Source organism: Haemaphysalis longicornis, unplaced genomic scaffold (assembly GCF_048455015.1).
Source record: "Haemaphysalis longicornis isolate Haplotype H1 unplaced genomic scaffold, Haemaphysalis longicornis Haplotype H1 scaffold_9, whole genome shotgun sequence".
NCBI lineage: Eukaryota > Metazoa > Arthropoda > Arachnida > Ixodida > Ixodidae > Haemaphysalis > Haemaphysalis longicornis.
This window is the reverse complement of record NW_027526460.1, coordinates 119,658,624-119,802,802: the sequence shown is the minus strand read 5'-3', so window position 1 is coordinate 119,802,802 and position 144,179 is coordinate 119,658,624. Positions and strand designations below refer to the sequence as shown.

The following is a 144,179-nucleotide window of genomic DNA, read 5'->3' as shown; positions in this document are numbered from 1 at the left end:
ACCTAAAGGGGGCATTTGATAATGTCAACCACCAGGCTATCTTAGTAAACCTCAATGGTCTAGACTGTGGGAACCGGACTTACAACTATGTCCGAGACTTTCTGTCAGGACGGAAATCAGTTATCAAGATCGGAGACATTGCGCCGGACCCCATCGACCTCGGTGGGAGGGGTACGCCACAAGGAGCGGTTCTGTCACCCCTACTGTTCAATATCGCCCTTATTGGCCTCCCGGCTAAACTAGGGGTCATACCAGATCTGCACCATGGCTTGTACGCCGACGATATAACGGTGTGGACTGGAAAGGGCTCGGTGGGGGAAATGCAGGACCGCTTACAACTTGCCGTCGACGTAGTCAATGAATACCCGAAGAGCTGTGGCCTCTCTTGCTCACCGCAAAAATCAGAGCTCCTCATGGTGCACAGGGGAAGGCGGCAAGCCCCAAGCATCGAGATCATCTTGGATGGCCATACCATCAGGCCTTCCCGTCAGATCAAGATCTTGGGAATGTTCTTCCTGGCGGACAGCAGGAACACAGTTCTTATCAGCCGGCTCAAGCGCACTACCGAACAAGTGACACATATGCTCCGAAGAATAACGACAAAGTCTACGGGCATGAAAGAGGCGGACACACTTCGGCTCGTTGAGGCCTTTGTGATTTCGCGACTGGCTTACACCCTTCCATATGCCATACTCAATAAGACTGAAACAGCTAAATTGGACGCATTAATCAGAAAGGCATATAAGCAGGCTCTGGGCCTCCCAGTAAGCACCTCGAATGAAAAACCTTTAAAACTGGGTATTCACAACACAGTGGCTGAAATCATCGAGGCTCATCTATCAAACCAGCGACAAAGATTGGGGTCAAGTATTACTGGGAGAAGCCTCCTAGGCAGACTAGGAATGACGTCCCCTGAAGAGGTACAGTATCGGGATATGCCAATCGAACTGCGAGAGAAGATTGCAGTAGCGCCAATACCGCGCAACATGCATCCAGTACATCATGCAGGCAGAAGAGAGGCAAGAGCTCGTGAAATCGGAAGGGTCAATGACAACAGGGCCAGCACGGTCTATACTGATGTGGCTGACTACGCCAGAAGGGGATCGATTACTGCTGTTGTGACAACCGCAACGTCGCATATTACCAGCATTAACCTACCCTGCACGACCACTGACCAAGCAGAAGAGGCTGGCATTGCCCTGGCCATCTCTCAGACCTCCGCAGATACAGATGTCACAGACTCCCAACAGGCATGCCGAAATTACCTGCATGGAATAATATCCAAATGTGCCTTAAATATTCTTCTTCAACGTCCGCTTCCCCGACGTGTCAAAATACTCTGGACTCCAGCCCATTCGATCCTCCAGGGCAACAACACCGCCCATAATACTGCCCGAGAGCTATCCCGCCGGGCACCACGAGGGATAGAGGCTGCGAGCCCATTGCTCACCTACCACGAGATCAGCCAGCATTACAGGCTCGAGCGCAGGATTTACCCCCCGGCCCACGAATCCTTAACGAAAGCCCAGGAAAGAATACTTAGGCTGCTTCAGACGAATACGTTTCCCCACTTGACGAAATTGCGCCTAATGTACCCTACCCAGTACTCCTCTCTGTGTCAGTTTTGTGGCGAACCTGGCACGCTCTACCATATGGTGTGGGGTTGTCAGAAAAACCCCAAGTTGGACAGAATTCCTCGCCCGTCTTATGAGCAGTGGGAGAGCGTGTTGTCCAGTTCCAGTCCGGAAGACCAGCTTCGGTTGCGTGAAAGGGCTGTCGCAGCTGGCACCACGAATGGGGTCCTGAAATGAGGACACCACTCCACATTTTTTTCTTTTTTTTGCTAATAAAGAAGTTTATTCTCTCTCGATCTCCTCCTTCATTGTGTACGAACTAATGAAAGTGCTCAAACAGGGGCTTAGCATTTGAAGATCTGCGGCCCCTCGCTCATAAGAGCAGAGTAGGTGTTACTCCGACAGCTCCACAAGACCACACTTCCTGTTCCCGCAACTTTGCAAGTATCGCTCGGACATCTCCCGAAATCTGTTATCCCCCAATTGCGATCACATGCGAAATTTACTCTTAGCAGACTTGTACTACACACAAAATACTGATCTTAAGAAACATAACACCAAACAACAGATCTACTGCGCAGTGAGAACCCACCTTGCTGAACACATATCAGCTTGGCAGAAATGGCGCGCTCACTCAGCAGCGAGAGCAACACGTCGGCCAAGGGAAGCCCCGTACCACAAAGGCGGACCACCGTAATTTATCAGTTAGACTCACCGCACATATACATCTTTTCTTGCTTCCTTTCTCCTCTACAAGCAAAGACGCATTTACCTCAACTTTCCATTTGCTCGACTACTAGTTCTCGAATTATCTCTCTCAAATAATTTTTGTAAGCCTCAGTACATGTCTCTAACACACGTTGACAAGAATACGGTGCCCTTCAAGGACAACAGCCGGCTTTATTCAGCGTCTCGCAGACCACCCTCAGTCCGCCTCCATGACCGAATATGAAGAGGACGAAGACGAAGTGCACGAGCCGGGCCCATACCCCAAGCATGCAGTGCAGGCCCAGCGCCACCATTCAATGTCACCTCTTTTTTTGAGTTTTCCTCGGAACACACTTCTAAGGGGCACAGTATCCGAATGAAACGCTGTAACTGCGATCCATCAGCGAGTTTGACGGAGCAGGCTCTAATCTCTCCGTCGCGTCCAACGTGAATATCTGTGATGCCCGCCAGTCTCCAGGTTTGGCGAGGCCTGAGAGGATCATCGACCAATACGGTGTCTCCGGCGCTGACAGCTGCTGTTGACTTGGTGGGGCGAGATGATAGCTCCAGCAGGTACTCGGTTGCCCATCTGCGCCAGAAGGTTTCCAGGAGATCTTGCCTTATTGCCCACAGGTTATGGAGATGCGGATATTGGAAACGACAGAGTTCTGATGATGTCGGGAAGAAACAGAGGTCAGCCGGTTCCCTGTTAGAAAGTGGGCTGGAGTCAGTGGCTCGGGTTCCTGGCTCTCGTTGAAAACGTAATTGAGTGGCCTGGAGTTTAAAACGGCCTCCACTTCCATGAGGACGGTAACAAGTTCATCTCTTGTCACACATTGTTGTCACAGAGTCTTTTTCAGTGCTAGCTTCACCGAACGGATGAGACGCTCGTAAAATCCTCCCCACCATGGCGCCCCCTGCAAGATGAATTTCCATTCAATCTTGTGGTTGGCAAAGGTGTTTTTCACTTGTGGATCACGGATTGCCTCCCAAAGTTGTGTGACTTCCTTTTTGCTGCGTTTGAAGGTAAGGGCGTTATCGGTGTACACCACAGAGGGAAAACCTCTGCGTGAAACAAAGCGAGGAAACGCACTCAAGAAGGATGGCGCTGTCTGGTCGTCTATGAGTTCGAGATGTATAGCCCTGATTACAGCGCAAGTAAACAGCACCAGGTACACCTTTGTGAACTTTTGTGCTGTGCGTACAAACAACGGTCCCGCGAAGTCGATTCCGACAACAGTGCACGGGTCGGTTTCTGTGACTCTGCCCTTTGGCAAAGGGGGAAACACTTCCTTCATGGGTTTTGCATGGTGCCGTCGACAAACACTACATTCAGAAATCTTTCTTCACAAGCTGTCGTCCCTGAATAATCCAGAACCCCTGTCGAAGGTCTACGAGCGTGTCTCTCACACCGGCGTGTAGAAGCTTACGATGATGTCTCTGCACAAGAAGCTTAGAGTAGAAGTGTTGCTTCGGCAAAATAATGGGATGGCGCTCCGAATACAACCGCTGACTGTGGTGTATTCTTCCAGACACGCGCAGCAGAGCCTCGTCGTCGAGAAATATGGTAGTATTTCGAAGGGGAGAAGCTCGAGGTGGCAATTCTCCTTTCTATACCGCTATGATGTCGTCGTGGAAAGCTTCTGCTTGAACAGTTTGAAGCCAGAACTTCTACGCGTTATCGATCTCATTTGGAGTAAGGGGCCCTTTCAGCACGCTTTTGTGACGTAGCTTGTCGAGAAAGCGGAGAGTCCATGCCGTCGTTCGGATTAAACGAACGATAGAGTTGAAACGTGCTATGTCGATGACCGGCGGGTGTGTCCGAGATGTAGGCACGAGCACTTGTAGTGCATCGTTGAAAACCGCTTCCCTTTTCTCTGCGGCCGTGAAGTCTGTATCGCACATTGGTTGTGGCCGCCACTCTTCGGTACCTTTTAACCACCGGGGTCTATGCCACCATAAGTTCAATGAAATTAGCTGTTGTGACCTGATGGCTCTCGTCACCATATCGGCCGGGTTCTCCTTTCCTGGGCAATGTTTCCGCCAGTCTGTTTTTGTCTTGGCGTGGATATCGGTGACTCGGTTTCGCACGAATTGTTTCCATCGGTTTACAACTCCCTTTATCCAGTGAAGTGCAGTCATGGAGTCAGTCCATAAATGTACGTCACTGAAGGCTTCAGTGACGTTCCAAAGGTAATGCACAGAGTCGTGCTGCCACGAGACAAGCCAGCAGCTCCAATCTCTCCAGACTCATCTCCTTGATAGGAGTGATCCGAGACTGGCTGAGCAGGAGTGTTGAGAAGGATCCTCCATGCTGGTCGAAAGTACGCAAATACGCTGCGGCTCCATAAGCTAGGGGGCTGGCATCTGCGAATATATGAAGAGCTCCTCTTGTGCTTTCTGGTAAAAGGTTGTGTCGGTAAAACCGTGGAACCACGATTTTGCTCATTGCGGGAAGCTCGTTGCACCAATTCTGCCACACTGACAAGATTTATCGTGGTACCGCTGTGTCCCAATCCGTTTTCAATTTCCAAATTTGTGTGGAAACAAAGTTTGGCTCTGATAGTGAAAAGTGCCAGAAATCCCAGCTGGTCATACGACCTGCTTGTTGCTTGTACCACGAACCGCTTGGTGTCTTTCCTGCGCTGAACAAAATCGGTCATGCTTTCAGGGGAAAAGGCCAGTTCGTCAATGTCTGCATGCCAAACAAAGCCGAGAACCTTGATTAGGCCGAGAGCTTGTACGAGGGGAGCTCTTCGCAGGTTTGCTTTAGTCGAAGGTTTTCGAGGACGGTTTTGTTATTTGATGCCCACTTGTGCAATTTCATTAAAGCGGTTGCGAAAAGTGTTGTAGCTTCGGTGGAAAGTTTCATTGCATCGGAAATGGTTTCGGCTCCTGTTAAAATGTCATCCACGTAAATGCAGCCTTCTAACCAAGCAACAGTGTCTGGAAACTGCGATTACATTTTGTGGAGGTCGTAGTAATTGTGGCGGCAAGTAAGAACGGACTTGAAGTTGTACCAAAGGGCACCCGTTTCATTCGCCACTCCATTACTCTCGGAAGGGGTTCGTTTGGAACAGGTGCTCTCTCGAACCAGAGGTAACGCAGAGCGTCTCTGTCATATTTGCGAATGGCGATTTGCAAAAAAGCCTCTTCTATGTCTGCCACCAATGCTATACGGTGCGTGGGAAACTTGAGTAGCAGACCTAATAGGTCTGCATTCAGGTTGGAACCGCTGTAGAGGCTTTCGTTTAGAGATGCATGACCACGCGCGCGCGCCGATGCGTCAAACACAACGCGAGTTTTTGTCGTCCGCTCCTCCCTGATGACTGCGTAGTGCGGCATGTAATAAACTGGGCCTTCAGTGCTGCCCAAAGCCACCCTCTCAGCCATGTCATCGTTGGCGTATTTAGAGATCGCTGCGTGATACGCACTCAAGAGGTCGGGACTTTGTCTAAGCCTTGGAACAAATTCAGTTAGTCGTCATTCAGCGTTCGCCTTGTTATTGTCCAGCTCGACCGATGGCTTGCAGGGAAGTCGTACTTCGTACCGACCATCGATTTTTCGTATAGAGTTGTTGAACTGAGCCAGTGTTGCCTCTTCTTGCGGTTGCTCACATACCTCCGAGCGAATCCCGATGGTGTCGAGGTCCCAGAACCGTTCTAGGAAACGTTCGGCGGTGGCCGCATGAGATTACAGTACTACGGTTTGTGAACAAAGTGCTGCGGTTGTTTACTCAGAAGTAGGTCTGTGTAGAGTCCACCCAAAAACTGTCTCGATGGCTTTCAGGCCATTTCTCAAGGTCTTTTTTCGGCCTGTGATGAAGTCCCAATAATGCTCAGTGCCGACCGGGATATCGATTTCATCTGAAACCGCATTACCGGTGTGTAAATCCATTGCTGCTAGAGCGCAACCACATTCGCGTAGCTCTTTCAAGGCATTTTTGGTAGGTACAGCAATTGGCCGGTCACAGATTTGTTCAGTAACAAGGGCGTCAATCTTAAAAGGAGGGCCTTTGTTGATTCCACGTAGAGCAATCTCAACTCTACGGAACGTCTTCGGTTTGTCGTGTCCGCCGAAGAAACCCACGGTAAGCTTTTCATGGTCAGCTGTGGGGCAGGCTAATCTTCTGACTAATCCAGCCGTAACAAAGGTTCATTGGCTGTTCCCGTCGAATAGGATTCGTGCCATAATTTCTTTCCTCTGTGAAGACGCCTATACCGCGGCAGTTTTTAAGCAAATGATTTCCCTTGTGGCGACGGTTGGGGATGCGGCTGCTTTTAGTTGAACGGGAGTAGCCTGCGGTCCTTGATGCCTTGAACGAGAAGTTACGTCGGGCTCGCACATCGTCGAAGCATGCCGGCGGTGGCATTTGGTACAGTTGACCTTTTTCCTGCAGGTTCTGGCCATAATATTCCAGGCTGTGCAGCGGAAACATCGATCATCTAGCTGAAGCATTGCCTTTTTGTCCCGAACTGTAATGAGAGCGTCACAACTGTCAATACAGTGATATTTCGATGTGCAGAAGAAACAAGGAAAGGTTTCGCGACTTCCGGATGTCACTGAGGCAACTTCTCGAGTAGTGGAAGGTCGAAAACTCTTCTGGAAATTCTGAGGTCCTTCGCGACGACCCGGACGTTTTGGTTCGTTTGTACGCAAGCAACCGTCTGTGCGTTCTCTCGACTCTACCTCTGCTTTCAGGAAATCAAGCAGATGAGCTAAACTCACAGTATTGGAAGAAATTGCATCACCAGAAGTAGCTGCGCTGTCCTGATGGGCCGAGTGACGATTGAACTCAAAATGAGGTCTTTTGGAAGTCTCCGAAGAATCAAGGGGCGGAGCACAGTAGAGAAAGAGTCCTCTGCGACGTCTAAGGCCTTTAGTTCACGGATATGTGCCTTTAGTGTGTCATAGAGACGACGCAGACCGAGGACGTCCTCCATTGAGCGTACGAGCTGCAGATCACCAACGTTCTCGATGTGATCTTGCACGACCAGGTCCTACTTCGCAAATCTGTCAACAAGTATGTCTCTTGCGCCTTTGTAACATCGATACGTTGCGGTTAGGCCTGCGATGGCAGCCTATGCGGTTCCTATAAGCGATGACCTGAGGTACGCGAACTTGTCGCTGTCCGTAAGCGTCAGATTGTTGTGGACAGTGGACTCAAATTGCTCCCAGAATGGGTTCCAGTTACGTGGACAGCCATCAAATTTCGGAAAGTCGATGCGTGGAAGCTGGATACCGTGGCTGGCCCCGCGCGGCGGAACTGGTTCTGTCGAGGCGGCCGAAGACACAGTGGCTGCGGCTCTCAACTTGTTGATGCGTTGGCGTAGCTTAGACAAACACGTGACGGTTTTGTCGTTGTACTCTGCCCTGGTAAAGGTCCCTCGTTTGTTCCCGGGTTTTGGAACTACGCTTGACAAGAAGACGGCGCCCTTCAAAGACAACAGGTGGCTTTATTGAGCGTCTGGCCGACCACGCTCAGTCCGCCTTCGCGACCGAACATGAAAATGACGAAGACGAAGTGCACGAGCCGGGCCCATACCCCAAGCATGCAGTGCAGTCCCAACGCAACCATTCAATGTCACTTCTTTTTCCTCTAACAACAAAGTTCCAACACACGTTTTAATCAGACGCAGAGCCGCTATGGCAAGTAATGTTCTCGTACCGTCATTAGGTGTGCACGGGTTCGTACGTTGGGTTTGTGCCTTCACCGCGGAAGCTGCGGGGTGGTTTGGAAAGCGTCCACACGCCTCGTTTAGGCAGTCAAGTGTTTTTATCCTATTTTGTCTCAAAATCGCGTAGCTTAATATTCAAAAGTTGCACTGAACCCTATACCGAGTAGCTTAGCAGTAAAATATGGTCTAAATAGCAGGATGTCTTTACCTGCTTTTTATTCTTTTAGCCGTGGTTCGTTTTGTATGTTATGCCTTCGCTTTCCAGCTTCTCCCACGTTGGGCAGCAACCGGTTTTTCAGCCCAGCGATTTGGTAACTTATGCTTTCAGTAACTTTCATGGGAGCAAGAACGTTGGACACACAAAAAAGCTAATATTATGCGCTTCTAATCAATTCCCATGCAAGATTAACGCGCAGGCTACATTATCGGTGGTGCTGCTATTGAATGTTGTGGAAGAAGTGATATATGTGCAGCCGAGGCGACGTGAGAAAGGTCAGTGAGAAACGCGATAGCTATGCAAAAGACGTTCTCGGGAACTGAATCATTTCTGGCTTCGCAAAAAGTGTAAAATAATTGCTTAAGATAAACTTAACTGAGAGCCCTCCAATGCTACACCAAATTTCGTTTACTTCGGTACTACACGGTTCCACCACTGAACGGAAACGATAATCGACCTGATTTACTGGAAATACTCATGGTTGAGTAAATTTCTGCAGAGGAACATTTGACATCCACTTTAATGCAGCTGCACGGCTACTAAAAAAAGCTGTTCAGGTTTACTTTGTAGACCTACGGCTACATTGAGGTGGATGTCAAATGTACAGAAACGTGTGTTGCTATAGGCAAGGGACAGACGCAAGAGATTAAGGACGCACCGCTCCAGCTCCCACCTTTTTGCGCGTTAATGCAGAAATGTTCAATACTGCCAGCTCGCGTTCAACGTCCCTGCATTTAAATGACACAAGAAATAATTTTCTTCCAAATTGGATAAAAATGAATATCAGTATGTTTCTTTGGCATGCCATTACAGGTAGCCTCTGCTAGTTTATATATGCGAACCCAAAGATTCGCAATTCGCACGACCAACTTTATTTTATAAACCATGATTTAGGGGTTAATTATTTATTAATCAAATTTACTCAGAACAGAATTTCGAAATTAGCATTTGCACGAACGCTTTGAAATTATAAGAAAAAAGTGACAATCAGCCGAGTGGGGACCCGTTCCATTAAAAACGAATAAATTGGGTAATGTTCCATAATTCACAAGGTGTAGTGTTGCCTCTCGTGCAGAACCTCCAGATAATGTCACAAAGCAGGAAATGCCGCTAACTCAGTTTTTATCGTTATTTGTGCAAGCGTTTTGATATAATTGGGTGTAGACAATAGCAATAGCTGCTTCAAAATAGGAAAAGCTATTCCACAGGAAAGTGTGCTTTCTTCCAGGGAAGAAGGTGTGCTCAGGTACGTAACAGGAGAACGAATGGCATATGTTACCAAAAGCACCCGAGCCCAAATATTACCGAAGTACATGGGCAGAGACCGCACAATGTTTCAAATGTTGTACAAACAATTTTGCTGCAAGGCCTTCCTTGAATAATTGTTTATTGTGTCCTCAAAGGTTTACAGGGGTTCCCACAAAGGAAATAAGCATTGTATACTAGTCTTCCGTTTCATTCGTTTTCATTGGAAAAACGAAAAACATGCCATTTCTAATGTCGAATGCGTTTTAATTGACGGGGAAACCAAAAGGTATAACAGAATAAGAGATTAAAAGTACCATAGTGGTTCAAAAAACGAGAATAGGGATGATGGTGCAGCCGTCGGCCGCAGGCTGTCGCACCTCACAATCCCTTGGCAACAATAAGGATAAGCACCTTTCCCTGGTTTTACGAGCTCACAGTCGGGACGACCGGGTCTGCATCTGCAACGACAACGCGAGACTCAACTGGTTACGCTTTTCACTCATTTTGTCAATGGTCATTCAGATATAATGCTCAGCTCGTACTAATTTTTACTGAATCTTGGTTAGCTTCAGAATACGACGTAATCAGAGATGCACGTTATAAAACATATTATTTCAACAGGCGCCACTAGCGAGGTGGGGGTGTGTTGCTCAACATAAAAAATGGCTTTGAATGTCATCTTCTCGAACAGCTGTCATCTTCCACCGATGATGTTCAGTGTTTATCGGTTAGAAATCGTAGATATATCTTTGTTGTAATGTACCGTCCACCCGATGGCAACATTGATAACTTTCTTATTGGTCTTGAAATTGTTTCAATCTACGCATATCAAAATGATCTAACATTACTCTTGGCAAGCGATGTTCACATAAACATGCTACAACCCTCATCGTTACAACATGAATTCGAAACACTGCTGTTATCAAATGGTTTCGGTCAGCAGATCAAAACCGCTACCGTTATTACAACCAATACGCGAATATTCTGGATGTTTTCATCACAAATATTTCCACGGACGAAATAATTGCAGGTGTGCTTAAATCAAGAATCACTGATGACCTACCCATCTTTCTGCTTAAAAAAAACTTACACACCGAAGAAAACATCCGTCTAACCTAACTATAAAAATTCAAAATATAAAAAGCCGCCGTTTACAAACCTTTCGTTCAAGCATCGCTGCAATGAATTGGGGCAAAGTGTACAAATCCGGCATCCAAGGTGAACCATATGAGGAGTTTTTGGGCCTGCTCAGGGAAGCGTGCTCGCAATCTTTTCTTCTACTTAACGTTCGAAAATCTACGAAGGCGTATAAATCCTATATTTCAAACGAACGCTTCGAAACGATAATACGGAAATATAAACTCTACAGGAAATTTCTAGCAACGCCTGGACCAGATGACTCGGAAATATTTAGGAAACATAAAAACAAAGCCAATACCTTAATCCGGCATAATAGATAACAGTATTTCTAAATTAATTGTAACGCGGTTGTAATCAAGAGCCAGACAAAATCTCGAAAAAAAAAATGAGCTGCAAAACCACGTCCCTAAACAGCAACCTATAACGCAATTCACAGTAAACAACGAACGATTAGTGGCACTGATTTAGCTAACTCTTCCAACCAATAATTTACAATTCTTGTGGCCCGCTCTCATTCTCCTGAAGCTGCAAATGCTGCCACCATAAGGGGTGCGAGTCTGTTTCTTCTGTACACATCTGAAACCGAGGTAGGCTTAACATATAAATGTTTTGCAAATAGCTTAGCACGTGACATAGACAACTGCTAAATTGGAACTATGAAACATGTTTTCGATTTAATTCGAACTCCAATCGCACATGTAGATAATCTTTCCCGCAAGATGGGAATATTTCTAAAGAAGATGCAAGCATCGAGAGTAACTGCTCTTTTTAAAGGTGGCGACAGAAATTCTCTAACAATTTACCGCGCGAACTCAATTCAATCTGTATTATCAAAAGAGTGGAATAAATTATTCCACACTACGCTAACAGCTTTTTCCCTTAAGTTTAATTTGATTATCCCATAACAATGCCGGTTTCATCAAAACAGATAGTTAGAGCTTGCCCTCCATACCCAAGGAGGATTTACTTTGAAAACGTTTGAAGAAGAAGAGTTGTATCTGGTTTGTAAATAAGTAATTAAAAAGCCTTCGATCACCTACATCATGTAACTCTAGTGGCAAAACTAGAACTGCATGGTGTACGAGGTGCTCCATCAGATATATTAAAATCGTAATTGCAGAACCGTACGGAAGTAGTTTCGATTGGTGAACACTCATCAGAATCTCGGCCATTGTATAGCGGGCGTGCCTCAGGGAAGTATTCCTGGACGCCTTCTATTTAAATGTTACGTCATTGATATTACTAAAATTAGCCAGGCTCTGTCCAGATGACACCACACTTTTATTTTGCTGCTCTAAATGCCAAACCCTTGGATCTGAAATACACAACACTGTTAGAGTTGCGTGGCTGGAGCGTGGTGAATTCCTTAGAAAATAACACTAAAAAAACAAAGTTGTTCTCTTTTCCCCTGGGCAGTCAAGCGCAATCCTAAGCGCAAATATCACTATTAGCAATTAACCTATAGAAGTACTTAGATTATGTAAAAACACAAGGTGTACTATTCAATCCTCATATGTCTTAGAATGACCATGGAAGCAAAGTACTTACGCGCATATCAAAAATTGTTGCAATACTAGCTAAGTGTAAGTATTTTTATCACCAGGGGTTAATCCACAATTCTATAACTCTTTATATCTCAACTGAGTTACCGCATTCTTCTGTGGGGAAACATAACCAAAACAAACCTAAATGGAATGCACGTGTTACAAAAAAGCAATACTACATATAGCTGCGTAAAGCATACTGCACATACAAGCAACCTATTCACCAAACTCAATTTGATTTCAGTTCACAACCTTAACTTCAACCTAGTACAAAATACAAATCTCACTTACATTATCGTGACACTTTCATAACATCATTTGTGAATCTAACAGCAAAACCATACAAACACGCAACACGTTAACAAGAGATATAGGCTGTACCATTTTCGCATCCTACCTTTGGAAACCAAGTTATTCGACACACTTTGCGTTCCTTATTAAACGACTTTGTCGCCAATGGGATTACTACTGAACATGTTTACAGCGTTGTCTTCAAAAAATTATGCGTTAAATCAGCATGTCCTATAAAAAGCTGTGTATAATGATGCAAAAATATAATTTTCTGTTATAAGATGTACTTTGTGATGGCCGTTGTGGTCTGAAACCGGAGCTCTGGCTTTGTCAAGTAAATTAATTTCACTTTTTCGAGCATCCTCCCGGAAATGAATTTCTATCGACCTTATCTAATGATAATATTACTTACCAGTTATGGTTACTAATGCGTGCGCTTCGATACCGAAGTTGGAGGTTTTTGTGTGGTACTTATTTCCTACGCATTAGCAATATTTCCTGCTCACTTATGCTTTGCAACAGGTAGGCACAAATGGCGTTGCCAGTGAAAGGACATCGCTGTACTTTTAGATTTACCTTGTTAGATATAACGCAGCCAAAGTATGTGGTCTGAAACTTTATGCTTAAAGGGCCAGGCAGACAAAACAATAATTTGGTTCATTCCAAAGATTGCCTCGTTAGAATCTTTGTGACACCACTTTTAACCCACGCTTTGTACAAATAAAGAATACAGTTTGGAAAAAAAAGGAATAGCAATGCGACCCACTGGCTCATTTCCCGCGACATAAAATATGATGTCCTATGCCCAGCTGTGCGACTGGCGGACGCTGGCAAAAGCAAACGCAAATTAGGCAAGGCTTATAGGCGTACCGAAGGAGCTATTGCGCTCAAATGTAATGCTTATTCATTTTACAGCAGTATAGATTCTTGGGTAAGCATTGAAAGTTACGAGAATACAAGTAAACAAATATGTACCGTTGCTCACTGCTGTTGGTAATGGGCGCCCTGTGCTTTTTTTAGCTGCACAGCAGCCCGCCGCTTTTGAGACAATATACATGACACTGACCGGTTGGCTAAGCGACCTTGCCTTACGTGACCGTGTTGATCGACCATACCGAATGTTTCATGGAATAATTACTTTCTACCGTAACAAAAACAAGCCAGGAGCAAATACGGTTAAAAACAAAGCAACGGTGGACAACGGTCTACGGCTGGCTGATTATGGTAGCGCCTTCAGGGAGGACTGACTGTAAGCAAGGCTGCAGAGCCTAATGACGCACTGAAAGTTTGTTAGAATACCCATTTTTGAGTTATTTCGGAAGGTCAAAGCTAAAATCAGCAGCTTTGGAGAATGCATGCAATTTTGCTCTACATTACAATCCTCAGACCATGTAGTGAAGATACAGTAACACAATTTGACGCGTAAAATTAAATTAACACCTATGTTTCAAAAGTATACCATCGATTGAGCCTCACGTTCGCAAGACCTATAAGTGAATGCCTCAAAAAAATTACATTTAGTTGCGTTAGCTTCAACAACGTTTTCTGTAATCTTGCCGTTCCCAATTACCGCACTGACCCCGCAATTACCAGAAATGCATAAAAACGACTTCGGTTTCGTGGTTGAAAACGTATTCGTTTAAATGAAGCGTCTGCTTCAGTGTGGCGCCAATTCCTGAACATAACCGGGAAAGCATTGCAGGCGTCATGAAGCCCCGCTGCTAGAGTTGGGAACTTGGCTTCTTTTCCTGTTTGTTGCCACAGCGAAATAACTTTCAAAAGGCTTGATCAGATTGTATAAAAGGACAGTGACAGCAGGTGGGACCAAGACTCCGGAGATGGCGATGGTCGTGTTAGGTACTAGCCGGCTCACTCTGGGAGCTGCGGGACGTTCTCCTAAACGCCACTGAATATGAAAGAGAAATCGCAGAGGGAAATGCCCCATTCATATTTAATTATAAGCAAACACGGCACCGTTCGGTGTATAACAAAACCCGATAAAGCTAAAAAACGTGTAATCTTTCAGTTGAAGAAATATATACTCAGTCTTTGTGTCCCTCTAACTCGTGCATAAAAGTCTAATAAGGATATACGGTGATAACAGCTACAATAATAGGATCGTACATTACAATGGCTCATTTTGGCTCAGATATATACCAAATTTCGCTCGTGCATTTCCCCAGACCGTACATCAGACAAATTGGCTATATCAGCTTGGGTTGCTGGCCGAAGCGCTCTTTAAGTTTCTCTAAGCTCCGTAAGCTAGCTCGCGTGGCCCCGGTTATTTTATATAGTCAGCTGTATGAAAACGAAAATAAAACTGGTCGCCTCATGCTATCAAAAAGCGGTCCTTGCGGAACCTCCCCCCTGATGATGCCCATGAATATAGCAATAAGAAAGAAACCAGCCAAGGTCGCCTGGTTTTATTAAAGGAAGACTCAGGTTTAGAAAATATCTTTGAAAATTTCACATTTCTGCGAACCATGTCGCGGGCCTCTCGGAGGAAGATTATTTCTTTGAGGCAATCAGTCTTCCGGCTCACCTTTCAGCAGTCTAAAGCGCGCTGTCATAGTAAATGTCTCGCCCTACTCTAGGGCCACACATATGGGGCCATTACTGCCCCACCTAGAGAAATGACTACAAAATATGTGATTGTTACGTTACATAACATATCTAACGTTTAACGGCCTTAGCGTTACTTTTCCTCTTTTCTTAAAAAAAGAAATTTGGACTTCTTGATTTATAGATATTACCTTCCAAATTAAATTGATAATGTTTTTCGCCTGCATTGAAGCTTTCTTTCAACGTAAACAGAGTGAGGAGCAAAGATTATTTAAAGGAAGGACACAGAGGTTATCTAGAGAAATCTGAGGAGTACGGCTTATCACAGTATTATTGTAAATGTATAATGAATTCCAGTCTACTTCTTGGTAATTGAGTCGATAGACAGAAACCTGTCGGGTAAGGTGCTGCCTATACTCACCGGTGAGAGTTCATGTGTATATTTACCGTTTGAATGACACCTATCCTATGTGCACTGTATAACTGCCAGGGCGTATCTTTGATTGGAACCCTTGGAAGATCTCCGCAAGAAGAGGCTCAACAGGAACCAGGTCCTGCGGCGCGCCTGTGTTTCTACCACTCAAAGCCATTGAGACATTGCTTTTATGCAAATGCTTCACCAGCTCCGGCACATTCTCAGATTTGAACCTGTTCCTGTCGTTGTATTACACATGCGTGTGCGCAGACTTGCCAGTAAGAGCTTCTACACAAGTGACGAAGGCCAAACAGCACGACTAGCACTGCCCTTTGAAAGCCATGTTGGCTAAGTGGAAAAACTTAGAAGCTAAGCATTTCACCTCACTTGCCTAAATGAACTAGAAAACACAACAAAAAGCTGTATTTGTCCTGCAGGCGTGATCTGGGTATGATGACATTGAGGTCTTCGTCTGCAGCGCCGCGAACAGTACCTCCTTATCCCAATAAACAAACTAGAATCTCTGTTCAAGGGGCTCTACTTTACACAATTGTCTGGAGCGAGTGCTTTTTGGGATTCATTTTATGAAATTCGGTACGTGTGCTGTTGTGAGGTTTCAAGCCGTTCACACAGGGGATTCATGAGTCTAAGCCCCTGGCATGCCACCTGTGGACACCTCTTTCTTGAACATCACGCTACGGTAACCCAGCCTGTAACATTTACGCAATGTAGATTTTTCCGCGCCTGCTGTAGTTCACGGTAAATCATGCAACCTACTTTCTCATACCCCTTCCGCGATGAACATCAGAACACAAGACTTGTGTGCAGCGGGATAGCTAATCAGGATGAATATATACTGAAAGGTCTGCGGGTGTCATCAAATTGCTAAGGAACATTATTTCCCTTTTTTGTTACAGTGAGCCGACTACGAATGAAGTTGAATGTCCCCAATCGAGTAACATCCCGAAGTGTCAACGAGCAACCGCTTGCTCACGTCGACGGCAATGATAGATTTCGTGGCGCTAACGCGGAACATTTCCACCTGTTTAAGAGCAAACGGGAAGAAAAACCGCCACTGTTTTTGTAAAACACAGTGAGGTTCTGAGTTCTGCAATTCTTTTTTAAATCAGCGGAAACGTTTAGTTGGTGTTGGCCAAATTGTTCCTATATTTAATAGAGGAAAGCTTACGATGCACTTTTTATAAAACAAAGCTTTCTAGCTCTACCAGCCAACGTATCTTTCGTGGCATGCGGTACAACAAACTCCCAACGCGGCGGAGGCCTGGCGGGGGAGGGGGTGGCGCGGAGGATTTCACTCACGGAGCACACTAGAGATGTCGCGGTGACTTTACCCAGCCTTCCCAGCGTGGAAGTGCCTGCTCGCCGGCGATGGCGGCGGTGGTACGGCTTTGTCGTCTGCTTTAGCGGCGGCTATTTGAACCTCTTTTGGTGCAGCTGCGCGTACATTGCACGGCTTGACTAATTTGTTCGACCGCACCTCTAGGGTAACCCACACCTGACGGAATTAAGTGGCACACGGTGCACGCAGTGTGATGTGATAGGGTGTAAAAATCAAAAGACTATGGACAATCCACTAGAGGTGTGCGGCGCAACAAAGACAATGATGGTTGAATGGTATCGTGATGACGACAAGGAAAGTGGAGGAGGAGAAAGAAGACGTGGAGAATCGGAGGGCAGCCCAGCGCACTCGCTGTTAGTGATCAAGTCGTAAGGTTCTGCGGCCTGTCGACCGGACGGCCAGAACCACGGTGTCCTGCGTCTGTCAACCGGACAGTCAGGCACCACGTTCGCACCCTCCACAAGAGGCCGAGGAAGCATCGTGCCGCAGCTCTCTGCATCCGCTGCTTCACCTGACAACACAGATGTCTCCACTTCGCCTCTGCAACCACAGCGAGACTTGTTGAATCGTAAGACTGCACCCATTCCACTTTGTTTATCGGTTACGAATTAGACTGTTCGGTTGTCCGCATCATTTCCGCCACCTGAACATTTCAACCATACTCTGTATCCGTTTGTGTTGCGCCTTCGGCATCTTCCTTCTCTTGCATAAATGTTCTTCGACGTATTATTCAGAACCCCGTGTGGCAGTCCTTCACCTGTGCCTCCGAGTACCTTGCTTGAGTCCCGAAACCTCATAACATCACAAAGTGGCGTCCGCGACAGCACTCTCCCATAACACCTTGGAGAGTCAGGCTCAGACAAGTGGAAAGGATCTACAGGGTTGAGATTGTTAACATGGGGCTCGAGGAACTGGAAAAGCTTATTGCTGATGGAATCCGATTGGGACTGACAGGGCCGGAACATCGCATGTGGGTCGAGAGTGAGCGTTCGAGATTGAAAGCACAGCGTGAAGAGGAAAAGGAAAGGTTAAAAGCACAGCGCGAAGCTGAAAGGCAGGCGTTGAAGGATGCCCACAAAAAACACCTTGCAGAGCTAAACCGCGAGTTAGCAGTTCTCGACAACCTGTATAAGAGAAAGTTGGCTGAATCCTCTTCGGTTGCCAACACGATGGTAGGCCATACAAGTTGGTAGACAGTCGTGAACCAGACAGCAAGGTGCATCTTTCCAGGCCAGAAAGTGTCGAAAGTTCAGCTCAAGGAACCTTTGGAGGAGGCCTCCAACTTGATGGCGAAATACCGGCTAATGAGAGTAGTTTTAGCACAAGGATACCAACTTTCAAGTTCGAAAGCAAAATAGTTCCTGAAGAGGCCCATGCTAGGTGTCTAGAAGGCAAATCTCTGAATGTTGATGACTCCGAATCATCAGACATTGTGGTGAAAGAAGCTGCAGTTATAGGCGCAGCGATCACCCGTACAGATACGCCGTTTTTCTCAGTTACCAAAGGTTCTGAAGCTTCCAGAACTGCGTGTTTTGAAATTCAATACAGCCAGACCCAAAGGGAATCCAAACTTTCTCCAGAGTGGAGGAAAATGAGGGAAGGCAAACACAAGCCCAAAAAACAGAAGAGGCAATCCTACACCTCGGGTTCGAACCCCAAAAGCCGTGAAGTACAGCAGAGCCTAAAACGCGCCAGGAGGAAGTTGAGCCTACCTTTGTTCTTGAAGCGGAGGGTACTCAAGCGCAAAGCTGGCATGCTGAATCGACGTGAGACGCGCTCCGTCGGTGTAACAGAACGGTTACAAGACAGCCGAGAGCTAAACAACGCCAAGTGAGAACTTTCAGGAGTTTCGCCCGCCAACCGCTTTCATCTCAGAAGAAACTGGATGCGGAAGGGCAAACAAGTCCGCGTGAGCAGAGAATTTATTATGGCCACAAATCTGTCCTAGGAGCACACGGTAGCCCAAAGACAGACAAGGCACGGATGAGGGCACGACATGGGAAACTTCCTCGTCGGCTCCTTTGGAAGTACAGGAGAAAGGAAGTTGTGAGGAACCAATCGGCTTCCAACGGCACGACCCCTTTCCTGACTTCGGACTGTATGCTCTTCTCTTATGTTTCCCTTCAGGATGAACCTGTGAACTTTAGTGGGAGTTTCACTAGTTAGGAATGACTGACGAGAAACCGAGACACTGCTTGGAGTGTGATCTTGTTCTTTTTATTTTTATATTTGACAGTGTGTGAGGCTCTGCCCCAGCAACTTTCTTTGAGGGGGGAGTATTGTGGTGTGATAGGGTGTAAAAATCAAAAGACTATGGACAATCCACTAGAGGTGTGCGGCGCAACAAAGACAATGATGGTTGAATGGTATCGTGATGACGACAAGGAAAGTGGAGGAGGAGAAAGAAGACGTGTAGAATCGGAGGGCAGCCCAGCGCACTCGCTGTTAGTGATCAAGTCGTAAGGTTCTGTGGCCTGTCGACCGGACGGCCAGAACCACGGTGTCCTGCGTCTGTCGACCGGAAAGTCAGGCACCACGTCCGCACCCTCCACAAGAGGCCGAGGAAGCATCGTGCCGCAGCTCTCTGCATCCGCTTCTTCACCTGACAACACAGATGTCTCCACTTCGCCTCTGCAACCACAGCGAGACTTGTTGAATCGTAAGACTGCACCCATTCCACTTTGTTTATCGGTTACGAATTAGACTGTTCGGTTGACCGCATCATTTCCGCCAGTTGAACATTTCAACCATACTCTGTATCCGTTTCTGTTGCGCCTTCGGCATCTTCCTTCTCTTGCATAAATGTTCTTCGACGTATTATTCAAAACCCCGTGTGGCAGTCCTTCACCTGTGCCTCCGAGTACCTTGCTTGAGTCCCGAAACCTCATAACATCACACACAGGTTAAGTATGGGTTTGCAGAGGGGGAAAACAAATTGTACAAACCACATACACACATCTGGCCGCTAGATTACCGCTACTTTATGCGCACTGCTTGTCACGAATGGGACTCCGTTTTCTAAATTGGTACATACCAATTCGGTTGTGTTTTAAGAGGTATACCAAAATGCGAATGTAGCAACTGGTTCTGATAAATTGCGATTATAGAAGTTCCCTCAGCTTTCTCGCAATTCTCAAACTTACTAAACAAACTAGTTTAAATTGGTATAAAGGGAATCACTAAGCTGACATGCCGAATTGTTTCCCTGTCTGCCCTGGTGTCTCGCGTGGTGTAGCCCCAAGCTAGCACATCACGATGGCTAAGTTCCGCTGGCTCACCCTTTGGAAGACGGTCCTTTCCGTCTCCTTTCTGCTGACTCACGGCCGGGCTACAGCGGCTCTAACCCGGCCGTGGCCGACGTGGCTGCTGTGTTCGGGACGCTGCATCGCGCGAATCCCGCTGCAGAGACTCAAGCGATCGCAGAAGCCATTACACTACACCAGCATTGGACCGCCCACATTACAGTCCGCAAGGACAGTCAGGGAGCACTACGAAGCTTCGCCTCGAATGACATTCCATCCCCTGCCCAGACTAGCCTGACAACATACATGCACGCTCACCCCCACCTACACGTTTTCCTCGAATGGATCCCTGGCCACGAAGGCATAGAGGGTAATGAACGAGCTCACGCTCTGGCCCGCGTCGCTCATTTTCCGGGCAGCCCTCAGCCATGGCCTGAGGAATACAATCAAGAAGAGGATAGAGCAATGCATCATAAAAGGCCCCACGAACATCTCGGCAACCTCCGCAAAGCAAGAATGGTACTTTCCTCCCCATCAAAATTCATATCACGGAGACACGCTACATATATTAGACAGGCGCAGGCATTGTCCCTCCCCTGTGATCTGTTCCTCCACTACATACAGATGTCACCAGGCCGTCCGCACTGTCAGGTATGCGGCGGCTACCCGGACAATGAACATACATATTGGCGCTGTGTACGGGCGACCTCGTCTTCCACATTTCTTTCGACCAACCCCTTCCCCCCCTGATATTCCCTACTCGTGATCTAGCTGGCCCGCTCCCCCTGAAAACCTACGGGCAGCCCTGTGGTCCCTCTTGGCTGCCGACATTGAAACTCTTTGTGCACCTCCGCCAAGCCCATTACCGTCGGAGTACCATGGGACACCCCCTTCCTCCGAGGACTCATAACTCCGCGGCCCGGACTTTAGCTGCAGAATAAAGTTTCATCTCTCTCGCTCTCGGGTAACGGCTGGCAGAATTTCTGGTTTCACTCTTTGTGGAGCCACGTGCGTGAATTGAAGTGACGTCGCATGGAGACTTTTTATTAGTGTCGTTTAAAGGTTTCCTTTCCAACCCCCTTCACCGCGTGTATTGGACCCATTTTTTTCGAATGCTTCGAACAATACCACTACAAGCATACAATATTTTTTTCCGAAGAATAACAGTACAATATTGTCAGCCTGCATCTATGAACTGCAGAAACCACAACAGCTGAAGCAGGCACAGCTGGTGGCCGTGGAGCCAGCGCCAACGGCAGCTACTGCAGAGCATTAGCATGGGGACAGGTGGTGTCTATACCGATTGTTAATGTAAAACTACGTAACGATGCCTACCCTAAGTTACGGGCTCTGACGTGCGGAGGTCACAGAGTGGCCGTGAAGAGGTAACACCTGCGCGCTGTGGTCGCGATGTAGTGCGACTGGTGGAGTTCCTGTTCTCTCAGATGTACTTGTTTGGATGGCTTCTCCGGTGATACCCTGGAACGACAGCAAGCACGGCTTGGGATGGGCAGCGTTGCCGTTGTTGGTGCCGTCCAAGCATCTGTCGAGGGTGCGCTGGTGCTGCGCGAAAACATTAACCCCTCGGTGCTGGGGCCGCCTAAGCGCTGGTTGGCGGGGCAACAAAGAGGATAGAAACGCTGCGCCATCGGCTGGCTCCCACCCATACTTGTTCTAGGTGGCGATGTCCTGGCTGCGTTACTCCTGGCTTTGTTTTCCAGAACCTTGTCATCTACTTCGGCGGCTTCTGCCTGCTCGTCTTCCCCACTGCCCCCCCCCTACCTGGAGCTATAATCTTGAAATATCTCTTTAGGCATATTGCAGCATGTATTCACTGGTCGCTCTAGCTATTTGTCCTGCTCCTCTTGATGGGCTATGTCCAATTGGTAATCCCATTGGCGCCACATGCAAACTGTCAATTTTATCTTCTTATCGTGCCGCCCATCTGCTAATCTGACCTTGTTTTCCTTGATGCCTTCTTTGGGTATTTCCCCCTTTGTCATGACAGCCTCCCAAACGAAATCATAGTTTTAGCTAATTTACCCTCCGAACAGAACCTTTGTGGGAATGGGTTCGATTCTCCGCCTTGGTGTGCATCCATCACCGAAAATATTCTTTAGAACTCCGAATTAACTTTTTGCTCTCGATCATTTTATATTAAACTCGCAGCTGTATGTGTATTTAAACATGTAGTTCGGCTTTGTATTTAAACATGCGTTGCTATATTCTGAGCTTTCATTTGCCTTTAGAAGACCAGCCTGGAACAAGTGAGTTGAAAATTCTAATTTAGTGCAGCTTGTGTAGCCTTGCTCTTCGTGATATCCCTCTGGCACGTCTATTTTCTGTTCAGGTCAGGTGTGCCCGTGAAATGAGGGCAGGTTGAAAATACTCTTTGGAGATGATTAATGCTTACTGTAGCATATTCCCATCGGAAAAGTCAGCAGAGCTGGAGCTCCGCTTCCAGCATGACGCCTAATTATGGGACTACCTAACGCTGAAACACCCCGGACGCGGAAACGCTGGAGCGCGCCGGACCCTGGTCGCTGGAACACGCTGGACGCGGAAACGCGTGGATCCGGCGCGCACTTGAACGTAACGCAGGAACATGCCGGAGACCACGCCGTCTACAGCGTATCGCGTTGCCGGTGCTCACGCTTGGCCTTTTTTATTTAATAGCCTTGTAAGTACAACCCCGCATGGCTGTTAACAAGAAATACAGAATTCCTTCCTTCGGGGAAATCTAAGTAGCGCTACAAAATTTAGCCAGACTCATTTGGGCACTTTTCAGCTGATTTCGCCCAGCTGAATGCATTGTTTCATCATCGCGTTCCGTCAGTAGCGCTCAATCTTTTCATAAAAGCAAATTTATTCTCCCGGATAAAAAAATATTAAACGAGCATCGACAGTAACCGTTCGAAAATTCGTTGCTTATATTTTTAGGGCCATTAAAGCACAAGTAAACACACGTTTCTTGAACCTCATTTATTTTAAGAGCAGAACGTGAGAATTAAAATCGAAAGTCAATCCTCAGCTGGATTCCTTGCCTTGGTGAACATTGATCCGTTGACAATGAATTCGTACAGCAAGGCCTGGAAGGGTATCCTGTGACAAAAAGCGCACGTCTCCGTGGTGCACCACTATCTCGAAGAGTAAGCGCGCACGATACCTGCCCAAGTCACGCAGGGGTCTTTTCAATTTCAGTCGATCGTCGAAGTACATCGCACGTATTCCAAATCACGCTGCCTGCGAGAGTCATCGTATCCACTCGCATCAACACCACGGTTTATCGTCGCTAGAGGAGTCCTCACTTCGAGATCCTTGGAATCCGGACCACTGTTCTTGCTTTTACCACAGCTTTCGTAGCTTAACATGTTGCTGCTGACACTTTCCGGAGACATAAGATGCACGTTTTTACAAAAAAGTAACGCGTAATTTCAACTAGGCACAGCGCCGATGTGAAATGTGGACGGGCCAATCAGCCACGCAGCCACCTAGGAATTTTGACCTAAAGGCAAAAGCAGGCAGCAACAAAGTGCTCCCCGGCCGATCAGGAGAACTTGTTCCGCGCCGCGACCCCTCCTCACCCCTCTCGATTCTTCGTATTGTGGGCTCCCCCGCCCCGCGAGTGCTGTCGCGCCACAGCCACACCACCTAGGCGACAGGCCTTCGGTAGTGACGGTGCATCCCCGGACTTTCTTCCGAACGGCCGGGCTGGAGCGAAGGCGGGCGTTTTCTTTCTTTCTACGTTTGTTCTTTTTTAACACATCTTGGTAATGTAATGGGTTCACTGGCGCCAGTTCTTTTTGTTTTAACACCGGTAGCGGCAACTGGTTAGCTGGTTTTAAAATCCTTTTTTCACTATTTAAGCTTGATTGGACACATTGTTCGCGTTAAAGTAAACAGGTTGCTTAAAAAAATAATACAACAGCACGCAGATTGAGACAACAGGGCTCTCAAAGACCCAAAAATACATGTCAGAATGTGAACTGCAATAATTACACCACGTCCTCAAAAAGCAAGTCTTGCTTTTCCTTTATGCGTCCGTTTTGCCAACGGGCTACCCTTATTGCCTGATTCTTTCATCAAAGGTTGTCCACGGTACAATATCTGCAATTGCAATTCACTCGAACAACCCCAGGAATTTGTGAAGTGCTTTATTTATCCATTAGTTTGGTTAGCGGGCTACGCTTAGATGTTCCAACATTACCGTGATTTGCGATAAGTTGCGTTGTTAACTGCAAATTTGTAGCGAAGGTTTTTTCAAACACGATCGGAATGCTAATGGCAGCAATACAACAAACTTTCATTACGAAAGACGCTTGCAATACAATTGAAAGACATGATCGTCGCTCGTACGGAGCATTGTGTCCGCGAAGCGCACGATAAAAAAGTGGGATTTTGCGGCCCCGGACGGGCCGCAAACACCAAGTTTCGGACCATCTGCGTCGATCGCGGCGCTGGATTACAACCAGTCGACCGCGTAACCGGCGCGCGGCATTGCTGTGTCCAGCTAACCAGCGGCGCCGGGAGAACGTACTGTCCCGTTCGCCCTATCTGAATCCCAGTCAGTCTCCAGAGGCAACGTTCCCGTGTTATTCGATGCTTTCCAGCAACCTCCCCGCGTTGATGTCGTCCAGCGCGGTGTTTCCCAGTGCTTTCCGTTCTTTCCGGCGTATTCCATCGCTCTCCTAAAGCTGAAAAATGCGGTCCCCGCATTGCTGTCGTCCGGCTGGGCGTTTTCCAGTGTATTCCGTTCTTTCAGGCGTATTCCATGGCTCTCCTAATGCTGGAAAACGCGGGGTTTTCCGACAGGGATGATGTACTGTGCTGGATGTGTCTATGCCACACAGAACCAACTGAAAGAGTGTTGAAGCTCTATTCGAAGCATTAGCTGGTAATGGCCGGGTTCTAGTTATTGAACAACATTCCTGTCGGTTGGATAGGCTGTGGGCCGAAGCACGCCACAAAGCAGCAGATAAAATTACAAAATGAACGTGAGTTCCAACCTGTCTTCAAACGTACATGGTTTGCCTCATCCACCGATGACATACCTGTTCTTATCCGCGTAACTATCAGCGCAAAACAGCTGTTCGTCGGCCTGGAAACTGCATGTTAAGCTTCTTCCGCCCGTATTCGACTTCTTGTCCTTCCATTTTGAAACTCGCATATCACCTGGCTTGCAACCTATAGGTTTCATTCCATGAACGCTTAAATAATATGTCCCTTTGTTTTGCTATCCAAGCCATTTTGGCACTGCCTTTCTCCGCTGTTTTTAGGTATCGATGAAAAGGTGCGCTACTTACAGGGAGGAAAAATCATTACTTCATGCGTTTCGGGCCGGCAACAGGACTGTCAAATTATCACATTCTTTTTTCCAAAACGACAAAGAACATCCGGCAACTAGCAAAGAACCGAACTGATATAATATGTTCACCAGGTCCGACAAAGCATCAGGAGGAACAAGGTAAGTGAAACACTGTTCGCTGTTTTTTTTCACGCTCAGTTAGCTTGTAGGATGTGCCTCACGGTCGCGCAGAAGGACGGCGAAACAAGAGGTTGGTGAAAGGCACACAAGACAGTTAGCTATCTGCCGCACCTCGTTATTTATGAAGTGGCCTCGTCGTAACAGCGCTCCTGAGGGATTAACGAGGACACTTAAGATAGACAAGGGAGAACAAATAGCTGAACTAAAACGGATTTGTATTCAGACAAGATTGACATATAAACCCAGAAACATCCAATAGGAAGGGCAATAAATCCTGAAAAAAAAAATACTATCTCTGTCTGCTTCCTACCAAGTTGCTCCAGATATTTTATTTTTTCAAGAGTGCAACCTAAAATATGCTGACACAGCGTTCATCAACGCGGTCACTTTGGAGCACCGGGATAACCTCCAGCGTAGGCTTATCCGTTTCTCTGGAAATTACTGCGCTCCGTCCAAACAGCGGAACACAAGCACATTCTTTACAGTGCGAAGATAAGTGGCCCGAAACAACTGTCTTTTCAATGAGGTTCGCATGCTCTCATAGCTTATAGTTGATGCATCTTCCATCTTATCTATATAAGTCTGGTCTCAATCCAAGGGGAGAGACTAAACAACACCTGCATTACTTTGAACAAATAGTTCCCGGTGCTTCTACGACCAGCTCGCTTTTTCTCTGCCCCCGCCATTTACTATCGAACACAGCTCGGGAAATTTGCTGGCCAGAGAAAATAGCATCAACGTCTGCGCACATACCCATCTTCTTTATGGTGTGGGCAACCCTGTGCATATAAGGTACCACAGCAAATCTTTCTTTCCTTCGTCTTACCGCCCGGCACACCTGGCCGGAACATTGCAACTCTCAATAATGAACGGGCCACTGATATGTGCAAATGATGCGGGTACCACGCAGACAAGAGATGATCCACCTGGGCCGTTAAACGTTTTTCCGCTGAAGGTACACAGTAGTTCAAAAAGAAATTTGTTAAGTAAAATTTGACAATAATATATGGTACCCTTGGTTTGTTGAAGGGATAAGGAAGCAGTAAGTTTCACGCGAGGGGTCGTACGCGCTACACACATGTTTTCCAGTAAAATAAAAGGTCATATACAGAAACTTGGGGAAACCGCCTACTGGAGCATCGTGTAACAACTCTAATGGCGCCAGACTGTCGCTAAAAACAACCAGAAGACGTGTAACTGAGGCGTGAAAGTTAAAGGCTTCACAATTTCAAACTATGAGGTTGTCATCAACATACCTAAAAATTCGTTTTAGTTTCAATCCAGATAAGTGCTCATTTAAAAAAAAAACAATCGTGAAAGGCTAAAAGCAAGTAACTTAGAATAGGCACAATGCAGGACCCTGTGCAGATCCAGTTTTTCAGAATGAACGTGCGCTCTTACCACTAAATGAATATCTGAAATATCTGGAGCAATGGGGGTTGTAGCAAACAGAGCGCGAGATAAGTATAAAGGACACGTTTTCTTCGTCTTTTCTTTGAATGTTTCAGAGTTTACATGTGATTCGTGTCTGAATAAATTTCATTTGGAGTCCAGCTCTTTGTCCTGTCTTCTCTTCCTTGAGTGTCCTAGTCTACGTGTGCTGTTAACACCTTCAAGATGCCCACCAACTAGCCCACCAAGTCATGCTCGTGAACTTAAGGACGCTTATGCGGGGGCTTTGAGTGGTGTTACCTGACTTTCTAAAAAACCAGCTCTGCTATCTTAAGGCAGTTCAAGGAAGCAACTTGGATTTGTATGTGTGTACTTGTAGGCATATTGTGGGGCGATGCACTGTAGAAGACACAAGCAACAACTCAATCGAAAACTCTTAAAAGTGAATGTAAGCAATAACAGAGGGGGTAGTTTGTTCTAGTTTCTTGTGAATTTTTTTTTGTTAAAACAGTCCCTATCTGGCTTCTATGCGTTTTTGATGTTTTGCTTGCTGCATTCACAAAACTCGTGTTTTTTTTTGCACTGGGCGCAGTATTGCGCCGATACTGCGCCCAAGCGCTGCAGCAAAGTGCCGGGAGACTGTGCGATGACGTTAAACGCCAGTTCCATTGCGCATGAAGTTGTTGGTTCACTGGAAGGAACTCACTGCTTCAGCTATCATGCACAACGTAGCGCGCTCCTAACGCTCTGAGTGACTCGTCACCAATTTCTTGCCTCTAAGGTGACACAGTTTCACGGGATCTGGGAGTGACCTTGGGGTGCGGGTGATACGTAAACTTAGCCCTCAAATACTGCTTCACCGCACAGCGCGCTGCGTCTTGATGCATGCGTTCTCACAAGCAGTCGATGCAATCATCCCTGTAACTGTCATTAGCAAAGAATAAAACAGCTCCACTCCTTTTAACTGATTCTTTGATTTTAAAAACTGGCATAAGTCGGTTGACTTTGGTGGTGCTGGTTAAGGAACTTTTTTATCAGTGTCGAGCTGTTGTAGCTGGCTGTAATGTGTGACGCATAACGCGTTAAAATACCAAGAAAATGCTTAGCGCTCATGAGCGCGTACGCCGCGGTGACCGCAGAACGTCCCCGGCTCGCGCAGTGGCTTAAGAAAAAAAAACTAGCTAAAACCCCGATTAGCGGCTCGCGTTGCCTAGAAATTAACAACGCCCCACCTGGAGCAACACCTGCTGCAGGGTACTTCGACACGACTCCAGGAACGCCACGCACATGTCGAGCATCTGCGCGCCGCCGCTGCACCGCAGCTGTCGTCAAACGCTACCGCGCATATAATGCTATGCATGTAGAACACGACGGCATCGATTCATATGACGATGACTACTTCTAGCACAGTGCAAAGCGACCACGGAAGATCTAAATAAACAATTTCAAATCGTGGTGATGTAGCCTTCAGGGCTCACATAAAAAGAAATCTAGCAGCTTTGCAATGTTTCAAGCCTTGACAGACAGTGGTCGCTTCGCCAGTCTCCCTTTTCTTAACGCCTCTCAATAATGCATGTTCAGTCGGAACCTCGCTATTTTATCTTATATCGAGTGCGCTTACCAATCGAAAGGTTAGATGCCACGGTACCGTATAGAACAGGACGAGATTAAAGGCGATGCCTTGGCACAAGAGACAAGGGAGATTTGGTTACGCTACCAGCTATCAACAAGGAACCTACTCACTAGGTGTGTCCTGCCATTCAGCACTGCTTTGAGTGCACCCGCAGCGGGGTGTCAGCGGTAAGGCGTTGCGCTGCTGAGTACAAGGACGGGGGTTCAATCCCCGGCCGCCACGGGGGCTTTTCAGATGTAGGCGAAAAGCCAAAACGCCTGTGTGTACGAGATTTCGGCGCATGTTAAAGATTCCCAGGTGGCAAAAATTAATCCGGAGTCCTCTACTACGGCGCACCTGATCACTAGCGTTGCGTCGGAGCGGTAAACCCTCCAATCAATCAATCAATCAATCAATCAGCCGCTTTGATTGGGGCGAGGCGCGTCCCCCCTCCCCCCATTCACACTCCAGTAAGACACTGTTGACGCTGGAAAACAAAGGTGATGAACAGTTCGCTCTTTAGATGAACGCGACGCAGGTGCGCGGTATTTTGTGCTTAGATAGACACATAGTGCAGTCGACTCTCGACAAGTAAAAGTCGCTTAAATGGGATTCTCGGATAATTCAAAGTGACGTTCTTGTCCTCGCAATTTTATCAGCAATTCAGGGGAAGAAATTGCTCGACAATTCCTAGCAAGATCTGTTATATCAGATAATTGGACTTGTCTGGAATAAAAACATCAACGTGACCCTCATTTCTCGATAAAATACAAAATTTCGAGCGCCTAAATACGGCCCACTCTGCACTTTGATCAGGGCCGTCGCAAATGAGGCAGCGCACAGTCAATAGGTAGTTCTAGCACTCTGTGCGCTCCGTCCGTTCAGTTTGTAGCGTGTTAACCACCCGACTGGGCACTTTCGCATTTGTTCTGGTAGGGTGGATTTGTTCCGCAGGCCGGCCCTCGCCACGTCCGCGCATTCGTTACTGTGGGGAAGGGGGGTGGGGGGTATTCTGCTCACCGTGCCCAGTACTCAGTCGGGTCCCGGTAAACACTGTACGAACCGAACGAACGCAGCATATAGAGGACTAGAGCTGTCTAATAAAGCGACACTATAGTTGAGACATCCTCTAGCTTGCACATCCCTCTGTTTTAAGGGCACAGAACTTTAGGCACTCGCCTTATAGTCCCCGCTCACTCGCCCGACCCAAGTATATAGAGCACCAAGGTGGCGTCCCGGGGTAACGCGGCCTACCACAGAGGCTTCGAAAGCCAAGCGGCTTGTATAGTCATAAGCGTTCGAAACTTGTGAAATATGGAGCTTGTCATACATCTTCCCGTTGTTTAGCGCAAACAAAACTATAGGTACATTTGAGGAAAAAAATTTACGTATCTAACCGGCAGCGTTTGGGTTTCTGTAGTTAAACACGCTCGTTGGACTGGCTTTTACGATAGTAAACGCAAAATGTGGCAGTGCAACGCCGGCACGTGCGGGGAGAAAAGCACAAAGAGAACAGAACTCCCGCTGGCGAAGTTTCGGGCAGGGGGCGCGCGAGCACTGCAGAGGCGGGAAATTTGAATTGCATGAGGTGGTAGCAGTAAAATGATAACGGCGGTGCCGCCCACTATGGCGAAACTTTGCTCTGCACTTCTGACAGCTTTCACTTTTAGTGGAACGGCTTCAATTTTTTTAGTCTTCAACCTTCTCTGTAGCGCATAACACCGTGTTAGATCTTGCCGGGGTGGCCGCTTCAGGCTTAGATTTTAGCGATAAGTCTCAGCTCTCAGGAAAACACGTGTCGTACGCTCAGTCGAAATTGTGTACAAAATCAACAAGGGAGACATATCACGGACTAATAACAATTCTGTTATTGTTCTTTGAGTTTCAGTGGAAAATCGGTTAATTTTAAGTTCCTGCGGTGCCCCTGGACTTCGTATTAACGTAAATCGGCTGTTCACTTGGTGAATAGAGCGGGTAATAAAGGAAGGATATTTTTTGCTATTTTGTTCTATGAACGTTAATATTTTTTATGCCTTTAGTCTATTTAGGCTTAGTTAAAATTATGTAGTGTTTTCTCTTAGCTTTCCTTTTAATTTGTTTCACTCTGATTTTTTAGTTCTTTTTTCATTTGTGCAGTCTCGTAAGATGCAAATTAAAAGCAAACCGTTCAATCTTACGGGCAAGACGGCACATTTCGCCCGTCTCTGGTCTTCTCTTGGATGTTTCTCATAGCCGTAGTGATAACAAGATTTATTTTTTACACGTGTGAAGTGTAGTTAGGTGTAGCTAATTAACTCCTTGCTTATCTCTTGCTTTTTATTAGTTATTGCGCTTTCAGAGTTTTGTGACGTTATAAATACGTAAACATATATTTTTCAAACTTGTTGGAAAAGTTGTCTGCCCAGTATTGATGGAAAGTTTAGTAAACGCGTTAGAACTTTTGTTTTTGTTTTGACAGAACGAAAAAGTTTGAATGAATGATGTTTTACTCTAGAAATTGGCTCCGAACCAGGCTAGCCCTACTCCAAAATTTACATTTACGCACTCCAAATCTGCTCCAAAACAGCAGTATTTCTTCTCTCTGAGCAGCTCCACAACGTTCAAGCCCTGTTCCACCCCTGCTATTGTCATGCGTTATGTGCCTAAAATTAATCCCGAATATTACATGACGTGTATGTTTTGTACCTAAAACATAGAATTTGCAAAGGTGCTCGATTCCCCTCTACATGAATTTCGTGTTCTGCCCTGCGTTTAACGAACTTGCTCTTGGGACACCTCAGCCCCTGTAAATGACCCGTGGCTCAGGGGCGATAAATTTGAAGTTGCGCTCCCGCGGTAGTTCACTCGATTTTGCCTGTTGCTTAGCTAAATGTGCTTTATACATGGCGGTGAAAACTACCAAGTTTCCTCGTGTGCTTTTGGAGAATGTGAGTTTCATAAAAGAAGAAGTCTTTTTTAAAGTCTCTTGGCGAATGTTGTTCTAGTGTTGAGAGTTTGTGGTGTTTCGTATATTTTGTCACACGTTGTAAAGTTTTAAACGAGCGTTTCTTTTTTTTTAATGCGCCATGGTGTTCTCGTGCGTTTTGCATTTCAGGGACTGGTAATGAAGAAGAAAGTACATTTTCCAAATAAATGATCAAATAAAGCGGCTCCTTTATTAGGGCACACGAAAACTATCCCATTACAATTTCCTTAAACCAATACGCGGTTCTCATAGAATTAGGCATTCGACTATCCAGAAAACATTTTACTTACGCATTGAAATGAAGAACTCCAGTGCGACACCAGTATATTCCACATGGAAATTCGGAGCGAACTTTCTCCCCGTTTTCAACTTTTGTGCCATTCAGCATGCAGTCGTCTGCGGAGTGGGAAAATTGAAGTCAAACATAACTTTCTCACAGGCGCCAACTTCTGCATTCAGAGCGTACTCCTAGTCTCTATATTACTGTGAAAATTAGCATGCGATATTGCACTATAGCATTTTTCACAAGTCTTGCAATTTTAAGCTCATAGTAGACCAAAACACTGTTCTAGTATCCTTCTCATAATAAGAAAACTACTATAAATAAAGCTCACGCCCGCAACAGTGAGTGTAGAACATCACCTTGTGATGGCCAAAGTAGGCGCCAAAGTTTAAAACGGACCATGCAACACTTTTATCTACGCTTTAGAAATCTTAAATGCTTGCAAAACGTAGTCAACCAACAAATCCAGTACTTAGATTTCGGGCCGCAAAGTACTTCAGACAAAAACTACTGCTTTGGGCCCATCTGAAAACTTAGAAGCAGTGAAGATATTGCTCTCTCTTTCGCGGTCTTGGCGTTCTTCAACCACTGGCATAACGTCATTACAGCGGTGTGGCGGTTATTGGCCGGGTTTCTTTAAAGTAGCCATGAAGACAAAATACAAGTGGTGTTTATTAAACAGCCTGCTTAGTCCCGATAACAATGATACCAATATCATCGCAATCTTCAAAACAATAACGGAGATATTAAAGAAAACGTGTGAAGCAGTCGCGACTCCCTATCCAATTTCCCACAAGTTTTCTATGACGTCACGCAACCTTGTTTGGGTGATTGGCAGCCACCTAACTGACCTGTCGCGACTAAACAAGACTGGACGTCTGTAATGGGGCTTCTAGTTCCATTTGACCGCATACCTTGAATGCTAACGTGTGGCTAACGCAGCGAAAATTATGTTTTTAGTGCTGGCTCATATGACGTCACTATTATCATAAGACGTGACTGTGGCGCGAAATTTTAAAATTTTTGAATACTTCTTGCATTTTTTTGTTAAAAATATATTTTGCGGCTGGAATGGAGCTGAGTGAGATACTGAATCCTAGTTCTTTCAAATTAAATTAAGTTGCCTTTTCTCTTCATGGCTACTTTAAAAGAGCAATCAAGAGAAAATGCAAGTTTGTTTTATTCGAAAGATTTCGTGTTTTATAGTGGCTCCAACACTTGTCCGGATAGAAACGATGCTTTATTCACTGAGGAATTATTCCATTTAAGATAAAATTTTCATTTTCCCGGTAAATCGTTTGTTTTCGTGGTCTGGAATGACATCCCAGGAACCGACCACTCTGCAGCCTTGGGTGCCTTTATTCACGCATCCCCCGTACAGGGTAGAGACACGTATACGCTGGCGCAGCCATTTTGGGTCGCTCGCTTGCCGCCGAAGCAAGTCATTGTATCAAAACCGTGCTAACATTATCGACGCAACGCGGCTTACTGGCGAAGTTTGAATCATCTTATTTGTTTCGCGTTGCTAGGTCCTGTGGGAAACAAAAAAGTTTCACCATCTTCCCGTAAGGGTACCCTGAGTAGTATGCGAAGCTGCCATGGGGTCGACTCAAGTTCCCATTAGTTTTCAGTTCGATCGCGGCGTTGCGGGAGGAGAATGAGGGGAGCGGCGTGCGCGCGCGCGTCATTAATACGCGGAGCTAGAGTGGCGCGCCCCCAGCCGAGTATGGAGCGGCTACAGTCGCGCTTCTAACCCTAAGCTGCTTCCCATTATCGCGCGCGGAGCCGCAGGTGTTGCCATTCGTTGCGCAATCCCGGAAGGAGAGAACTTCGGAAAAGAGAGGAGGAATGCCGGAGAGAAGAGGAGCGTCGGAGAGGAGAGTGGATGGATGAGGGTGCGCATGCGCAGTGGGGGTGTGGACACCGCATAACGGCGGACACACAACGGCGGAGGTAACAGGCGCGACCATAAGCTGGTCCGCATTGAAAAGAACAACGCGTTGATTCCGTTCACCCAATTGCCGCTGCACGGGCCCGTTAACAGGGTGTCTCCACCCTGTACGGCGAGGCTGGCCTCGAGGTGCCCTACGGCGGCGTTCACGCATGTTTTTACGTTACTGAACCTAGATGGCGCCACTACCGCGACAAGCCGTTTTCTACCTTTGGTTTGTTTTTGACCATATTTAAACCTGGATTGTTTTTGTTCTGGAAGAAAATAATCGTTTCGTGAAACAGTGCTCGCTCGACAATTATGGTCCCGTAAGACACCATTGCAAGCGTCAATCGGCCAGCATGGTCTGAGACAACCCCAAAGCCCCACAATGCTTTGCAGCTAAACCGAGCATAGTTCGTGCGCGGTACCAAAAGCAGTATATATCAGTACTTCTATGTTTACATGTGCTTTCGTAACTTCCACTTTTTGTCCCACCATTGTAGTGCTTTAAAAAAGATGTGCCCTAAATTTAGAGGGACATTGAAGTGATTTGTAAACATTGGGGAATTACGAGCGCAAATTGTAGTCCGGAGTCCCTAGGGATGTTTCAACAACTCTGAGCGCGTTTACGCGAATTTATTTAGTAGAAAAATCAATTCGAGAATGCTGTCCTCCACTCTGCACCCTCGCCCATTTTCTGTGGCGCTTTCGGGTGACGTTGGGAGGAGATGAGCTGGAAATTGGCTGCGCTAGTGCACGGCTTCCCGGCCTTCAGATAGAGTCAGTCGGCCCAGCGTTTCGTCCGCCGGTCGCCTTGGGGCGTCGCAATTCGCTCTCTAAGTTGAAACTAAGCCACAACACGTTTGTGAATGAAAGAATGTGCCTTTCTTTACTTTGTGAGTTTGTACACTGTATCTAGCTCCAAGTCGAGTCAAGGTCGCCTCACACAAGCGCTGCACAAGGGCACATGCAACGCTTCGCTGACTTTACGCTACGAGGAAAATCTAAGGCCACTTGAAGGCGGGAGAAGAGTCAGCGAAGTCAATATAGGTAGTAAGAAAATAAAATCAACTGATACTTTTACCGTACAGCGTAAAAATAGGGTGCGGGAAGCACTTTCTTGCGCTGGGCGAACAAGCACAGCGGTCAGCAGCACGACTACGCATCTGCGAACGCTTTTCCGTCTAAGAAATGCAATCGCTAGACGTGAGATATTGTGGAAACTTGGGGGACGCTTACTTCACGAGCGCAATACAACAAATAGTCACCTAAGCTGCTTGAAATGCTGAAAATAAATACAAGGGTTAACTTGTTACACATTATATACCTTAGATTTCCAAAAGCAGCGCTCACCCGTGGCCGAGTGGTCTGGAGCGCTACGTATGTTATTGCAAGTGTTTTCTTAGTCACGAGTTCAAATCCCCGCGGGTGCATTCCTTTTTTTATAAGTTAACTTTTTCGTTTTCCTGCGATGTTTTGTGTGCTGAGTTCACCTTTTTTGGGCCGAAACGTTCATTGCTCTACGAACTGGTTCACAGAACGCGCGCAGGCTGACACTGGCGCGCTAGCGAGTTGTCGTTGGCGTGCTGTTGCCATAAGCACCGACTGCTTGCAGGCAGTGGGCACAGGCCAGAATCAACAGACCCTTGGCCTTGTGCAAACAAGCTTTTTACGATACAGGCATGAGTGAGGCAAGCTCCAAATATGGGGGAAAAGCGCATGGCATTTGACCGTCTGCTGGGACCCGGAGGGCGTTGATTCACTGCGTAGGCCTCGGTTAGTGATTGCTACGATTCCCAGCATCCTCGGAGGCTTCGCTCATGCATTTTACAGCCGACAACATGGCAGAAGCGCGGAACGACGATTACTGATGTATTGAGAATGCCTATAAAACCATGCCGTCGGATGTCAAGCACGTTGTTTTAGAGAACCGAACCCGAAACTTGCTTGGTTGCTAACCTTGGGCATCGTCCGAATACGGTGCGTCTCCTCTCGTCGTCACAGCCTTTTGTTGTTGCGGCCGCCGAAAACCACGCATGGTAGTTTTTCTTCTTTCGTGCTTTGTAAAATAAATACCGTCTTGTGAACCGGATAAACGACGAAAAGTGTGCTAATTTGAGCCAGTCTACGCAGTGCAAGCAAAAACCGGAGCTTGACAAATTCACTTCAGTGTCCCTTTAAGGGACACGGAAGTGATTTGTAAACATTGCGGCATTATTAGTGCATATTGTAGTCCGGAGTCCATAGGGCATGTTTCTTTATTTCTTTATTATTTATTTTTTATTCGGTGAGTGCCCCGCTTTGCCAACAGAGGCGTTACAGCAGGGGGGCTACAGACTGGAATAAAACAATTCTTCGTTCATACAGCACACTTGCTTGTCTTGCAGCCGGTTCCAATCTCTAATGGTCATCACAAAAAAGGAAATGCAAAACGTGGTTGTTCTCGCACGATACTCTTTCACTTTGTGTCGGTGGTCATGTCGACTAGATATGTAACTGGGTTCACTGATATAGTTATGACGGTCAATTCCAGTCTTCCCATGAAAGACAGAAAAGAAAAACTTCAAACGCAGTTTTTTCCTGCGCAAAGAAAGCAATTCCCAACCCAATTCAGCTTTCATAGCAGTGCAGCTGTCTCTCCGCTTGTACCGCCCTAAAACAAACCGCGCAGCTCTGTTCTGTATTTTTTCGAGCTTATCAATCAAGTTCGCCTGCATCGGGTCCCACACAGGACATGCGTATTCCAAAATCGGTCTAATACATGTGAGGTAGGCTGTATTTTTTAATGTTTGGGGTGCCCATCTTAGGTTCCTCTGAATAAAGTTTAGAGTCCTTGCCGCTTTACCAACAACGTGATCAACAGTGGCATTCCATGAGCAGTCATGCGACAAAACAACGCCAAGATATTTGCATGTGTGTTCGGTAGTAACAGTATGCGTATCTATGGTGTACGCCGTTACTATTGGTTTTTTTTTTTTGGAAACACGCATGTGAACGCAATTTTTACGGTTCAACGTCATTTGCCACTTCTGGCACCACCGTATAGTACAATCCCAATCGTTCTGCAAAGAAGCACCATCACCTTCGTTCCGAACCTGTCGATACAAAACACAATCGTCGGCAAATAAACGTATGCGCGACGAAACACCCACAGAAATATCATTTACAAAAATAAGAAATAAGAGCGGCCCAAGGACAGAGCCTTGGGGCACGCCTGATGTAACGTTAACATAGGATGAACACTTCCCATTTAAAAGCACACATTGACGCCTGTTCAGCAAGTAATTAGATATCCAGTTGAGCACATTTTGGTCGAAATTGAGAGTCTGTAATTTAGCGAGGAGAAGAGAGTGCGACACGGTATCGAAGGCCTTTCGAAAATCTAAAAAAATCGCGCCAATCCACCCTGTGAATGTGGTTGGAAAGCAAAGCTGTAAACGGCCCCCATAACGATTACTCATGCGACGTAACTTAAAATCACTCACATCGCTCTACAAATAGTAAAACCAGAGAGAAGTGAAATGCACTTAACCACACCATTTATCACTTCAAAGAGATCTTCTTGGTAAGGTTAAATCAATGCATGATGCATGAACGGTGTTTGGTTGAGTTGTATTGGTGTAGCAAGAGTGGAAACTTTTTTTTATAAAATCAAAGTAAGCTCCAACCAGGTGTTAGACGATCTGACTTCTCCGTCTCTGCGCCGTGGACGGAGGCGACGAGACTTGCGGCTGAGATGGAGGAGGAAGAAATACTTCTGTTCAAATTTCTGAAAGGCCCAGAGTGCAGCCTTGGGGAGTGATTCCTTCTTCCGTGGGGCCCATATGCACTCCGCGCGGCCTGTGTTCCGTCCACCCGCTGAAGTTGGGTAGGTAGAGAGGGGCTGGACAGCAGCATCTCCCATTGCTCTTGTTGGGTAGTTGACAGAAAGAGAGGAGGGTGCTTAGGGCTAAAGTCGCACGCCCCGATTACGGGGCGGAGTGTTCCTACTTCTGAGCAAAATTTACATTCAGCGTCGTAGCGATTCGGATGCATTAAGTGAAGACGCGTAGGATGTGGGAAGGAGCCCCGATTGTATGAGTCGTGGGGTAGTTTGTTGTTCTTTGGAAAGGTCACGGTAAGGCGAAGGTACGGTCTGTCTCAGAAGGCGATAATGCTGGGTTATCTCCCTGAACGTGACAAGCGGGTGACTGTCCTCGCGCAGCTCCATAGCACGGGAGGTAAAAGCGCAGGCTTGTTGGTTGGGTGTATTTGTTGCCCTCCATTGAAGCGTGAGGGGGTGTCCAGATGAGCTGAATGTAACCGTTTGGGGAGGGGGTTTTTTAGCACGCGCAGTGCAGGTCAGGACACCCAACCCGACTGGTAATTCCAGTAGTCTTCCTGGAAATCGGTGACTACCCTCCGAACCCCTGGTTGAGTGAGAGCCAAAGTGATGGCTGCCTCTTCTGCTGCGGTCATTTCTTGGGTCCTAAGCGAGGTACACGCAAGGAGGTTGGTTCTGGAGGTAGTCACGATGATGGCGTATTGCTACCCTAGATATTTGCAGGCGTCTGTGTAAATAACTGCGTGATCCCCACAAAGGGCGGTGTTTAGCGCTTGAGCCCGTGCTTTTCGGTGACCCTCGTCATGTGAGGGGTTCATATTTCTAAGCAAAGGGAGCATCTTTATTTTAGTCGCCAAGAGTCTGGGAGTACGTCAAGCGGAGTGACATTCTGGGCTGCCCAGCCAATCTGGTGAAGCATGCGGCTGAGTCGGACCTTCTGGTTTGAAAGATGGCCTTCTATCAGCTCTTCCACAGTGTTGTGGAGTCCCGTGCTAAGCAGCCTCTGTGTGGACGCACTCATGAGAAGACCAATGGCCTGCTCGACCGCCTTTCTAATCATTATATAAGGCATCTCTATGTCTTCCTTGTCGAGAAGAAGACATGGGGTTGACGTACGTGACTCTCGAGAGGACAAAATTTTCAATTAATCGTAAGGTACCGGATTCCTTTAGGCCTCGCTTCTTGGTGGCAAGTCGCCTGATCATGTGTATGATTTGATTAATGCTGTTTTTGAGGCGATGCAAGGAGACGTCCCTCTTGGTGTTAGCCTCGAGATGTAGTCGCAGGATCTTGATGCTGGGGCTTGGAGTGATGGTCTGGCCATCAAGGAGTATATGAATGTATTCCTTGATTTGGCGTGAGGCGGACGACAAGGAGCTGTGATTTTTTACATAAACACTGGAGGCCACAGGCTTTAGCACATTGGCGTACTAGAAATGAGATGCCATGCATTGGTGTGAGCTTCCTTTCATTTTTGTAACTCGTAGCACATGAGCAAGGTGCGCACAGGGACGCAAGACGGGCATGAGTGGTCGCGTGACGCTTTCACGTGGCATTCAGCGAGAACGAAGGGGGTAAACCCGTAGATGTACTTAGTGAGTACACCACCTGTCTTCCCTCTCTTCGTGTGGGCTCGTAGCTAAATCGGTAAGACGACGGGCTCTCGCTTTGTTAGTCTGTTAGTTCCAGGTTCGATTCCCGGCGGTGCCAGTAACTTCTTTTATTTGTTCGCTGGAGTTTTCTGGTGACACCAACGGTCGCGAAAGAACCCTTGGGGGGTAGAGGTAAAAAGCTTTGCTTTAAAACAATCATACAAGATCATTTCCGCTCGCTTTGGCGACCGCAACATCGACCTTGTGTTACCAAAGGAATGAAGAGGACAGAGGCAACCTTACTGTTCCGCATCCGAACCAACTCAGCGTGGACACCAGCGTGGCTTCATAAGCTGAACATTATCTCTTTAGCTCTGCGCGGAACGTGTGGTGCTACAGGCGACATCGGTCATTTTGTTATGGACTGCCGAGAGCATGCGTAGGAGCGGTTAGCTTTGTTTAAAGAACTGCGAAGGAAAGCCGCTCCGCATGACTCTTTGAACAAGTTAATTTTCCCGGAAGGCCATTGGATCACGGGGAGGGACATTTCTCGTTTGATCCTGCAATTTTTAAGGGTCACAAGCCTCTGCGAATGATGGTGAATTCCCGCGCATAGCGGTAAAAGGTGCTGATCGGGTGAGCAATTGCCGGCATACCATTCAAGGTGTTACGAATTCGCCAACGCCGCCGTATTTTCCCGCATCAGCCTCCACGTGCGAAGCCACCACGTGCGCCCACGTATCGGTGAACCATACTTTCGTGTCTCGACATGAAAGGTCAGACACCTCGCGTTGCAACGCGCGTCCGGCGGTTGCCAGCGGCACCCCCAGATGCCAGCGGCACGCCCAGGCATTTTTCACGGACGTGCGCCCCTCCGCCGTCAGGTGCCAGCGCGTCGGTGAGTCACGCCTTGACATGCCCGGCTCAGACGTTTCGCTATTGGCGCGATCAACATTCTATAGCGCGCCCCGGCACGTTTCAAGGACAATCTCTCCCCTCTCTCGGACTCCACGTGCAACGAAGCCATCAATGACTCACGAACTGTGGAAAGAGCGTTGTGTGTGTCTGTGATGTTCGTGGCGTCTGGCTACTTGTTCGCGTTTGACCATTGTTCATTTTGGGTATAAATAGAAGCAGCCCAAACGCTGAATATCATTCCTGTCTGAGCAGCGAATCCATGAGGTCGCTCTGCTCGAGTTCTGTATTGTAACCTCGCCCGTCAGGGCATCGTATGTTTTTTTGGCTTCTGCTCACCTCTCGCTATGAAGTAAACAGATACGTTGGCCTATCAGCTCTGGACCATCTTCCCGGCTGCAGTCGGCCTACACGGTCGCAACAAAGGGTAGGCCGACCCGTCAATAAACATCCCCACCACCACCACCATGTTCATCGCTATACATAGCCCCCTCCCTGCCCTCGGCGTGGGCGACCCGAGAATTTTTCTGTGACGCTAGGGCTTACGTTCTGCTTGTAAGGCCAAATAACGTTAACAGGTACAGACAGGTCGGCATTTAATGAGTTAGAGATTCCTTAAGACGCAGTTAGGCATACCTACAGGGGTTCCTGCGATTAAGCCTCCAGCGAGGGCCACAGCACACATATGCCGACGGGTATTGGCCAAAGCTCTCCCCATGTACCTTTAGCTTCGTGCAAGCACATATACTTCAAGAGTTATACAGGCGGCCACAAAATAAAACCGACCAAGCGAGCGGCGCAGAAGAACTGTCGGCGCGACATCTTCCAGCCCAACGCCTGCAGAGATTCACTACGTATGCGGGCACTTCGCCAGCCAAAGCCTGTAAATTTTCTAGGTTTCGGCTGCAGCGCTTCTTTTATCTTGAAAGCAGCACTCCGGGGCGCCTTAAAGGGAAGCTGAAGCGCTTTCCAAAAAAATTGAGTTAGATTAACAGTTATATAGTTTCTTGCGCGCTGATTCAGAATACCACATTGAAATTTATCGTACATGAGTCCAAGTGGCATTTATCTTGCAAAAAGTGCGGCCCCGTTTGAAAGACGCGCGCTTTTCGTCTTTTGACGCCCCTGATTGGTTGCGCCCGTCATGACGTCAAAGGAGGACACCCTTCGGCAGCGCGGGTTGTCGGAAGCATTGCGAACGATCGCACGGTTGCATTTGCGGCAATTTAGCTTGCAGTTTAATTTTCGCACACGACTGGAAGTTTGTTTTATAATTTCCCGTGCTGTTGGTTCAATTATCTTGGAGCTCAAATTTGCTTTACACGACAGAGAACCCCAAAGCAGTGACTGTGACGTCGACTAGTGGGTTCCATGAAAATATTTTTGAGTTAGGCAACCAGCATAGGGAGATTTTATACCTTATGTTAATATTAGGTACTGCCTTAACTGTTTCTTATTATACACAAAACCATTTATGCCGAAGATTAATGGGCGTTTTATAAACAATCTACCAGCGAAAAGCACGTACGTGCACTGCGCGAAAAAAAAGCGTTCATGCGCTGTAAACGTATATGCGAGACACATCTTGCCGGTACACGCATAAACCAACAAGCAGACTCTGCTTCCGCATTTCCTTTGTTCGTTGTCGCCCACCCCAGCCCCGTTACTCACCCCCTACACAGACCCACACGCGCGCGCCATTTCGGCAGCGGCGCTACGGCGCCTCCGCGATTGCTAGCTGCACTTCGATGAGTGGCGTCTTACTGCTTCACATGCATTTATTCTAAAAACACTGCAGCATACTAGTGCCTGCTCAGCATTATTGGCTCTAGTAGTGCTTGATTTTCGCGTATGCCTTGCGCATTCTGCTACAATATTACGGCCATCTCGTTATAATTAACAGACCAGTCGGACAAGGCAGTTACGTTGTAGTTACGTTACTTTAGGTAAAAATCACCAAACGTTTGTGATAATGAATCGTTGGCCTGTTTCAGCATTTCTAGATTTAAGCATTAAAGGCGCTAGTCGGACAGAGGCCGTATATTTACTCTTCGCTCCTAATTTTTTTAATATCATCATTATATATATCACCGACTATCACTGGAGCACACTTGAGGTTCAGTGACAACTAGTGCTTGCCAGGTCATAATATGCAGCCACACGGAATCTTGGGCAAGAAATTAGGCCCCCGCTGTCAACACAAACTATGGCACGGTGGTGGTTCGCAGTGGTGTTTTTTTTTTAATTCCAGAAAACATCACCGTATCGTGACATGTATACTTGTAAAATAAGTAATCTGGTTGTCTTGATTCTTTTACTTTGTAGGAATACTGTTTACCTCTTAGCCGGGAGAGAACTTCTAACAGGATTGGCCCCTTGTTTTAGTTTGGCCACAAAATTGTTTTTTTTAACACTGTCCTGAGCCCATAGGGAAAGAAAAGCGACGCGTTTAACGAAACAAGTATTTCCTGAAAAAATGTGACTTGGTTTCTGGAATGGAACGAAACATCCCCGGCCAAAGTACAGCAGTATTTCCCATCCTTCCTCAATCTAGAATTTAATGTGAACATTCACGTCCATCGCATAAAAAAACGCATTGGAGCGGTTTACAAAGTATTTAACGTAGTGTAGTATATTCTCTGTCATCAAGCACAGCCACCTTGGCTGTCGCTTCCGTATGTTATCAAGCATCCCGGCGTGGCATTATTCTGTTTAGGAATACGGCATGATAACGTATGCCTCGTTTGGCGTTCGTGCATACTTTTCGAACACGAAAATTGTACGAATGAGTGCTATCAACCACAACAACAACAAGTATCATTCACAAGGAAACACGGCGAAAAGAGCATGGCCGAGGCGGCAGATCCGGCCGGAAGTCCAGGTATGACGTTTTTCAGCCGGTTTCGCCCGCGCTCTTCGGTCTTCCGGCATCGCGCGGCGAGATGGGGGCGGGGCATCGGGCCACTTTTATTTGCTCATTGCGCCGCTTCTATTGCATGTAATTCGCTCTCTAAGTTCAAACTAAGCCACAACACGTTTGTGAATGAAAGAATGTGCCTTTCTTTACTTTGTTAGTTTGTACACTGTATCTAGCTCCAAGTCGAGTCAAGGTCGCCTCACACAAGCGCTGCACAAGAGCACATGCAACGCTTCGCTGACTTTACGCTAGTAGGAAAATATAAGGCCACTTGAAGGCGGGAGAAGAGTCAACGAAGTCAATATCGGTAATAAGAAAATAAAATCAACTGAAACTTTTACTGTACAGCGCAAAACTAGGGAGCAGGAAGCACTTTTTTGCGCTGGGTGAACAAGCACAGCGGTCAGCAGCACGACCACACATCTGCGAACGCTTTTCCATCTAAAAAATGCAATTGCTAGACGTGAGATATTGTGGAAGTTTGGGGGACGCTTACTGCAGGAGCACTATACAACAAATAGTCACCTAAGTACTTGAAATGCTAAAACTAAATAAAAGTGTAAACTGGTTGTACATTATATACCTTATATATCCCACTGTGATGGAACATACCCGCGAAGGGGACTGACGCCGTATTCTACGCGAGAAAGACGAAGTGCAAGGCCAAGCGCCTGCTGAGTAGTTGGGAGAAGAAGAGGTGAAGGAGGCACGGGCGCAGAGAGCGAGACCCCAGGCAGAGAGCGAGACCCCAGCCAGGGAACGAGGCGGACTGAACGGGGCACGGCTCTGTGCGACCTCAGGGCGAGACGTCTGGTCTATGCGCCACAGTGAGGCAAGGCCGTCGCGAGTCTCTGCTACGGTTCCGGGCGTCGCCGCCAAGGCCCGGGACATCGTCGCCAGCACGGGCCACCATCGACCGGGCTCCGGCGTTCCGAACAGCGCGTGACCGGGCTCGAGGCGGGAGCAGGGCCGTCAGCGGACCCGGCGGAAAGTCTTCTGGCTACGGAACCTGGGCATCCAACCTCAACGACGCGGACACCGCTACGAGGGCGACGTCGGCACCCGCGTCCCATACAACCGATGTGAGCGTTTCCTGCCCCGGGACGTTTACGCGGGGACGGTGCGGGGACTTTGTAGTTGCGGGCGCTGGAGCGGACCGCGTGGGCTGTTTTATCATCTGAGTTTCCCCTAACGCTTTGTGAATTCCCTTTGCCATTAATTCAACCCTCTGTGCTGTCCAGTCTGTAAATACAATGTCATCTCCTCATCCGCACTAAGAGCGTTCCCTCCGTTTCGAGTGATCCGGCCCATTTCATTACAAAAAGAGTCGGAGAGACAGGTTGCAAAGGATTGTCGTCAGAGCAAAAGTGCGACGAAAGCTTTTGCTTCAATATGCTGAACGCTGCCTCCTGAGACTGGTCCCAAGCAACCCTGTTTCTCTCTGTTGTGTCCATCAGGTCAGTGAGGGGTTTGGCGATTGCAGCGTAATTCGGGATGTACTTCCGGTAGCGCCAAGTCAAGTTGAGAAAATACTGGAGGCCCCGTTTCGTTGTAGGTCTTTCAAAGTTCACGATCTTCCTTAAGGTCTGTGGACGAGGTAGGTTCGAGCCCTTTATACCGTGGTTTAGGGAAGACCCATTCGTTTCTATGAAGTCACACTTTCCTTGCTTGGACACATTCACCCTGTCCGTACATGTTTTCTTACAACCGTCGCATGACCTGACGAAGCGTTTGACGTCTCCGCGCAGACCCGGCCAGTAAAACTCGTCCAAGATGCGGTAGACGGTTTTTCGTAAGCCCTGATGAATTGCGCCGAAGCCTTCGTGTGCAAATCGAAGGATAGGTTCCCTTTTCGACTTGGGCACAACGACCTGTGTGCATCTTCTACCCGTTGAAAGGTGGAAGTGACGATGTAAGACGTCGCTGGTCTTGACGAAACGGTAGCTCCCGCCTTTCCCTGATGAGACCGTTTGTCCAACCTTGCGGAAGCAGCTTCTGAGCGAAGGATCGCTTTGCTGCTCCCGGGCGAGCTGTTCTCTTTCTGTGTCCGTGGTCGGAATCACAAGCGCTTTCCAGGCCTTGATGTTTGATGAGGTCACCTGTGCGACGGCCGACACCAAAACGTTCTTGCTCGGATAGACAAGCTCCTTGGTGATACCCTCCACTAGATTGAGTGAACGCCCGCCTGGACCTTTCCAGTGAGGATCCGGGTTGCCCACCGCTCTGACACCTGGAAGGTTCCCGAGGACGAGATCGTAGATCGGCCGCTCCATACACGATACGGTGAGTTCACCTACGAAGTACGGAGTGTCGACATGGATCCTCGCCTGGGCTAATTGCTTCATGGAGCCGTCTATAAGTGATACACGGGTTGTTCTTCCGGTTAAGCAACCATCTTCAACCAAATCTCTCCGAACGATGGCGGTATTGCTTCCAGTATCCCGAAGCACTGTAGCAGGCTTCCCTTGAACACGGCCTTCCACGACAGGCATGCCATTCACGCAAAACGCGCCCTTTCCAGTGCCTTGACCGCGGTCGTGGCCGAAAGGATAACCTTTTGCTCCGGAAGCACTCCGCTGGCTACACACCGGATGATTTGGAGAGGCCATGGTCAGTGCGCAAGCAGCAAACTGCTCTTCACCGTCTGACCCAGGTTGGCAGTCCTCTGTTTTGTGTCCGACACGTACACAGGCGCTGCACTTCGGTGGATCCCTTGCGGTGCTGCGGCAGTCCGAAGCGCGGTGGCCCGGCCGGTTGCACAAGAAGCACTTGGGAGCTTGCTTCTTCTGCGCGTCTTGCGCATCCTTCTGCGGTTGATCTGCGTCATCTGGGCCTTTCCCAAGATTTGGGAGGTTTTGCGCCTCCAGAAACCGGTCGGTGTAATCTGCCAAGTTATCCAGAGTTTTGCACTGGCGCTCTTTTAAAAAGACTACGAGCTTCGGATGGCAACAGCGGAGGAACTGCTCGGCAATGACGTGATCGCGGAGACCCTCAAATGTTTTTGGTATCCCGGTCATTTCAATCCAATGATCGAAATAACCGGATATCCTTGCTGCTAGCTGCCTCCCTGTTTCGCCATCCTCAGCTCGTGCTTTGCGAAACTTGTCCTGATAGCCTTGGGCAGTAAACTTAAACCGTTGCAGCAGAGCGTTCTTGACTTTCGCATAGTCCAACGACTCTGTTGCAGTCATCCGGCCGATAACTGAAAGTGCCTCCCCTGACAAACACATACTAATGGCAACAGCCCATTTGTCTTGGGGCCAACCCTGACCCGTTGCTACGCGTTCGAACCTTTGCAAATAGGCGTGCAAATCGTCTCGCCTCTCGTCGAACAAGGGTAGCAACTTCTGTGGGTTGATAACAAGCGTGTTGGGGCCAGCGCTACTCTCTCCAGTAACTGCTGGAGTGTTTTGCGCCCCTTCCTGGATGCGCAGCCTAAGTTGGAGGAGTGCCAACTCTCTTTCGTCAGCTTCCTTTTTCCTTTCCGCTGCTTCTCTAAGGGCTTCTCTCTCAGCTGCCCTCTGAGCCCTCTCCTCCGCACGCTTGCTTTCAATCCACTCCCGAAGTTCGGGTCCCGTCAAGCCTAACTGTGACCCTATTGCCATTAACTTTTCCAAATCCATCTTCAAACTGTCAGATCACTCGTCCGCACACAGCGTTCAACCAATTTCCGCAGATGTTAATGATAGGATCCTGGCAGGCTCGCCACTTTTTGTAATGAAATGGGCCGGATCACTCGAAACGGAGGGAACGCTCTTAGTGCGGATGAGGAGATGACATTGTATTTACAGACTGGACAGCACAGAGGGTTGAATTAATGGCAAAGGGAATTCACAAAGCGTTAGGGGAAACTCAGATGATAAAACAGCCCACGCGGTCCGCTCCAGCGCCCGCAACTACAAAGTCCGCGCACCGTCCCCGCGTAAACGTCCCGGGGCAGGAAACGCTCACATCGGTTGTATGGGACGCGGGTGCCGACGTCGCCCTCGTAGCGGTGTCCGCGTCGTTGAGGTTGGATGCCCAGGTTCCGTAGCCAGAAGACTTTCCGCCGGGTCCGCTGACGGCCCTGCTCCCGCCTCGAGCCCGGTCACGCGCTGTTCGGAACGCCGGAGCCCGGTCGATGGTGGCCCGTGCTGGCGACGATGTCCCGGGCCTTGGCGGCGACGCCCGGAACCGTAGCAGAGACTCGCGACGGCCTTGCCTCACTGTGGCGCATAGACCAGACGTCTCGCCCTGAGGTCGCACAGAGCCGTGCCCCGTTCAGTCCGCCTCGTTCCCTGGCTGGGGTCTCGCTCTCTGCCTGGGGTCTCGCTCTCTGCGCCCGTGCCTCCTTCACCTCTTCTTCTCCCAACTACTCAGCAGGCGCTTGGCCTTGCACTTCGTCTTTCTCGCGTAGAATACGGCGTCAGTCCCCTTCGCGGGTATGTTCCATCACACCCACTTCGCAGGGCTGGTTCGTGGCCGAGTGGTCTGAAGCGGTAGGTCTTTTGTTTTGCAAGTCGCAAGTTGAAATCCCCGAGGGTGCATGGTTTTTTTTTTGTAAGTTTATTTTTTTTTGTTTGGGGCCGATGTTTTCTAACCTAAGTTAACCATTTTTGGGCCGTAACGTTCACTGCTCCACGAGCGAGTTCGCAAATCGCCCGCAGACTGACACTGACGCGCTAGCCAATTTTCGTTGGCGTGCTGTTGCCACAAGCACCGACTGCTTGCGGGCAGTGGGCATAGGTTAGAATCAGAACACCCTTGGCCTGGTTCGAACACTCTTTTTACGATACAGGCATGAGTGAGGCAAGCTCCGAATATGCGGGAAAAGCGCATGGCATTTGAGCGTCTGCGGTGACGCGGAGGGCGTTCATCCACTGCGTAGGCCTCGGCTAGCGATTTCTACGATGCCACGCCGTCCTGGGAATCTTATCTTAGGCATATAACAGCCGACATGGGAGAAGCGCTGTACGACGATCACTGAGATATCGATAATGCCCATCCAACGATGCCATCGGATGTCAAGCATGTTGTTTTACAGAACCGAAACCGAAAATTGTTCGAATGCTAACCTTGGACATAGTCAAATCACGGGGCCACCTCCTCCCGACGTCAGAACCTTTAGTTGGCGTGGCCGCCACAGACCGCGCATGGTTTTTCTTCTTTCCGTCTTCATTAAATACGTACCGACGTATCAACAGGATAAACGATGAAAGGTGTTGTATTCCGCGCCTTTGGGCCACGTGACATGTCACTGCACTCTCGGCCACAGCGCAACTCTCTGTATATAAACGCAGCTCGTCTGGGAGCGAGGCTCTCTCTCTTTTGTTGCACCCATTTAGTCACAATAGAATATACCATTCCCGTGCCTGCCACGTTGGTGTGCCGCCCTCGTCTGTCGTCCTGGCATGAACACAATATAATGGCGACGAGGACAACGAGCCTGCGACGGGACTACGCCCCCTTCAACGAATGACGGACACGGCAGCTGCACCAAGGGACGGCGGCGCTGCAACAGTGGAAATGACGACTCCTGCGGAAGCTGGAAACGTCGCTGGAAACGTCGCTATGGGCTTCGGGTTCGGGCAAGTAGAGCATTTTTACGAGTCTACAAACGACTGGCTTTCGTATGAACAGCGTTTGGTAGCGTACTTGCGCGTTAACAAGGTGCCTGAGGATTTGCGGGTGGACGCTTTCGTAAGCTTAATCGGCCCGAAGACGTACGCATTACTGAAATCTTTGACCGCCCCTGATAAGCCGTCAACAAAATCGTTTGACACCCTTCTTGAACTTCTTCGGAATCAGCTTTCCCCCAAGCCATCTGTAATTGCGGAACGCGCGAAATTTCACCGCAGAACGCAGAAAGAGGGCGAAGCGATATCAGCGTATGTGGCGGAGATAAGGCGACTAGCCCAAACGTGCGAGTTCGGAACCTTTCTTGACGAAGCTTTGCGTGACCGCTTTGTATGCGCCCTTCAGCGCGTCGATATTCAGAGGCATCTTTTCACGGAAGATAAGCATTTGACCTTCCAGAAAGCTGTCGAGCGCGCTTTGTCTTTAGAGGCGGCATTGAAGAATGCAACGGCAACACACGCACAGCCCGAGGAAGACGCGGAACTGCACAAAATGCAAACCTCGCGTCCGAAAGTGTTGCAAACAGGAAATTGTTATCGGTGTGGGTCCCCGAAACACGGAGCCCGGCAATGCCCACATAGTAAAGCCACCTGCTTTAAGTGCAACCAAAAAGGGCATATTCAACGGGCCTGCAAGGCAAAGTTTGGAAAAAGTAAACAAGGGTTACAGGTTAGGGCTTTAAAAGCCGACATGGAGCTGCCCATGAACGACGTGACAACTTCTGCAGTGTCAACGCCCATAGTGGTAACACTGACAGTGCAAGGTGTTCCCTTGCAGATGGAACTGGATACAGGAGCTGCAGTGTCCATTATTCCAAGAAATCTTTTCAAGCGCCCTTTCCCTAGCATGCGCCTCGATGGCACTACTATTCGGCTGCACACATATACAGGAGAGCTCATCACGCCCGCCGGAGTGGTAAACGTCACACTGGAATACAGCCACAAGCGACACGTTCTTCCTCTCTACGTTGTACAGCAGGAAGGCCCACCACTTTTTGGACGAGAGTGGCTACAGCACATCCAGCTCGACTGGGCAAGCCTGAAGGAGCTGCATGCCATCAAGACAGCGTCGCAAGCCTCACGGGATCCGCCTGCAGAACTCGAGGCACTTCTCCAGAAGTACAGTACGCAACGCCAGTTCTACCAGTTATAAAGAGCGACGGGTCCATCAGGCTATGCGGTGACTATAAAATGATCGTAAATCCAATATTGGACACTGAACACTACCCTCTTCCCAGAGCCGACGAATTGTTCGCAGTCCTGGCAGGAGGCAAAAAGTTTTCGAAGTTGGACTTGAACCGAGCGTACCAACAGTTAGAGTTGGATGAGACTTCAAAAGGGTATCTCACACTGAATACCCATCAAGGATTGTATGCAGTAAATCGCCTCCCTTTCGGAATTGCTTCGGCTCCGGCAATTTTTCAAAGAACTATGGATACCATACTGAAAGGCCTGAAAGAAGTGACGTGTTACATTGACGACATTAGGGTAACAGGAAAAACGGACGAAGAACACATGCGCAACTTGGAATCCGTGTTGCGACGCTTGTCTGAAAAAGGGGTGAAAGTGAAACCGGCCAAGTGCGAGTTCTTCAAAGATAAGCTGCAGTATTTGGGCCACATTGCGAGCGCCGAGGGAGTGCAACCAGCAGACGATAAAATCAAGGCTATAGTGCAGGCGCCACGACCAACTGATAAGCATCAGTTGCGGTCACTTTTGGGTCTTGTGAATTACTATGGAAAGTTCGTGCCCAACCTTTCCAGTGTTGTCTCGCCCCTCAATAGGATGTTGCGAAACGACGTTCCCTCGTCATGGAGCGACCAGTGCGAGTCAGCCTACCGGCAGGTGAAGGATCTCCTGTCGGCGCCCCCAGTGCTGACGCACTACGATCCCACCGCTCCACTGCAACTATCGTGCGACGCCTCGGTGTATGGAATCGGCGCGGTGTTGTCACATGTGGATGGCAAAGGTCAGTGTCGTCCTATTGCGTACGCATCACGTACGCTCTCTAAGGCCGAAACTGGCTACAGCCAGATAGAGAAGGAAACGCTTGCCTTAGTTTTTGGAGTGAAGAGGTTTCACTACTACCTGTATGGACGCACCTTCGTCCTCGTTACGGACCACAAACCTTTGCACACAATCTTGGGCCCAAAGACAGGCATTCCAACGATTGCGGCAGCGAGACTGCAACGTTGGGCCGTTGCTTACACGTATACGCCGAAGTTCAAGTCATCGGCAGAGAATGCAGATTCCGACTGTTTGTCACGCCTCCCACTTCCTGATCACAGCGAAGAGCCTTCAGAAGAGATGTTTTACGTTTTGCGTTTCAGTACATTGCCTGTGAACTGTCGGGACGTGGCACACGAGACTTGCCACGACCCTGTGTTAAAGAATGTGTTGCATTACGTGCTAAGTGGTTGGCCGGATCGCGCTCCAAGCGACGAACTGAAACCGTTTTTCCACAGGTGGTGCGAGTTGTCTTTGCAGCAGGGATGCCTCGTGCTTGGTACCCGTGTGGTCATTCCGAAGCGCTACCAGTCCTTCATGCTCGAAGAACTTCATCAGGGACACCCTGGCATAGTCCGAACCAAGGAGTTGGCGACAAGTTACGTCTGGTGGCCCACCATTGACCTCGACATTGAACGGCAAGTGAGTGCATGCCAATCTTGTCAGTGCAACGTAATTTGCCCGGCCCCTCTACACTGCACCCATGGGCCTGGCCTACCCGACTGTGGGAGCGTGTTCATGTAGACTTTGCAGGACCTTTCAAAGGCACTATGCTACTAGTTGTGATTGACGCGCATTCAAAGTGGCCAGAAGTGTTTGTAATGAAGCAAACGTTAGCTGAAAACACTATCAGCTGCTTACGCGATTTGTTTTGCCGCTTCGGGTTTCCCGAGACGCTCGTCTCAGATAACGGGCCGCAGTTTACATCTGCACAATTTGCTGGGTACATGCGCAGTATAGGTACGCGTCATATTCGAACGGCGCCTTATCATCCAAGTAGCAACGGTCAAGCAGAGCGCTTTGTTCAATCACTGAAAGCATCGCTGCGAAAATCTGCAGGGCTACCGGTGCCGTCCGCTCTTGCAGATTTCCTTTTGGCATACCGCAACACCCCCCACACTACCACAGGCGAAGCTCCAGCCGTGTTGCTCCTGGGAAGACGCCTCCGCACCCGACTCCATGCGGTCAAACCGTCGGTTCAAGCAAAGGTAGCAGCAAAACAGTTCACCCAGACTCTCCGCAAAGGCTCATCGAAGCGACACGAGAGACATTTGACTGTGGGTGATAGTGCGAAAGTGCGAAATTTCAGGCGTGGAGAGAAGTGGTTGCCGGGGATAATTCTTGCTCGTACAGGACCTGTGACTTACAAGTTGAGTATCATGACCCCTCGTGGAGTGTTTCAGTGGACTCGTCACAGGAACCACATCGTTCGCGTGCCGTCCGAGAAAGACACGTCCGCTCTATTGGAGCCCATCGACAGCAGCGGTGCCCAGAGTCAGCCAGCCACGGGTCAGGACCTTCAACCGGCCCCCGTTCACCCACCGCAGCAGCGGAGATACCCTCTTCGACAGAGGCAGCCGCCGGAGAGATACCAACCATAGTAATGTTGTCATTAAATTAAGTCCGGAGGGATGTTTTATTGCGCGCCTTTGGGCCACGTGACATGTCACTGCACTCTCTGCCACAGCACCCCTCTCTGTATATAAACGCAGCTCGCCTGAGAGCGAGGCTCTCTCTCTTTGGTTGCACCCATTTAGTCACAATGGAATAAACCATTCCCGTGCCTGCCACGTTGGTGTGCCGCCCTCGTCTGTCGTCCTGGCATGAACACAACAGGTGTGGTAATTTGAGCCAGTTTATGCAGTACCAGCAAAACCGGGAGCTTGACAAATTCACTTCAGTGTCCCTTTAAGCACACATAGCTCGTTCAGCAAGCTTGTAGGCTCAGCCTAATTTGCGTTTGCTTTTGCCGGCGTCCGCCAATTGCAGAGCAGACTGGTTTGATGTCATAGGTTCTGTTGCGGGAAATAGCGAGAGGGTCACATGGATATTCCCTTTTATCCTAATTATATAGCTTTTTTGAGCGACGTTTACGTTAAAACTGGTGTCAGCATGATTCTAACGAGGCCGTCTTTTGAATAAAACAAGCTTTTGTTTTGTCTTCTTGGCTCCTTTAAGCAGAAATTAAAGACATATCTGCTGCTACGAGCAGATCATACAGTGCCGCTCCGTTCTGGTGATAGCTATAGCTTTCGCGGTGCTTGCAGTCGAGAAAGAAAAAGCTAAAGTGTTTTTCAGAAGTGTATAAGAATTCTTATAAATACTTTATGCACGGTTAGGTGCCGTACAATACATTGGCGCTGCCCTAGGAATGACATAACGTACTTGTTTATTATCACAATCCTACCCTCGAATGGACAGTCTCAATAAATATCTATAAGCGTGACCATTTGCTTTGCTGCAAATGGCGCCAAGAAACGGCAACTTTCTGCCTTCCTACTACTCTTTTCTGTCCCTTTCGCATAGCTGAAGCATTTCTCCCTGAGCGCTCATCCAATGCAGAATGAGATCAAGGTGTCTGCGTTACAAAAAGTGGATTAATACAAGAGTTTCCGCCCCGCGTGGGTTCCCTGGAGTTTTCAATTATGATTAGAAGGTATTAAACGCTTTTTATAGATAGACAAGTGCGTGTGAGTAAGTGTGCTAATTATCAGTTTAACAGGGGTGATATTTTCAAAGCGAAACTTTTCATGCCCTACAATTGGCGCTCGGTGTCGGGCCAAACCGCACTGCAAGAAAGCCAACTAGCAAGATGGTTTGAAAAAACAATCATGATAAGCGAAGGCACTGATGCGCCTAAAAAAACACCTTTTGTGGTCGGAATCCAACCTGACTCCTTGACGTTATGAATCCTACGTCTATCCGACTGCACCATTCCAACACGGTCGAGGCAGTTTGAATTTTTTACTTTGACTTTGGCTGAGGCCGAATTAAATAAAGCGTCGCGTTCTAGGCATCTTTACCTTAAGGTAGAACCTGTGATCTTTGTAATCAAAAACAAAATAAATTAGAAGGTAGGGGCGTTGTAAATATGTGTTGGAGTGTCCTGCTGGACTGTCCCGTGGTTCAAATCAGCCACGCAACAAAGAGAACAATTAACCATAGATGTACGTGCAGCACGCAGTGCCTGGTGGGGTTTTGTGCTATGTGAACTTGAGGAAATAGGACGCTTTCCTTTGTGGTTGCGTTGTTTTGCTTCTCCTTTTTAGGGCTTCGTTAGCCCCAGAGGCGCGATTTACCTACAGGGAGTGGAAATAAGTTCAGTTTTTCTAGATATCTGGAAGTTCAGGATACTAAAAGTTACACCTTGGAGAAATCGCTCCTAAGGTTCTAGTGTGGCCCAAGTTTGTAGAATAAGCACTCATTGTGTTCACGGTGCCCCAGTTACTGTACCACAGTAATTGCGAGTGCTTAGAATAAAGGTCGGAGTTTATTTTCTTTTTATAATTTCAACTCAGATATGCTTGAATGTTATAGCCTTACACAATTGTATTAGTGACTTTCCGTCATCTGAAAACAAAACGATGTTGTAAGCTTTATTGTCCTTTAAGACAGTCTGACGAAGTAATGCCGACCGAACGAGCTAAAAAAACTCCCCGTACACATAATTTAAATACGAGAAATTTTAGTAATCCTGAACAGCCTACTCAGGTCCACTGCAGGGCGAATGCCTCTCCCAGTGACTTCCAACCATTCCTGTCCTGTGGCGCTCGAGTCCCCAGTTGGCCACCGAATTCACCTATTTCATCCCTCCATCGCGTTATTGGCCTTCCCGTTCCTCTTGGTACCCACTCGCTTGGTATCCACTTCGTTTCTTTGATTGTCTACCGTTTGTCGGCTCGTCTCACTAAAGGAAAGCAAATGTCGATTTCGTTTTCTTTACTTGAAAATAATATCATCTACTCGTGTTTTTTTACAATATCCAGGGAGCTGTCCCAACGTGTTACTTCTAACATTATTCGTTCCATGGCCCGTGGAGCCGATTTAAGTTTGCTTTCCAGTGGTTTATTAAGGTGCCAAGTTTTATCTGTGTATGTCACCACCAGCAGTATGCACTCGTTGTATATTTTTCGTTTTAGTTTCAGAGGTAGCTTTTGTTTTATTAATTGGTAGTGCTGTTCCGAGTCCTCCCCACCCGATGCCTATTCTGCGCCGGATTTCTCTCTCGTGGTTGGGTTTAGCACTGACTATCTGTCTAAGGTATTTATATTCTTTTCTTTTTCTTGATTTTCGTTTCCTAAGCTAAAGAGGGCCATTTCGGCATGCCTAGTTCTCATTACATTAGATATATTTGTATTTAATGTTCGCACCACGGCAATGCTTTTTGATTATACCTCCACAACTGCATTCTCATTTTGTGCAGGTGTTCTGCAGCCTCACTCACAAAAACTATGTCGTTTGTAAATGTCAAATGACTCAAGTATTCTCCGTTTATCCTTAATCCTGAGTAAATGTGGTTGTAAATTTGAGAACAATATTGTAGGGGATCGCCAGAGACACAGGGCAGCCGCATCGTGCTTATGAAGTGATTGTTTTTTCACCGTTTGAAACGTTTCGTACAACGATGCGTTTTCGAAGCCTTAGCTGTGTCTGCTCGCGTTACGCCCTTATCGAATGCTTTGGCTATGTAAATTAAAAAAATAAACTGTCTTGGTTAGTTAAACTGTGTGCCTTCTTACTCGTTTGGCTGCGTTTTCTCGTTTTTTAACTTCATCAACTTTATGCAGCCATACACCACCAACTTTCCCTACTATCGAGTTTAACCTTGCGTCGGTGAACTCGCTGTTTTACGGAATGCTTTCCACAGATGTGAGTTAGAAGTGTTTTTATGTAGACTTCTGATACCTGCACTGGCACCGTCATTTTTTATATCTGAGTCATTCAGCCATATATAATGTACCATTGGGAGACGATGTAGGGGCATTTTGAGAGAAATATCCACTGCGTTATTTCTGGGTGACCGACCAGCAGACGGACGCAGACAAACGTTATTTTGTGGTTAAGTACCGCACCGAAAGGTACCGCCTTTAAAAGTGCGGAGAAACCGTCGACAAGGGTTTCTACAGTCAAGAGCGAATGAATATAATTGCATTGCCTTTCGCATGCACCAGTTTATTTTTCAGCTCAATCCTCTCTAATAAAATGTAATGTGATCGACAACGCTGTCGACCAAACTAAAACATCGGAGGTGCGTAAAGAACGGGCCACATTCTGTCCCTCTCAAACAAGCAAGCTGGAGATCCATTGCCCCAGAACGATCAAACAAGCCTTTCGATTTAGTATTGAATAACAAATTCGTGCTCGTCCAAGGGATTGTGACGTAACTTAAAAAAAATGGCTTTTTTGGTACACAGCAGATTCCTAAATTGCGTGAAAACACAGCCGTGCGTATTGTTTTCGACAGGGAATATATACACCGCCCTGTTACAAATGCATGCACCGAGTTACACGAAAGTTATAAGAAATCCAGTTTTTTTCCAGCGGCACGGAGGAGCGCCGAGATCGGCAAAGACGAAAATGCGATGGGCATGTTTTTCGATATGTTGAGCGTCCCACCGTTTCGCTCGCATCTCGACACGATTTTACCGCGAAATTTCTGCAGGTGCAGGCCCATATCTAGAGTTAACCAAAATAGCCAAAAGAATTTCAGACCCAATGCAATGCATAAAGTTTGTTTACCGCCTGGAGTTTTTTGTTTTAGATGTATGAACTTCTTTCAGAAGTGGCTACTTAACTAACAAATTACTCTTCCACGCACGGTCTGAAAGCTGTTGCTTCTTTTGGCGAAATACATTGTCATAAGCGTTCACTTGCTCGCGGCGTTTCTTGTAGTGGGGCTGCGACAAAGCTAGCGCCAATTTTGCTAAAGCCTTTTCTGAATCTGATTTATTGGTTGTAGGGTTTAACTTGCCGGCACATCGCAGGTGATGAAGCGCGCCGTAGTGGAGGGTTGCGGATTAACTTTAACCATCTGCGAATCTCTAACGTGCGCCGAAATCTCATACACACCGGCGTTTCTGCTTTTCGCCTCCATCAGAAATGCGGCCGCCGCTGGTAGTCGAACCCGCGTCCTCGTGTTCAGCAGCACAGCGCCTTAGGAACTGAGCCACCGCGGCACCTTCGTCGAGATGAATGAGCATAGGCGGGCATTGTAGGCTGTGTGCAAGCTCGAGCCACGGCCCCCATCGAGCGGCCATGCTCGAGCAATGCGTTTTTGGCTTCCTTCTACGAAAGAGGACGCTGTTATTAACTGCTTGAGAGGCTCGGTTGTATCTGAAAGTTTTGAGAATGCGCCTACAGTCCGCTCCCACACTTACAAATCTCTGCATGAAATTCTTGTTCTTCTTCCTCGTAAAGATTGCTGGACCTAACATTGTTCCTTCGCCATTTGAGTTGCCTTCCACTTTGAATACGGGGCGCCAAAATTTTCACAGTTGTCTTTCGAAACTGAAGTTTGGATGTGTGAATACTAGCGGTAACATTCCTGTTGCTACTATAACCAATTCTTGTGTTGCGACGTGCTCGCCAAAGCTCCGGAAGACTCCGACAATGTGTTCAAGGTCGACTAGATTGCTCGGCTATTTTGGCCTTGCTAGGGCACAGCTTCTATGACTCGTTAGAAAGTTGCTGGTACCGTGCTCAAACCAAAAAATCGTGTAGCCTGTTCGGCGTTATAAACTTTGTCTTTCCATGGTCTCTTTCATTGACCTCGATTTGCCCGTGCCCGTTTTTTATGCCTACAAGAAATGCACTGGTCGAAGATGTTGTCGATTCGCGGTGGCGGGAACACGTGTTCTTTGTTTATTTGTGATTATATTACTTTTATTGGTGTCGTACGCATAGCACGTGTTTCGCAGATTAGCAAGCAGACAAGCGAGCAGACAAGCAGACTCCGGTCCCTCGACACGATAGCGTCGGAGTCAACTACACCCACTTCGCAGTACACAGTGGCCGTATGGTTATTACTCGTATAGAGAGTGACGTCTTCTCCAGCCTTCATAAAACAAAACGTTGTTCGCGGCTTCGTTTAGGAGTCATCACCGGACGAGTTTATGAAGTTTTGACAGACCCTTAAAGAAATATCGCACCTTTTTACTTAAAGAGTGCCTCAAAAACAATGCCGCCCAGGAACTTGAGGGGCCTTACGAGTGAACTAAGGTATTTGCGGCCTTACCTGAGGCATGAATGTGCTCGTTTCACCTTGCCTCGACGTACACTCTGGCTGTGGATCTGTGAAGACTCTCCCAATCACAAGCTTTTTTGCTCAGACGGTAATAATTTACGTAAACCCAGAATAGTCGCGCCATGTGCCCGTCAGGAACACGACATAAGATCTGCTCATGGCTGTACGGCAGACCATTTAGTTGTCGCGGTTGGGGCTGCACGGAGGTATTATATCTTCACATTACATTACATTTGTCTTTAGATTACATTGCCCATCGTCGTTACCTTATGTCCGGCCATATTGGTCGATTCAGGTGCGCCTTTGGGTGTGCTGTGATAGTAGTGTTTGGGTGTTGTGCCATAGCAACACCGGGGTGACGGCTGTGGGCCTGTGGAGGGGTTTTTGTTAAGATCATCTCTGCATGGTGGATGGGGTTGTAATATTTTGCCGCATTGAACTTTGAGAAGCCGCTATACCGACAATCAGAATTTTCCGTGTCTGAAATCGCTTACGTGCTGTTCGGCTGGCTATTATGGATGTCGGAAAACAGGTGCTAGAAGGAGGTGGGCAGGAAGGAAAAGAGAGTAGCGTGGGTTTTCGTGCGAAGCAAAAGTATTTCTGACTTGCGTAGCGGTACTCATAATGTGGAAATGTGGCCGGGATTTCTTAAACAGAAAAAACAGCCTTCTTATAGCGGCGAGCTGCTTTGAAGAAAAGGCCATGGTCCTCGAATAGATTTTACAGCTACTGGTCCTTGTTCTGTACTCTCAATGGTCTGACATTATTTCAATGTTGGTGTCCTTTACGTCACACATTCTACTAAGTTAGGTTCCACTGTATCTAGAGAAAACAATTGCAGCAGTAGAGGTTGTTTTAGTACGATGCGGAAGAGTTAACTGCTTGTGCAAGCTGAGTAGACAATGGTGTTGTATCATCAGGGTACGAGGCAGCTGGCTTAGCAGTCGATTGAACTTCCAGGTAATTTGTGGTTATTTTGTTGCTTACATCATTTCCGATTACTTTGTGTTACGGTAAGGTGGTACGCCTGAAAGACATTTGTTGGTTTAAACAGCGCTTTGTGGTAGTTTCGGTAATACAGACTTTGACGGGCAGTTTCATCGGCTTTTTGGTTCCCCTCAATGACACTTTGACAAAGAATCCACTATGCAGTTGTAGATTTAGAGGTAGAAAATACTGCAGGCTGCAATGCTGCGGGAGGAAGACCTTTCCCACCCCCACCTTGACTAAATTATCCAAGCTGCCTAGGAGTCCGCAAAACACTTAACTGGCGAGGTTCAGAGAGCAGTATTTACGAGCTGCTTCATTAAGGGAATAGAGCTCAACCACTGTGTAAGATGTTGGTGGCTGTATAAAAAGTGGAAACACATAAGGAGAAAATAGCACGTACAATCAGGATGAGGATCTGGTCAGGAATGACGATCCATCGTTAGATACGTACGTTCCAGCCGAATGAATTCATTCTACGTATACGGAGTTCTTTTTTTACGGAGGGAGTCAAATTCCTCTAAGCAGAATGTGAGAAACAAGCCAAACATTGTTACCGGGCCTCAAAGCTAGGATAGGATGTTTCACATGTTCGCTAGGGGAAGTTTACGGCAACAAGTAATTAAAAATTAACGCAATACAATATTACCTAATTATTCATTTTAAAAATATTCGCTACTAATATACTTTATAAATCTCTCCTGGCAGTCCGAGCAGTCAGGTGGGAGCTCACAAAAAAAAAGGCTGTGACATTGGTTATATGACGGAATACGAAAAGGACACTCCTACTGGGGAGATGGATTCATTCCTTTTTATACATGCCGCAACAGGTCTGGCTCATGTTGAACACAAAATAGGATCTGCATACATGTCCACGGGCGTGATCTAACCTATGTTCTTTCAATATTTCTTGAAGAGGAGGGTTACCGAGTTTTTTTTGTCACCGCAGTTTTATCAAACATAGGTTAGATAACTCCGGTGGACGTGTATGCAGATCCTATTTTCAACACAAAAAATGGATCTGAATACCCGTCCGCGGGCGTTATTTAACCCATGTTCTTTCAATATTTTTTGAAGAGAAGGTTTACGGAGTTCTTCTTGTCAGCGCAGTTTTATCGAACTGCGTAGATCTGGTTTGTAGATTTGACTGATTTAAAACACACTCGGCATATTTACTCTAGCACGATATGCAGGATTTCTGACTGCGTCACTGTTTTGGGGGCCGTTTTCAGGGTGGCGGCATTGAATTCGCAAGCCAGTAACGTTCCAAGGAAGGAATTCGTGGCGTTACTCGTGCCGGCTGGCTTAGAATGAACAACTGTACGCTTCAGTTGCTTTGGCAAATCTACAGCTATACCTTTTTGACGTTATTTGAATTAGAAATTCGGTTTTTCGTGAAGCCGATGCCTCGGGTGCACTCGAAAAGTCTTCTGTGCAAAAGCGCATTTAGAAGCGTTCAGACACTTGAACATCCCTTTGAAAGGCCAAAACAGATGCCTAATCTGCGATTTCGTGACACCGCCAGGGTATTTTTGCTTGTTTAACTAGCTCATGTTGTATATGGAGGCTTTACAATAGCAATCCACCCATATACCTGTTGCTTAACACAACCATCCAATAGCAATAAATTCACCAGCCTGAACCCTGAAAACTTTCCAATGCCTGAACGGTGTTAGAAATGCAGACCTGTCACCGTTTAACCTTGGACGACATAAGGAAAGGTTGGTATATTAAAATTCCTACAAGTCGTTTCTTGGTGCACAAGTAATAGAGGGGCGGCTAGTATCATATGATAACAACCAAGGTTTTTTCGGTGGGATGGCGCGAAGGCAATACTTACGGTCTCTTATGGAGAAATGGGAAGGCTGCAGGCTGCCGGGTAGCTCGACATGGTTTATTTTGTTATTTATTTACGAGATACCTACATCGCGACGAGGGCATTTGTGTATGGGGGGGGGGGGGGGATTTCAACATGTGCAAAACAGAGCACAAAAATACTGTCATACATTCATACATTCCTCCACGTTTTCAAAAAAACAAATTCGTATTGATTAAAAAACGAACACCACATTGGTCATAAACGGGAGAAAAATAGACTGTTCTGTCGTATGCTAATCAATTTCTCTGACAAGAAATGCTGTCACGCACTGCTCTTGCAAAAAAAATTAGCAATAACAGATGTATTGAATGAAGAAAGTGGCGAGAAGTCCTGAGAAAGACAGGAAAGAGTGCAAGGCGTGCACGGGTAAATTAATACGGCTTTTCGTTGCCATGGCCCCCCGCGCATCCTTTGTTTGCGATGCGGTAGCATCACATATTCTCAAACTCATCCAAAATCAGGACTAGGCTTTGCTACGCCATCCGCATTGTGGTTCACGCCACAAAATTTTAGGCTTCATTCATCAGAGCTCTGTCACACGTGCCGGCGATGGCAGTTCATGCAACGTCTCCGCCGCTCGCCAGGATGATCGGGTGTGTCTTCAGAATATATACACCGCTGCGTCATTAGAACGCGTGGCATTGTGGTGCACTTCCAGCGGAGATACGTGATACCACCGTAGTCCGTGGATGATTTAAGTACAATAAAGCGTGTGTATTGAGCCCCCAAAGTTATGTTCATCGGGAGTTAAATACCCTTGAAGGACCCAAACATTATTCCCCAGTATAGGGTATACACACCTTCAAAAGCTATTTCGAGAACCAAAAAGTACACTGTAAATTCATTATGAAATACTTGCGACGTCACATGTATGAGACTGTGTGTGCAAGGAAACACCTTGTAAAAGTCGGCACCAGAATCCCGGGCCGCTCGCCGCCGAGTCTCTACACAATGCCGCCGCGTCGTTGGATTGCCTCGAAAGCGCGTCATCCCTATTTCATATTTGCCGCGCTTTCGAGGCGCTTTTTCAAAGAAAGTCGGCACCAGAATCCCGGGACGCTCACTGCCGAGTCTGTACAGAAGGCAGCCGCGTCGTTGGATTGCCTCGAAAGCGCGTCATCCCTATTTCATATTTGCCGCGCTTTCGAGGCGCTTTTTAAAAGAAAGTCGGCACCAGAATCCCGGGACGCTCACTGCCGAGTCTGTACAGAAGGCAGCCGCGTCGGCGGATTGCCTCGAAAGCGCGTCATCCCTATTTCATATTTGCCCCACTTTTGAGGCGCTTTTTCAAAGAAAGTCGGCACCAGAATCCCGGGACGCTCACCGCCGAGTCTGTACAGAAGGAAGCCGCGTCGGCGGATTGCCTCGAAAGCGCGTCATCCCTATTTCATATTTGCCGCGCTTTCGAGGCGCTTTTTCAAAGAAAGTCGGCACCAGAATCCCGGGACGCTCACCGCCGAGTCTGTACCGAAGGAAGCCGCGTGGGCGGATTGCCTCGAAAGCGCGTCATCCCTATTTCATATTTGCCGCGCTTTCGAGGCGCTTTTTCAAAGAAAGTCGGCACCAGAATCCCGGGACGCTCACTGCCGAGTCTGTACAGAAGGCAGCCGCGTCGGCGGATTGCCTCGAAAGCGCGTCATCCCTATTTCATATTTGCCCCACTTTCGAGGCGCTTTTTCAAAGAAAGTCGGCACGAGAATCCCGGGACGCTCACCGCCGAGTCTGTACAGAAGGAAGCCGCGTCGGCGGATTGCCTCGAAAGCGCGTCATCCCTATTTCATATTTGCCGCGCTTTCGAGGCGCTTTTTCAAAGAAAGTCGGCACCAGAATCCCGGGACGCTCACCGCCGAGTCTGTACCGAAGGAAGCCGCGTGGGCGGATTGCCTCGAAAGCGCGTCATCCCTATTTCATATTTGCCGCGCTTTCGAGGCGCTTTTTCAAAGAAAGTCGGCACCAGAATCCCGGGACGCTCACTGCCGAGTCTGTACAGAAGGCAGCCGCGTCGGCGGATTGCCTCGAAAGCGCGTCATCCCTATTTCATATTTGCCCCACTTTCGAGGCGCTTTTTCAAAGAAAGTCGGCACGAGAATCCCGGGACGCTCACCGCCGAGTCTGTACAGAAGGAAGCCGCGTCGGCGGATTGCCTCGAAAGCGCGTCATCCCTATTTCATATTTGCCGCGCTTTCGAGGCGCTTTTTCAAAGAAAGTCGGCACCAGAATCCCGGGACGCTCACCGCCGAGTCTGTACAGAAGGCAGCCGCGTCGGCGGAAGCCTCGAAAGCGCGTCATCCCTATTTCATATTTGCCCCACTTTCGAGGCGCTTTTTCAAAGAAAGTCGGCACCAGAATCTCGGGACGCTCACCGCCGAGTCTGTACAGAAGGAAGCCGCGTCGGCGGATTGCCTCGAAAGCGCGTCATCCCTATTTCATATTTGCCCCACTTTCGAGGCGCTTTTTCAAAGAAAGTCAGCACCAGAATCTCGGGACGCTCACCGCCGAGTCTGTACAGAAGGAAGCCGCGTCGGCGGATTGCCTCGAAAGCGCGTCATCCCTATTTCATATTTGCCCCACTTTCGAGGCGCTTTTTCAAAGAAAGTCGGCACCAGAATCCCGGGACGCTCACCGCCGAGTCTGTACAGAAGGAAGCCGCGTCGGCGGAAGCCTCGAAAGCGCGTCATCCCTATTTCATATTTGCCCCACTTTCGAGGCGCTTTTTCAAAGAAAGTCGGCACCAGAATCTCGGGACGCTCACCGCCGAGTCTGTACAGAAGGAAGCCGCGTCGGCGGATTGCCTCGAAAGCGCGTCATCCCTATTTCATATTTGCCCCACTTTCGAGGCGCTTTTTCAAAGAAAGTCAGCACCAGAATCTCGGGACGCTCACCGCCGAGTCTGTACAGAAGGAAGCCGCGTCGGCGGATTGCCTCGAAAGCGCGTCATCCCTATTTCATATTTGCCCCACTTTCGAGGCGCTTTTTCAAAGAAAGTCGGCACCAGAATCCCGGGACGCTCACCGCCGAGTCTGTACAGAAGGAAGCCGCGTCGGCGGATTGCCTCAAAAGCGCGTCATCCCTATTTTATATTTGCCGCGCTTTCGAGGCGCTTTTTCAAAGAAAGTCGGCACCAGAATCCCGGGACGCTCACCGCCGAGTCTGTACAGAAGGCAGCCGCGTCGGCGGATTGCCTCGCAAGCGCGTCATCCCTATTTCATATTGGCCCCGCTTTCGAGGCGCTTTTTCAAAGAAAGTCGGCACCAGAATCGCGGGACGCTCACCGCCGAGTCTGTACAGAAGGCAGCCGCGTCGGCGGATTGCCTCGAAAGCGCGTCATCCCTATTTCATATTTGCCGCGCTTTCGAGGCGCTTTTTCAAAGAAAGTGCTACGAGTTGGGCCGCGCCTCCGCCAGATGGCGCCACGGGTCCCGCGACCGAGAAAAGACGCAGTGAAACATCCCCCTCGCGAGGGGCACGATCAAATGCAGAGCATTTCCGGGGGCGCGCGACGTTAAGTAGTTTGCGTTACGTTAATGTTGTTGCACTGGTGGCAACTGCTGACGAGAGAACGCTCGTCAGCAGTGATTTGAATGAGTCAACAATATAAGGCGCTTTGATAGCGTCACATTCGGTGTCGGCTTTGTGGCGCATTGGGTAGAGCACCATGTACATTGCGTTCCGCTAGCAGGGTCGAGGGATTGAAACCGGGCGCTGGATAGTATTTTTTTATATATAGTAGGGAGGGGTGCGGTGCAGACTACGGACGTCAACGCGGGTGACATCTTGAGTTACTGAAATGCTCTGCATTTAAAATTAGGAAATACTCTAACACTTTTCGGGAATTATCACGACGCTGTGTTATGCAGTTTCACTCGAGGAGATACTGTTTTGTGTCGATACCGATGCTGTTGTATTGAATACCGTAGAGAAATTGTTATCTTAACTTTTTACGTCGGTACTGTTGTGGTTCCCTGCTCATGGTAGCTTTAATCTACGAGATGCTAGCAAAAAGATTCTAATTGTTTGTAAAAAAAATGCGCTACCTGGTTTTGCAGCTTTTCTAATCCCCGTATCAGATACCCTTGGTATGAGTCTACACTACAAGCGCATAATAAGTAATAGATCGGGTATGCTCAAAATGCAGTGTTTGTTTCACTTTTATAGATGCATCATTAAAATTTCTGCGGATAAACTGTAACATTCTACTGACGGTTGTATTATGTACTTTGCATATTTAATCCACTTAAGTGACTGAGGTAAGTATGCGACTAGGTATTTGTATTGCATGAAGCTACTGATTATTGTGCTTTTTTATTTTATAACTTGCTTGGGTTCTAGCTTATTTTCGTGTAAACCATAGGTATTATATTTTTCGATATTTAGGCTCATGCCCCTCCGTCAAACCGCGAAGCTACAGTTTCCAGGTATTTTTGTAGTGCGTATGAGTCGCTTAGTGAATTTTTTAATTGCGAAAGTTTGCTCTGCAGCATAAAACGGTGGAGGTGAGTGTGTTTAAATGTACGTGAACAGGAAGTTTTCACTGAGAAAGCCTAAAAGGCTCCGGTGATACGGCCCCAAGAGCCAGCGTCTGTAGTCGGGAGGCCGGCCTGGGTTGAGTCCCACACTATGTAGTACTTGCTGTCGGGAGCGTTGGAGGCCACGGCAAGTCCACAGAAGATGGTGAATGTCTGCGGTCGATGCCGACGTGGTGCAAAATGGACATGTCCGGCCAAACGGAGCCCGTCGATCCGGGGGCCAGGTGTGGGTGACCGCTGGTGTAAGAGCAGCCCCGACGCGAATCCTTCATAGCGCCACCTCCTCACGGCGGGTGAGCCCACCAGGGAGGTTTGATCCACACGGTGGAATAAGTGCGCGTGTGGAGCGCCGAAGGTATTCTTTGTCGGTGGCCAATTTTGACATTGCGTCAACTGGAAATAAGGGCAGTGGATGCGTCGTTGGAGGTATACGAGTCGCCGCATCCGCCTGTTGCTGTCCAGGGGTCGATGTCCTCTGGGCCCAAGTAACCTTCACTCTGAAACTTAGGGCCGCAGCCTTCGCGTGGATGGTTTGGGACATGGGCACTTGATGAAGTACTTTCCGGAGGTCTCGGACTGTTTGCATTGAATCTGTAAAGATGTTGACAGGCTGCGATTGGTCTGGCCTCAGCAGCTCTATAGTCGTCAATGCGTCGAAAATCGCTTTGAGCTCAGCAAGTGTTGACGGGGGCCTCTGAGGGGCGTAGTAATGGCAGGTTTGACAAAACGGCATGGCTGGGTTTACGATGGCTGTGGTAATAAGGCTTCCTGAAATACTGGCGTCGACGTAAAACGTATCTTGGTCAGCACTGAATGATAGTTGCGGCGCAACACGGCTTGACCGACCCAGGGGCTTGCAGTCAGTAATTAATATTCGGGTCCAACGAGGGGGTTCTGGAGAGGGGTCTGGCGGCGTGTTAGTTTGGAGGCCCATATACCACCTTAAAGCAGCCACAGATGTGTACACCTGCGCTTTCAGAGATCGTGCCTGTCGCCGCTGGTGAACCAACTCATCTAATCGTGTTAAGGCCAGCTTCTTCCTGTAGTGTGGAGATGCGCGTTAAGCGAGGAAGGCAGGTAATAGTCCTCATGGCTTCTCTATTCATGGCCTCTAGACGATCCCATTCCGCCCTTGCAATCTACTGAAACTGAGCCTGGTACGTGATACGTGGCTGCAGGATTGCACGTACGAGAAGCCGAGCCATCTCTGTGCGAGCTCCTCCCGATTTCATGGAAATCCGGCGAATTAGATGTAGCAGTTGAAGGGCGCGCCGGCGAGCTTCCCGGAGCCATGGCGTAGCCGAACCGGAGGCTGCAACGTCCAGACCAAGGATGCGGTGACAAGTAACTTTCGTCACTGGCTCGCCATCAAGATTTAGTAAAATGGGTCGGTTTTGCCGTTTTTGTCGAGCCCTTCGATTGGCGACGATAAGTAACATGGTCTTATCTCGGGATAGCATGAGTCTCAAGCGTTTGCACCACGTGTCAACCGTATTTAAAGTACTCTGAAGAGCGTGTTCTGGAGCCGCAATGTCTGGAAGTGTCGACCAGAGCGTGATATCATTCGCATAGATGAGGCATTTTAGATCTTTCAATGCCCCTACTGTCCAAGCGAGAGGGAGAAGGGCAAGGTTGAACAGTATGGGTGCCAGGACCTAGCCTTGTGGTATCCCGCGGCATGTTGTAAAGAAGCCAACCGCCTGTCCTGAGACTTTAATTGAAAATGTGCAGTGTGTTAAAAACGACTCTATAAAGAACACCACAGGCGCCGGGCACCCAAGCCATCGCAGTATCTGTAGGATTGCTTGGTGGCTCACATTGTCGTACGCTTTCTTCACATCTAGGGCAAGAATAGAACGAATACGACAAGTGCGTCCTCCTATGAGTACGGAAGTAGAGAACGCTTCAAGGCCGTCCTCTGCGCCGATGTGGGGCCGAAAGCCGATCTGAGAGAGATGGTACCAACCCATGCCCTCAAGCCACCATGTGAGCCTTGATGCTAGCATACGCTGAGCCAGCTTGCATAAGGTATACGTCAGAGCAATCGGCCGTAGATTACTGAGCCTATCCGCTGGTTTTCCTGCTTTCGGAACGCCTATGATTTCTGCGGGCTTCGAGAAGTGGGTACGCATCCAGAGGCCCAAGCTTCGTTTATAGTGGTCAGTATGACCTGAAGATACTTCTCTGTGCAGTTCTTATACACTTCGTACTGTATGCCATCGGGGCCCGGTGCCTTATGTGTTCCGGCTGAGTCGATAGCTGCCAACAATTCCGCCATGGTGAAGGGGGAAACAAGACCAGCTGCCTCTTCCATGGTAAGGGGTCGGCCTGCCTCAGGAGGAAGGGGTGAAGGTCCCCCAAAGGACGTAGGAGGCGTGTCATAATTGGGGAAAAAAGCCTTCATTGCCTCCTCCGCAAATTCTTGCAAGGATAGACCCGATGCAAGGTAAGCATTGTCCAAGGGGTTCTGCGGCTTGCGGCCTCGTCCCATTGCCTGAAACGTGCGCCATATCGAGGCTGTGTTTGTTGAGGGACCGAGTGAAGCACACCAATCCATCCAGCGAGCCCTGGAAAGGCGTCGTTCATGTCTTCGCGCTTGGGCTGCCAGGTGATTAAGGTGGATCTTGGCACTCTCAGATGACGGTTGGCGGGCCGCAGTCAGTTCCGCGCGACGGCGGGCGGCCCACAATCCGAGCAGATGAAGGTCAGGCGTAGGTCGGGCTTCATCTACCCAAGAGATGTGCGTTGATGCGTGCAGTGCGCTTTGTAAGATAGAAATCGGGTCATCAGTCTCTTGTTCGAGGGGGGAGAGCTGTGATCTGAACTCATCCCAATGGATGACCCGGCAGCATCGACGAATTCGTCGCACCGGTCCTGCAGCAAGCCTAATATAAATTGGATGGTGATCACTCGCCCAGCAGTCGAGCTCCAAGTGCCATGAGGGCGCACCGTGCCCAAGCCACCAAGTAAGGTCCGGATAGTAAGACGGTGCGCGAGGGTGTGTTTGCGACGTGTCGGGCTGAGAACATCATTTAGGAGTTGAAAGTTCACCCCCCTAAGTGTGTCTTCAACCAGCTGACCCCTAGAGCTGTTCCTCGGGTAGCCCCAGGATTCATGCGGGGCATTAAAGTCTCCACACACCAGAATCGGGACTCCTGGGAAGTTGTGGCGGAGATGTGAAAGCCAGCCTAACCGAATTCGACTGGCATTATCACTGCTCGGTCGAGCGTAATAAGATACGAGCATCACCTCTGAGTGGGATAGGCACAGCTACTACCTCTTGCCAAGCGGTGCACCACGCGGGAAGAGGGACCTGGGCTTGTGGCAAGTGGGAACGTACGTATACAATTGCTTTGCCAGGGGGGATGTCCGGATGCACACCCCGGCGGTCCCGAATGCTTGGCGACGTATGTACATTGAACTCCCATAATTGCAGAGCGCAGTTTGTTTCTTGTAGCAGGAGGGCCCATGCAGATAATTGGCCAATGCGCATGCGGTATTTCAGTTCACCGAGCTTACCCGTTAAGCCCCTACAGTCCCACTGTAGAACACAAGACAGGTGTGTAGGCCCTGCGGTGCTAGTCATAGCCAGAGATGAGCCGCGAGCACCGAAGCCAAATGCTGTAGCTGCTTCGACACGAACATCAGGAGCTGCTGTGGTGTCATCGGCGTCTCCCTTGTGTGCACCGGGAAAGACGGTGGTGTGGCAGGTGAAGTCGTGAAATACGAATGTGGGGCAGGTGGAGTTGGTAAGCGCTGCTGGTTGTGTCGCTGAGACAGTATGGCACGTCTTCTCCGGATGCGCTGAATTTCGGCCTCCAGTGTTGCCAGGCGTTGATCTAACGCGTCCATTGTTTCAGCCTATTCGGTCAGAGTCGCGTCCATACGGGTGCGTGAAGGGCGACTCTTAGTACGAGTGACTTCACTGTAAATCGGTTTGAACTGTGGGTCAGGTTCCTCAATTTCATACGATTGTTCTTCTGTAATGTCGGTCGACAGCACTGCGTGACGATTTGATACTTCAAGTGCGGTGACGTTCTGTTGGTGACGTGAAGTAGCGAGTTGTAGGGTCTGGCGTTGTCGCATCTGCTCTGTAGCCTTCCGCTTGGTGGGGCACAGTGGAGAGGTAATCGGTTGATCGGTGGTCTTGCAAAGGCCACAAGTGAACTGCGATGTCGTCGTCTCCGCCACTTCTGCAGCAGTGTATGGGCATGAAGCCTTCATATGTCCGGGGCGGAGGCATTTGTAACAGTACACTGCAGATGGACGGTACTGGCTAACGTAAAGGACGCATCCATAGTAGTACCTGCGAGGCGGTGAATCGGAGGGTCCACTTAGTGTTACAAGACAAGAGCGCCCTTTCCAAAGGTAACGGGCAGCAACCACGCGGTGCGTAGAGCACTTCAAGTCTTGTAAAAGGGTGGCCGGGTCTTCTCCAGCATTCTCGCCAGAAACAACGTACCGCCGGAGGTCTGTTCCTGAAGACAGGTAGGCCTGCACCGGTACAGTCAGATCTTTAGAGACCTCAATTGTTTGCAGAGGTTGTAGAAGGCTTACATCTTCCATACTGTGCACCCAGACGGAAATGGTGTTCGTGGGGCGGTGTAGGGCAAAGCCCTTGAATTCACTTACATGAAGGTATGCGTCCAAGGTACGCTGAATGATGCGATTAGGGAGCCTGGACATGTCGAAGTTGCACTTGGGCTTGATTATCATCTTGTATGATTACTGGGATGACATGGACTCTGGCGGACGAGGATTGGTACGAGGTCGTTTCCCTCCCGGTGAGACGGCGATGTTTTTGCCATCCTGAGATGGAGGGTCTGGTAGCCTTTTGGAAGCGGTTGATGTCCCAGGCTCTGACGGTGACCGTGGTGTCTGTACTGTTACTTCCATCGGGCAATGATCAGGAGGCGGCACAGTCATCACCTGGGGCGCAGAGGTTAGCCGCTGTTCGGAGGACTGCGCCATAGTGTCCATCTGATCACTTCCAAGTAGTGGGGAGGTGACTTGTGCAGGCACTGAAGTTGACATAGCAATTGTCGGCAGCGACGTAGCTGCTGTTGATGCTGCGCCGGCTTCCATCTTCGCCCGATGTTGGGCACGGAGGCGGTCGCGGCGGCCGAAGCCTAACCGCCGTGCGCTTGGCAAGATGCTCACCGGAGAGGCCAGGGGGCGCCGCAGCGCCCTCCGAACGTGAAGCTTAGGTGCCAGATGGTCTCTTGTAAATCTCGAAGCAATGAGAGTTCGTTAAAACTCGTGAAGAACGAGAAAATCACCAGAGTGGGGTAGGGCCCGCCTATTCCGATTCGTCTTCTTCGTCTTCTTCCGCTTCGTCAAATTAGTCGCTGACGAATGTGTTGTTTTTATTTATAGGCAGACAAATTGACTATGAATTTTAAATGCTTAGTGAATTTGTCTGCCTATACATAAAAACAACACATTCGTCAGCGACGAATTTGATTTCGCACGTAATGTTCTCTTGAAAACCGGCGGGGAAAGACCTTGACTAAGAGGAGAAATACACTGGACGACGCGCTACTAGCAACTGTGTATTTCTCTTCTTAGTCAACGCCTTTCCGCGCCAATTTTCAAAATGAATCAACACCAACTCGCCCAACTTGCCATCCTGTTAAACTTAATCTTCTCTGTTATATCAATATTATAAATTATGAATAATAAAGGCTCCAGTACGCTACCTTGGGGTACGCCAGAACTCACCACAGCAGAGCTAGATTTATGACTATTCCGAACCAACATTGCTCGCGGCCATCCATGTAGTTACGTATCATAATATGAATTTTACGGTTAATGCTCCGGGATGCAAGCTTATTGCCCAGAAGTCTATGAGGGACAGTAGCAAAAGCCTTCCTGTGTGGTATGTAATGCTGTAATTCCACTTATTGAGTATTACTTAATAATCCACTGCAAAGCCATGCTGAGAAGGTTTAAGGCAGTTGATGGAGTTCACGTATTGAAATATTTCACTATATACAATATGTTCTAAGAGTTTACAACGAATTGAAGTCACAAAAATCGGCTTTGAGACTAGGTTACATCACTAATACACAGACCGTATACGAGCTGTTGCCCATGTTTGTGAAAAAAGACATTGGAAAAAAGTATTCAACGTGTCCGCTATTTCAGCAGTAGTTCGCACAGTGCTACCACCCTCTCATAAATACAGTATAGAAATGTCATCTGTCCTGGTTTTCTTTACGTATTTCCAAAATTGTTTCGGGTTTCTTTTAAGGTAAATATTCAACCGTCCGAAAAAGTGTCTTTTCGCATTTCTATTGCAACCTTAACCTTATTGTTAGCGTCTTCTAAAACCTGTGAATTATATTCAGAACAATTTCTGCAGAAACCTTTATGGGCGCCTGGCTATCGCTATTATTTTGCGAATTTCCGCGTTCAACCAAGGTTTTCTTTGTTTTTTGTCATTAGCTACTTCAATGATATAAACGTTTTCGTTAGATGCTTTACTTTAAGGCGAAAGATACACCCAAGATTTTCCAACCTTATGAAATCGACAGCCAAATAAATTTGTAAGTACGATTCTAATTCTGCATAGATAGCTTTATGGTGTGCTTTGTGAAACATGAAAACTTAACTTGGCGAAGATGTTGGATTTCACTCAAAGCACTAAGTAAAGGACAATTGTGCTACAGCCGCTTTGTGGTCGCTTATGCCAGGAATAACAAATAGTTTAGATACAATATTTGTGCGGTCACATAACATCAACTCCAAGCTAGCGTTCTGCCTGTAGGTTCTAACACGTTCTGGTTGAAGCCAAACGTAGAAACACTTCTATAAAGAGCTGAGAAGTATTACTTGTCGAATTTCCTGCGTTAGAATCTAATTCGCGAAAATTAAAATCGGCCCTCAAAATTGATCCGTCAGGTATTCCTGACAGCACGCCAGCAAGTTTGCCACTTGGTTCTTTACTACTCTTTAGCGGGCGGTAAAATGTACCGATTACTCACGTTTTTCCTTTAGGAAAGAAAGTTTGACATCATGCGGATTCTGCATCGTCGTTAAAAAATAGTTGGCCGTTTAGTCTACTTGATATTAAGAAAACTCATCCGCCGCTCTCCTCCTCCCTTCCCCCCCCCCCCCCCCCCGCCTACTCAATGCTTGCGTTTGCGGTAAACACGTTGCCCGAAAGGTAAACCTCGGCACTTGGCACGTCTTTTCGTCCAATCATGACTCCGTGCCCATAGTAATTTACGCTTCAACAGTAGCAATCAAAGACACAAATTCATCTACTTCAAGTGGTTTCGCTTTCTGTAGGCGGTGCTACGTACTTCGTCGTGGACGTGCGGCACGCGAGATACGGATATCTGCATGCAGCCTGATCTTCAATCCACGTGACAGGACTTGCTTAAGTGAAAGGACGGTAATGTTTAATAACAATGAAGTTGACACCTTTTTCTACAGAAGTAGTGCGGCTGTTTGAATTAGAATTAAAAGCTTCCGCAATGACAGAAGTTCGCTATTACGCCCTCCTCGTCCCGCCCAAAGTCCTTGGCCCTGCTGTGCGAAGGGCCCAGCCAAGGTGGATTTTATAGCCAGGAAAGTGGAAGTTGGCGTGCAGGCATAATTGAGCGACTGTTCGCTAGCGGATACTGGAGAGATGATTTTGTCTCACGCTCATCTCTTATATAAGAGTCCATGCCATTTCTTGAAAAAAAAATCTTCCTGCTTTGAAAAAGCATGTTATCCTTGAATGTATCAGTTTTTTATTACATTTCAAATTCAACTGACCAAAGAGATAGGCAGCAAAGTTATGTAACTTGGCGCTTTGGGAAGTTTTCAAAGCGCAAATATTTTTAGAAGCTTTTACTCTGGTGGCATTTTATCCCGCTGCCACGTCCATTTGAAAAATCGTATAGGCTCCGGACAGCGCCCAGAGGGCGACACGGAGCCCTCGACACCAAGCGCCCCCTTCGGCAGTATGCGCAACACTGGGTCGGTTCCCGCAAGCCGGTACGCTGCTGTCTCGGGGGCGCTCTTCTTTTTGCAGCGCGGATTAAGCATATTAGTCACCCCTTTAGCGCTTAAAACAAAATAAGAGATTGTAAAGTAATTCTGCCATGTAGTGCATGTGAATGGAGGATTTATTCGGTTGAACTCGCGTATGAGAAGGCATGTAAAGGCCGCATAGGCGTGATTCTCAGAAGAGAAACGCTTGTACAGCCTGCCTGCGGGGCAAACCTTTCTCAAGATCAGCATGTTTCGCTTCAAAAGAAAACGTAATTTATATTGTTGACTCCACAAAAGAGGAGGCTTTGTCTGCAAATATATCAGACGTTGCGCGATGTTTCCGCGCGGTGTATTCCATCCATGTCAGCGCACGTGCATGCGACTGCAGAACTACTAACTGGACCACACGGGAGTTACATATAGGTCTTTGATCCGAATGTGATGCTCCATACATATAACAGTATGAAATTCACGTTTGTTGGGGTATAGCGAAAGTGCGAACGTTAATAAGTGCCCGCTTCGCCGAGAAACTTTTGGGCTTCCAGCTGTAGCCCAGTACGTTAGTTGCATTTAAGTAAACACGCCCCTCAAAAAGAAACTCATCACGAGAAGGCTATCACAAGAAATTCCTTTGGGCAGAGATGGTATGGGAAGGGGTAGGCAGAAAATCTAATAGGCGTATCGGAATAAATTACAAAATATTCATATACGGGTTTTTTTTTCTCTCCACGCCAACGGGTTTGGCAGGAGACCTCCGTTAGGAAGGAATAGTAGCGCTTTTATTACCGTGAACACTTTTGCAACAAAAGTCACGGGAGAAAAAATTTAGTTCCCTGAGTACACCCCTCACTGGTCCGGAGTGACCGCAATCACAACGGATGAGATAAATAAAGTTTGTCCTCCTCCTGCTCCTCCCCGAACGCGAACATTTTTTTCCTGTGTACATATTGTTCCAACTTTGATTGCGGCACGTCTTAGCTGTATTTTTCTTTGCTTTTCAGTGGCTTAGACAACAATTTCATTGTTTCTTTTGCAAGAAGAGGCGGTGATTTTATGCTATCCAAATGCTCGCGAAACATTTGGGAACATTAACGCCTAGAAGTGTCCGCGCCCCATATGTGGTTATATGTATTCAATTCGGCGGTATAAGCATGTGGAATATATGAAGCAGAGTAGAACCGCTGGGTGATAAAGCTACAATGCTATAACTGTGCTTGGGGGCCCTCTTTGTTACCAAATTCAGAGCGCAATTATGTGTATTGACCGCCTATAACCAGCCTACTAACAAGCTGATCGTACACCACGGCAGCATGTAATCCGCTCGCTTAATGTGGGACTTTCAAGATTCAGTAACCACGCTCGGTATCTGCGAAAAAAAAACAGAGAAGAAGAATCCGCGGGAGAATGCAAAGCCTCGAACACATGCTTCCCAGTTGTGCTAGCCTACGGCTCGAAAGCGAGGCGACAGCATTTTATCAGTGCCCCGTTTTATTTGGAGGCTTCCCCCGACTGCATAACACTTCGCATGACTTTGTTGCACTATGTAGTACATATACGCGCAAATAACGCTATAACAAACATTTTTTGCTAAGTTGCGTTCACTGGAGCTGAAGGCGGTGGGCGCGGTGGGACCTACCCAGAGTTGGCGCGTGTATGTCGCGGCTGGCGCTGCGCTCGCGCGGCAAACTTCGCTGTCCGGAGCCTATAGTTGAGGTTAATCTTCATAGCGTGCTGGGTTCACTTGCCGCAACTTCTGCTTCCGCAATTGTACCCATGACATTGGCGTGGCTGCGCACTCCAGACGACACTGATGGTATGGCAAAGGGAATGCTTTTAAAGCTCTCGCCCTCGCGTTGCACAGAGTAGGTATTTTTTCATCTTATTCAGGTAGTCGACCACACGACGTCACGGGACGTTTCTAAGAAAGTCCCAATGACAAATTCTATCTTTGTTACTTTGACTTTTGATGTGGGTCTGCGGTCGTCACTCAGCGATGACCATCGGTACTTCGCCTCAACTCGGGCTTTGGGGTGTTGCAGCGAAGGTTATCACGCTGGCAATAAATAGTACAAGGTCAATGAAGGGACCTTAGTTGGACCAAACAGCAGAAGGGTTGGTATAAAACGGGACGAAGGCTTGTCATCGTGCTAACGGTATATCCGGAAATAACAAGCCATCATTGCATTTGGGTGTACTGAGAATGCGTCAATTACTTTCCCACCATAACTTACGAAGTATGAAGAACCACTTGATGAAAAGTTACTAAAACCATGGTGAGATGATTCCACGCGCCATGCCCAGCGTTAATCGCATAGAGGTGGGCGGTTTTTTGTTCAGGTGCATTAGTTACGGTGGTACAAATGTGAGCGCATATAGAAGCGCAAGATCCCTTTTCCTTTGCAGAATGAAAAAGAAATTCTGCCACCATAGCTTGAGGTGAAGTGAACAAGACTTAACGCCAAAACCTTGCTTTATTTATGAATCTTAAGAGACCTTTTTTCTTTCATACCGCGGTCAGCAGGCGTATCAACCGTGTATTGCGCCCAGTTAAAGCGCGACTCCTTCGCTGGTGTGTGCATTTGAGTTTTGCGCGAAAACCTCCTCCTCCTTCTCTCGCACAACCCCATGGTCGAGTTTAAAATTCCCCTTTTAAACACAGTAGAGGTAGTTAGCGAGGGTTCATGGTTCTCGAATCAAAATAGAGCTCGTTCGTTTCCAAACCTCTCCTTGACATCTTCTTTACGCCAACCGTGAAATAAGCGTGTCACATGTCCGCTATACGGCGGTGAGTTAATCATGCCTAAATGTATAACCTTGATGTTCGCTGTTGTTTTCGTACGTTTTCTGATCATGAAGCCCGACTCGAAAGCAAGACATTGAGTTCACTCGTTGGTTCTGTCGGACACCATCAAACAAGCAAGGCATATGATGGTGCAGAATGCCTTACACCAGTGGGTTAAGAAACAAAGTAGCTGGAAAATATGTGAAGTCTCGAGAACAGCCCAGTGTTAATCACCAACCAGAGGTTAAAACATCCGCACAGGAGGAGGTGTTTTGAGCATAAGGTAAACACAATTTAAAAATGCATGATCCACTTCAATATTTTAATGTTGTGGGAGAGTTTCGCGCGTTCAAAAAAGTGGAACAACCACCACTTCATGAAACCGAACTTGCTGGTTTGGAGGCAGTTTTAAATTTACGAGACACTTCTGAAGAATTTCAAAAGCTGTTGCAAACTCGACAGCAGGTTAACAATACAGTAGCCAAGTCCAAAAAAGAATAGCTTACCTTGCGCATTAGAGTCAAATGCCATATAGGGTACTGGAATCAATAAAACAAAGAAGAGTGTGAATTCAAAGCTAATACAGTGACACGAAATGAAATTGTCAATCTTAGACAACCCCCTGGTAGCAGTGTAGAACACACTCTTCTTTTACTATGCACCAAGAAGCAACTTGGTACGTATTGCTAAGTATCCATTTTGTTTCACAGGCGACAATTGTTTGCCTACAAAACAAAGAAGTCACAGTTATTCATTCTTGTGTATAATGTAGACTCTGTAGAAGGGCAGTTTCCGCAGTTTAGACGGAGGATCAGTCGATATATGGAATTTTTCTTAAATCTTCTATCGCATTTTTCTGTAGAATCGGAGCATCCAGTACTTCTGAGTATTTTCAAAAAGCACAATAAGGTTGTTGTAATTTTGGGAGCCTGGGCATCCAATTCCGAAAGATATGCTCCCAGGTACTTGTTTGGATGGTGTCGCAGAAGCAGTTTACTCTCTTCGCAAGTCTTATTTAGCAAGCAGCTAAAATTATTCAACACTACAGCGGGTTGGTCGTAATGTAGGTTTCGCTTGAATAGACATTAAACTACTCAAGGAAATGTAGGGAGGTAGTTTTTTGGCCAGCAATATGTGATACTTCCAACATAAGCTTTAAGGTAGAGCTTTGCACACGTAGAAAACAAAGACGCAGGGTTCAACCACCAAAAGTTTATAGCTGCTTAGAATGCGTTTCTACACGTGGCAGGTACATAGCGGAGGCTTTATAGGGCACTCATGGCAACAAGTTTGGTCTCAGTGCGAAAATATACAAAGAAACATGTCGTCGTTGCAACACATTGTTAAGAATGATTACCTTGCTGAGCCTATTAAAGGTCATCGCGAGCCCTTTAATAAAAAATACCACTAAGATGACCATTCTAATTAGATTTTCTCGAGTTTGGCTTTCTTGAAGGTATTACCACGGTTGGTGTGCATTGACGCCAGATAGCGGAGCGTCGTCACCTTTTACGTCGTCATGTTGGTTATTAGATGTGTGCCTCACGTTGTGCAGCCAAAAGTATGGTTTGGTGTCGTGACATTGCAACACCTGGGTGACGGGTTGTGGGCATGCCAAGGTGCTTTTGGTTGGGTGCGTCTCTTCATCGTCACTGACGTTGTGTTGTTTTCCCGAAGTTAAGCTTCAGAAACCTCTTCACCGTAACGCAGACTTTTGCCTTCGTTTGCTTGCTGGTAGGATGGGTATTGAAGATGTAAAGAAAAAGGCGCTGGAAGCATGTTGGCACGATGGATAAAACAGGCTTCGTATTCACTTGGCGTTATGAACTGAGTTTGAACTTGCGTCACAGGATTCACAGATTTTATATGTGGCCACTGTAACCACGATGGGAAAAGAAACTTGTCAGAGCATGGCGCTCCTTCGAGCGCAGTTTCGTGGTACCAAAATATTCTTTACAGTTACTGGCCTTTGTCAACACACTGAACTTCCTGACCAAATCGGGATCTTAGTGTCATGTAGGCCACGCATTGTAATACCATATTTTGAGCGTCCTCGGTGAAACAATTGACGTAGTATGGGTTTGTCGTTAGTCCAATGCGAAAGGTGTAATTGTCTTTGGTAGGCTTAATGAGTCGTAGGCTATGGTATGATGATTTAAGTCTACGAGACAGCAGTCCTAGAAGCCGTGATATAAACGTCCGCTAGATCGCGTGCAAATTCCGTTTATTTTGTTGCTTACAGCGTAGTTGGTTTCTTTCTCTTACTGCAAAGGGCTACGCAGAAATATAACCTTTGTTTTTGGACAGAAGAAGCTGCGGAATTCGAGGTCATGAACGCCTTTTTGGGCTGCTGCATCTGCTCATTGATTCCCTATAATGCTGCTGTGACGAGTATACTGCGCACCGCTAACATGTGATGTTAGAGGTAGGAGACATCGCTAGCTGCGATATGTTGAAAAGAAGGCTTACTTCTCCTACACAGAATTTGCAGAGCTGCCTTTAAGTTCTTAAACATGCCACAATGGTGCGGCTCGCGGCACAGGATAGTAACGGTGGTTGTGTAGGGGTATAGAGCTAAGCCGCTTTTCATAATGCTGGTGCCTCCAGAAGAAATAAGAAGATTTAACCAGAAGTGGCCCGTAGAATCCGGGTGAAGAGACTTGCGGCAATGCCGATACATCGATAAATGCGTATGCCCTAATGCAATCTATACACTATGATTATGTAAGCATACCCAGCTTTGCCGCTCAAAATTACAACCTCTCGGGAACCTAGCAAAACCACTTTAGGAAAATGATATTCGGCATAAAGCTAGAAGCCAACGTGAGGATTAAAATGCTAAAAGAATATTTCAGGTTTCTGACAATTGTTTTGTGTAATTCGCTGTCAAATCTAACTCCCCATGCATTTCTCTGGGACAGTTCCCATGGCTCAGGAACCCAGTCACGCAACGTGCGCGACTTGAAACTGTGCACAAAGGAAGTATTCCCCCAAAATATTAGCTGTGCAAAAGAAGTTTTCATTTCGCTAAAAAATTGCGGAGTAATTGCTGTTGAAAGGACTGCCATGAGCGGGAAAGGTGCACATGTATATGACAAAGACATTCTTTTTTAGACGGGTTGCAGGGATTATACTGTGAGATTGTTATAAAGCTAGACTCTGATAGCGGAAATGGTGGTGCCTTTGTGTCGGCTGGTTTGGAATAGACAGTACTACGCTGCAAATTGTTTTGGCAAATCCAGATTTAGGCCTCGGAAATTACCCAGCTTCAAATGTGCTTTCCTCCGGGATGCCGATGGCTCCGGTGGATTTGAAGTGCTCTGTTACGTAATAACACCAAACGTTTCACAAAGGGCCTCTGCAGTGTTTATGACCTCAGAAGATCGCAGTTAAAGATCAAGACAAATGCCTAAAATGCTGTTTCTCACCGGTGCGAGGCTATTCTAGCGTGTTGACGATATTTGAGGTGGGATAGAGGGGTTTTACCTCGGCAAATTGCGTAGCTGTTGAGCAGCATACTCATTTAATGGCAGTCGCTGCCAAATCCTGAACTACCAAGATCCGAATGTGGCCGGAAGTGTTAGTTGTGTATATTTAATTTTAATAACTTCGGACTCATACATACTATAGTTTCCGCCATAGTATCAGTGGACAACGATCAACGATTTTCTGAAGGAAGCCAATGGATACGATCTTACAGGGAGTCGGCTGAGACGTCGCGCTGCAAGGTAGCTGGGTATTGTATGATGGTCTGGTCTGGCAGGCCAGATATAGATCTCTGCATATAGAATATTGCAGCAGGAACCGCTTGATTTAGAGCAGGGTAAGGTTGAATTACAATGAACATTGCGCGGGACCTTGAGGTACACACCTTTTGCACCACACTGACAAGTGGTGTCGTTTAAAGCAGACATATGAAGCGGGCTTGATGGAGGTGGCCCGGTACTTATGCAGATACCCTGCCCCAGAAACCGATGTCTCCAAAAGCCCAAGGGTTGGTACGTAAGGGCGTTTAGTAATAGCGGCTGTACAGGGAGACGGCGGTTGGTGTGCCTCCTAAATTAAATGGCGCTTCTATAGAGGGGACTAGAGAGAGGATTAAGCTATTGCTGATCTGTTCCAGCGAAAGATATTTACTTCTGGAGGGAAAGCTTTCCTGCTCACAAGAAACCATGCCATCCTTGAATGTATCATTTTCTCCAGTGCCTTTCAGATAGAACTGAGCAAAATAATACTCTCCGACGATGCGTAGCCTTAGGCACTTTCTCGAGTATTAAAACCACAAGTTTTGAACCTTCAATTCCGCAAGAACTTTGCCTACTTACAATGTTGAGTTGTAGACTTCCTGTAGATGACGTTGATCTTGACATACTGATGCTTTAATTTTTCATGTTTCCTCCACTCATGCTTTTGCAGTTCCACCAGCGCCGTTGATATGGATACGGCGCATTGAGAATTATTCGGATAGTGACCAGGAGAATGGTTTATACGCGCTTGCCCAAGCGTGGCACAGGATAGGTATTTGCCGACCTCCTGCAGGTGCTCCAGTATATGTGGTCAAGGTTCTTTCTGCGGAAAGTCCTAATGGCCAATTCGCTGGTAAGTGTACTGACGTTTGATGTGTCCGGTAACTCCGCCTGGATCACTCAGTGATATCCATTGGTGCTTCACCCGCAGTCCGGCTTCCTCGGTTTGCGGTTTCGCAGAGCAGGTGGTCTTGCTGGCAACAGTACAAGGCCGTACGAAAAGTCTTTTGTCGGGCGAAGAGCCGAAGAGATGGTAAAAGCTTCAGCGGGGAAGCCTTACCATCTGGCTTGCGGTACATAGGGAAATAACAAATCATCTTCGCATTTGGGACATTCGGGAACACGCCACTTTTTTTTCCACTTTGGGTTTTACGGTACTGGTAAGAACTTGTTGAGTAGTTTCTCGACTGAGCCACAGATGTTTCGAAGCTACGTCTTCAGCGTAAATTTTATGGTGTTGGCGTGACATTTCGCTGAGTTGCAGAATTCGCCGTCCGACTAGTTAGAGTGCGCATAGGAGCAAATATTCTTTATTTTACTTTTGCAGCCCGAGAAAGAAAATCTTCCATCTACGTTTATGGGGTTGAGAATACCACCGAACTCTTGATTTACGCATGAATATGAACAGCACTTGTTTCCTTGGTACCACCGGCCAAAGGGACATTAAACATTTATTCAATTAATCAAAACGCGACTAATTGTTAGGGTATGATTGCTCGTTCTGCAAGAATATATCCACCTGTTTTTCACTCTCACTCAGGTAGATGTGCCTACAATTTTCGTTATAACTACAGTAGAGGACGCTAGAAGGCATTTATGGTTCTCGAATCAAAGTAAAACAATGTTTTTGAACCATCCTCGCAAACTGAGATCTTTAGAGTAGCAGACGCGTTACGGCTGTATTGGCTATTAGTTGTTCGTGGTTGATTCTAATGATCGCGATGATAGCGAGGTTCTTGGATAAGAGTTGCTCTAGCACAAATACGCACTGATAATGTAGACATTTATTTCACATCTCGGTTCTATCGTACCGTATCAAAGAGGAAACAAATAGATAAATCTCAAAACCGCTTACACTTTTTCGTAGTAAGCAAGTCCTTGGAAACGGCGTGATGACACAAGAACAAAGAAATGCTAAAGCTCCACCATTAAAAAGAATATCTAGTAAGTAGTAAGAATATCTAGTAAAAATATCTAGTAAAAGAATAGCAGTAAGTGGGAGCATCAATAAAAACACAGTTTGTAGCGGCATTATCCAATGCAATATTTCGCACGTTCTTGCGATTTTTGCACATTCACGAACAGCGTGCAATTCTTTTTTCTCTGATTTATTTACCAAAACTAAAATTTATTTAACAAAACCGAAAAGGATTTCTGAAGGTGGCGCAATGCCCACAGCCTGTTGACAGGACAGTAACATAGTGCTTAAAACCGTAACATAACCGTAGGCCTGAAGTCAAACGGCTCGGAAAGTTCTGAAATCAATGAAACAAGGAACTGTGGGAATTTAAACCTCAAACACTTGCCCGCAGTAAAAGTGCACATCACCGAGAACCCTCACAGAGCAGCTCCAAACATAAACCTCTTTCAGCATGTACTGCGCAGCAACTAGGAGAATTTGTGACATTTACGAGTTCCGTTCCACAGGCAGCCGCAATTGTAAATTAAATAAAAAATAAATACAAAAACTTTATTATTATTGGGCCATGTTACGTGGGGTAATGTGCAGCAGCTCGGCTGCTTTGTCCGCCAGGACTCGATGCATCGTAAGGTCAGAGCAGCCCAGCATCACCTTCCATATTTCCGGTGTGACCATTGTAGGAAGGGGTGCGCCGGGGCAGGCCCACAAATGTAAGGTGTACCATAAGGAGTATATGAAATCTTTGCTCTCCGCAGTTTGTACTGAGCATCCATCGATAGTGCGAGTTCTTCTGTAAAATTGTTTCCGCGTAAATTATCTGTAGATTCAACGCATCCTGAGCTTTTTGAGAATTTTCCTAAACCACACTAAGGCGCTTCGTGTTAGAGTGCATACCTGGGCAAAAATGCCACCCCCCCCCCCAAAAAAAAACAAAGCTTCATTTTTACATCCAAAAAACAATGGGCTCTCCTACAAGCATCACCAGGGAGACATCTGGGATTGATAAAAATTAAACCGGTATGCCCCTGATCCAACGTCCCCTCGAACGGACATTGGGAGAGTCCAAGAAAATGAACAGCGTAGCTGTTACGGGGAGACAATAATACTATGTCTAAAAGAAGTGGTACGTTGAACCTATTCGAAACCTAGTCGACACAGACGCAAGAAACAAGCGCCAAAAGGTTTATGCGTGCTTCGAATGCACTTGTACACCTGGAAGGTATACAGCAGCAACTCTGTAAGGTACTCATGGCAACAATGTGTATAATGCTCCAGAAGTGTATTGTACGCGAATATTGAGGTTCAATTTCAACAATTTAGAATACATAGGCATTCACAGAAATTAACTAAGCACAGTTACAGCAGTTCGGAGGCACATCGGACATAGCTCGAGACAGTACGAAATCGAAAAACCACTTCTTTAGCTCCATCGTTCAATCTACGCGTTGCATGGCTCCTGCGCACCAGAAAGGTGGAGCGTATACCTACGGAGAGAGTCGCCATCGTAAAATAAGAACGTATTCGTTACTACTTTTCTGCACTTAATTCGCGCCATAACAGGTCTGTAACATAACAGGCCCGTAATCCGGGTGGGGTGGGTGCCGACCCACCGCGAACTTGGAGAGATGCTGAAGAAATAGGTAAGGTTCATAAATGATACGGCTTGAGGCTGCTTACATGAAGCTGTGGTGTTGGGCTCGCTGATGCTACCAATTGAGTGAGCGGGACTATATCGAGGGTGACTGCAATAACGAAGCGCTTGTTGCGATATATGCCTTCCAAGCGAGGTAAGCGTTCCTCAGGAGGCCCGCACTCCAAGAAGGGGTTTACAAGAGAACGAGGAAGCCTGGTGGAGAATACAACTTTCTGTGTTTCTGATCGTAGCAGCTTTGGGATAATTTGAGACCCCAAGAGCTGGCCATGGGCAGTCATGCGGGCCAGAACAGCATGAGCGATTGCATCTCTGGTGTACTCTGTTGACGGTGGGGCCGAACAATGCTCTCCGGTACTTAACGGCATATTGGTTTCGCGCCCACCAATAATGGGGAATGGTGCAACCACGTTACGGCGGGGGAGTGGTACTCGAGCATATGCCCAAAGCGCCCTGTTAGGCATATGTAACGACACGCTGGGCACAGTGAAAGATAATAAATACCTGGGACAGGTCGTATGTTCTCATCCCAACCCATAGAAAGAAATGCGGCGCAGAAATGATAAGGGCAAGGGGGCACTCGCCAAGCACTCCCAAATTATGAAAAGTAAGTTACCTCTATCACGGCAAGGAAGAATATTTTCACGGCTTGTAATGGGTTTGAACTTCAGCGCCATGACCTGGGCAGGCATTAACCAACCGCTCTTGATTCTCCACATACCCAACTGGGGGGGATATCAGCTGATAACTTGTAAAAGACGAAGGAAGGGAGCCGGAGAAGAAGAGTAGGTAAAAGAGCTCTAGAGTTTGGCCAAAGCTAGACGTTGCAGCTGGCTTGTGGGTACAAGTTCACCTGTGTAAATAAACGATTCTACTAGTAGTTTTGTTTCTACCGTAACTGAAGTGGTGGAGGTGGTCGGTAGATGATACCCGGTTCATCAAGGGTTACGAATAAGCTCCAGGAAAACCCATATCACGCCTGTTCACGAGAGCACTAGCCGCTGCATACTTGGTCTGCCGGAGGAGTACAGGTCGCTGCTAGATCGCACATCCAGGATGACGGGACGGGACCACAGCGCACCCGTCCCACGTGTGACTTCCACCATCATTGGGTACATTGTTGAGCAACAACGTGTGCCGAAGGCGTTTTATGGTAAGGCTTTCGTAGATGCAAAGGACTGGCTCTAACAGTTTGAGTGCATCGCCAAATTAAACGCTTGGAAGGAGGAGCGTAAGCTTCAAAATGTCTACTTTGCTCTTGAAGGACCCGTGCGCACCTGGTTAGGGAATAACGAAGCTGCAATGTCTTCATGGGAGGGTTTTCACCAGCGGCTACTCGCTACCGATCTGAGCATCGACCGCGAAGAAAAGTGTGAGATTGCGCTGCACGCGAGAAATAAACATCCGAATAAGAGTGTTGCCATGTCCGTCGACGACATGGTCCGCCTATTCCGGCGCGCTGATACATTCATGCCCGGTGGCAAGAAGTTGCGGTAAATGATTTGGGGCCTCGAGCAAGAGATCTTCGCCGGTCTGATGAAAAGTCCTCCATGAACAGTCCCCGGATTTTTTTAAGAGGCCACCGTGATAGAGCGGGCGCTTCAACAAAGGGCCTGGCAGTACGGATGCCCAGAAGCTTCCATCTCTGGTACGAACGCTTTGACAGCACTGGAATGAAACGTCAACGGCCTTTGTGAACTAGTCAGGAGGATTGTCCGGGAGGAGTTGCAGGCAATGCTTCATGGTCAGGTTCCACCTCCGAATGTGTCTGTTGCTGAGCTCGTTAGGGACGAAATAAAGCAGACTGTGCGGGTGCCCCAGCCAGCTGACGAGTCAGCACGGCCAGGGTTGCCCAGATATTGGGTTGCAGAGACCCTGTGGCAGTCCCGCTACGGTTATCCGACTACTCTCACCACTGGTGTACCGTAACCCACCGCCGTAAACTTCATGCCGCGTCCCGCCGTGCCATTTTCCGCCGTGTCGTATTAAGAGGATACAAACTCCCGGAAGAGTGATATCTCTCGTACCTCTGACCATACACCCATTTGCTTCGACTGCCGGGAGGCTGGTCATGTGTATCGCACGTGCCCATACCAATGGGCCGGTTCGCGTGGATTTGCACTCAATGTGCGGCGTCCACAAAACGGGAAACGGCTCCCTGGGACGGCAAGATACCTCGACGAACGTCACGACATGTTGCCCCACTGACGGTCTGAGTCCCGATCGCCGTTTCTAAGCCGACGGCCCTCCATCGGTCCACGCTTCGCGCCTACCTCACCAACTCCAGCGCCTATCGCGCAGCCCTGAAAGCCGGCGAAACTGAAGTCAGCGGCCCCTGGAGGTAAGGCCGCTGACGAGTAATCGCTCGAAGATCCTCCATTTCGACCGCGGAAACTACCGGATACCAATAACGAGGCGGACAGACACAAGAGAAGCTGCACCACCCGACCAGTTTACTGCGACCTTCTTGTACGAATCGACGACTGTACGACGACTGCATTTGCCGACACGGGTGCAGATTATTCTGCTATCAGCAAGGATTTAGAGGCCTCACTCAAGAATGTTTTCAGCCGCTGGACCTGCCTACAAATTTTCACAGCTGGGGGTCATCTAATTACACCTGCCGTTTGTGCACGGCGCCGGGGGAGTTCCGCGGCTTCACGTACATCGACACCTTCGTAGTACTTCCCGAGTGTTCGAGTGATTCGATATTTCGCATGGACTTCCTAAACACCTATGGGGCTGTTATTACCTTACGCAAGTCCGCAGTCACCTTCTCCACAGAGAAAGCTTTAGCCGCAAGCATTACCGACCGACACGACACGGCCCCTCGTCTTGTCTACGACAACGTAACGCTTCCCGCCCGCACAAGCGTACTTGTCGACGTAAGAAGTGACGCATACGTGGACTACCAAGGTATAGCTCAAGGGCATATCCGGTTGCTACTGGACAAGGGTATCTGTATAGCAAGAGGGATTGTGCAGCTGCATAATGGGGGCATACCAGTCTTGCTTACCAACTTCAGCAATGAGCGTCGTCATCTTGCCAAAAGTGCCACGGTCGCATTCATCAGAAAAATCGCCGAAGTGAAGCGTTTGAACATATTGGGGACAACTTCGGATGATTCTCCGACATCTGAGATCCACCTACCCGTGGAAATTGACGAGAAACTCTCGGCCACTGAGAAGAATGTTTTAATACGCCTTGTGCGCAAATTCTCCGATTGCTTTGCCAGGACATCTAAAGTGCGCCGTACATCGCTCGCGAAGCACCGGATAATTTCGGATGAGTCCGCCGGGCCTCTTCGGCAGCAACCACACAGGGTGTCCCCAAAGGAGCAGGCGGCAATCAGGAAGGAAGTAGAAGAGATGCTGGCAGATGATGTCATCCAACCCTCGCGAAGTGCATGCTCCTTACCGGTCGTGCTAGTATAAAAAAAAGACAACACCCTCCGTTTCTGCGTTTAAAACCGCAGATTCAACAGTGTGGCAAAGCAATACATTTATCCGCTCCACGAAACTGATGACACATTAGACCGCCTGCGCGATGCTAAATTCTCTTCTTCATTGGACCTGAAATCGGGTTATTTTCAAATAGAAGTCGATGGGCGAGATCGCAAGAAGACGGCGTTCGGGACACTCGACGGCCTGTACGAATTAAAGGCCCTTCTCTTGGGCCTATGCTCTGTGCCGGCTACGTTTCAAACCATGATGGACACTGTTCTGGATGAACTTAAATGGCAGAGGTAAAATGCATATAAGGATCTTAAATGGCAACAGTAAAATACCTGTAAGGAGCGGCTTCAGACAAGGGGACACAATCTCTCCAGTGTCATTCACAGCATGTTTACACGAAGTATTGAGAACGTTGGATCGGAAACAGGTGGGCGCAAAGTTTAATGAAGAATACCTCAGCAACCTCACAATTGCTCATGACGTTGCCTTGTTAAGTAACTCGTGGGAGGAATGGCAAATAATGCTTACCGCACTGGACAAGCCGAGTATAATCGTGGGAATGAAAATTAGTATGCTGAAAAATAAAGTAATTCTCAGTAGCTTCCCCAGACCAAAGCGGTTTGTGATAGCTTGCGAAGCAGCAGAAGTGGTAAGCGAATATATCTACTTAGGCCAACTAGTGCCCTCAGATCCCAACCATGAGGCAGAGAAAATTAGAAGAATAAGAATGGGCTATATTGCACTCGACAGGCAATCGCAAATAATGAATGGCAGCCTTCCATTGTCGCTGAAGAAGATACTGTATAATTGCTGCATCTTACCAGTACTGCCCCAAGGGACACAAATTTGGAGGATCTCTAAAAGGGTTAAACTGAAATTCAGTAGGACTCACCGAGCAATGGAATGGAAGATGATAGATGTAACGTTAAGGGACAAGGAGAGAACGGAGCGGATAAAGGTTAGTAAAGATATCAGTGAAGATTACTACGGTAAAGATAAAGGTAAATATATTAGTAAAGATTAGAAAAATAAACGGGCGTGAACAGGCCACGCAATGCGAAAGCAAGATGACCGTTGGTCATTAAGGGTAACAGAGTCGATTTCTAGAGAAGGCAAGCGTGGCAGTTGGCGGAAGAAAGTTAGATGGGCACATGAGATCAAGAAGTTTGTGGGGATAAATTGGTCGCAGTCAGCCCAGGACCGGGATGATTGGAGATTCATGGGAGAGTTCTTTGCGCTTCACTGGGTGTAGAAAGGCTTAGATGAATTATAACAAACCAGAGCACCTATTTTGCTCGTTTAAATGTAATAAATTATATCGGCTGCGTCAGGGGCCGTGGATGCCAAACACCACTATAATGTTTTGACATTCCAACACAGTGGCTGTTCTTACGAGTGAAAAAATCATCGGTGAGGGCAATTTGACAGGTTGTTTACAAAGGAGCAGATAGCAGTATTGCAGATGGTATTATAAACGAATGGAGAGCTTATCACCGGCTTTCATTTCGGGTACGGTGTTATTGGTAGATGGAAGCGAACCTGGGTCATAAAAAAGCGGACCACCCGCTTTAGCGAACTGTAAAATCGATCTGCTTATTTTGAAGGTGTACCCATTTTGTGACAAACCAAATAAAGGTTCTGGAACGTTATTTTGAAGTACATTTGCAGCTTTCTTAACTCTGTTCGTTTTTTACTTCGCAGATTGCTTTGTCTCACCCTCAGAAAAAACGATGTCTTTTGAGCGACTGAATACTTCTGGGGTCCTCAACGGCCCTTCATTAGTCCGCCCTTTCATACTGCACCAAATAAAATTTCAGCAAAAAATTGTAACGTTGCAGTTTATAGTCGTGGTTCTGTTCAATCTCCATCGCTTTCAAGGCGACTGGAATAGCCATCTCACACAAGTAATCGTATGGGTGCAGGCAGGCGTGTTATTCTTTATTTTAAAAATAATTCTTTGCAATTCTTTATGTTCTTTCAAGTTATATATTCTTCATATCAATCATTTATGTTCATCAGCACAATTATTTATTTTTATGAATTACTTTTATAATAGTGAAGTAGTGGTGCTTACCTTCGTTTTCAGAAGAACTAAAATCCATGTCCAAAAAGCAGTTTGAAGAAAGCAGCACGGTAAAAAGTACGCAGGCTGTTATTGCCGGGCCTAGCATGTTTTTAGCAGATACCTTCGAATTTTTTTTTCTATTATCTGAAATCAAAAGTTGCCCAGCTGCTTAGTGGAACACTAAATATCCCTGCATATGAAAAATTATGTTGCTCACAAATACACAAATACATACTGCGCGTAAACTTTCTTGTGTTCACTTATGTGGTGGTTGTCCATTTTTGTTTTATCCGTTCGTCTTCAAATTGGTTTTGCACGTTATTCTACTTAGTCGAAACTCCAAAGCAGCTTCAATCAGTCATGCTGACCTTTATTCTTACTCACCTGAGTTAGCTCTCACTTCGACTTGCGCTTACTGCTGTTTCGCACACTTCATGTCTCATTTGCCAGCAGTTGTTAAACCAGATATTCTTTGTTTTTACCCGATCTTAGCTATAATGTGCCCGAACTCACCCCACCCGATATTAGAACTGATCACTTCAATGCACAGACCGCAGCTGCCCTTTTATGAGCAGTGGCGTAGTAAGACATGTGAATGAGCACTGACGCTTCGTAAAACAATATATGCTGTAAAAAAGCACGTCTTCCCATCGTCCGCTCCTTATTCATTTTGCCAAATTATGCGGTTGTAGAGCTGAACAAATGTAGCTCATTAAATCCTGGCTAATGTAATATTACCTACACCACAAGGTAGGCAGTTTAAAGTGAAATTACATATTGTAATTGATTTTTTTTCTATTTTGCGATGCGAACGGATTCAAAATTCGGTTGTCAGGAATTCGCTCGCACATGTCGGGTATGGGCATACCAAAACCTAGGAGAATGGTGCTGCTGCCTCTTTTAAAGCATAAGTTAGTAATGTTTTAGTCGTGGAAGCTGTAGTTGTTCTAGGAAGTGAGTCGGGCATGCATGTACGAAATAATTATTGCACGAGCCATATTCGCCACATTTTGGCAAACGTTTTACCGACAGAGTGGCTGATAGAAGAGCACTAAACCAAATTAAAGTCATCAGAGTGCCTGGACGAGAAGCGGGAGGAATAAAACCCTATGATGCAGATTTTCTTGAGTAAGGGTCCTTATTTCCGCCCCTTTCGAGGCCGACCGGCCTCTTGGGCTCTCTTCACTGAAATCTGGTTGCCAGGGTCTGAGCTGGACAGTTCTCTCTCCCAGTGGTCAGGGGAGGGGACGGTCAGGGGGCTGGGTTGGACCTCTTATCACAGCCCCACATAATATGGTAGACGGATCCTGGAACCTTACAGAAGTGGCATTGCGAGGAGTACAGTGTGGACGCGAGAATGTGGGCCCTAGTTAGTGCGAAAATGTGTTGGTTTGGATGCCTTGAAGGTTGCGGTTTAGTTCTTCCGTGAAGGTTTTGTCTGAAGGGGGATATAATTTTTCGCTACAGCTGGTAGTGTTCCGTGATTTCTTTGAGGGAAAAGAGGGTGTAGACGGGTGTAGAACGCCTGATTAGCCCGGTGTGCAGGTCTTGGGCGTGCTTGTGAGCAGCAACGTTGCCAGGCACGTCGCCATGGGATGGAGCCTAAATATTCCTTACTCGATGCAATGGATGATGCTGCCGTACAATGAGTGTTGCAGGCGGTGACATGAAACTGCTCGAGAAAGTCTTACGCGCTTGTTGGCAGTTCGTAATATTAGAGAGTTTTAGCTGACCGTTTCTGACGGTCCGCTCCGCTCCGATAGCAAGCGGGAGGGCCATTGCGCATGCGTGGCACGCTAGCGCGCTACCAACGATACCGGAGCGGGGCCCCGCTCCGCTAACCGGGGCCTCTTAGCGGACCGTCGCGGCAGCTTACGCTACCTGGCGGAATTTTAACATGGCTGCCCCCGCAATACGAGCGCGCTCCGGCGAACTTCGTTTCTTCAGTTGAAACACGACCGGCGAAGCCGTAAGAGAGCTTCCGAACACGCAATGGTGCCACACACCTCAAAGATCTTTAAAACGGAAGCGAAAAACGTCGGCCGAAGCGCGAGGCTGCTTCTATGCAGCGCCGAGAAAGACAGCCTTGGCTTGGCTATTCCAAAGTTTATCGGCTTGTTTATTGTTATTTAGAAAAATTATACCATGGCAGCGACTACATTAAACAAAAAAAAGTTAAATGAGGCCAAGAAACACGGTATTTTGCTTTGTTTAAGCGACCAAATACAAATTCTTCTGTTTCCTTTAGGTTGAAGTTTTGGTTTACAGGCGCACGCGAAACGACCAGTCACGCGAATCATTCCCCGTCGAGGGAGATACGGTTATCGCTTAGCTAAAAGCCTTTCGGCTGCTGACGCTCCGGTTGTGCCGAGCGGGACGTCGGGAGCATAGCGGAGCGTCAAAAACGGTCAGCTAAAACTCTCTATTGTCGCGAACCATGCATTGTGTTTATTTAAGTTTTGCTTTTACCGCCCGGCTGCGCCAGTCTGTGTTATCACTGTGACAAGGGAAGCGCGTGTTCCATTCTTCCTTTTTGTGCCACATGTGTTATCTGTTCTGATAGGGAGAGCATTCTGATCTAACGTGAACAGCCAAGAATAATCTTCTTGGATCTACAATGTTCTAGACGTGAATCGACGGTTCGAGAACTACGCGCGCCAAAAGATAAAAAGCCTGCAGAGCAGACGCCGGGGTATTGGACTCGCCGTAGGTCGCATGCGTACGTCACTTTGTTGACTGTTGCTTCGCCGCCTCTGTATTATTTGAGTTGTTAAGGAAGCACAAGTTCACTCCAATAAACGTGCTTTCCTCGAATACGACTGCGTAGTCTGTGGCTTCGTGATAATATTGATCCCTGGAGGGGTTTGCGCAATCGTTAGGCCGATGGCCACTCTTTCTTCCTGCAGTGCATCGGTGGTACGAGCTGAAGCGTTTGTGAGGAAGGATTTAGCGGTAGTAACAACGGTGGTCATAGCGCTCCTTCAGAGTAGGAGGCAGCTTCTGAGTACATTGTGGTGAAGTGGTTGCATTATCGTTTGAAGAGAACTTTCACTCTGACGTCTCTGCGATCCTGGTGCTTTGTCGAATGCATGTTCCGGGCGAGTGGGGCCACTTCAATGAATTGCCGAATCTTATCTGTTAGGCTGGCCTGGCCAGGCCTGGCGGTGTTGAATCGCTGAGCGCTGGCACAGTTGGGTCAAAATTTTTCTGCGGGCGGAGATGAAGCTTAGACGTAATAATTCGTTCTTATGATGAGCTTCGAAGAGTCCATCCCGGGTATTATAAACTTACAAATATAGGACATAGCTGCCTTCGAAAGTGAAGAGTCACATACGAAGGAGATGGTGGTCGAAATTTTCCCGTAGTAATAGTAGTAGTAGCCGCGTTTTGTTTGATTAGGTGGACTTCATCATCATCATCATCATAATCATCACCTTCATAACCAGCCAATCTACTCCCACCGCAGGGCAAAGGGCTCTCCCATTAATGATGATGATGGTTAGAGTTTTTTGGCGCAAGGCCAGCTGGGGCCAAGAGCGCCAAACAAAAGTATCTAAAATAAAATAGTGGCTTTAAAGCCAGAACAACAATAAAATCAATTAACGTCAATGGTGATGCCTGGTGTATAGGGCCAGATTTGATTATGCGTGATAGTAAAGGAGGTTTAAAAAATTCACATCTGACAAGTACTCAAACACACGTTTAACGGAAAACATGGCTTCGTCACCTAGAAACAGCGATGGATGTAGTGGGATATGTTGTCTGTAGAGTTCTCTGAAGTGTTTGTGTCGTGTTGTGTGAAGTGCCTTGCATGTGATTAGTATGTGCACTACGAATAGGGCCTCTCCGCAGCTGCTGCACTGGGGTCTAGAAGATCCCGTCAGCAGATACGAGTGCGTCGCATGGGTGTGCCCTATCCGCAGCCTACCCAAGGCGACTTCCGTGTGTCTGTTGTGTGAGTCAGCTGTGTACCGTCCCAAGTGTGGCTTTATTACGTGTAGTTTGTTGTCTGTCTGTTCGTCCAAGTGTGTTTGCCATGTTCTGCGCAGGTGTTGTCTTATGTGTGGCTTAAGGTCTGTGTAGGGTACGGTTGTTATGTCTACAGTGTTCCTGAGTGCAGCAGCAGCAGCCCTCTCGTCTGCCAACTCATTCCCAGCGATCCCAGCGTGTCCTGGAACCCAGCAGAGGAGCAGCTGATGCTTCTTTGCATACACAGACATGATAATGCTAAATACAAGATTAACTATGTGGTTTTTGGTCGGTGTATGCGATGACAGTGCGCGAACAACACTCAAGGAATCTGTGTAGATGATAGACTTCGGAATTTCATTTTCAAGTATGTGTCGTACAATCAGTAAAATCCCATACGCTTCTGCTGAAAAAATTGTCGTGTGGACGCTCATGGTTCTGGCTGCACTGAAATTCGGACCATGAGCAGCGCAGGAGACCATAGTGGAGGTTTTAGACGCGTCACTGTAAAATTCTGCAAGTGGGTATTTAAACTGCAGAGACAGAAAGTGCTGCAGTATTGCAGCTCGCGGTACCCGATTTTTGTCAAGCTTCATAAAAGAAAGGTCGCACGACACAGGGCGAACTTGCCAAGGCGGTAAACTGTTTGAAAAGGATGACCTATACACATCTAAAAACGAAGCACTGAGATCCGATTCTCGCTCTTTCACTCTAAGTGAAAAGGGCAGAGGAGCGGATGGGCGATATACAAAGAGCAGAGATGTTGATGTATCGTTAAAGACGGGATAAAAAGGATGATTATTCTGCGATGAAATTTTAAAAGCATAAAGCAAGTCCATGTATGTTCGTTGGTTCTCAAGGCTCCAGTTATTACACTCGACATAAAGACTCTCAGCAGGGCTAGTGCGAAAAGCACCCGACGAAAGACGAAGGCCCAAGTGTAGCACTGGGTCAAGAATCCGCAAGGCTGTCTTAGTCGCCGACCCATACACCACACTGCCATAGTCCTAACGAGACCCAACCAAAGCAGTATACAAGCGAAGTAAGAGTTTTTTGTCGGAACCATAGGATTGGTGGGAGAGAACCTTAAGTATATTCATTGTTTTAGACATTTATTTTTAAGTTCCTTGATGTGGGGAATGAATGTGAGTTTGTGATCAAACACCACACCTAAGAACTTGTGCTCCTTGTTCACAGGAAGCGACAGGCCATTAAGAGTAATGTCTGGGTCCGGATGGACCCCACGCTTCCTGGAGAACACAACGCAGGAACTTTTTGCAGGATTCAATTTAAAACCATTCTTCTCTGCCCAGCCGGCAAGTTTCTCGACACCGAGATGGACTTGACGTTCGCAGATTGACATATTACATGATTTGTAGGATATCTGGACGTCATCCACATACATGGAATAAGAGATTGTGGGTGGCAGTGCCTTACGAAGAGAGTTCATTTCTACTATGAAGAGAGTGCAGCTTAACACACCACCTTGTGGCACGCCATTTTCTTGCACGTGAACCCTTGAGAGTGCACCACCGACTCTCATTTGAAACGTTCTTTCTGACAGGTAACGGACAAGAGTGTTTAACATGTTACCCGAAAAAAACAAATGACTTCAGGTCACTGAGAATCCCGTAGCGCCAAGCGGTGTCGTAGGCCTTCTCGAGGTCGAAAAACACAGTTACACAATACTGTTTATGCACGAAGGCATCCTTAATATACGATTCAAGAGCTACGAGTTGATCATTCGTGGATCGCCCTGCCCTGAAGCCTGCCTGGCACTCCTGGCAAGACCGTTGTACTCAAGGAAGTACACGAGCTTGCGATTTATCATCTTCTCGAAGAGCTTGCACAGGCAGCTCGTCAGGGCATTAGGCCGGTAACTTGAGGGGGACGACGGGTCCTTTCCCTTCTTCAGGAAAGCTACAACTATAGCCTCATTCCAAGAGTTTGGAATGTGCCCCGAAAGCCAAATCTTGTTATATAGGTGTAAGAGTGTTAGAAGAGTGTCTGCGTGCAGGTGTTGTATCATTGTGTATGTGATGTTGTCTCGGCCTGGAGCTGAGGGTTTACACGTGCTGAAAGCAGCCCTCAGCTCATGCAGTGAAAACTCTGAGTTATAAGAAGATGTTGACCTATTGTTATCTAGTATAGGCTTCTTTTCGGCCGTTTGTTTGTGTTTCATGAAAGTGTTTGTGTAGTTTGCTGAACTTGAAACGTGTTGGAAGTGTTGTGCGAGTGTGTCAGCCTGGTCTTCGAGTGTGTCCCCTGTAGTGCTGACTAGAGGCAGGCTGTGTGTTTGTTGTCCCTTGAGTTTGCGTATTCGTGTCCATACTTTCCGTGTGTCTGTGTAGGAGTTTATTGATGTTATGAATGTACGCCAACTCTCTCGTTTTGCCTCACGGCGCACACGTTTTCCTAATGCCTTGGCCCGTTTGAACAAGAGGAGGTTTCCTGACGTGGGGTACCGACGAAGGATACCCCACGTCTTGTTCTGGGCCTCTCGCGCCCGCCTACAGTCCTCATTCCACCACGGCCTCCACTGGGTGCGCGGGGCACCAGGGGCGTCGGGAATGGACCTTTCTGCGGCGTCGAGGATGTGCGCCGTGAGCAGTTGGGTAGCTCCTTCAACCTGTAGGTGTCCTATGGATGTATGGTGGAGTTTGGAAGTCTGTGTAAATGTATTCCAGTTAGCTCTCGCTTCATTGAACCTGTTTTGGGAAGATGGACTGCATGGGCCTTTACCTATATACGTTAGTGAGGTGGGAAAGTGGTCACTACCGTATGGGTCAGTGCCCACACCCCACTCGAGAAGTGGAAAGAGAACTGCGGAGCCAATCGCCAAGTCAAGATATGAGTGTGTTGTGTCCTATGTTATGGTATGTAGGCTGTTTATTGTTGAAAAGGCATGCTCCTGAAGATGTAAGGAATTTCTCTATCAGGCGACCTCGGGTATGCGTGCGAGAAGAGCCCCAAAGAGAGTATGTAGGCTGTTTATTGTTGAAAAGGCATGCTCCTGAAGATGTAAGGAATTTCTCTATCAGGCGACCTCGGGTATGCGTGCGAGAAGAGCCCCAAAGAGAGTTGTGGGCATTAAGGTCGCCTGTCAGAATGTATAGTTCGGGCAGATGGTCAACCAGCGCCCCAAAGTCAGAGCTTAAAAGTGAAACATCAGGAGGAATCTATATGGAGCATACCGTTATCAACCTATTAAATATTATTGTTCGAATTGCCACAGCCTCAAGGACAGTGTTCAGAGTGACAGGGTGGCATGCTAAAGATTTCCGGGCAATTATGGCCACGCCCCCAGAAGAGTGCGTGCAGCCATCCCTGTCCTTTCTGTATATCAATTAACTGTTCAAGAAATTTGTGTGTTTAGAATTCAAATGTGCTTCCTGAACACACATTACACTTGGCTGATAAGCATGCAGTATTTCGTATACATCGTCAAGATTATGCAGAAGGCCTCTGCAGTTCCATTGTATTATGTTTTCTCTTCCCATTATATCTGTTCAGAGCTACTGGAGTGTGACTATTTATGTAGGGTCTTTCGGGGCTTGGACTCTTGGAAGGGGTTTTCTGGCCTTCTCTACTGACCTGGACGTCGCAGCCCGTTCCTTCCGCTGCGATGAAAGCCGGAATGGCTGGACGTCCATGTCGTCATCTGAAGGCAAAAGGGGTGCCCAGCGGACTGGGCCCCCTTGACGTTGAATCCTTTCGGGTGTTCTTCGCCTGCGCTGCCAGTGCCGAAGGCGTGGGGAGCACCACAGATGGCGCGGAGAGTGAGGCGGTGGAGGGGGTCGGTGCGACTGCCTCCGTCTCCATCTCCGTGCCCTTGCGTGTGCTTTGGGCTGGTGGAGAGGAAGCACTGGATGCAGCGGCATCCCCAACAGACGTTGCCACCACAGCCGCTGCTGGGTGAGCGAGCGGTGCGGAGGCGGATTGGGCTGCCATAGGCAACCCAGGGGGGGGGGGGCGGAGACGGGACCAAGTCCGACTCGCGGTACTGGGTCCCCGCCGAAACCAGACGCCGCTCCGCCCCCCGGCGAGCTGCGTCGGCGTACCTGCCCAGAGGAAAGGAGGCGAAGCTCTTCCGTGCCTCTGGGAAGGTGATGTTTTCGTTGACTTTCAAGGCAATGATCTGTTTTTCTTCTTTGAACTTTTCACAGCTCCTAGAATAGGCAGCGTGTGGTCCCGGGCAGTTGGCACAGGTGAAGTTCTCGGATTTACAATTGTCAGTTTGATGATCATGTGCTGCACATTTTGCGCACGTCAATTTACCGCGACAAGACGTTGTGCCGTGCCCAAACCGCTGACACTTGAAACAGCGGCGTGGGTTCGGCACGTAGGGTCGGATTGGACATCTCAAGAAGCCTGCGTTGACCGACTCAGGAAGGTTAGAGCGGTCAAGTGTCAAGATTATGTGCTTGGTAGGAATTATTTCATCATTTCGGCGTATGGTGATTCGCCTCACTGCTGTCACGCCCTGATCTCGGAGGCCCTCGAGCAGATCTGCTTTAGTCTCATTCATTAGATCCCGATCAGAGATCACGCCCTGGCAGCTATTGAGGCTGCGATGGGGTGTGATCTTGATGTCAACATCTACCATGCGCGTTTGCTTGAGGAGGTTAGAGGATTGTTGTTTGTTTTCTACTTCTATCAAAACTTCTCCCGTTGTGAGTTTCTTAGCCTTGTACGACTTTCCGATGAGGCTTTCAAGAAACTTCGAGATTAGAAACACAGACTAGGAAGTGATGGGCTTTGTCTTTTCAACAGATTCCATGATCAAAAACCGCGAGAAATTATCAGTCTTTGGGGGAGAGATCGATTGCAAAGGAGGAAAAGAAACTTCGGTGCGGCCCCTTTTCGGGGGCCGATCACGTCGGGGGGGGGGGGGGGGGGGTTTAGAAAATGCCATATGATACATTCGAAAGCAGGTTGACGGGGGTACTTTCTCTTTTGACCTTACCCTGGTAGTCAAAGGGGTCTCGGAGCTCCCTGCCTGGTAGACAGGCAGGGAGCCCATCGGCCGGAGCTTGACCACGGCTCCGACGGCCATCGTTAGAGGTTTCTACCCTTCACCTTAAAAACACATCACCACGGTAGGACACAGCTTATGTTGGGGGGCTCGGGGTCTGCGGTATCGCCAGTACCGTCACCAAGATTACTCAAGGTGCCCCGTGCGGGGGGCTCTCCCATTAATCTACAATTATCCCGGTCCCGTGCTAACTGCGACCAATTTATTGCCACAAACTCATTGATCTCATCTGCCCATCTAACTTTCTGCCGCCCCCTGCAACGCTTGCCTTCTCTAGGAATCCACTCTGTTACGCTTAATGACCAACGGTTATCTTTCCTTCGCATTACATGCCCTGCGCACGTCCATTTCTTCGTCTTAATTTCTACTAATATGTCGTTAACACGCGTTTGTTCCCTGACACACTCCTGTCTTTTTTTTGCCGCCTAATGTTACACCTATCATATTCCGTTCCATTGTTCGCTGAGTGGTTCTCAATTTAAGTTGAACCCTTTTAGAGGGCATCGAAGTTTCTGCCCCGTAGGTGAATGCCGGTAAGATGCAGCTGTCCCACACTTTCTTCTTGAGACCCAATGGCAGGGTGCCGTTCGTTATCTAAAAATGCCGACCGAATGCACTCCAGCCCATTCTTATCCTTCTGATTTACTCTGCCTCAAGGTCAGGATCCGGGGTCACAACTTGCCCTAAGTAGATATATTCGCTTACCACTTCCACTGCCTCGCCCCCTATCTCAAAACGCTGTGCTATCGCGGGGTTATTGATCATTACTTTAGTTTTCTGCATTTTATTTTTAGGCCCACGGTTCTATTTTGTTTGTCCAGTTCGGTAAGAATGCTTTGCAATTTGTCCCCCAAGTTAGTTAGCAAGGCAGAGTCATCAGCAAAGCTGAGGTTACTGAGGTATTCTCCATTAACCCTTATTCCCACCTGCTCCCAGTCCAACGTTCTGAACACTTCGTGTAAACATGCTTCGAATAACATTGTAGAGATTGTGTCTCGTTGTCTGACGCTCTTCTTTATAGGTATTTTACTGTTCTCCTTATGGAAAATGATGGCAGCTGTGGGCACATTGTAGATATCCTCTAGTATTCTTACATAATACTCATCTACCCCCTGGTTTCGTAATGCCCGAATGAGTGCTGAGGTTTCGACCGAGTCAAATGCTTTCTCACAATCTATTAGGGCGATATATAGGGGTTCAGTATACTCAGCGCATTTCTCTATCGGCTGATTCATCGTGTAAATATGGTCCATTGTTGATTAGCCTTTACGGAACCCTGCTTGTTCTTTAGGTTGAGTGACATCTGAGGTGGCAGAACTTCTGTTGGCGATTACCTTAATAAATACCTTGTAGACGACTTCGTCCTGTAATTTTTCAAGTCCTTCATGTAACCTTTCTTATGGATTAGGATGATGTTCGCGTTCTTCCAAGATTCCGGTACACTAGCGGTCATTAGGCATTGCGTGTACAAGTTTCCCTGTTTTTCTGGTACAATTTTACCGCCATTCTTCAGGAGGCCTGCTGTTATCTGATCTTCCCCAGGTTTCTTTCGTTTCTTTCAAAGCCTTTCAAACTTCTTCTGTATTACTGGTGGGTTGTCAGTCTCCTCTGAACTGCGTTCTCATTGGAAATTATCTAGTTCGGGATTAGGTGGACTTAGTTTTGCCTAGAACTTCCACCAATGAACCTCTCCTTGTAAGTAAGCCTTGTGACATGACAAGACGCACGTCCGCGACGGCTATCACATACTGGCGGCCACTGAATGCGGCGGTGGTTGGCACAATGCGGCATTGCCGACACCCCGACCTGGCGCGCGGCGCCCGCAAGGAACAATGTGTCGCTGGTTTGGATGTTCGCTGGCCACCTGCATTTTAGCGAAGAGGGGGGGGGGGTCAACCTAGCTTATCAGAGGCCATCACACTTCAATGTGGCCTTCTGAACGAACAACAGCCGCAACACAACTTCGAACCACATGGTCAACAGACGACTGGGGCATTTTCACGACAGAATCGCTTAAAATGTAGTATTCTGAAGGTTGGTGCTGTTGCGACGCGTTACGGCAATGTTCCAAGAACAGAAAACAACCCACCAAAAATATATAAAGCAAAGTGACTAATTATTCCAATTAAAAATTTCGGGTTGGTGTCATGGTCTACATGTTACCGATTCTTTTGTTACTTCTTCGCCAGTAAAATCGGGAAATAGTGTATAGTAGTTGGGAGGGCACACATCACCCACATATTGTTAGCACGAAGCTTGCAATAGTGGTCCTACAATAATTATCGCTAGTCATTATTTCATCATAGTCAAAGTTAGTGGCCTTCTTCCTCCCCGCTGCATCCGTAAGTGTCGGGAGGCCGGAACAAAAGAATTTATTCATTGAGTACATTTGCTTACAGTAAACTCATTTTTCGACGTTACCCTACAGCAACACAGACAACTGACCGGCCCTGCTCCCGGCGAAGGCTCGATGCTAAATCCCGGCGGCCAGCATCTCACCACGGCCGCGCACACAATGCATATTATAATAGATTTATTTACAAATTTATTGCACTTGCGAGCACGGGTTCATCTTCAAGAGATTTATTCTGCGTCCTATACGACCAAACTTGTCATTGTCACTGTGGCGGTAGATGGCTATCGCGCATCGCTCGTCGAAACAGTTATTACGAGCGAAGCTGTTCAGCAAGTCAAAATTTCCGTGTTCGCAGTTAAAATACCAAGAAATTGCCGAGCGCTCGCACGTGAGCGCGGGCCTCGCGGTGACCACCCGGCTGTTAACAAAACCAAGAAAATGCGTAGCGCTCGTGTGAGCGTGCCTCGTGATGACCGCTTAGTATCACCAGCACACATTTCTCAAACCAAGAATACCCACTCAGGAGAGCAGAGAACTTTGGCCAAAAAAAAAACCTTCAGCCTTCGCCGTTATCGTGAAAACACTTGCTCAGACTGAGAAACACATGTCACAGCGTATGCCCCTCCAAGGGGATGTAAAATGGTTATCACTTCCAAAAAATGAAGGAAGCTCAGACTTATAGCAACAATGTTGGAGAAAATACCGTTGTTGCAGCAGCGACCCTGCTGAAAATATGGCAACAATATCCGTAAGACGTGATGGATTTGGTAAAGATTTTAACGATATGTTTTCGATATAGCAGATTTGAGAGACATGTAGAAGATGGTTTACGACAAGTCTGAAATCCTAAGGGCATCAACGACATAACGTTGTCCTCTATCATCGTAAAGGTCCGATACCGCAACGATTTCATCGACATGTCGAGTAAGTATTACCACATGTCTTAGACATCGCAAGGACCTCTAGGACATGTGGATGTACTCCAACATCGTAAAGGGTGATATTGTAAAGAATCGAACGAGATCTACAACATGTTTACGATATACATTTTTCAATGGGGAGTGATAGAATGTCTGCAATATCGCACAAATCAACCTGACATATCTGACATATCGCACAAATCAACCCAGCGAGTTCTGTGGTTTCAGTTACATATCGCAGACAACATATCTTCTGCCATCTCATCACTGGAAGCATGCGAAGTACAAGGCACAATACAAAATAAAGTTCAGTAGAAACTCTCATAATTTGCACTTTGTTTACTGTTAAACGAAATTCAACTTCTTGTTTAACCTGTTGCTTTTTAATGTTTCTGCTGTATGCATATTTGTAACTCAGTTATTCCGCTAATTCATAAATTTCGCTTGTCCCCACTAGAAAATATCTGCTGCTTCACTAACACCAGCTAAAAATTTGGGTCCAAATACCACTAACAAGTTGAAAATTGTAATAAAAGAGCGTCAAGGCTTCAAAAAAAAGAATGCTTTGCTAGTAAACGAACATTCCAAACCAAGCAGAAGCTTGATGTAGACCAACGCTCTTAACGCTACTCAGTATTCAGAGCAGACCGTATTAAGTTGGGTCATTCACAAGTGCTTCATTTTTGACGTGACCAGATGTGCTATAAAATGACCACTGTTGTATTATAGGCCCTGAAAATTCCGGTCAGCAGTAGAAAACGAGTAAACTAGTTGTCGATTTTTCACCTCTGCTTTCAGTTTGTTTTCTATAGTTGAGCCTTGAGAATGCTAAAAAATGTGTTTCAAATCCATGGCCAAACATAACGTACAGTTTTGCCTTGCCGAGAGTGATATCGATGAGAAATTTTGCTCATTCAAACAAACTCCCAATGTCCTGTCAAGTTTGAAACAACGAGAGTTGGCTATGTACAAAGCAGATTCAACAAATACAGCATTATTTTTGCCGTAGTAATAAAAAAGCTTACTGGGGAACGACACTTTTTGATCTTCAACTATAACCTAGTGGGCTATTTACAGTGAGGGCTTTGTAGTAAATTGAAGTGCCTAAGTTGGTATCGCCCTTTTTTAAGTGCTTGGGTATGTGTTCTTCTGTGCTTTTCAGGAACTGCGTAGAGCCTGCTTGTAAATGGGACGGTGTAATCTGCCCCCCCCCCCCATTACTCTTTTTAGCCATTGCATCTCGTAGTCATAGTTATTGTCATAGTTTTATTTGCACAGAGAGTTCGCCCACCCTGTGGTATCCATGGCTAGAGAGAAAGGTGGATGTGTTTCTAGGATACAATTCTGTTCTGGTGTTGTTGTACTCGTTGACAACTGCGTACACATTTCTTGGGAATGACGCTGTAGAGTCCCCACCCCTCGTATTTTCGGTCGTGTCTCTTGAAAGTTATTTCTGTGTACAGTGCCTTTCGTGAGTATTGTGCTTGCAGCCACCGTGTTAGCCTAGCTTCTAAAGTTCAGTGATTTCGAGATCCTTTTGTTTTTACTCATTTTTGTATGCGTGTTAGGTTGAAATTCATGCCCCGTACCTCTACTTTTCCAATCTGTTACCCTTATCCCCCCTACACACACACCGGCAGGCGTTTATATGTCTGCCCCAGTGCACGAACTGGTTCTTGGACTACTGGGTAGACTGTTCAGGCAACCATTCAGTAACCCAGGTTTAGGCTAGGCTATGTAAACACGCAGCACTTCAACGTTGTTGGAAAGCGAATTGACAGCATTATTAGGTGACATAAACACGACGCGTAAAAATACTCAGTTATTTTTACTTATTTGATAACAGACCAAACATAAAAAAACACCATTCATCATTTTCAGTGCAATTGACATCCCTTATTACGTCCGGGAATTTTATGAAGCTTACTGGAAGATGCATAAATTGAGTATAAACAGGAGTTTACCCAAATTTTTATTTTGGGGGGGTTGTCCAAAGTCTTCTGCAGTGGTGTGGGTCGCTGTTGGGGGCGGGGTGAAGAAATCACGAGTTTAAATGTTACAACGCTCCAATAATAATTTGGGTGTTTGAAAAGCTGGGACATGCCAAGTCCATCAGAGCACTGGTGTGAAGCAACAAACTGTTAACATAACAAGATAAGACTAGCCATACTTCCAGCTTTTTTTCAATGAATGGTACCACGTACATCCAAACTGCTCACTGTGAAGTATTTCGTTCCGTATAACAGCACGTTGCGCCGCATCCACCAAAACAGTGTCTGACAGACGGTAGACGCAAACGTCCTCACTGTCCACACTGTTTTTTCTCTTCTTTAAGTAACAGTCAGAAGCCCCCCCCAAATAGCTATGTCTAGATACGCTTTGGCTCATACCAGGCAAGCACATTTGTTTTTAGCTGTAACATTGGTTGGTTTTATTTAGCGACAAACTTATTCGGCTGTACATAGGTATTTGAGGGGTGTAGGAAGGGACTGTATAATGTATTGTTACACGAGCCGCTGGGAGCTGTCAGTGCGGCCTGTAACATTTTTTCCGCAAGTCACTGCCGCCCAGAGTACCTATATGCTGTACACATCACGGTATTGGCATCACTCGTCACTTGGGTTGCGTTCTAATGCTGCCTTGTACTATCCCCACGTACTGTAATAACTTCAGAGGTTTCCGCTGCTGTCAGCAGTTGTTTAAAACAATGGGTCTGCTGTCAGCAATTCTCGTATTAGCGTTATGTGGCTTGTGTGCAAGATCAGTGGGTGACAAACTAGCGTTACCAAACTAGAGGCGTGTTTCATTTCGTTTGTGGCTGCCGTGGCTTGCGTCGAAGAGATTGGGGATGATCTGCGATGACTTTCCTTGAGTCAAATAAGAGAGCTTTGGCTAAATTGCTTGAAGCACTAGCATATTTCGCTTTGTTCGGAAGATCGGTGCATAATAAACAAGCACTGTAACGTTTGGAATAATTAAAATACGGCCAAAACAAGACACAAGCAACAATATTCGTTGACTACGTATACCACATTCTTAGTCTTCGTGTCTAAGTTGGTTAGCTAGCGAAGCCGCACGATTCTCGGCTGCAGTTTTGAGGGTCATTGGCTCGAATCTCACTGAAACTTTTTTTTTGCTGTGACATATTAAATAGCTGTTTTAGTACAAGGGTACGCACCTGCTGTTTGCACTCTAGCCTCACAGATTGTGCTGTTTTTCTACACACTTTTTTGTGTCACTGGATACCGGCATAAATATCAATTAGCCACTTCAATTTTCGCTCCAGTATTTGTGTAGAGGTACGTCTAATTGTTGCATTCTTTCTTTTTTGCCCTTTTAGGTGCCAATGGGAACTTTGGGACCAAGAGGGACAAGGGACGTGCCTGGAGCAAAGGTCCTCATGCGCAGTGGGTGCATCAGCAATCAGCAACCAACTCTGCCCACGTCAAATAATAAATTGAAAGCGTACACACAGGTGTGATATACACGAGTGATTAAGGAGACAGGTACCTCGGCCCTTGAGGGCAGCATCTGGGCACTTTACACTTGCATGGGAATATGTATTTGGCTAGGAAAATATTTTGTCATAGCTTATTATATAGTGTGATGTTAAACTGTCTGGTATCGGGTTTCCTTGATAGATTATCAACTGTAGTGATATTATAGACATTATCACATCCTAAAACTCGATGATATCATATGACTTCACCGATATGTCGTTGGCTGTACGATTGTCGTTAAGTGCTATGACATCATAGGACTTCGACAATATATCGTTGGCTCTAAGATTATCGTACAATGATATCTCGTTGACTGTACAATCCTATAACCGCGTCCTCACTTACGGTTGAGATAATCGTATCATTTTTTTCAGTAGGGGAAAGGGAAAATCGGCTGCAGTCGTGGACTCAAACCATCGTGATGGTCGTGAAGGTCACGTACAGATTCGCTACATTCAAGTCTTAAGCGTTAGTGTAAGCTTACATCATTTTCACGTGTAACCTAGGCAGGTTTAACAGTAATTGTCTTTTATTACTGTACTCTATTTTGTTAAAACATAGCAGCAGTTCGCTGCACAAAAATCCCCCACCCGCCACCCCTCGGACTGTTTTAGTGGACAAAAGTTCTGCCGGTACACTAAACATGAGGAGGATTGTTCTTTTTTGGGGTTTTATATTTTATTTATACCGGTGGGTGAAAATCAGCTGCCATTTTTCAAACTGATAATCGGGGAGAAATCGTGTGCTTTTGGGAAGCCATTACAGAATTCGTGTTTTTTCGGGTTGGTAAGTTATACACCCATTTTATTTTATCAGAACGTATCACGAGATTCTTAATTGTAACGTGTTAAAATTGGTGTTTGTTTTGGCCTGGTAATCAGAGGGGCATCTTAGTTTTTTGGAAGACTGACGCTATACGCACGTCATTGTGAAGGCCATCCGGAAGTGGCTACACGCACGACGCGACGCTTTTGCCAGCTGGTGACAAGTTTGCAAAAAAAAATTATTTGTGGCCGCTCTGCGAAGGCTCCATTTGTGTTGGTGCATGTATGTTTTTAATATTTTTAAAGCAAAGATTTACTACTTTCGTCCAGCGGTTTCCCGGAAGATGCGGAAGTTAACCTTTTGGCTGCAGACACACCACCGGCGACACACCGGTCGCCGATCCCGCTGTCTGCGCTGTACACAGGGCCCCGTTTTAATTCGTTTTGTGACTTAACGGCGGCGGTAGCTACGTGAGCGGCTGCTCAGCTGATCGGCAGCAGACCAAAACCGCCACCTTCCACGCATGCGTCGCTGGGTCGTCTCTGTATATGTGACTCATCTTACACAGCGTTCACCGTGAAACAGGAACGCCGCATTCGCATAGAATGAAGGCGAGGCCGGCCTCCTCCTGTGAGCGTTGCATTGGACCGAACGAACTTGAACCGTGGTCGGCGATTCGCTACATCAAAGGTTAACCAAGCGACGCCAAGGCGGAAACCAGACTGAGCCAGACTTTTGCATTGCATATATAAGGTTAGCTGAGCAAATCCGCAACCATTTTTTGTATCGGCGTTTCGGCGGGCCTGACTGGAAGCACTGCTGTAACTGTGACGACTATAGTCTTTGCTCACGCCCGTCTCGTACACAAATGCTACTTCTGCGTGTAGTTACGTGAGTGCGGGCAGTGTGGTTACGCGCATGGTTACGCGAAATCGGGTAGCGTTTCCTAGACGTCTGAGGCCTTTATAGGACTATACGTCCCCAGCGAATGTTGTGTGAACGGGTTTGGCAGAAAACTCAAGTGTGACGAACCATTTCTTCCATTAATGGGGCGTCTTAGCGAGGGGTTTCCGATGAAAGAACGCCAATCTAATTGTGGATGCGCATACCACCTCCATGACTATAAAACCACGTTTCTAGCCTAAGTCAAATTTCAACACTTCGATGTTTTTTTTTTTTAATTTTCGTGCATCAGGGAAAATATATTTATTTACGGGCGCAAGTGAACAGTCACCACTCCGACGTTACTCATTCAAGCACCCTTTTAATCCAGAATCAGCTGCTTTTTTTTCTTGTAGTATGCACCAAATTGGTTCCACGCACCATCAGAACAACTTAATCAACTGACATCACATTCATAGGCATCACATGGTGGCAGGAACAAGGCAAAAAGGCCATGCGCTTCCTAGCGACTGGGGCAAAATTCTGTGTAACTTTTTGTAACGACAGAAAAAAACAGATTTTGTTGTGTCACTTACAGCGCCTTGGCTTACATTTTTTGCTGACAATTTGAGACAGCGACCGGACTGTATCTGATCATATTTTAGTACACTAAAACGGCACCCGTGCTCCCATATGGACTATGGTACTATATTATTCGATAAAAATTCACTTTTCACCGAATAGCTTGAAAAGTTTATTTTCGCAGGTACCAAATTTTACAGAAAATTGGCGAAAATAAGCGGAATCAGAAAATTTTAGATTTTAACTGCTTCAATCGATACCTATGTTTACCTTTTTTTGTGAAGAGAATCGCCCAGGTAGAACTTCGTGGAAAGAAATCTTGGAGAGACCTGGATGCGAATCGCCTCTAGACGAACGCGGGGAATGCAAATTTAGTGGCACAGTGCGCCAGTACACTAAACACTAAATGAGTCACTTTGAAGAAGTTACTTGTATGGGAGAAAATGGTGATCAATATTATTCTCTCTCTGGGGGTTGGATTGTAGGGGGGGAGGGTGCTTTCCTGCATGACCTTCCGCAGGACAACACTCTAGCGTCCTGTGCACAATACAACTGCTACGTTTGCTTAGAATCAGTTTTGCACGAGGTTTGAGCCCGACTGCCATCGTTCACAACAAATGCAACAATTACCTTCAGTACTTGCTAAGGCACATTGCCGTTTCATTTAAGTCCAGCCTCTCTAAGCACTCCAACGCGCGCATTTACAACTTCAACTTTTTTTGTCGCCTTCATGACGAAGAGAACGTTTTTGTTATGAAAATCGCCTAATGCTTTACGAAGTTCTTTCTTCGAAACTGTAAATGTGGTGCCTACCTGTATCGCCATGACAAATAGCCGAAGGATTTCTTTATGCCAGGATGATGAATGTAACCGGTTGACGATAGAGCCAGCAGATCTCCGAAAGACGATGCGCGTAAAAAAAGAACGTTGTCGTTTTAAAACTCACCATGAGGTGGAAAAACAGACGCGCCCTGCGTATAGCCACTCTTTATTACGTACACGAAGTCGTGCGTACCGCTTCAGTTTTTCTATAAAATACTCTCTCAAATGTGGCACTTGTTTTTACATGAATCACTAATGATTACAGTGCAAATATTTCATATTTCTAAGAAATGAAATATTTTATCCCTTAATAGGTGTTCATCGCTTCTTACACATCTGTGCTTACGTACATTGCATCTGCATGAGCAACAGGTCGTCGGTCTCCATTCAAGACCTGTTCTATCGTTGAACGTATCCCAGCCGGGAGATATTTATCTCGAGATTATAGCTTCCATTAGCTAGGCACAGCAGGGCTAGTGCAGCATTTGCAAGCGTGGGGTAGCGAGTGGTAGAATCATGCCGATTCTCTAGGGGATCGAAAGTTGTGCTTGTGGGGTTTGATTCCAGCAATTACTGGTTAAGAGCGGTGGACCGTCAGCCCACGATTGTGCAGACGGCTACTTTGAAAAGGTCCCGTAGGCAAAAAATTGGGTTTAACCCGATTGTCCGGAATTATGTTCGGGGTGTAAAATTCTGGGAAAATATGGTTTTTCCCAATGACGAACAACCCTATGCATGAGTGCAGAAGATTGACAAAGAGCATCGTTTCATAAAACTGATCAGCGTGGACTGCCAATATAGACGTTGTGACTGCGCTTGGAGCAACAGCAGAAGTTCAAGAATAGGAAATGTTGCTATGAGTAAGAGCAGACTTTGTCATTGGTTTGGCTACGCGCGAACCTCTCCGACGCATAGCGCTCGCCCACAATACTCACGAAATTTACCTTTTGGAGGACGCCAATAAGTTCATGCTGCTTCGTTTTCTCGCACGATTTGCGTAGGAGAAAGCACAATACCGTAACAGCATCAGAAAATCCACAACGCAAACGAAAACACCACTTTTGCGCGCCTCCTAAGCAGCCTACCTGCATACGCGCCTCGTGCCGGGCCGAACCTTTTGACAACCACCCGCCCTGCCACAGCAAGCCCATGCGCTTGCCGTGACGCCACGCCCGCCGTGTGACGGACCTCGGGAGATGTCCATTGCTCAGTTTACACAAGAAATAGGCGGCGTGCGGGGATCTATCAGCTAGGCTCACGTAACTCTCGGGACGCCCGAACATCTTGTACGGTTGTCAGGAAAACAAGCGGTCAAAAAAATTGCCGCCTATCTGTTCCTTTTTTTGCAAATGTAGCCGAAAACGATGGTCGACTGGCGCTCCTGCCAGCTGAAGGCCTCCCCTCTCTTTCGGGCTAAACGTTCATGCTCTTCCTTTACCATCTCGTTCGTCCCAAGGTAACACGTTAGAGGTTTGCTCAAGTGAATTTCAAAGTAACGCGCTCTACTGTTCCAAGTCGGGTGTCTCGATGCCAGCGCTGCCGTACGGCAAGGACGCGCGGCAATTTGGACACCCTACTACCACATTTATAGAACCAGCATACTCTACTGCACGAGCGTTCCAAGCGGGACTTGTATTCCATCTAATGGCACCTTTTGTTGCTGTTGCTGTTTGATTTCTTAAATGCCGCAAGGAAGGAGCACTGGCAACAGCAGGACACGGTTTTTTTGCCATTGATGTAGTATTTCATTTGGTATCGTGAAAACAAATTATCCATTATTTCTTAAATAAAGTAAGGCTGCAACTCTCACCCATGTTTTTGATTTTCTGTCGTATATTGGCGTAATGTCTTTTTTTCAACAACGTTGGCAAGTATGAACATTGATCCGCATTTTAACGCTTAGATTTGGGTGTGAGTATATAAGAGTATGGCGCCGATTTTAGTTCGCTTTGGCCGGGTGGCTGAATTGAGCGACAGACAGACAGACAGACCGACAGACCGAAATTTCTGTGTTTTAGTAACCCAAGAAAGACTACAGTGTTTATTATAAGTTCTTCCCGCAAAGATTTAAAAAGCTTCGAAACTACTCAGTTGATTGACGTTACACTAGCAGTAGCTGTAAAAATCTCCGAATCATTTTCGATCCACGTGACGACTACACGACTGCAATTAGGCCCTCACAACTCATTCTCAGAATTTTGTCAAGCGCATAACTAGAGTCAACGTCTCCGCATTGCTGAAAGCTTTACTAGTGCTCATTTAGCACAGCGTCTATTTATTCATACTTCCGGCCGTAGGGCAAAATACTTTCCCCGCCACCTAAATGTATTTTTTTCGGCGAATCCTGTCTACCGGGTTCATTGACGGAATGTAGGTGCAGCTCTTAAAAATCTCCGAAACTTTCTTTGCCTATCGCAATGGTTAAGATACTACTAATAGGCATTCACAGCTTAGTCTGAGAACAAGCATCGGGATATCTCTCTAGTCAACATCTCCGCCTTGCACAAACACAAACTAACACTTTTACAACAGCCTAAGACGGGTACCACTTAAAGCACGAACATGAGGAATCTTTTGCATTCTTGCTGTCAACCCATCTCTATCTGCCACATGAATAAAAACTGCATGAAGAAGAACACGAAGAGCAGTAAAAATAGTCTACGCTCCTGAAACAAAGCCCTGGTGCTTCAGACTAAGGGCATGGCCTTAGTGGCCATAACTTTCGACGTGGCCAGGCCCTGCAGGACCTGGCCACGTCAGAGACTGCGGAATTATTACTATATTCTGCTCCTGCACTGAGACTGGCTGCCACGTCAAAACGCGGGTCCAGACAGCCTCCGAGGCTGCGCACGTTTGAGTTTTGGTGCCGACGGCTTGGCTTGTTGCCATAAAGCATTATCGGCCGATGATTGACGCCGACATTACTACAGTTGTAGCCGGATAGTCAGCGACGACCCAAAGGCAGAGCTAGGTGTAGAGAGTATATGTTGCAAAAATTAGCAGGAGAAATCTGGCAGTGGCATTTAGCGAAGTGTCCATTGGCTCGTTTCATGCCTTGTGTGAAATCCTGTCCCCGTGACACGACGTATTTTTCTTCTACAAACCTTGTCTGCCTTCAATGATGAATCGGAGTAGTCGTATACAACTTTATTACATTTTGCATTTGCCAAAGAGCACCCTAAATAAACCATTATACCGCTTAAAACCTCGCTGTTGTCGGCACCTGCTATGTATGCCATATCAAAGCAACCGTCTTACCCAGGAATAATTATCGTCGTCAGATAAAGTGATACGGCCCCTCCAAAGTAAACAGGCCGAATTTCTACGCTCGCAAACATTGCAATAGAGCTGCAACATTCTTAGTCTTATCATGCTTTTTGGTTGCTGTACTCTGTGATTGCTACAGAACACCACTTATATTGTGATGTGCGGGGTAATAAACGCAGCGTTTTCTTAACGTTTGAAACTTGTAGTGGTTTTTGGCTCAAGAATGAGGTACTACCATCTGACCAATTCTGGTGATGGCGTGTCCAGCGTTGTCGTTTTAGTTATCTCGCATATATGGTTTTTTAATTGAAGCGATAGCATGAGCGAAATAGAATAATTTTGCAGCGACAGTGTAAAGTTCCATAAATAAAGATTTCCTTAGAGGTTTTATTCTGGAGGGGGTCGTGTATTTGCATTTTTATTATTGAGAGGGAAACCTCTATTCCTGGAGGTAAAAACACCGAAACGGCACCTTCCTAGCAGCGCAAATCTAAACTTCAACTACAGCCCAGTTCAAACCTTCGCATTCCGCGGTTGTGCAGTAAAAACATCTAATCTTTCCTCCGCTCCAACTATAACAATGCGGAGATAGGGATAGGATGAAAACGTATTGTCCCGCGCTTCAACAGATACACAGAAGCGCTAGGTTAACTGAGGGTTCACGCCTACAGCTCCTACTGCGTCAATCAGTGTCTGTGTGTTTTCATGGATAAGCAGCTGTTTTCACGTTCAATGCGCACTCGCCACAGAAAAGCCGAACATCCGCTAGAGAAACTTGGTTTCACCGAGTTCACCCACGGCAAAAGGTTCCGCTCTGCTGCCTAATTATTACTTTGTGCCTAATTAATAATTTGTTCATTTAAATGTGATTCCCCACTTCTTTATCTTAGATACACTTTATGAGCGTGTATGTTAGCGTCAGTTATTGGAGGAATAGTCTAAATGGAAATATTTTATGTGGTTTAATAGATATAAACACACTTCTCACGCCGTTTCCGTTTAATCATGACCACCGAACTGAATATTCCTTTTTATTTGAATGGGGAAAAATTGGGTTTGAGAAGTTTGCTTCACAAAATAAGGAATGAAGCTTTTGCCTGCTGTTGCCTACAGTGCCGTAAACAGAGCGACAAGCCGTCATTAGTTCTTACAACACTGACAAGCTGTGGGCGTAAAGAACAAGGTGAGTTTAAGGGACTGGCAAAGCTTTTCATCACAAGGAAAGGCTAACAATCCGCTGTTTCTAAACTCTACCGCATTACGCGAAACCCTTTTTATAATCTATAGATTTGTGCCTGTCATGTTTATGGCTCGCTTTTGTACGTTTTTTCTTGTCAGCACAATAGCACAAATATAGTATAACAAAGCACGCTCTACTGGAGGAGCAATGGAACACTGTTCTGAGTGGCGACTGTTTGCTCTCATAATCGCCATCTCTCCGTTGTGCTTAGAATCCTAAAAATGCTGCCTATTTGAAGAATATTATTCGTTCTCTGACCACACTATTAATCTCTGCAAAAGCATAGCAGAACTCTTGCTTGATTGAGCCAAGAGCGTTTTTTTTTCGTGTCGTTTCTTGTTTCGAACAAAGCTTTCGATCTACAGATCATAACTTAAAAGGTTAGGTTATGTGATGAAGCTTTTGTTTTCCTCTCAACTCCGGACGTTGCGTTGCACAAAATTATAGAAACAAGTATTTTAATCAAATGCACTGAACGTATACCCGGCAGCAAAACAAGCCGGTGCACGCGAGCGCGTGGCAAAACGCATCGGCGCAACATGTGACGTTGCGATTCAACTCCGGACGTTGCGTTGCACAAAATAATAGAAATACGTATTTTAATCGAAATTCATATTAACAGCGCTACCGACACAGACAGAAAGAAGAGGGCACAAACACGGCGCTGTTTGTGCCCTCTTCTTTCTGTCTGTGTCGGTAGCGCTGTTAATATGAACAAGTACCAACTCGCCCAGTCTTACGTTTTAATCTAAAGCACTGAACGTACAGCCCGCAGCAAAATAAGCCGGCGCGCGCGAGAGCGTGGCAAAAGGCATTGCCGCGACATCTGACGTTGCAATTCTGCTGTCGAGACATCTATGTGCGCGCACGTGTCCAACTGCGGCCGCTGTCCCGCCTTTTCTTTCACTTCAAGCAGAAAGCTGATCACATTCAGCGTTTGGCCAAAGGGGTCACTTTCTTCGTCAACATGCCTCACTCGCAGTGAAGCATGTCAACATGCTTTGGCAGTGAAGTGTATGGTGCTTGCTCTGCCCGGATCCAACAAATTACATGTCCTGCCCGTCTCAGTGATGATCGTGTGCCACATATATTCCGTGAAGGTGTTGAATTTTTTAGCTAAAACATGTACTTGGCTGGAAATAAAAATGAGCACACCTACACAGAAAAAAATAAGGAGAGAAATAGATTATTTGAACAAGGTGTTGTGAGAAGTCTTCTTCCGCAAGTTCTAAAGGAAGTATTAACGAAAAAAACGCGAGCAGAGATAGTTGTGGTCCCGGGGGGTGGAAAAAAGAAACAAAAAAAAGTGACAGGTTGCAATGCGCATTGAATTTATTGACACAGACACAGATCAGAAATTTCAGGTTTAGACAGCGAAACAAACGCTATGGCCATTAAAACTAAGATATCGAAATATAGTTTCAATGTGTCCTTTATCCAAGCCAGGCAGATAGTCCAAAGCAGGCTTCCTCTGCAGCGTTCGCAGCCGAAGCATCTGCCAGCGAGGTGCACTGAGCAGAAAAAGTTACGCCGAGCGCCAAGCGCTCAATGCTATCAGGTTTTCCGCTTGAAGCAAAGGAAAATACACTGTTAGTATACGGGGGTTGGAAGTGGAAGCGTACACTGGTGTCTCTACACCACAAGTGCAACGTTAAATGTCCAGGCGACGTTTTCTGCCTCGCGGTTGCGTGCCCCTGCCTATTGTGCCGCCGTGTGTACGTTTCGAGCAATTTGTGGGCATATTTCTGCCTGACAATATAACCCCGACTGGAAGTGCAGCCATTTAAGTATTCGTCATGATCTTCTTGTCTCATGTCTTGTGCGTTGGACATCAGGAGTATTTCGGTTCTCGCGTAATTTTCCATAATAGATTGTGCGTCTCATTTGAAAACGCAATGTTGCAAATACATTTAAAAGACCTGTACTGATAAACGTTGCATTGGTGTGCCAAACTGGGAGGAAATATTATTAACATCTGCTGGCAAACATCACAAACTACGAAACGAACACAGAGAATCTACAGGTGGGAGAAACAACAAATACGGAGAATGACTAACGCTACTTAACGGCTATAGTTAAGTAGCGGTGAGTGACCAGTGAGGGGTTTCCTCATTCTTGGACTGTAGCCGTCCCTAAATGCTGTCCCTTTCTACTTTTTCGACTAGATGCCCGGCGAAGCACGGTGCTGTCTAATGATGTTGCCGCTGTTCCGACCGGACCACCACTGCCCTTACTAGCTGCAGTCGCTTTAGACATTCGCTTCGATGCACCGTTCTCACTTATCAGTGTCGCTGTACGCGATAGTGCAGCAATTCCAGCTATAAACCCAGCCAATGTGTCCCCCCTTAGAAATTCTAATACCCAACAACTCATTTTTGCGCCTGCCCATGGTTTACACGCGCCGAATTTTTCTGTGTACACAGCACCAGTGGATTTTTTACTAGGAATATAAAGCTTCACTTTTAAAACAAGCGATCCCGGCATACACTGGACGTAGGTTTACGGAAGAACAGCAAACCAGGAACTGCTCTTACCGTGCAGCCAAAAATGGTTCCACCAAGTCGTATTCCGGCGGACCAAAAAAAAACAAACAAATCCCAATCTGCACCCCATCACCTATCAGGTGACTAACGTCACAGATCTGTGTAGCTTCTCTGATCAGGTGGCTGCCGCAATGGTCACAGCGGCGTGACGGGGACGTGAGATAAAACGTTCCTAGAACATATCTTCTGTCCTGTGGTGCAATGGTTCCGCGTTTAGAATTTGCGGTTTCAGACAAACAAACTAGCCCAGAAGCAAGCATTACATTGCCACATATCGTCGACGTACCCGACCGACGAATGCTTTTCCTCTTACTGCCTCTGTCTTGCACGACGATGACCTCACTCGTCCTTGCCTCACTCCTCGATGAACGTCCGTGAACAGTGGCGTCCGTTCGAAATCAGTCTCAAGCTTTTAACCTGCTTATTACACAACATATGCACCACAGTTTGCTATCGCCACGCCATTGCTGTCAGCTTCCGGAAAAGTAGTTGTTGCTGTCGATGAAGGGGAGGTGGCCATCAGCACATATGCAGCACGTATTTGCCTCTACTGAAGCGTAAAAAGTAACTGGTTTTTGACTGCATTCAGTTGGTGGAGGTAGTGGAAACTAGCGTGACCGTTTTTATTATGAGCTTAACATTTTACACTCAAGTGAGTGGCAACGCGTTTGAGTAGACTGACCGCCTGTTCTTTTCGTTGTTTGGGTGAGGAGTATTGGCGTGCACTTGTGATTTTTACCGTCAATATTGCTTCCGCTGGACACGAATAAAAATTTGCGTTTGCTGTGCGTCTTCCGTCAGCGCAAGATGTGATGTTGCGTATAGAGTTTCTAGAACAGTCTGCTCAACGACTGCTATCGAAAATGCCAAAATAAATTTCAGTTACTCCGTCTGGTCCGTGCTTCTGGAGGACTGTCGATAATAAGATATACGTCTGTATTAGAAGAAACCATAATCTTTCAGTTGCGGCCTCAGACGACCCAGCTATTTTGACGCCATTAATGGCACTGTAGCAACCTTTGGCGATAAAAGATTTTTGGTGCTCCTTGGTCCAATGTTTCTACCTTAAAAAGGCGTTCTGCTTTGAGGGAGATAAATTACTCCTCGGAGCCCACACTTATAGCGTGTATATTGAAGCTCACCCATTTCTCACACCCCTGGGAAAGTTTACCGGCTGTGTTAATTAGGAAGACTGCTCAGTCTGTGTGCCCTTGAGACCACTATCGCAGCTTCACAAATGATCACCAAGTCTCCTCGCTGGAGTGACCGTTCAGCGTAGCGTATGTGTTTTAAAACGTACGAAAGTGGAAAAAATGACCCCCAAGTTCTAGCCTAAAGCAATGTTCTCTACATCCAGACCAGAAGCACACAACCTATCTAACAGAGCGCGGAAAGGGCGCCTTCACCACAGCACCATTTTATCGTCGAACAATTTAGGGACTTATTGAATGAAGCAAATTCTACTAGAAAAACTGGCAAACCTGTATACCCACTGCCTAATGACTGCAAGGCTACCGGAATCTTGGAAGAACGCGAACATCATCCCAATTCATAAGAAAGGTGACAAAAAGGCGTTAAAAATTACAGGCTGATCAGCTTATTGTCAGTCGTCTACAAGGTGCTTACCAAGGTCATCACTAACAGAATTTCTGGCACCATAGATTTCAGTCAACCTAATGAAAAAGTGGGGTTTGGACAATAAACCATATTCACACGATCAGTCAGGTGATAGAGAAATGCACAGTGTTACTCAACTCCGATATATAGCCTTAATAGTTTATGAGAAAGCGTTTCACTCGGTGGAAACCTCAGTAGTCATTTAGGCATTGCCGAATCCGGGTGTAGGCGAACACTACTTGAGAATACTAGAGGATATCTGCAATGGGTCCACAGCTTGAATCGTCCTCAGTAAGCAGAGCATTTAAATACCGATAGAAAAGAGCGCCACACAAGCAGAGACAATCTCTCCAATGTTGTTCACAGAATCTTTACAAGAGGTATTTAGAACATTGCATTGAGAACAGGCGGGCGCAAGAGTTTCTGGAGCATACATCAGTAATCTCAGATTTGATGATGCTTCTTTTGCTAAGTAAGTCGGGGGACGAAGTGCAAAGCATGCTTACCGCACTGGACAAGCAGAGTACAACTGTGGGCCTGAAAATTGATATGCAGAAAACTAAAGTAATGCTGAATAACCTCGGGAGAGCACAGCGGTTTCAGGTAGGTGACGAGAAACATATCTACTTAGGCCAGGTAGTGACCCGGGATGCGAACCATGAGTCAGGCATAATTCGAAGGATAAGAATGGGCTGAAGTGAATTCGGCAGTCATTCTGAGATAGTTAATGGCAGTTTACCATTGTCCCTGAAGAAGAAAGTGTATGACAGCTGCACCTTAACGGTATCCACATACGGGGCAGAAAGCTGGAGGCTCACTAAGAGGATTCAACGTAAATGCGGTACGACTCAGCGAGCAATGGGAGATCATATGTATAACTTTAAAGTACAAGAATAGAGCGGTGTGGTTCAGGGAACAAACGCTTGTTAAAGACATATTAGTTAAAATCAAGAAGAAGAAATGAGCTTGGGCAGCGCAATTAATACGAAGGCAAGATAACCGCTGGCCACTAAGGGTAATTGAGTGGATCCCTAGAGAAGGCAAGCCAGGTTGGGGTGGCAGAAGTTTGGATTGGTAGATGAGATCAAGACGTTTTTCGGGGATACATTGGTCGCAGTTAGCACACGGCCAGAATGCGTATTTCCAAACCCTTTGCTGCAGAGAGCACCCACGTGACATGTGTGTTCGCGCGATGCAGATCGCAATTCAACGTGGTCATTGGCTGCGCCCCTATCCTAAAAAGACCTACACCATACGAAATCACCGTTATTTACAAAAACACGGCGTAGATTGAAGTTTAGAAAAGGCAATTCAATTTAGGAAAGAAAAATTTTGCTTAAGCAATGGAGAAAAATACTAACAGATAGACCCTTTGGGGCTCCAACCCAAGCCGCCAGCGCCAGTACCAAGTGCTACATAGAGGCCACAGAGCCCGAAAAGTGGGATCATTTTAGCAGGTGCTCAAAAGAATAGCGCGCACAGGGATAACACACGTCACGTGGGTGCTCTGTTTAGCGAAGTGTTTGTGAACTCGCGACCGATATAATTGGCGATCTATGGCAGTGTGTTTGCCCTGCAGTGGGCGTAGATAAGAAGAAGAAGAAGAAGAAGAAGAAGAAGAAGAAAGAGAAGAAGAAGAAGAAGAAGAAGAAGAAGAAGAAGAAGAAGAAGAAGGCTGCTGTCAACCAACGGTCATCCAGTTCTCGGTTACCTATAGTGGTTCTGGTGGAAATTGCGTGTGCTGCGGGTTCGCGTAGGGTATCGCCGACGGAACCCTATGACTAAGAAAGATTTTTGCCAGCTTCCACATGTACAAGGTGCTATCGTCTCCTTCTACTTGTCAATCGACTTGCGCTAGTGTTATTGTTAAAACCCAGAATGCTGCCATGGTAACGAAAGACGCTTTAGAAATTTACCGCAGCTTTTTAAGAGCCTTGCAATGAGCCTGGTACTTTTAAATGAGTTATAGAGGACATTCAGCACCGCTTAAATTGCAGCTGTTTTAGGTGCAACCTGAATAAGAAATATTTTTGGCTCATCCTTGACGTACTATTGCAATCGCTTGGCTATGGTGAATTTCCATGGTGTCTCAAACTTTGTTGTGAGAAGATTCACGAGGCTATCGACGTACGAGTAGCACGCCTGTGCACCTCCACGTGACGAAGAATTTCACACACACACACACACACACACACACACACACACACACACACACACACACACACACACACACACACACACACACACACACACACACACACACACACACACACACACACACACGCGCACACATACACGCACACACGCCCACACGCACACACACACACGCGCACACGCACGCACGCACACACGCGCGCACACACACACGCACATGCACACGCACATGCACACGCACATGCACACGCACACACGCACACACGCACACACGCGCACACGCGCACACGCACGCACACATGGACACACGCACACACGCGCACACGCACGCACGCGCACACGCACGCACACACACACACACACGCACACACGCGCACACGCACGCGCACACACACACACACACACACACACACACACACACACACACGCACGCACACACACACACACACGCCTGGGAATATATTTGCATGGTTGATGCGACCTTATACCGCTTTCACAAAGTTGCAATGAAAGCGCGAATGAAGACGCTGACGAATATAGGGGTCGGATTTGCAAGAACAGACGCAGCCTTGTGAAGCCGCGTCTCGCGCAAACGGTCAGTGAACTTCTTGGAGGTTCCGCAGCCAAAAATATGTGTGGGCATATGTGTTGAGAAATGGGCCCAAATATTCCGTGTAAAACTTGATGACAGGGACGCTATGAAAATAACCGATAAATCAAACCTAAAAAGGACTTAACTGCCAGTGCATGGCCACGGGCTGCTACCCACGTATCACCAGCACTATTTACCAATCAATGAGCATTGACAACCGCAACCATCAAAATTCTTCTTGAAATGCAAAACCTTTAGGAGACGGTTTTGACAAATACTTAAACATAAACCCTTGCACACATAAGAAATAGCAATAGAATAAAAGTTTTTACCCCTAATTGGAAGCACTAAGGGCGCCTGGACCCATACACGTACAGCTACCCTTTTTATCTCGAACCACCAGGCGAAATACTTTCCAATTTTTTTTTTCATTCACCCACAAAAACACTCACGCATGTTCAGTTTTTCCTCGGACAACTTGTGACTGGGCCGGTCTTCCGGCCTCCTAATTATTTCGCATAATGTGCATGCATCAATTAATCTTGTCGTATGTCTATATTTTATTGGTTTTCTTTGGTGTGTTTCCAGCTTTGAATTATAAATACTCTAAGACTGTATTATCTCTGCCATGCACTGCAGCCAAATTTCTCGTGTGCTGTTTGAGCATGATTCGCGCTTTTATTTTCGCCGAAATAAAGAAAACTGTCATCATGGTTACTGTTACATCATAAAGGGGTGTTTATATGTACGCCGACGTTTTAAAGCCCCCATTTAGGACTCCCCAAGAAGCAGGTTGACAGTCCCATAAAATGAGGCAATTATTGTCAGGAATAACATATAATAAATAGCATTGTGCAGGTTCTGGGTAATTTTTTACGTAAACTGCGAAATGAGATTCCCGTACTGGATGTTGGATAAAATAGAGATACTCAATATTTTTAGTTTTTGTGTCTTCGGGGTGAAGTAGGAATGCTGAGAACAAATTTTTTATTGTTTACAAGGCTTTGTGTATTGCTTTGTGAATCGGTAAATATATTTATCCAGGGTAGGCTGTCCCGTAATATGTGTAAGCGTTTTTGTTTGTGTATTATTAAAATTTCAATTCTGTTGGGCGTGTCCGGCGTGATACCTCATTGTTTCTACTTGCAACACAAGTGCTACTGTGGAATTTAACTTTTTACGCTTAGCTGAATGTGCCTTCCATAAACAGCCAGGCTAGAACTGTTACACCTTATCTTGATTTCGTCGACGGTGACAGCCTTCCGTAAAAAGCCCAAAAAATTGTACTGGAAATTTTTTTTATTTAAAATGTCAACATAACAAAAATCACTAAAGTACGTCATACCTTCGTTAAAATGCTTCCGATAAAAAAACTCGTACTCTAACATGGAAATTCTGTTCATTCGGAGCAAATGCATTATATTTTAGAGATTCCTTTTTGAGTGAATGCCCAGTAAAATTTCAGGGAAGAATATTGTGCTTTGAGCCTTATAAAAGTGAAAAGAGCGACATCAAGAAGTAAATGTGGACAAATATACCCGTACAGTATATTGTGTGAATACAAAATCGCCGTTTTTGCTATGCTGCTCCCGATTGTCTACCAAGGTATTGTCCTAACTGCAAATGTTCTGGCAAAAACAGTAATTGCCGGTTGACTCCCTTGTTCAACACATTACACAGGTCGCGTGTGAGTTCAATTTGCTTTGTAGCTGCTAACCACGAATGTCTCGCTTGGTTATTGAGCATATGAATGACAATTGCCTCTTTCTGGATTGCCGCTCGCTGGCAGGAGCCCTGTTCTCTATATCAGGCTCGTTAGGGATTGCTTCAAAGCCCTCTTCAGTATCTTTTTTTCCAGTCTCCTAGGATATCCGCCTTGGGCTGTTTTCTTCAGATAGGTAGTTCAACGCGAAGATTTGTTTTGTGAATGAAGATTTTGTGAGATCTGCTCTTGCGAAAATCATATTGGCCCCTGGATCGTTTTGTGGCAGAAACTTTGGTTAGTAGTAGCCGCCATGAAGACATCTTTAAACTTCGGTCTGATTGCGTTTTCCTGATTTTGGATATGACGTCTGTCGTGAAAGCAACTGGCACCGTCTGCATGTTTCTGCCTACAAGCATGGTCTTGGGTTGCTCTGCGTTGTATGTGCTTGTGAACGAACTTCAACAGGCAAAAGACGTCGTCTAACATTCTGATTTTTAGGCCATGTTCTGTGTTTGCTTGCAGCTTCACTAGTTTTCAAGGTGAGGCCATCATTTGTTGGAAATTTACGGGGCATTTTAGGATCTCTGATTTATAATTTTCAGTTAATTTTTAACTACTTGCTCCACTACGGCCTTTATGAGCTTTTTTTCTTAGTAAAAGTGCAGGCTTGAAGTAATGAGTGACGTCAACAATTATTTAGTTATGACGTCTCTTGATTTGGTGAAATTATAGGTTATGCAAGTGTCAGGGAATGGGGAACGTTTTTGAACTTCGTGCAGCCTGCACCCTTCTCACCAAACCTTGACTTGCATGCTGGTACCTTAGGACTGCTTATGGACCTAATAAACTTTATTCAGCATCGCCGTATAAATTTGTAACTATGCGTACCTCAAACAGAAGAAAAACAAGGAGAGGATCCTATCCTAAGCCGATAGCCATTGATAGCCAAGTACCTTTGCTGTGTCAAGGTAAAAAGCTCTTGTTTTTTGTATATTTCAAGTGTGCTAGAAAAGAACCGACATTGTTCTAGCAGTAATAAGGACGACCACAGAGCGTTGAACATCAGACCTTATTATGGGTTTTTAAATACTTGTCTAATTTGTCAAGCAACTCGGTTTCTTCGATTTTGTTTGTGGAGGATGATGTCGGCACTAGTTATCTCGGGCATTTGCTTTTCGCTACGGCCGATAGGTCTGTTTTGAACACTTCAATGGTTTTACCTTGGATTGTGTTGTTAAAACACATTTCGTTTTAAAATTACGCGGTAATCGCATTCGTTATATGTGCCACCATTTTAATTTAAACCGCCTGCGGTCTGTAAAACGTTTATTTATAACTACTTAGAGGCGCTTTGTGGAAATCCACTACAGCCTGCTTTCATGGTGACCATTTCATATACCTCGTCCCATTTTTGCAAAATGTGGGTAACACAGCTCCACTGGCCAACTGTTTGAATATATTGTTTCCGATAAGTCAACTCACGTATGTGTTGTTTGAGGAATTGGTTTTCATTTCTCACAGTCTCTCTCGGAGCTAGTTTTTTCGTGTGCAACAGTTCTACGCTGTTCTTTAAGTGTCCCTAGGGCAAATTGGAACAATCTGGTGTTCATTTTGTATTCATGATGAATTGAGCTCCCTGGAGCGCACGAACGGAGTGTGGCCGTTTTTGCCTGCTGCGGATGTGAAAAATACCGCCGCATAACCTGGGTAAACATTCCTTTTCCTTGACAGCCCCAGATAGGGCAGTAAAATTTGGAAGAGAGAGGTCACAAATCTGCAACATTTGTTAGTCACCGCCTTGAACATTCCAGTGCTAGTGATAGGAGCAGCGACCGTCTACGCTGCCGGAAGCCGTGATTTTGGCGGGAAGCAAAGTCGGCATGGCTCCACTGGGTTACCGCCGTGACGTATGACGATGGATCCCCACAGATGGTTCGCGTGAGTATACTTTAAAAAAGCGAGCAAATTGGGATTTCTCTACACTGGCTGGTGGTTATAGGCTAAGCTGACTCTAGCTGTTTCACGCGCTAGTTTTTGACATGGCCAGGGTGAGTTTCCGACAGATGATTCGCCGTAATTACAATTTATTATTGCATAGGAATATTTTCCGAGTACCGCCACAGGCAGGGCAGTGTAACGCCCTGAATTTCTACAAAAGTGCAGATATCGCGGATTTCACCTGTAATAGCTATAAATGGCATAAATAGAGATAACTGGTGGCAGAAAATTTTGAAAAACCAGAAAGTAGGAAAAACAAAAAAAAAGAGAAAATGGCGATACGTGTAACGCCCTGCATTTCCACAATAAAGCAGATTTCACGAAAGTTCCACCTGCAATCGTTATAATAGCGTAAATGCAGATGAATGGTCGAACAAAATCTTCAAAAAATAAATAATAAGAATGTATGAAATAATTACGGAAGCTGGCGAACTCTGTAACGCCCTGCATTTCCACACCACATTTCGGGAAAGTTCCAAACGTAAATGAAGATAATTGTCGGACGAAATTTTTAAAACCTAAAAATAAGACAAATACTACAAAATTTTGAAGAATATACCGAAAAAATTACCGAATAGTATTTCCACAATTATGCAGATTTTGCGAAAGTTCCACTGCAATCAATATAATAGTGCAAATGGAGATAATTGGTCGAAGGAAATTTTTAGAAACTAGAAAAATTAGAACAATATAACAATTACGGAGACTGGCGAACCGCGTAACGACCTGCATTTCCACAATAATGCAGATTTCAGGAAAGTTCCAAATGTAATCGGTGTAATGACGTGAATAAAAATAATAGGTTGGACGAAATTTCGAGAAACTATAAAATTTAAAAAAAATATTAAAAAATTACGGGAAATGTCAGAACGTATACCACATGGTATTTCCACAATATTGCAGATTTCGGCATATTTTCACCTTTGATCATTATAATAGCGTAAATGGAGACAATTGGTCAAACCAAATTCTGAAAAAAGCTGATAAGAAAAGGAAAAATATAAATTATTTACGGGAAATGACGAACCGTGTAACGCCCTGCATTTCCACAGTAATGACGTTTTCGCGAAAGTTTCACCTGTGATCGTTAAAATAGAGTCAGCTCGACAAACGGAACGGTGCTGCCACCGACCAGGTGGTTGCGCTGCGATAGTGTTGAGATCGGTCTCGGCGCGTCGTCTGCTCCTCCTTCCTTGCTACTCTCGGCGCTTTCTACACCACACGTACCGTCACTTGCGCCAGTACTGCTACAACGCCCTTCTACACACTGCGCCACACTGTGCTTTCTACACCACCCATACAGACGGTCGGAACGGCGAGCAAGTGGTACGGGTATTTACCGACGCCAGACTTTGTTGTCGACCTTCACGAGTGGGGTGACGGCGAGCAAGTAGTACAGTGATTTTACGACTAACACGACTTGACGCCCGTCTTAATTGCTCTTGGCAACATTAGATGTGCGCATAAAAATGCAAAAAACGACCGCTAGATTTGCAGAATGGGCAGAAACCAAGTTGACAACAATGGAGCTCGAGGTAGGGGGTGATTTAACGACTATTTACACGCCTGCCCATTTTCGTGACTTTCCTCACACTTGTGTTTTCCCGACTGTTACGTTTTATTTTCCTGTCCGGTGAAAAATGTTTAACGGGGTTCCAGTGTATTTCATGTTCTTCCCAGCGAAACTGTTGTATGCCTAAATGAAACCGTCTTGCGTTGGCTCCATTTTTTTCGTATCGCGCAATCCTTGTCTCAGTCACTTAATTGTATACTACACCCTGTCGTCGAACCATGAATGGCATTCTAACTTGTTTAGATCGTTTCATCACTGAAACGTGTTTGCCTGAAACCATCCTGCATGTGCGATGTCAACGGAGCACTCCCATGGAACAAAATTTCAGTACGTTTCTTCAAACAGGCGGGGAATACTGGATATCCGTAGGAGAGGACGCGCTTATAATTGAAATACAAAAAAAAGGTTTGTACTCACACGATCAATTCCTGTTGGTTTTCGGGCTAAAGAAATAATGTTGACCGTGTGTTCTTTGAAGTTGCAATGAAGGGATACTTGTGTAAGGAAATAGAAAATCTCCACTTTATTCTTTAGATTTTACGACCACGTGAAGGAAACATCAGTCTAGTAAATGTAAGGTGCCTCCAATATAATATCAGGTCGGGCTTTAACAAAAGGAAAATATATTCTACCCTGGAGCTATTGTTTAGCATTACGTTTTTAGAGGTCGCACAGATAATCCAAGCAAGCTTTGAACAAAGGCTTTGTTAGAGGTAGCCTTTCGCAGGCAGTATAACGGGGTGCCCACGGTGCTGGACGAGTGATTCAAGGTTTCGTCCAGGGCACATCTTCCTCATAGCAGGTTCAATGACTAAGCGGAGTGGGCTAACAGCTTGCTGTCGAACACGAGAGCTCTACGAGCACCGCACGGGCATTTCCGTAAAAAACATTTAGTGCATCAAATATCTAGCAGACCGGAACCTAACTTATAGATACCTGCTGCGCTGTAACTGGCGCTAAAACACCCAAATGCATTTTATGCGTATGTTTACTCCCCTCTAGAGACCCATCTTAAGCACACAGTTCGCATTTTGACGGCATTTGGAGCACACGGAAAGTAATCCTCGGTGACCTTTTGAGGCTCGTACCCTGAGCCTATTATCTACAACAAACTAACACACGATTCGATTTAAGCTGGGATGCTATGCAATACACTCACAACAGACATATTTAGTTAGGCGTCCTTTGCGTTAGCGTGTTGTGCGGCCGAAAGCGGAGCGCGCGCTCGTCGTGACGCTCCCTTGGGTAGATTTATAGTGTGTTTCATGTGGCGATAAGCCAATGATTGCGGCGGGACAAATTCAACCCACTACGATTTACCCAAATTTGAATTTTTAGATGCGAACGCATCTCATTCACTCGCCTTGTCCCTGCATCCACCTCTCCTCTCCGATAGCGAACACTCTCGCGAGGGGCATTGGATTCGATTGGATTGGCTTGGCTTGGCTTGGCTTGGCTTGACTTGACTTGAATTTGGATTGGATTGGATTAAAGTGGATTGTGTTGGATTGTGTTGCGTCATAGCCGCGGCAGACGCACAGGCGGCGGCACGTCCCCTCACGGTTATGCGCGCTATAAAACACGGTGCTTGCGCCACTCCGCTCCATCGTTCCAGAGCCGTTCCTCCGCTGTCCAACGCTGCAACGTGAACCCCCTATGCGTCGCATCTACACAGGGGTTCCCGCGAGGGGAGGTGAAAGTTTTTACGTGACTCTTCAAGCCAAGTTCACCTGTACCTGGTCCGTGAATTTGTGTTATTTTGAGAAAGGTGCCTTAGCTTTGGTTTCCATGGTAAGATTCTAGACAATGTCATGAAGTGTCCCTCCTAAGTTGATTCCGTCTTAGTGGAGGATACCGCATGCGCGTGATTATTGTTATGCTCAACCCCGCACCACCAATTTTTTGAAGCAACCAAAAACGTTTAACATACTCATTTCATTCAGCTCCGAAATGAGGGAGAAATATAGGAGACATCCTGAGCATGGCATGCCACACCCTTAAATAAAAACGCAGTTTAGCCGACACGGAAACTTGGCGATGCAACTCCCTCGGGTGTCGCAAATCAGACAATTATACGGCGCATTCCTATCGCAAACCTCCTCTGATTAGTGGAGTGCAAGTACAAACCATTTGTGTTGCACACGGGTAGCGCACAGCTCACGGCTCGCACCCGAGATTGCGACAACGGCATAGTTGAAAATTATTTTACGTTATGTCTTAAGGTACGCGGAACGTACCCCGGCGCCAGCGACCAAAGATACGTCGGACGTACGCCGACCCCAGCGACTAAACATACGCCGCACGCACGCCGATCCCAGCATCTAAAGGTACGTTGAAAGTACCCGATACCGAAGAAAGTTACGGCAGACGCAACTGGGGAATGCCAGTAAAGGGCCGTTGGGTGCACCCTTGGGGTGTTCAGTATCACGCTATCAATTATTGCACGTTGCAACGTGCTTTTGCATGCGTATGCTGACTTCTTGGGTGTCCATTACGCCGCGAGCATGTAGGGCTTCGTCGTCTTCGTAGTGGCGAGGTACCACCTCGTACGGCGAAACCGAAATCTTGGGTGCGATGTCCCGTCCCCGTTTTATTTATCTTTTTTCTAGCATTTTTTTTGCGGAAACAACCGCTTTACCTGTTACATTGCCAGGCATTTTTGCATTATTTTTTGAATATGAACTTTCCGCAGCGCCAGCCGTCGTTAGCAGAAGTTTTCTCCCGCTCACCGCGCGAACCTTCGGCAAGCAGTTGCTGATTTGTCAGTACCGGGGCTTAGCCCAACTAGAGGCAATAAAAAAATAAATGAAAGAAAAAGAAACGCTGTTGCTCTGTTGCCATAATGGTGTCTTGCGACGCAACGTGGAACAAAGGGGGGTTTTGGTGGTGGCGGCAAAACCAGGGCATATCGTAGTACGCTAGTCAGTGGCAATCTTTTCATGCTGTCCTTCCCCACGTGACACCAGTCAAAATGAAAGTTCGGGACAACTTTATGATGTTTCGCGAACTGGAATCTGAACTTAAGCAGTACAGCAAAGAGAAGCTGGTGCAGTTATACATTCGCGACTGTAGCGGCCTCACTCCAGCAAATGCTAAAGTGAAGCGCTTCTTGAATGATCGCCTCGAGAAGTATCAAGAGAACTACTGCTGCATACAAGAAGGCAAGTCGTTCAACAGCCATAGCAAATGCCATAGCCGATCGACCATAGCCGCCATAACAGCCATAGCCGATCGACCTTCGTCAACAGCGCGTTCTGTTGTTTCATCGTGAAATTCGGTTCATTTGTGTCTTCAGATGCCCTAAACGCATTTACCTAATCACTTTCAGCACCTTTGAATTTAGATGCTCGGCATGCATTAAGTGCAGGGCCTCTGATGATGGCAACCTCATTTAGGTAATTGAAATGAACGAGACTCACAATCATTAAACACCTAAACTGTGGATCTGATGTACACGTTCAAAGTATCGGATACGGCAATAGCCGTCGGCCCGAGAAAGATCCTGTTTTTTCTTGCATTTCACGAAATGTTGCGACTGCTTTTTCTAGGAAGCTTTATAAGGCCGGAGCAATTCCGTACAGGGCACCGCTGATCTGCCGCACTCGCGCGGTGATAGTGAGTCGTCTCGCGTCGAGCGGCCTGGGCTCCGTTCTCGCTTGCGCTCTGCCGCTGGCGCGTCGACTATGAAGGCAGGCGGCTTGACATTGGCGTACTGGCTCGTTGATATAGTCTTGCGTCAGTGGGCCTCGTTGCAGATGCCGCTGCGAGAGAGCGAGTACAGCATCATTGCCCAGTGCTTGTCTTCGTTGCGGGGCAGGTCTATGTGAGGGGAGCTGTGTTGCGCACTGCACGGAATAGTTGCAGCTCTAAAACGCTCCATAAAAAAAGCAGTCGTAACATGAAGCAAAATGTGCGAAAAACGAGTTGGCAGCACTGTTTGATAGCGCTAGCGAGGACACTGTCATGAGCTGGCCTAATGGAAGCTACAATTTTTTCAGCTCAATTTTTGTGTATACCGCCTTGAGCTGCACTTATGGTATATATGACACGGACAAACAATCACAAGGACAATAAAGTCTGGTTGGAAAAAACCTATTGAATGTTATGCATGCTGATTTTTCTGCCTCTGCTTCTTTGGCTCAATGTGTGAGCTTCGTATGTTATAAAAATTAAGCTAAATTTCAAATTATATAAATGTACACCGGCCTGAGAGTTTTATCCCGATAGCATGAAAGGCACCATCCGTTTTGCAACGAGACCATAATTATACCTTTTCACAGAACTGCTGATAGAACTGATCTATTCAGTGGTTGAATTGCACATGTAGTTAGAATTGAGAAGCGATGAATGACCTATTTCACTGCAGGCACTCCAGTGCCTTCTGCCACAAACTAGGACAGTAAGAGACCCAGTGTTGAAGAAGGAAGCCACATGGCTCTTGGCTTTCCACGCGAACACAAAATTGGTCAAGAAGGGTCTACAAGTAAAACCGGAAAAACTTGCCTTGCTCAAGCACACGAGCAACGCTGCTTCTCCCCTAAGACCCCAGACAAGAAACGACCTCCTGAACGCAGCAGCTATCCTGTACAACGTGCATGGTAAGTGCATATTCTGATAATCTGAGTTCTCAAATACATGTTTGAGTTCTCGGAGAAGAATACTGAAAACCTGTATGTATGCCAAGGTAAATTAAATAGTGCAGACCACCTTATGAGAAGAATGTTCAGTGTATTGCCATAGCGCAAATTTGCTAGTTGTATGTGCACCAGGCCGGCGATACGTGTCGATGCATCACAGTGCCATGCGGTATTGGGCTGCCCCTGAAATCTAATGTTCCTTGCCTGTTCGAACTCCTACAGGAAAAGATTGTCAGCTTTAGACAATTTAAGCAGTCCTTAACCTCCTAGCGGCGCCTCACTGCGTGCTGGGTACTGGGTACATAGCTTGCATGTGCAACACACGGCACAGGCTTAGAACATGAAATTTGTTTTATTGGTACAGACTACCACATCTTTATGATGTAGAAAATATTCCGAGGAATACTGCTTTCCATCCAGTCTATGCGTTCAAACATGGATCTCTTCCCTGAATTCTTGGGAATCGACGCCACCTATAAGCTCCTGGTAATTCGTACAACAGTGTATGTGATGCACGTGGACGATAGAAACGGAGACACACAGACTGCGTGCGTGGCTGGACAAGTGAATGAGTGAGCGCGGAGCCTCAAATGGATACCTGATAAGTTCAAGGAGCTGCACCCGTCCTGGAAAAAAGTAAGAACCATACCATACTGGCGGACAAGAACCATTTGGGGCGGGAACTTCTCAAGCAGAGCTTCACAGATGCGAAAGTCCTCACCTGGGTGTTTCTCACATTGAAGATGTTTCGCCTAGAAACAGCCTGCGACAATATGGATATATCTCATCAAGAAAGACACCAAGCCCTGCCGTGGCGCTGCTCCAGAAAATGTACTCTCCCGCTCAAATGAAGCATTCGAGGAGCTACAACAGGACTTTGACAGAACTTTTGTTATCCTTTTAGCTCCAATTACGAAAAAGCGGGCGCCCCATTAGAAAAAAATTGCACACCGGGCCGTAGTTTACGTCAGAAATCTGTAATAACGCAACGAACGACCAAACCGAACGCCTGAACTCAAAATTAAAGAGTGTGGTGCAATTGTAGTTGGTCCTTCTTTCATGCGAATCGTTAAAATACGAAAGCGATATCTGCCTTCACAGGAACATTTGAATGTTTATTATGCATCGATATGAACTTGCACATCTCTATTAATATTTCACCACTATGGCACCATTGGGCGCATGAACATTACAAACTGGAATACACGAGCCGGAGCATTGTGTAAACCCGATTGAAACCCATGCGCTCGAAACCATGCGAATGAAGCCGAACGGGTTGTCAGTGAATCGTTTGGTGAAGTCAAGATCGGCTACAGCGAAAGGAGCATGATTTTCAGACGGCCGCATTCTTTTGGGCCTGCTTGGTGAACGACGTCCCGCTGGCGACTGACGTCCAGCTGGCAGGTCGCTTGAGCAAATGTGCGAACACATTGGTGCTGCGCCGTGGCGTGCACGCCAGACGCTCTTGTTGCGACGAGCTGAGCTTGTGAAACGCGGCAGTGGCGTTCCACAAGCTGAGCGGTATTCCACAAAGGCGGCTGACGGAAACACAGCATCTTCCGCTGCTAAACGCTGCCCTTTCGAGGCGCCAACTATAGGCGCTCATTTGCGTCATGACGCACTACTTCGCTTCACCTCTCCAAGACGGCAGCACCATCTGAATGGAGAAGTTCCAGGGAAGAAATAAGGGGCGTTCATACAGATATCCGGGCATGACTTCATGGCTCAGTGGGCAGAACGATTCACACTTCACGTTGCGGCCAGAGTGATCGCGGGCTCGGATCATAGCGCGTCCACACCAATGAAACTTTTTGGTGGCATCATTTCCGTGAAGGATAAGACGTCAGTGAGTTTTGTGTACCTCGGCATAAAGTAATTTCGTCTTAAAAAGAACAGCCCTCTTGAAGAGTTTGCGTGTTAGCTGCTCACAGTACTCAACGCCCTGAGTGATGAGCGTGCGTGACCAGAGGAAACTGACAAGCATAGCTAAGCGACCTTGCAAACCATCTTATAGATCTGAAAAAAATTAGCCGTGGCTTAGCTCGGCTATGCAAGGATATACGTGGCGTGAGTTAAGGTTCAGCTGGTTATTCTTAGCTTTAATGGCTGTCTAGGATTAGCTTGATTATAATGCTTACTGCTGCTTCAATGATACGCACACGGTATACGCATTATGTGACACATGTATACTTATCAAGCGGATCCGCCCCCGCGTCACCAATCTTCCCAGAGCTAAGCTGGTTCCACAGCCGCACGCCGGCGTTGCTGCGACGCACGAGCCGTCGGTTCCACACCCGGCCACCCCTCGCCTGATCATCAAGTGAACCAGGCCGCCACGTGCTGAACAGAGGTCGGCGAAAACGGTGGATGTGTGGGTTGTGTTTCCACAGGCACATGCCGGGGTTGCTGCGACGCATCAGCCATCAGTTTCACACCCGGCCACCCCTCGCATGATCATCAAGTGGACCGGGCCGCCACGTGCCGCGCTTGCGCAGTACGGCTCTCCAAGAACCACGCGAAACTGCTCAACCTCGGCCACTGTACCTCACGCTAAAAGAATCTCGTACAGTGGAACCCCGCTAGTACGTCCCCCGTACTTGTGAGGACGCGCTTCTTATGACGGATCACCGCGGTGCCGGCAAACTCCACATTGAAACCATGCATTAAAAACCTTGATGATATGACGCTCGGGTGTACCTGGTCTGGTTCTTACGACGGTTCTTGCACAGATAAACCGGCATTTCTCCAATATTTTACACCACTTCACGCCCTCGAGGCGACCTTCATTCTTAACCTCCGTTGATGCTGCTTGATGTGCAAAGGGAAGGCGAGACCACTTGCTGAAAAAACGCAAGCAAGCTGGCGGGCACTTGTGAGCGGGAGTCAACCTTTGACATCCCTACGTGGCAGCAGTACGCCAACTCGCCAACCGTGAGAAGCCATAGTTCAGGTTTAAGGCGGCTGGCTGACCGTGAATTTGACGCTCCCATCAAGCCGCCGTCGAATGCGAAAACACTACTCCGACTACAACGCAACGCCAAGACAATGACTCAACAGCCACTTTGCTCGGCCTCTTGATCCGAGGTTCTTCCTTTCACCACGCTCTCTTCCCCTCTCTCTGCTGTCTGCCTATCAGTGTTCTTCAAAGCGGCGTTGTTGTCATTATCACTCTTCTACTTTCCTTGCAAGGGTGCCCACATTAACGCGCGTCCACCGCAAGGGTGGAGACACGCATACGTTGGCACCGCCGTTTTGGGTTACTCGCCGGCCGCTCCAGCAAGTCACTCTGCCAAGATCGCGCTATTTTGGCCGCAACACGGTTTACTCATGAAGTTTGAGTATTCCACATATTTCGCAATTTGATCAAATAGCGACGGCATGGGACCGTTCAGAGGGTGTCTCCGCCCTGTACGGGCAGTCCGCTTTTCTTCATCCCTGCCTTGTGCTATACTTCGTTGCGCTTAGCCTTGGCAGTTTTGTAGACCACTCGCGTGCAAGCCGTGGAGCAGACGGCCTAGCTCGGACGCCGTAAAGAGGTTGATGGCATAACATAGGCGTTTCTTTTTTTTGCAAACTTGGGACATAAGAAATATTTTCGCGAATTCCGCGAGAAAGGACTAAATATACTCGTTTAAATGAGTTCTTAGCCCACCTGTCGCGTGAGACCATCAACTAGGGCGGCATTTGCCCGCACCGTGGTCGTACAACGCCCCGGTCATACGACGCTTTCTCGCGGTCTCTTGAAAGTCGTATTATCGGGGTGCCACTGTACCAGCAATCGTTGGCTCCTTATGCCTTCAAGTTTGTAACAGGACAGATTCACCTGTCAACCACGCACGTTGCAATCTGCCATCAAGCACATATGTCCACTGTCAAGTCGCCCTCTGGCAATACGACGACGCCAACAACCAACTGCAGTTGTTCCTCCTGAAACGCCATCTTACTGCCATGCAGCTATGTCTTTGCAGTTCGGCATACACTGAAAATGAGTCTTCTTGAGGCTACGCTCTTTCTAAGAGGGTGCTCTAAGAAGTACTACTATGTACATCAAAGATCCTTTCTTTGGCAAGAAAACAACAGAACTTAGTACTCAATTTCAGAGCACGCAGCAAGGCCTAGGAGGTCAATGTCTGAGCATAAAAAAATACAAGGAGGTTTTTCCTACGTGCAAGTACTTAGCCCAAATGTTCCAGAAGAAACAAGTTAGCGGTACCAGGCGCGTTTATCCGTTTTGCTGGTACTATGTAAGGCATGAGGGAGGAGCGCGATAATAAAGTGGAGTTGTTGCACCAAGGGGCCACCTCCCCTCCATCAATCGAACAAGGTCTACACCCCGAAGTAGAATGTACAACCGTCCCCACGTTTATCAAATGAGTACGAGCAGGTGTACAAGATGCTTCAAAGAGAAGAAAAGAGGCTGCAGTCAGATGGAAAAAAAGAAATGCTCATGTTTTCTACAGCCATGCTGGTATGACACCGCTTAAGACCCCGTCTGAGAAGAGGAAAGCACAGAGGGCGCACTTCACAGGTGCTTGCGGGACTCTCGATAAAACGAAAGAAGGGCTGCTACTGAAAAATACCTTTCCCTCTACGAGCAGCACTGAGCCCTCAGACAATCTGCTTGAATGGCTCGGAAAAAACTGAAACTGCCAACCAAGGTGACGCCTCGGGGTCGACCCAAAGGAGCACAAAATACTGTTATTGGGCTTTCACGACGGCGGTAGGGACCCCGCCAATGTGGCAGGGAACAAGGAACAAAACTGCAGCCATCCTGTGACCTACCTCCAAACGAGTAGGAAGTCAGATTCTTTCCTTGACTAATTCCTCAACGGCTGCTAAATGAAGTTCGACAAGGGAAAATGCTTCTTGGTGAGTTTTTGAAATATGTCGGTTTAACTTTTTGCACCCTCACTGATTCGTTTACCTTTGTTAACGGGCGCCACAGGGCTTTCTAACGTTGCCCATTTGTGGTTGCAACCCTAGCTGCATGTGTTAAGCACAGCAGGATATGAACATTAGAATCGTGCAGCCTATTACGCTGTTAATAAAAACTTCTGTCATTTTAAAATATATTTAGGTAATAATACTACTGGTTTCTCTCTATTCTCTGCTCAGTGGCTACCCTCATCAGAAAGCTATAGAAACTGGAAGCCCTGACAAATTTCAAACAGAGAAGTTTGTGAAATTATGGCCATATAAGATGTTTCTGTCGAGAAGATTATAACCTTTTTGAAACTGCTACGATATGTATAATTTGGAAAAATTGATTGATTGTAGAGTTTAACGCTCCGACGCAACGCAGACGATGAGGCGCGCCGTACTGGAGCACTCCGGATTAATTTTGACCACCTGGGGATCTTTAACGTGCGCCAAAATATCGTACACACGGCCGTTTTTGATTTTCGCCTCCATCAGAAAAGTGGCCGCCGCGGCGGGAGTCGAACCCGCGTGCTCGTGCTCAGCAGCGCAACGCCTTAGCCACTGAGGCACCGCGACCGGTAATTCAGAAAAATAATTAGCCCCTAAATTGTAGGGCTTTACAGTGAAGCTCCGACGCCACTAATTGCCTTCATCCATATTGCTTGCATCGCGTTGTGCATAAAAACAATTTTCGGGCAGGTTAAGCATACCTATTCTGTGTACGTTTCACAGATGAGGAGACAGAGAGAGAGAGAGAGAAAATACATTTATTGAACTTCTAGAGTGCGCCTTGTGGGCCGTTGGGAGTGGCTCCTTATTCACTGGAGCCCATATGACGTCGTACCCGCTTGCACCAGTGCTAGCTGGTTCTCCGGGGAGGAGCTGGACATCAAAATCTCATAGAAATGATAGCGTCAATGATTACAGAAACAATCCTTGATGAGGCCATAGACCTAAGCATCATTCAAAAGTGCTTCTGGGAACATGGTTGGGCTGCTGTACTGGCAACGGCAGAAGTGAAGAGGAAGAGCATAAATTAGAGGCCCAACGAGAGCAGAGACGTGTTGGAAGAGAACCAATGTGCAGCGTGAGCTGTGTTCACGCTGGTTCCACGAAATTTGTGTTTCTTTGCCGAGCCGAAACATGGAACGTTCCTGGTTTTTCCGCTAGTACATTACAGATGTACAACTGTTATAAATTCTCTGTAGGTGCATTGTAATACACTCTTTATTTTTTTGGTGACTAGTTTGCTTTGATTCGGTCCGTAATAAGATGTACTCCCGAGACGAATGGCTATACGCATGGTTAGCGAAGTTACCGAAATTAAGACCATGTTTTATGCATGCTGTGTCCACCGCAAGCTCAAATGTACCACTTCATATCAGCCTATAAAATATTAGATGAAGTGCTTGTTGCAGTGCTTCGTATAAGAAGAGAAGCTAAGCAAATACACACCACTGCAGCGTTGTGAAACTTCTGTAGCTAATGCGAAAATTCCTAGAAATGTAAAACATGAACCGGGTGTCTACAGAAAGAGAAATCAACATTTATTGAACTGTACGAGCTCATTTGTGCGAGTCCTCCTTTGTCCAAAAAGGCTTGCTCCTTCGCTTGCCGGCAGGCCCTGCCAATCAGTCGTTAGTTGCGAGTGCTTAAGCTTGTCAGCGGAGCCTCCCACTGCTCTTGGGTGGGGTTTGGTAAGGGGGTTAGTGATGATGATTCTCAGCACTCCCACACCATATGGTAGAAAGTGTTGTGTTGAGGGCAGTGTTGACAAGCCCATGTGGATTGTGACAATTTATATAAGGTCGTTCGGGGCTTGGACTCTTGGAATGGGGTATCTTACCTTGTCTGAAGGTTTGGATGAAGGGACCCGCTCCTTCCGCTGCAAATCAAACAGGAAAGGTACTACCGCTCCAGTAGCTCTGAACACTTAATAATGGGAAGAGAAAATATTGTTCAATAAAACTGCAGCGGTCTTCTGAATAATCTTGACGACGTGTACGAGATTCTGCGTGCTAATCAGCCAAGTGTAAGTCTGTTAAAGGAACACATTTGAATTCCGTACACACAAGAAAGGACAGGGATGGCTGCACACACTCTTCTGGTGGTGTTGCCATAATCGCCCGGAAATCCTTAGCATGCCACCCTGTCACTCTGAACACTGTCCTTAAGGCTGTAGAAATTTGAAGTGGGGGGTGATCGTGAGGATTTGCCATCATTGTTGGAAAAAGTGGACCACGCGCACGAAGACGTGGAGGAGGAAGAAAAGGGCTGGAGGTGGAACACGGTTCCGGCGGTAGCGGAGACTCGCAGCTGACGAGCTCGCAAGGACCGGGGGGCGGACCCACAGTTCCTGTTATCCCGTTCGAGTAGTTTGAGGCGTGTGAGTCGGGGCCCGCCAACCCGTGTGGGACCCGCAGACGACCAAAGCGTGATCGTGCGACTGGCCGAGGCTCGGGATCACGGCCCAGGGCGGAACCACCGCTGAACCCGCCACGAAGGACGTGGTGCATTTTCTGCCGTCTCGATCGGGCAAAGCTGGCGACAGACGGCCAGCGCTCGACCGTGACTCAGACTGGCGACGACCCGCCATCGACGTCGCCGAACATCCACCGTCGAGGCGGCTGTGAGAACGTTTTTTTCCCTCGATTGAACGCTGGTTAGGGGTATCGGACTCGTGTGTTTTTGCTGTTGTGCTTCACAATTGTACCGCTTTTCCGCTGACTCGTTTTCTGGTGGCGCTGTTAATATAATTTCTTTTCTCTTACCCTCTCGAGTACCGTTCTTACGCGTCTTACACCCAAAAGGCCAAACGAGTCCATCACAATCTGGCGTCCGCGACAGGACTTTGCTCTTAATTCCACCTTAAAGATCCTTGCCTTGTTACCGTGTGTGTGACGGACAAAAATGAAGCTCGAGAAGTTGGTGAGCCTAGGGGAGAAATTTGACCTCTCCGGTACTGAGTTGAAAGAATTTGTTGACAGAGAGCGTGCCAGACTTTGGGAAGAACGCGCAGCGGAACGGGAAGCGAATCACGAAGCTGTAGCTCGCTTAGAAACGGAGCGGTCGGTCCTTGAACTCCAGTTACAAGTACGACAGCTGCAGCCCAACGCTAGCGCAGAGTCAGGCACGTCTGCAGCTACAAGCGTCGCCTATGGGTACGACAGCCCCCACAAGCTGATCCCGATGTTCAATGAAGAGCGCGATGAACTTGACGCTTACATCCAGCGTTTCGAACGCGTGGCAACGAGCCAGAATTGGCCGCGGACAAGTGGGCGTTTTCATTGAACCTGTGCCCCACTGGGGAAGCTTTGAGTGTCGTCGAACGCTTGGCTGCAGATGATTCGCTGAATTATGCTAAGCTGAAGCAGACCCTGCTTCAGCGATTTCGCTACACTGAAGAAGGGTACCGCCCCAAGTTTCGTGGAGCCAAACCAGATAACTCTGAGACAGGCCGCCAATTCGCTGGTCGCTTGTTAGGTTATTTCGATAACTGGCAGGAACTGGCTAAGACCACCAGAACCTACGAGGCTCTCCATGACAAAATAGTCTCGGAGCAGTTTTTGAGCAAGTGTCATGATAAGCTGGCAATTTTCTTGAAGGAAAGGGGCTGTTAAACGTTATACCAGTTAGCCAAGAATGCTGACAACTACCTCGAGGCCCAAGGTCTTACAAACCTAGGGAAACGCCGAGAGGAGAAAGAGTCTGGCAAGCCGCCATTGCCTACAAGAATGCTTGACCTCCAGGATGTCCAAGGAAAGCCGCACTGATTCCTTTGTAAAAAGTGAGGGCACAAGCCAGCCGACTGTTGGTCGAAGACCAGGGCTTCCACTAGCCAAAAAACTGTTTCCTGTTTTAAGTGCCGCAAGACCGGACACAAAGCGGAAACGTGCCCTAACGTCTACTGTGCGAACAAAGCGTCATGTTCGCTGAGCCATTCAACAGAGTGTCGCGATGGTAATAAGGACAAGCTGGCAACCCTTTATGAACAAAAGAACTTGGCCCTCAGCAGAAAAACCTCCCAGGCTTCCAAGGACCGAATGCCTACCGCTAACGGTTGGCTGGAAGGAAGGCGAGTAACCGTGTTACGCGACTCCGGCTGTAACACTGTAATCGTGAACCGTTCTTTGGTTCCCGATTCCAAGCTTACAGGAGTAATGAGCACTGTGAACCTTCTTGACCGCACTGCTCTGTGCCTACCTGAAGCCGAAGTGTATGTTGACTGCCCATTCTTCACCGGCCACTTAACAGCGACCTGCAAGGACAACCCTCTTTACGAGGTGATTTTGGGAAATATCGCTGGCATTCGTGATGCTACAGCGCCAGACGTCATCTGGAAGGGTCAGCAACAACTTCCGTCTCTCCGAAAGGACATTTCTCTTCCAAGCGGAAGTCAAAGTCCAGCAAGGTCAACGACAGTTCACGTAGGATAAGCCAATTTGCGCCACCACCATCCGTCGAGGAGGAGGAGGAATGCGCGAGTGCGGCGAAACGCGTGGACCAGCTACCTGTAGCTTCCATCAGCCCACTCAACATAAGCCCAACGGAGCTCGCTTCGATGCAGAAAGAAGACCGCACGCTTCAGTCTTGCTTCGACTCGGTTGGCAGGAAAATTACAAAGCCCAACGGAGCTCGCTTCGATGCAGAAAGAAGACCGCACGCTTCAGTCTTGCTTCGACTCGGTTGGCAGGAAAATTACCGTGAAGACAGCAGAAACGGACTTCGTCCTCGTGCACGGAATTCTTTTCCGCCGCTGTCGGCTCCCATCGAAGAAGGAGATAGAACAACTAGTCGTCCCTAGCGGTCTCCAGGACTTCGTTTTAAAAATGGCCCACTAAGGGATTCTCTCCGGCCACCAAGGCATCAAAAGGACAACGGATAGGGTGCTGCAGGAGTTTTATTGGCCAGGCGTGCGATCCGATACCACGCGCTTTGTAAGATCCTGTGATGTGTGCCAGAGAACCGTACCGAAGCATCTGGTAGGGCGCGTATTTCTTGGAAGTATGCCGGTCATCGAGACCCCGTTCCAACGGGTAGCGATCGATATTATCGGTCCTCTCTCCCGAATCTCCCAGAAGGGGAATCGGTACGTCATCACAATGGTAGACTTTGCAACACGTTATCCAGACGCAGTTGCTCTACCGAGTAATGAGACGGAGAAGGTGGCCGAAGGGTTGATGGAAATGTTTTCCCGCGTTCGTTTTCCACGAGAAATTGTTAGCGACCGAGGAAAGTCATTTGCATCAGGCCTAATGAAGGAGCTGAGCAGGCTCCTCTCGTTTGCACAGTTGCCCACGACAGCATATCATCCCATGGCCAACGGGCTTGTCGAGAGTTCAACGGCACGCTGAAGCAAATGGCTCGCCGCATGTGCCAGGAGAGCCCTAAAAACTGGGATAGGTACCTGGCGCCGCTACTATTCGCTTACCGCGAAGTGCCTCAAGCCAGCCTGGGTTTCTCACCCTTTGACTTGATCTATGGCCGCTACGTCAGAGGTCCTATGGCCATCTTGAAGGAGTTAAGGACCGGAGAAGGGATCGATCAGGACACAAAGACATCGTACGGTTACGTTGTCGATCTGAGACGACGCCTGGAAGACACCTGTCGCATTGCACACGAACAGCTTAGCAAAGGCAAGGTAGTGCAGAAACGCTACTACGACAGAAGGGCGAAAAGGCATCAACTCAGCCCGGGAGACCAAGTATTGCTCCTTCTCCCGTCCGACACGAACAAGCTCATCCTGACATAGAAGGGGCCCTTCACTGTGCTGGAAAGAAGAAATGATGTCGACTACGTCACCGACTTGGGAACGCGAACCAGCTTGTTCCACATAAACAAGTTAAAAAAGTACGAACCCCGAATTCCATCTGAACAAACACGTCGACAAGCTTCTATAGCCCTCCAAACAAAAGATGCGGGATGGCAACAGCCTTATGAACTTTCTTTTCACCGAACGTATGTCGTGAACCGGCAAAGCTTCTATGCTTCGAACTGGCCCTTTTACTGCACCGATCGGCAGGGTACTCCTGCAGTGCCAGAAAAGAATTGCCCATCTCGTTGCATATGCCAGCGGGCGCCGGTCACCGCATGAGACCGTCTGCGCAACCTTGGTTTAAATTGTAGTGGCGTGTACTGCCCTTGACTTTGTTTTTCCTAACACTACCATAGTGCATTTTTTGCTGTGGACAGAGTGATGTGTGATTTTTTGCTTGGAATTTATCTTTGCCTTTCCTTCATCCACAAGTGTGTGTGTTTTTTTGTACCCGTTACTTTGAACATCGAGCTCGCGTGTGTGCGCGCGCGTTGCGAAAGACATTGAACGCTCCGCATCACGGCCCACGGACAACCTTCGAACAGCCTGAGCAGGTAGTTTGAGCGCAACAACCTCTTGAAGGGGGGGTGATTGTGAGGATTGGCCATCATTGTTGGAAAAAGTGGACCACGCGCTGGCGCACGAAGACGTGGAGGAGGAAGAAAAGGGCTGGAGGTGGAACACGGTTCCGGCGGTAGCGGAGACTCGGAGCTGACGAGCTCGCAAGGACCGGGGGGCGGACCCACAGTTCCTGTGATCCCGTTCGAGTAGTTCGAGGCGTGTGAGTCGGGGCCCGCCAACCGGTGTGGCACCCGCAGACGACCGGGGCGTGATCGTGCGACTGGCCGAGGCTCGGGATCACGGCCCAGGGCGGAACCACCGCTGCACCCGCCACGCAGGACGTGGTGCATCTTCTGCCGTCTCGATCGGGCAAAGCTGGCGACAGACGGCCAGCGCTCGACCGTGACTCAGACTGGCGACGACCCGCCATCGACGTCGCCGAACATCCACCGTCGAGGCGGCTGTGAGGAAGTTTTTTTCCCCTCGATTGAACGCTGGTTAGAGGTATCGGACTCGTGTGTTTTTGCTGTTGTGCTTCACCATTGTACCGCTTTTCCGCTGACTCGTTTTCTGGTGGCGCTGTTAATATACTTTCTTTTCTCTTACCCTCTCGAGTACCGTTCTTACGCGTCGTACACCCACAAGGCCAAACGAGTCTATCACAATGATATTTAATAGGTTGATAACAGTATCCTCTATATACATTCCTCCCAATATTGCACTTTCGAGCTCCGACTTCGAGGCGCTGGTTGACCAGCTGCCCGAACCATACATCCTCACAGGCGACCTTAAAGCACACAATTCTCTTTGGGGGGTCTTCTCGCATGGATGCCCGAGGTCGCCTGATAGAGAAGTTTTTAACATCCTCGGTAGCATGCCTCTTCAACAAGAAACAACCTACATACCATATTATAGGACACAACATGCACTTATTTCTTGACTTGGCTGTTGGCTCCGCAGTTCTCGTCCCTCTTCTCGGGTGGGGCTTGGGCACTATGCCAGAAACCACCCCCCTCATTAACATATGTGGGTGAAGGCCCATGCAGACCATCTTCCCAGAACAGCTTCAATGAAGCAAGCGCTAACTGGAATACATTTATAGAGAAACGAAACTACACTACACAACCATAAGACACCTAAATATTGAATACGTTTCCCAAATACTCACTGTGCACATCCTCAATGCCACCTAAAAGTTCATTCCCCATGCCTCTGGTGCCCTGCGCAATCAGAGGAGGCCGCGGTAGAATGAGGAGTTGTGGCGGGCGCGAGAGGCCCAGAACAAGGCGTGGGGCGTCCTTCGTCGTACCCCATTTCGGGTAACTTCCTGTTGTTCAAACTGGCAAAAGCGTTTGGAAAACGGCTGTGCCGTGAGGCAAAACGAGATAGTTGGCGTTCATTCATAACATCGAATAACTCTCATACTGACACACAAAGTCTGGACACGTATACGAAAATTTAAAGAACATCAGACAGCCTGCCCCTGGTCAGTACAACAGGGAACACACTGGAAGACTAGGCTAACACACTCGAACAACACTTGCAACACGTGTCCAGTTCTGCACACTACACAAACACTTTCTTCAAACACAAACTCTCATCCGAAAAGAAGCCTTTACATGACAGTGACAGATTAACCACATCATATAACTCCGCGTTATGAGCTGAGGAGGGCTCTGAGTACCTGTAAACCCTCAGCTCCAGGACTCGACAACATCGCATATACAATGATACAGCACTGACGCGCAGACACTCTTTTTACACTCCTTCACTTTTGCAACAAGATATGGCTTTCGGGACACGTTATAAAGTCTTAGAGGGAGGCCATAGTTGTAGCATTCTTTAAAGAGGGGAAGGACCCTTCCACTCCCGCAAGCGATCGATAGATCGCCCTCACAAGCTGCCTGTGCAAGCTTCTCGAGAAGATGATCAACAGAAGACTCGTGTACTTCTTGGAGTACAACGTTCTTCCCGAGAGCTGCCAGGCAGGCTTCCGGGTGGGGCGATCTACGAACGATCAACTTGTCGCTCTTGAATCATATATCAAGGATGCCTTCGTGCATAAACAATTTTGTCTTACAGTGTTTTTCGACATCGAGAAAGCCTATGACACCGCTTGGCGGTACGGCATCCGTAGTGACCTGAAGTCAATCGATGTTGCGGGAAACATGTTGAACATCCTGGGAAGTTATATGTCGGAGAGAACCTTTCGTGTGAGAGTTGGTTCTGCACTGTCAAAGGTTCATGTGCAAGAAAGTGGTATGCCAAAAGGTGGAGTCTTGAGCTGCACTCTTTTCATAGTTAAGATGAACTCTCTTGTAAAGGCATTGCCACATACAATCTCTTATTCCATGTATGTATATGACGTCCACATTTCCTTTAAATCATGTAATATGTCAGTCTGCCAACGTAAAGTCCACCTCAGCGTCAACAAACTGGCCGGGTTGGCAGAAAATAATGGTTTCAATCTTAATCCTGCAAAGAGCTCTTGCGTTGTGTTCTCCCGGGTGCTTGGGGTCCACCCGGACCCAGAGATCACTGTCAACGGCGTGTCGATTCCTGTGAACAAGGAGCACATCTTCTTGCGTATTTTATGCGACGAAAAGCTTACATTCATCCCGCATATCGAAGAGCTAATAAATGCAAATGCTTAAAAACAATGAACCTTCATATGGTCCTTCAACATGAATATTATAGAGCCGACAAACAACTCCTGCTGCGCCTTTTTCACAGCCTTGGTGGGGTCTCGGCTTGGCTTGACTACGGCAGTGCCGTAAAAAAACAGCACTAAAAATGCTGCAAAAACAGCACTAAAAATGCACGACCCCGTATTGCATCTTGGCCTTCGCATCTTATGCGGCGCTTTCCGGACTAGCCCTGTCGAGAGTCTGTATGTCGAGTGCGACTAATGGTGCCTAGGGCATCAGCGGGAGTATGTTGACGTGCCGTATGCATCTAAGATAGTGTCTCTCATCAACCATCCTGTTAATGCTATCATGAACAATGCATGATACTTGCAAATGTTTTTAAACAGGCCTTGTATTTTTTTACTTTTCTCTCTCAAAGTGAGGGAGGAGGCTTCTGCACTCAATGTGCCCCTTTCAGACACGCGCAAGACGCCCAACCATAACTTCATTCCACCATGGCATCTTCGTCCTATATCACGCGACCTCTCATTCACGAATTTAGAAAAAATGGGGTACCCAGGAGTGCAATTCTGCAGCACTAACTGTTCCTGCACAATAAGTACAGGCGCGCAGAATTCTTCAGCGACGCCTCGAAAACTTATTCTGCTGTCTCTTGTGCAGCGCACGGACCAAATTTAGCGTTACTAAAACACTGAATTTTCGTAGCAGTATTTACATGGCAGAAGCGTATGGCATCTTCTCGTTTCAAATCCCATCATCAAGCATAAAATTCCCAAGTCCGTTGTGTACACATACTCCCTAAGCGTTGTGCAGGCGCTTTTATCAGGAAGGTCGCCTAAAAACTATGTTATCGATGTTCTTTGAAAGGTTATAATGACTGCATATGCTTGAAATTTAGAAATAACTATGAACGGGGTACCAGGTCACTGTGGGATCCCTGACAATGAGACCGCCGATCAAATGGTTGGTGCTGCTGCTCTGAAGACCACAGTTGACATAAAAACAGTACCTTCATCATCATCATCATCACCACCACCACCAGCCTATCTACGCCCACTGCAGGGCAAAGGCCTCTCCAATGAATTTCCGATTACCCTGGTCCTGTGCAAACGGGGACCAATTTATCCCCACAAACGTATTGATCTCATCTGCCCATCTAACTTTCTGCCGCCCCTGCCACGCTTGTCTTCTCTAGGGATCCACTCCGTTAGACTTAATGACCAACGGTTATCTTGCCTCTGCATTACAGGCCCTGCCCAAGTGCATTTCTTCTCCTTAATTTCTACTAATATGTCCTCAACCCGAGTTTGTTTCCTGAC

General features: G+C 47.2%; 1 pseudogene; it reads left to right on the top strand.

Moving 5' to 3' along the window:
- Nucleotides 1-50,296: 50,296 nt before the first annotated feature.
- LOC144153392 (uncharacterized) lies at nucleotides 50,297-133,171 on the top strand (annotated as a pseudogene).
- The last annotated feature ends 11,008 nt before the right edge of the window (nucleotides 133,172-144,179 follow it).